This window comes from Eleutherodactylus coqui, chromosome 1 (assembly GCF_035609145.1).
Source record: "Eleutherodactylus coqui strain aEleCoq1 chromosome 1, aEleCoq1.hap1, whole genome shotgun sequence".
Taxonomy (NCBI): Eukaryota; Metazoa; Chordata; class Amphibia; order Anura; family Eleutherodactylidae; genus Eleutherodactylus; species Eleutherodactylus coqui.
In genome coordinates, this window is record NC_089837.1 from 112,063,252 (window position 1) to 112,207,430 (window position 144,179).

At 43.1% G+C, this 144,179-nt stretch overlaps 2 protein-coding genes across 2 annotated transcripts in view; one reads left to right on the forward strand and one right to left on the reverse strand.

Moving 5' to 3' along the window:
• The first annotated feature begins 4,765 nt into the window (after positions 1 to 4,765).
• Positions 4,766 to 93,111, forward strand: WWTR1 (WW domain containing transcription regulator 1). Its single transcript, XM_066599118.1, has 6 exons — positions 4,766 to 5,565; positions 53,967 to 54,103; positions 69,122 to 69,327; positions 79,714 to 79,847; positions 79,952 to 80,064; positions 86,224 to 93,111. The coding sequence occupies exons 1-6, from the start codon at positions 5,156 to 5,158 to the stop codon at positions 86,403 to 86,405; spliced, it is 1,182 nt and encodes a 393-aa protein (XP_066455215.1). The 5' UTR covers positions 4,766 to 5,155; the 3' UTR covers positions 86,406 to 93,111.
• A 41,916-nt stretch (positions 93,112 to 135,027) lies between these two features.
• The window catches only part of LOC136610320 (transmembrane 4 L6 family member 4-like), a 15,550-nt gene continuing 6,398 nt past the window's right edge, over positions 135,028 to 144,179 (reverse strand). The window contains exons 2-5 of the mRNA XM_066589554.1: positions 142,817 to 142,906; positions 139,171 to 139,307; positions 137,035 to 137,224; positions 135,028 to 135,196 (exon numbers count right to left, since the gene is read on the reverse strand). Coding sequence (XP_066445651.1) covers positions 135,179 to 135,196; positions 137,035 to 137,224; positions 139,171 to 139,307; positions 142,817 to 142,906 — 435 coding nt within the window. The 3' untranslated portion in view covers positions 135,028 to 135,178. The remainder of the gene's footprint in view (positions 135,197 to 137,034; positions 137,225 to 139,170; positions 139,308 to 142,816; positions 142,907 to 144,179) is intronic.

The following is a 144,179-nucleotide window of genomic DNA, read 5'->3' on the forward strand; positions in this document are numbered from 1 at the left end:
CCACCGCACTGGCTCGGCCTGTGCCCACACCCTGACTTGGGCCTCCGCGTCCTCGCCCGCGCCCACGTCCTATAGGCCTACCCCTACCCCTCAGCATGGTGTATTAGCAGTAGTGCAGAAACAGAACGCTGTAATTAAATGTGACGCTTATTGGCCTGTGGTTGGAGGCTGACTTCGTTTACGGAACCCCAGGAAATAATTTGGCGCAAGCCTGCTGTAACACTTAGCTGGCTGCGTATTTATTTGGAGAACTACTACCCCCAGCAGACACAGACCCAGAACACTGAGCACAGTGACAGGCAGGCCAAATAGATTTTTTTTCAAGATTTTTTTCCAAAGGTCCACTGCGTATATTCAATCTATAATATATGTCTTCTGTCCCTGCCTACACAATTCTGTCCCTGGACTGTGTGACGGAACCGCAGTGTTGCACTGTTATTAACTGCAACAGACCGGTGATTTCAGAGCCAGGAAATAATTTGGCGCAAGCCTGCTGTAACACTTAGCTGGCTGCGTATTTATTTGGAGAACTACTACCCCCAGCAGACACAGACCCAGAACACTGAGCAGAGTGACAGGCAGGCCAAATAGTTTTTTTTTCAAATATTTTTTTCAAAAGGACCACTGCGTATATTCAATCTATAATATATGTCTTCTGGCCCTGCCTACACAATTCTATCCCTGTAGTATTACTGCAGGGCGCAATGCTCTGCACGGCCGATATACCAAAAAAAAAAAATGCGCAACACTGCTAAAAGCAGCCTCCACACTACTGCACACTGTTAGATGTGGCCCTAAGAAGGACCGTTGGGGTTCTTGAAGCCTACACTAACTCCTAACACTCTCCCTGCCTAACCGCCACTTCTGTCCCTGTAGTATTACTGCAGGGCGCAATGCTCTGCACGGCCGATATACCAAAAAAAAAAAAATGTGCAACACTGCTAGAAGCAGCCTCCACACTACTGCACACTGTTAGATGTGGCCCTAAGAAGGACCGTTGGGGTTCTTGAAGCCTACACTAACTCCTAACACTCTCCCTATAGCAGCTCCGGCACCAACAGCACTGTCCCTCAGCTATCTCACAACGCATCTGAGGCGAGCCGCGGGAGGGGCCGATTTTTATACTCGGGTGACACCTGATCTCCCCAGCCACTCACTGCAGGGGGGTGGTATAGGGCTTGAACGTCGCAGGGGGAAGTTGTAATGCCTTCCCTGTCTTTCAATTGGCCAGAAAAGCGCGCTAACGTCTCAGAGAGGAAAGTGAAAGTAACTTGAACATCGCGTGGTACTCGTTACGAGTAACGAGCATCTCGAACACGCTAATACTCGAACGAGTATCAAGCTCGGACGAGTACGTTCGCTCATCTCTAGATATGGTATTAGAGACAGCAGACAGACAGTTGGTGATGTTTTGGAGTAAAGGTGCAGAGATGTCACGGGAAGAGGTGTATAGCTGCGTGTCATCAGCATACAGGTGGTATTGGAGGCCAAATCTCCTAATGGTTTGTCCAATAGGGGCTATGTAGATAGAGAAAAGAAGGGGGCCGAGGACTGAGCCCTGAGGGACCCCAACAGCAAGGGGAAGAGGAGGGGAGGTAGAGCCAGTAAAGGAGACACTGAAAGAGCGGTCAGATAGGTAGGAGGAGAACCAGGAGAGAGCAGTGTCCTTTAGGCCAATGGAGCGTAGCATACTGAGGAGGAGTTTGTGGTCAACAGTGTCAAATGCTGCGGAGAGGTCGAGGAGGATCAGTAGGGAGTAATCGCCCCTCGATTTGGCTGTCAGTAGGTCATTGGATACCCTTGTAAGGGCAGTTTCTGTCGAGTGTTGAGATCGGAAGCCAGATTGTAGGGGGTCTAGGAGTGAGTGCTCTGATAGGTAGCTTACAAGGCGGGAGTAAACCAGGCGTTCTAGTAGTTTGGAGATGAAGGGGAGGTTTGAGATGGGTCGGTAATTGGCAGCATCAGTAGCGTCCAGAGTTGGCTTCTTTAGCAGTGGGGATATGATGGCGTGTTTGAAAGAAAAGGGAAAGATGCCAGAGGTCAGAGAGAGGTTGAATATAGTGGTGAGATGGGAGATGACCACTGGGGAGAAGGAACGGAGGAGGTGTGAGGGGAGGGGGTCACTAGCGCAGGTGGTGGGGGGAGCAGAGAAGAGCAATTTGGAGATTTCTTCCTCTGTCGCTGGTCTGAGTACAGACAGTGAGCAGGAGCTAGATGCAGTGCTGACAAGACTAGGGTCAGGGCTAGTCTGGGATTGGGAAGTTATTTCCTGACGGATGTCATCAATTTTCTTTTTGAAGTAAGCAGCCAGCTCTACAGCACTGAGATCTGTCACAGGGGGCTGCGGTTTAGGGCTGAGAAGGGAGTGAAAAGTATTAAAGAGCCGTTTAGGGTTGTGCAATAGTGAGGAGACTAGAGAGGTGAAATAGACTTGTTTGGCGTGGTGGAGGGCGAGGTTGTAGGTTCTGAGCATGAATTTGTAGTGGAGGAAGTCTGCGGACGTTTGCGATTTCCTCCACAGCCGTTCAGCACTTCTAGAGCACCGCTGGATGAAGCGCGTTTGAGGCGTGAGCCAGGGTTGCCGCGTTCTACATCGGATGGCTCGGGTCCTGGGGGGCGTTGCTTCATCCAGGGCATGTTTGAGAGCGGTGTTGTAGTGAGCAGCAGCCAGGTTGGGGCAGGCGAGGAGATAGGGGACAAAGAGGACTGTAGGGATTCAGCAAAGTCCTGGGTGTGAATGGCCTTAAGGTTCCTGTAGGTACGGTAGTTAGGTGGGTCTGGAGAGATGTTAGGGAGCGTGACTGAGAAAGAGAGGAGATTATGATCCGAGAGCAGGAGAGGGGAGTTAATGAAGTTGGAAGCAGAGCAGAGATGGAAGAAGACCAGATCAAGAGTATTGCCATCCCTGTGAGTGGGAGAGGCTGTGAGTTGAGAGAGACCAAGGGAGGAGCTGAGCGAAAGAAGCTGAGAAGCAGATGGGGAGTTGGGATCGTTAGTGGGGATGTTAAAATCACCTAAGATGAGGGTTGGAATTTCACAGGATAGGAAGTGGGGGAGCCAGGCAGCAAAGTGGTCCAAAAACAGGCGAACAGCACCTGGGGGGCGGTAGATAACTGCTACTCACATGGACAACGGACGGAAAAGCCGTAGCATATGTACTTCAAATGATGGAAAAGTGAGTGAGGGTACAGGGGGTATGACCTGGTAGGTACATTTTGGGGAGAGAAGAGCACCTACTCCTCCGCCACGCCTGTCATCTGGTCTTGGGGTATGGGAGAACTGCAGGCCATTGTAATACAGTGCAGCAGGGAAGGCCATGTTAGACTGCTGTATCCACGTTTCTGTGAGAGGAATTCTCGCAGAAAGACCGCACCGACAAACCACAAGAATTCCGCTGGAAAAACACAGCTTCAAAGTCCACGGCCTTTAGCCGCGGGTTTTGGAGCGGTTTTGCCATCGGCATACCGCTGCGGCTTTCTCTTCCCATAGAGAAACATCGTTTATGCTGCATACCTGATGGACGATGAGCTAATTTATGAGAGTTCAGTGTAAATAGCAGCCCTTCAGCACTGAACTGCCACTATGTTAAGTTAATGGAGAGGGGCGGAGGACAGCAAGGAGAGAAATCTCCTGCAGCCACCCCGCTGTGAAGCAACGATACTCACTCCTGTACAGTAGCACGAGAGCGAGTATGTGCAGGGACGAGTGTCGGGCATCGTTTGCTCAACATATCTCCCGTCTAAATGGGCCTTAAAGCACCCGACAGCCATTCAAGTGATAATTGCTTAGTGAATGGAGGCGGAGAAGGCTTGCGATCGATCCAGCCGCCCTCTTCCATTCACAGTAAACAGGCAGTCGTTCCTAGATAACGATGATTTTATCGTTCATAGATAACGATAAAAGACCAACGATAATTTTCAGGTCTACATGAAAGATCCGATCAGCGATAATCCAACGATTTTTCACTAATTGTTCTTTTGCTGCCAGCGTTTACAGCTAGCAATTATGGTGCAAACCACTCAATGTAATGATTATTTGCACTATAATTGTGCCATGTAAAAGGGCCATTACTATATGGTTGGTCTGTGTGCACATCCTGCCAGCATTTTATTTGTTCACATGCGCCTTTACATATGATTACACCTATTTTCTAACTCATTTTGTTTCCTTGCTGTGTATAGTTAGTTTGTACTCCTATTATATAATATTTACTGATTCATTTACCCTTAAATATATGTATATATACATACGCAAGTTTGTCTGGAGATGACTTTACTCCACCAGCCACTGGCCTCTCTCATTTCCCGGGGTTGGATAACACTAGTGATTAGATGTGTCTTCTTAAACATGTTCTTATTAACTTTCAAAAGACGTTGTGTACTTTTAATGTGTGTGTGTGTGTGCGTGTGTGTGTGTGTGTGTGTGTATATATATATATATATAGTAAAAGCACGAAACATCTTATATATATTAAAAGTACAAGACCTCTTATATATTAAAAGTACAAAACTTCTTTTGGAAGTTTATAAGAAGTTGTTTAGGAAATTACATCTACTCTCTTGTGTTATCCAACCCCAGGAAGAGAGAGGGCAGTGGCTGGTGGAATAGAGAAAGTCATCTCCAGGCAAACTTGTGCACGTTTTCACCCACACTTGTAACCCGAACTGTACGTGGGAGTCCCAGCCTCAGGCTGCTGCCCTGTAAGGTAAAGTCCCGGTCTGGAGGAGGAGGAGGGTGAGCAGGGCTGGGCACAGCTCATGCATTATTCAGGGCAGAGCCGCCTCTCCCTGTCCTGTGAGTTGACATTTTCTTACTTTGTTAGGGGCAGTGTGGAGGCTGAGGATCTGGGAGCAGAGCCACCCACACAGCAGGGCTTGGACACGACTTGGGCTCTCAGAGCTGCTCCTGGTCACAGAGGGGAGAGAACTTTTCAGGAGTGACGTCACAATGCTCCAAAACTTCAGGGGAACGTTCACACTCTAGGACTCCTCAGTGTCTTCTTCTATCTCGGCTCCGCTCGCTTTCTTCTTCTGCTTCTTGAGGCACCTCTTGGAACTGCTGGGGTAAACTTCCTCAGGCCACCTACTGTAATTGGTGGGCAATCCATTAACTTCCTCAGGCTTCTTCTACTCTTGCTGTTTTGGTTTCTGCAAGGATGAACCAGAATCCAGGTCTCCCCCCACCAGGACAGCAAGTGATCCATGTCACCCAGGATCTGGATACGGACTTGGAGAACTTGTTTAACTCTGTCATGAACCCTAAACCCAATTCTTGGAGAAAGAAAATCCTGCCAGAGTCCTTCTTCAAGGAGCCAGATTCAGGATCCCACTCCAGGCAATCTAGCACGGATTCTGGAAGTCACCCCCCAAGGCTTGGTATTCAGCATGTCAGATCCCATTCTTCTCCTGCTTCCCTTCAACTTGGTGCTGGTACCGGTACCGTCCCCAGCCCAGCTCAGCAGCATGCCCACCTCCGCCAGCAGTCCTATGATGTGACAGATGAGCTGCCCTTGCCACCCGGCTGGGAGATGGCATTCACCCACACTGGCCAAAGATATTTCTTGAAGTAAGTGGATTTGAGGGGTTACATTGTTGTGTAAGGTAACATGCATGCTAAAAACCTATGTAGGTAGGAGAGGGAATTGCTTTAACCCCTTTCCACCCACAGGGCTCTGCTAAGGAATGTTGCTATTTCCTTTCCTGCCAGTGGATTATGCAATCCCATAAACCAGGGGTGTCTGTACAGTGGAGTTTTAACTCCTTAGCTGATGGATACAACTGAAAACTGAACAAGTAATCACTATAAATCTGATCATGCATATGATATAATGGAAGGATTATAAATAATGCATTTGTCAGGGTTAGGGTGCATTCACACCGGGAAAGTTTCTCGCTTGAGTTCTGTCTGATTGCAAAGTGGAACACTATGATGCGCATTTCTTGCGGAACATATTGCAATTGCAGGCAAAAATCGCAGGTTAAAAAGTGCGACATCGGTCCAACTAATATCGCATTCACCTGTGTGAATGAAACCTAAGGGCCCTTCCACACAGGTGAAATTTGTCCTTAGCGAAAGCAGTAGAGAATTCCGCCCCAAAATCCACATGGCTCCTTGTGGATTTTGATGTGCAATGAAAATGGCCTAATTCTGCCTGCAAATCCACACCAAAATCCGCCATGACACTTTTGGCGGATTTTGGTGCGGAATTCGCAGCAGTAGATTAAGGTGCAGATTTGCAGTACAGAATGCAAAAACATTCTGCCTGTGTAAAAAGGAACATAATAGTACATTTACACAAACAATTTTTCCATCTGATTTTCTGTCCGTAAATATCGGACAGAAATAAAGTATATTATTTTAAATGATTATACTAATACATGGAATTCTTTAATGGGACGAACAGTCCGAGCAAAAAAAAAAAGAAATCGCAGCATGGCTTATTTTTTTTGCGAAAATCGCCCATTCAAATCTATGGGTGCGTTTAAAAAAAACGGATTTCACTTGTATGATGCAGTTGTAATCCGTAGTAAGCTTAAAAAAATGTGCAGTACTTGTCATGCATTTTTTTAACGTGCGTAAAAATCAGATTTGAAAAAAAAAAAATGCCTATGTGAATATACCCTTACACTAAACAATGCAAAAACCTCCATATAGAGCATGGCATAGTTTGTTACCTATGTGTTTTGCAGCAAAGGGTTAATGTGCCAGACATTGAGACATTGTTCTGGCTGTATTCTGCCAAAACCTTAGCCAAGCCATAGCATTTCCTGTGTCTCACACCAAGAATGTGATGTGTGAATAATAAGTTTTTATTAGTGTTTCTGAGGAGTCTTGAGAGCAGGATGCTGTATGCATCCTCGTAATGTCACAGAATCAAGTACTTTATAAACACATACATTGTTTTTCAACAAGACCCGGACTGTATTATGTCTTTTGAAACATTAGATTTCTTTTTTGAAACATTAGTATTCTATTTTGAAACATTACAGTGTTGTGTTATCTGCTGTGACATTTCCATGTATCCAAAATGTGTCTTTAAAGAATATGCTGCACAAAAATCCAAAAGTTAGTTAAAAAGCAACTTAATAGCACAATTGATAATGTATGCAACAAGTTAATAACATATGTTCTTAGTATTTTTCTCTGGAACGCTGAGGGATTGGAGTGATCATACTTTAGTGTCCATAGTCCATCAAGTATAAGAAGTGGGAGGGGGCAGAGTAGATGTTTATTCGGTCACACTGTGGTATAACAGCCCCTGCCTCCTTTTGAGAATTGTAACTTCTTCCAACAGATTACTGGAAGTGGGAATTACTGTATATCAGCCAGGTCCAAGTCTAGACTTGAGTCTGGATACATACACTGTAACATCATTGCCTTGTGTTGGAGACCAGTGATTACCATGAATGTTCATCATGTCCTCAGTACCAGCCAAGCTGACACTTTTCCAGTGTCATTGTGCTGTCATTATGGTCCCTTTTACACAGCGATGACATTAGCGATCATGTATCGTTCGCTTGGCATACATTGACACTGATCGGGTTCGATCAATCATTGGATCATAACCAGATCTCTAGTCAGCCCTTGTGCCACTGCTTTCTATTCGGGAAATCGTACGATGCCTGTTTATATTAAGCGATGCAGCGGTAGACGAATGATGATTTTAAAGGCCACATGAAAGATCCGATCAGCAATACTCTAACGATCTATCACTAATCATTCGTTCGCTGCAATTTTCGTACAACCCACTCAGTCTAATGATTAATCTCACGATGGTTGCTTCGTGGTAAAGGACCTTTCCGTGCTTTAGTGGTATATTTGACAACTTGCTCATCCTCAAAGCAGATTGTCAGGCAGTATGTACAGCTTATGTTTTTGAAGTAACCGGATTTGATTTCAGAATACTGTGAAGTTTCAGCTGTTCGGTGGTATCTCTCAACAAACACTTGTTTATCACCTTGGGGTTGTAGAACTTCAACCACTACAGCTGTCAAGCTTATTCTTCCTTCTAGATTGTCATGGATGTATCACACCATGATCAGTCTCCGTTTGCAACTATGAAAGCAGTGCACTGGTGCAGCAAAGCATAAGGCTTCACACTGCTGAGAAAATCGTGCGCAAATTGTGTGTTCCGAAACGGAAATATGAATGGCATTTCTTTGAATAGGATCATACACATGAGCGATGTTTTCCTGTTCAGCACCGTGATGTGATGCTATGCAGTAAACACAATCCAGTATGCTATATCCTCCTGCAATGCCTGCCCCATTGAAAGCAATGGGAGAACTCCGCGATCCTCTGCCATGCCGGAAATTCCCTTCATCCCAGTGATTCGAGGCTGTTTTCATATGAAAATGCTTCGCATCACTGGAGCTTTCGGATGGATGGCAAGGGAGATGTCGGGCCATGATTCACAGGAAAATATGGCCCTCGTCCATATGAAACTAGCATAAAGGTGTTGTCCAGTTGTAAACTATTGAATGACCTATGCTCAGGATGGGCCATCAATAGTAGAACGGGAGGGGTCTATTCTCATTGCAGTGGTGAGTCTTGGTATTACAGACAGAGTTCACATTGAAGTGAATGGGAACTTTGCCTGTGATTCCAACCCTGGCCACTACAGTGGGAACAGAGCTCTCTGCTTCCTGCAAGAGCACAAACAGCTCATTAAAGGGGGTATCAGGCAGCAAACTCTTACTGATCTACTATTGATGGCCCATCAATAGTTTACAATTGGACAAGCCTGTTAAGGTACCTTTAAATTGAGGAGATAGTCACTTGTTGAAGTCGTTTAAGTGTACGCACAGCAGTCGTTCATTTGATTTTAAACAAAGCAATGATTGTTCATTAGTTGTTTGCTGAGATATTGTTCATAGAAGGGATCTCCATTCAAATTCATTCGCAAGTTGTTCAAAAAGGATCGACTTTTGACCAACCAGCGACTATTTTTTGGTAAGCTGAAATTAAATGACCAGCAGCTTATTGCACGTGGCTGTTAGTGGTCATGTTTATCCTGAACAACTATAGTTTGAATTCTCTTTTCAGGGATTATTCGGCCAGTAGTCCTCCCATGTAAACAGTTTATTGATGACTTACATAGGACTGACGGTAAAGCTCCAGCTTCATACATGAAGAAACATTGCAGAACCAATGAATTAGCTGCCAGTCGGCTCTGCTACATGACTGCTGGTATGAGACCTGCTCAGCCTACACTGCTGTATGTAAAGGATTTTCTAGTTTGCAGTCTAGCAATGTTCACATGAAAGAGCTGACAAAGTGAAGTTGTAGGGAGGCGAGGGGTCCACAAGTGCAGATACTGCACCAGATCTGTGTTCTCTGCAGCTTTACAGCAGCGAGCACTTCACAGCACAGAAGATTTGTGATGGCTTCCTTAACCTCTGACTCTTCTCACATTCTTTTCTAGCTCACCACCTGCAGCATGGGTACAGTACGTCATGAGCAGCAATACGCTAGATTGCTAGAGGCCTTATACGCCAAATACGCCTGTGTGAACAAATTTAAATCAATGGGTTCTAATTTTGTGTGTTGCCCCCCCCCCCCCCCCCCCCCAAAATAAACAATCAGCATTAAGTAAAAGCCTCTGAGATATTAAAGGGGCATTCCTATCTCAGACTTTTATGGTTTATGCACAGGATGCGGGTCCCACCTTTGGGTCTTGCACCCATATTAAAAACCGAGCTTTTCCGTGGCCTGGCTGTATGTGATGGTCTATGTGAAGTCCCATAGAAGTCAACTGTTTCTATGAGAGTTATGAAAACAGTGTAACGCAGCCCACTTGGCTGTTTCCGTACTCCGGACCACCTTGTACAGAAGAGTATTCTCAGCATGGCCATGCTTGCTTACGATCGAAATTCCTCTCTAACATATGAAGTGTATTTTAATATTATGCTCAGCTATTACCTAGTGTCTGCTAAATCTTATAACCAATATGGCCACAATTGTAGTACAGCTGTCACCCAGATTTTTTAGGCTCCTATGGCTTTATTCAGACATAGTCATAGTTAGACATAGTTGAAAAAAACTCAGAAAAAAATGCATGTTTTTTTTTTGTCGCGATTCGTGTTCTTCTTATAGGTTTTTTTAGATGTCAATTTTGGTCACATGATGTTTTTTGACAATTTTTTTCCTAGAGAGAAAGCTATGGAAAAACACATGAAAAAAACTCCAGATCAAGAGCATGCGGCAATTTTGAAACAATGCCATGGATCTAAAGAACAGACCAATAAATAACAATCACCACTATAAAAATACAATGTTTATAGTGCGTTTCTTAAATCTCTATTGACCAATAGCTAGCATCTGAATGTGATGTTTTTTTTATGCAAAAAAAGCCCAAAATGTCGTGTTTTTTTTGGGGGGGGGGGGGGGAGACTATGTGCCAAATGTGTGATTGTCAGAGTTTTATAGATATTCAGCGGCTTATCCCCAACTAACATGTTCAGGGCTGGAAATTGTTGAATATACCGGTAGACGCCATTACTGGTTATATCTGTTTCAATTAAATCTTGTTAATATTGGCATCCTGGTTGTTACCCAGGTTTTCCAAACTCTATGGAAAAATTACTAATCAGATGAAAATTTTGAATTTCCCTAGAATAGGAGAAAACGCTTTTAGAACCTCAAGTAAGGTTGCTGAATGACATCAACTGATTTTTGGCTGAAGGGTACACGGTCATCTCCAGTCACAGGTTGGGTTGCATAGGAGCTATTTTTTTTCAGTTACTGTCCCTTTAAGCTTTGAAGGCGCCAGTCAGAGGTGTAGTGAATGGAAAATCACATTGACTTCAAAGGGAGTTTCCATGCCATAGCGCCCTGTCCAGCAACAACAAGGCTTAATGAATAATCTGACAAGTATTTCATAAGAGACAGTGAAAGGCAAGTGTTCCAGCCTACATCCCGAGAGCTTAGGCTACATTCTGAATAGAGACAACCAGAAAGTTTTTGATGTCTAGTCTGGGGGTAAAAAACAATATTAGCATGTGTTTAATAGCTAATTCTACCTAAAAAGAAATATAGTCAAATTCCTTAGGGCTTATTTACGTAGGCATATGCGAGTTGCAGCTGAAACACTTGGGTACAAATGGCATCGGACAACACATGGAAGCATGTCTACATGCCAGCCGGGCATTTGACATTGAATGTCCTCTCCTCGACTGGGATACAAACATAAATATGATATGCTGTGAGTTTTTTGCATGGTGCATATAAAAAAATTACAGTCCCCAAAAAGCTTTGAAAACTTACCCAAAATGATGGAAAGGCATAAAAAAGTCATACTCACCTCACCTGATTCCCTGCTGCTCCCATTTCATGCTCAGTCCTCAGTCCAAGACAAGTTTCCAAAAACTTTTGGTCCTGAATAAGCCCTTTAAAGGGGTTTTTCCCATGACTTAAAATTGGGTTACAGCCACTCTGTCCCTCTTGGTTGCTGCTGACCAGGACATGTGACTACTGCTGCAGCCAGTCACAGGCCACAGTGGCGACCTTCTATAGCCAGTGATTGGCTGCAGTAATCACATGACCAGGGCAACAGCAATCAGGAAGGACAGAGTGGTTGTGAAGCAATTTAAAGCAATTGGAAAAAAATGCTTTAAGAAAAAAATCAATTGTAATTTATAAATCCTAATCCGCACTCTCTTGCATAAGCAGCCATATATGTTTGCCAAAACCTCTCCCATTTGAATCTTGTTAGGAGATGTTATAGAGCAGCGTAGTAAGATGTTATGTTGTATTCTTACTTGCTGAGGATGGTTTCACACATAATATTTTTTGGAAAAATAGTATTTGTGACGTTTTTTCTTGACTTTTTTTGAGCCAAAGCCAGAAGTGCAATTTATGGGAAATATAAAGGCAAGACTTTTACTTCTCCTTCATGCTGGATTCACTTTTGGCTTTGACTCAGAAACCTGCGCCAAAAACAGAAGTGACGTTTTAACAAAAAATGCTGTGAATCCACCCATAAGTTCTGGTTTTTGAAGTTATTCTTTAGTGTTGTGTGCAGAGAGCCTTTATGGTGGTGGGCAGAGTCCTTTTGGTTTAGGTTCCTATTACAAAGCCATAGTCTTTCCATGTTTGGTATCATTAGGATGCCTCCAAGATATGGTGTATTCTGCCCAAGAGGCAATGTTTCATAGATCAACCACTATTTAGGCATGATATTAATTATGGACTTCTAACTTTCCTTGAACATGCACAATCTGAATCGGGAGATATATGGGAAATAACAAATATTTCTGGTGATCATATTTCTGATGATCATATTGGAAAGAAACGTTTATATATACTGTCTGTCCCCGAAAATAAGACTCTGTCTTATATTAATTTTTGCCCCCAAAGAGGCACTAGGTCTTATTTTCAGGTGATGTCTTATTATACTTATCTAGCAGGCTCAGTTCAGGTCCCTCACGCTGCTCTCCGGAGCTCCGATGCATCAGCATTGATTGGCCAATTCCCGCCTCAACAACACGATGGCTGTGATTGGTTCTTTGACCGCTGCTCAGCCAATCATTACAACGCTTAATGAATATTTCCACTGGTATCTCCAGGGGTGCCGAGGAAGTTCTGATCTGGCTTGTTATTGAGAATTCGTAATGATGAAGAATCAGTAGTTAGGATGGAGGAGACGTGCTGTGCCTATTGGTAAATCTGAGACCACATGGATAGATGATCAGAATAGCTATACAGATCAAATGTCATCAACTTGTGCCACTCTCCTAACATAAAGATGTATCTTGTATCCTTCGAAACACTTTAGTAACTGTCTAATAATTTGCAGTAAGTGCTGATCCGTGGCACCTGGGTGGTAAGGATAGGTGATATAGGGTCAATGCCCTATGAGCAGATTGTTAATTCTGATATCGCTTGTTCAGATTTTAGAAGCAAATAAATTGTTCATCCCACGTATCTTCCGTAGGTATGAACCAGTTATGAAATAAAACTGGGCATATTTTTACAGCTGGGCTATATTTTCGTTATTAAATGTTTTTCTAACACATGGTGCTGGCTTTCTCCATGGGAATCTGTATCTAAGGCCTAATGCCCACGGCCGTGACAGACTCCGCCAGCAGAATACCGCAGCAGAGTCTGTCACGTCGCCCCCCCCCCCCCAAAGACCCCATACTCACCTCCCGGATCTGCTGCGCAAGTCCCGCATGACGCGCCAGCGCGCATGCGCAGTACAGCGCATGATGGGCTGGCAGTGTCATTTGACACGGAAGTATAGCGTGACGGCCGGCTTCCATTGACTACAATGGAATTCGGCCGCACATATTCCCGCGCAAATAGGACATGCCACGGGTTATTTCACGCTGCGGAATTCCGCAGCATGAACATTGAGCTATTAGGTTCAATAGAAAATCCGGCCGTGGGCATTAGCCCTAAGGGTGGTTTTATGCAGGGCCGACTGTTGGTCATCCCAAAAGTTATCACTTCTTTGCTTTCAAACAGGAGCAATAATCACTGACTGAATGAATGTGGAGTAACCAGAGATCTCTTCTGGCCACCCACTTCCTTTCAGGGTGAACAGGCAGTCTTTCATAGATGAATGATGACCTGTTCACACAGGCTGATTGTCAGCAGGTATTTTATACCTACATAAAATGAACAATAAGCGAACAAATCATTGTTCACAGTTCCATCGTTAGTTGTGTTTACGCTGAACTATTGTCGTTTAGTTTTGGGCGCTCCAACGATTAACTGAATGATGAGCATTCCATGTCAATGGGCCCAAAGGGTGCCTGTCCACTGCTATGAAAAGCGCCAGCACACTGTCCACGAGTGGAGAATCATTGCGATTCTCCTCTCGCAGCGGTCATTTCGCAGCATGCTGCGAATTGCCCTGATTCTCCGCGGTCAGCCTATCTATCAGATAGGGCTAATGGGCGGAGATTCAGCGGCGACTCCTGCTCCCGGGTGGCGGCTCCCGTGGCAGAGCTTCGCCGTGGAATACCGCAACGCCCGTGGACAGGGGGCCTGTGGAAGGTTTGTTGCTATAGACTATTTTTTTAGCATGGATTTACAGAATAGGGTGGGTTGAGATGTAACATTTTCATTAAATCTGCTTGACACACAAAAACGGCATGAGTCAGGAGGGGAACTATTTCTCCATGTGGAAAGCGCCAATTAAATATTAGGAGATGTATAATCCATGCGATGCTCCTCTGGGAAATTTGGTATGCAAATAGGAGAAAGTACCATGCCTCTGCAGCACCACCTATGGGAAGGTGACTTTCCTACAAGTCAATGTCTGACTTTCTAACAGGCCTTATAACATAACTGGGAATATAAACCAAACCAGATACTCTGGCAGTGCCAACAGTAAGAGAGATGAACAGATCCTGCTGCCCTTTGTTGCCAATTCACAATGTATTGCCTGAGGTGAACTACTTTTAAGAACACATGAACGTTTTGGGGAGGAATGCGTCCCTAGAAGTCATATTAACAACATCACAAACAACACAAGTGATAAATTAAATCGTAACTGAGCCATCAACACACTTTTTAAGATATTAATGGTAGACATGAATATAAGAAACGTTTTACTATAAAATCTTATTCTCTACTTATCAAGCTATTTTCAACCTTCCCAGTCCCTCCTAAACTGTTAACTGATGAATCAAAGATGGACTAATAGCTCACTGAAGGATCAGATTACATGCTGCCTATAGAATTCTATGGAGAGAAAAACTGGAAAAGTGATGATCCAAGTGAGAGAGAAGCAAAGAGATATGCAGAGAATTGTTGCTGTAGTAAGCATTTTACTGTCCCAGCTGCCGGATTCACAGCAACACTGCTCATTACTGTTATAATGTCCTCCATGCTGCTGCTTTTCTGTATATGATAGATAGAGATAGGGGAGCAGGATCTCCTCTTTTCTATGTATGTAATGTATGGAGACAAGCTTACTGACAATTAGATATAGATCCTGCAGAGGGAGTAAAAAAATGCTAAAATGCAAGATACAAGTCATTTAACAATACGAAATAGTGTTATTCCTCATGTACACACAGATGGCAATTTATTCTAAAAATGCACTTTAAGGGCTCAGTCACACAAGTGTAAATACGCAGCGTATTACACATGTAATATGCTGTGAATAAAGCCCACTGATTTTGATGGGTTCATTCACAACTGCATATTTTTCATTTGACTTTCGGTTGCATAACAAAATGCAGCATGTTCACTCTGGGAGTGTATTACACACTGTAATAGCCCATGTGTTAATATGCAGCAAACCTTAAGCACTTACACACAAAATCAATGTTTTTTGGGCTTTTTGTTTTTCCACGTGTGTGAATCCTCTGTGTAATCAGTGCTGAAATACTCATATGCCATGTGAATCTATCCTAAAGTGGTTTTCCAGGACTTAAAAAAAATGTCAGTAGTTCAGAAATGTATAAAATAAGAAAAACACATAATCACCTGCTCTAGCGGTCCCTCGTCCAGTGCTGGAGCCCCAGTGCCTGAGAGCCCAGAAGAAGCCGGTGGATTGTCATGTGCCATACACTGCACATGACCACTCAGCCAATCACATGCTTCAGTGGCCACGGAAGAATCACCGTTAAATCCTGTGTTTGGCTGAGCAGTTATGTGCACAATGAATGGCACATGAATACCTGCCAACTTGTTCCAGGTTCCAAGCTGCAGGCACTTGGGCGCCAGCACTGGATAGGTTGCCGCTGGACCAGGTGAGTATGTGTCTTTTTATTTTATGCATCTCTGAGCCACCAAAAAATGTTTTAAGTCCCAGAAAGCCCCTTTAAGGAAAATAATATTGTTCCTACATGTAGGAGTTATCTGCCCTCTATATCAGATCTATATCAGATCCAGAGGTGTAACTTGAAGCTCCCGGGCCCCAATGTAAAACCTGGAACGGGGCCCCCAACTATAATGCTTTATTCATAGTACTGGGCTCCCTATATGGAGAAGAGAGGCCTTGGGTGCAACCGCATCCCCTGCATCCTCTATAGTTCCCCCCCTGATCAGATCATTAAAGGGTTTGCTTATTTTCACACAACCTCTTAAGAAATGCTCATATTAATAGACATGAGATTTTGTTTTGACAAATCCTGATGATGACGGCCTCTTTTCTGGGAAAGAAAGTTCAGACTGGTTGGACTTTAACTTACCTGCACCTCCATTCCTTTTTTGGATAAGTTGTGTAGGACAGATGCTTATCCCACTGTCCCAACTATACATGCATACTTGGCTGACCCAAGTTTATATGTTTATGCAGGGTCATACAAGATAGCTGGTCAACCAAACATTATCGCTAGCTTGTAGTTAGTATTGGGTTATACTATGGGATATATGCTTCCTACTTAACTGCAAAAAAGAGCTGGCTCTAAAATCCCCCATTCCAAACCAGTCCGACTAAATAGACTCAGTAGTTATAATCAATGGGGCCCTTGAACGTGTTGTTCTCAATTAAAACCCAAAAACCAAGTGTCAGGAATCATTTTCTAGAGCACAATGTCCAAGTCGGAACAGGAGAAGTCATATGTCATTGAAGACAATGTAGAAACCTTCCTTTTCTACAGAAGTGGGGTACTAAATTAAAGCTATAATATGATTATAGTCAATAAGATGGATTATTGTACATTGATCTCCATTTTAGTATAGTCTGCATTTCGAAGGGCTCCATATCACTGAACCGAATTGCAGGGTGGGGAAAACCAAATGCCCCAGACTGATCTTTCTATAATTACACTAAAACTAACATTAGAGGTCATGAAACAACTGCAATACACAGTTGCTGCAGCTTCTCTGATTCGCAGTTTTATGTTTGAAGTGGAGATCACAGGAATGCAATGAAGCCGCTTATCACATAGCAGATGCTGTCTCTCCAAGCAACCGGAGAGACAAATAGGGGCAGTGCTCCATCCTCATTTTTATGAGCGATTTCTCAGCTGTAGCTGCCATGCAGTTCATACACAGAATGATTTTACAGCTCCAACCCCAATAAGGCATGTAAGAAGGTCATATAAAATCTGTATAGAATCTACTAGGACATACTGTCTACATAGACTACATCAAGTCTTTCTAGCACGGTCAGACAGCTTCCGATTGATCAGCAGATACTCAATTCACTCATTGATCTAGCACATCATACCTGGTCGTGCGGTGCTTTGGACTGCTGTCATGTATTTCTTTTGTCATTGGTTGATCAGGACATTGGTTTTCTGTCATTGGTGGATCAGGACATTAGTCTTCTATTATTGGTTAATCAGGACATTGGTCTTTTGTCATTGGTTGATCAGGACATTAGCCTCCTGTCATTGGTTGATCAGGACATTGGTCTTTTGTCATTGGTTGATCAGGACATTAGTCATCTATCATTGGTTGATCAGGACATTGGTCTTTTGTCATTGGTTGATCAGGACATTAGTCTTCTATCATTGGTTGATCAGGACATTGGTATTTTGTCATTGGTTGATCAGAACATTAGTCTTCTGTCATTGGTTGATCAGGACATTGGTCTTCTACAATTGGTTGATCAGGACATTGGTCTTCTGTCATTGGTTGATCATTTAGTTCATTCGAAGTAAAAATGCAGCTCTGTCTGAATTGGAAGATTCACACTTGTGAGTAGGAATTGCGGATTCTGCAAGCGGAAGAAAGATCGCAGCATGCTCTATTTTGTCGTGGATTCCGCTGGTATGAGCTATATTGATCTCTATGCATGTGTTCAATCCACAGTGCATATACAATTAACATTGTGTATGGACGCAGATTGGTACGCACGTTGCTAGGAGAGCAGATACGAATGGAATAAAGAAAACAGAAATTTGTGGGCAGACGATGCAGGACAGAGTCTGGGGAACAACAACCCATCTAGACTGCAGTCTGCAACCTCCGCTTGTTCTTCTGGGCTCTTCCTACACAAGAATATATGTGTTTTTTTTTCTCTTTTAAGAGGTTTATACTACTTCCAAACTAAGTCGTATAACCCAGCCAAGCCTGGAGAGCAGTATCCCCTTCTGAAGGCTCTCAGAACATCTTTCACCACAGCAGCACAAGGGAATGTCACCTGAGCGATAGAAGGGTGTTTCGATGGGGTTGGGCAACTTTCTGATGTCATTCTCTGCTTGCGATCTTTCTCCTGTGTGGATAATGCGCTGTTTATACGCATACATCCATGGGGAAAACCGCACACATACGGGACCGTACTCAGATCTTCTGCTGCGGATATCCGCACGTGGAATCAGACCCACTCGGCCTTAGAGAGGCATGGCTGCTATCTTCCAAACACAGTACCACACTTCCATTGAGCTGTGTGCGGTATTGCAGCTCAGTTTCATTGCAGTAAATGGGAGCTAAGCTGCAATACCACATACAACCCACAAATCCGGGTGAGGTTGTGCTTGGAAGAAAGCAGCCATGTCTTTTAACCCTGGACAACCTCTTTAAAGGGGTTGTGCTATATTTTACACTTACCATCCCTCCACAGGACAGGAAATAAGTGATTGGTGGAGGTCTGACCACTGGGACTCCCCATCGACCATGAGAACAGGGGTCTAGTGTCCCCCTGTGTGAATGAAGCAAGTCGCGACTGAGCATGTACGCAGATACTCCATTCGTCTCTATAGGGGTGATGGAGTCAGCTGAGTGCTGCTAACTTGTCATAGCTTTGGTTATACGTTTGGTTTAAAAAGTAGGAGTGGAACTTTTTTGTGTCTACCACTTGTGCTAAAGTCTTTTATAGATTTCAGTGAACCGATGGCCCCTAATCACATGATCACCATACGAGGCAAAGTGGTGATAAATCTTATTAATTCATGTACAGTATTCAGGCATACATAACCTACCTAATCAACATTATCCCTTTTCAGTGCTACAGATTTATGTATTTAAAGGTTAGGTAGCGTTTTCTCTTGGTGGAGAAGGGGTTACAGAACAATAATAAACTTGTACACGAAGTGCTGAAAAAGTTGGAATTTAAAGCTCATGACTGGAGGACATAGCCTGTCGTGTACATAGAGCTCTCATTGTTCTTCCTATTTGTCTCTTGCTTAAATTTTAATAATTATTGAGTTGCTGGTGATTATTAACTGAGATTATATTTAACATTGAGAAAAGAGCTACATTCCAAGGCTATAGAGGACAACACGATGCTGGCATCCGTTATCAGAAGTTGGCAGGACATTTACAGGTAGTTTGGGAAAGTTGTTTGCTTGGTGTACAGAACATCTAGTTTTCTTTAGAGGAAGAAATAATTCTGTCTTATTTAGTAATGTCTCAAGATTGTCTCTAGAAACACAGGTAGGTATTGGTACTGAGGTGTTGTAACCTGTGCCTGGTTTCTCCTACCCTTGTTTATTGAATGGATTGGCCAGTAGTAAACTACTAATGGCCTATCCTAAAGTTAGTAGATTGGCGGGGGTCACCAGGGACCACACAATCAGCTGTTTGTTGAGCTGGTGCACTGAGCTAAGTTCTGCAGGTAGCAAACAGCTCTGTTCCCACTGCAGTGGTCAGGCTTGGTATTGCAGGTCATTCATTTCAATGGCAACTTTGCTTGTAATACCAAGCCTGACCACTGCAGTGGGAACACAGCTATCTGCTTGCTGTAGATATCAGCTCAGTGCATGAGCGCTTTGATCCAGAAAACAGCTGATTGGTGGGGATCACTGACAATGGATCCTTGCCAATTTACTATTGAGGACCTTTCCTGAAAATTGAATATCAGTATTTTACAATTGGACAACTCCTTTTAGCTGTTAAGTCACCTCATATCACACTTGGGGAAGAGAGATATACACAATTTCAGCTACAACCTGATGACACATGGGCTGCCTTTCCATTATGCACAAGAAAGACCAGCAAAAAAGGAGGATACAATAGGCGCTATTATACCCTCCTTTTTTGCTAGTCTTTCTTGTACACCTAAGGCCGTGGGTGCAGGGTATGCAGGTAATAGGCGCAGAGGTGTAACTTGTGGTTCATGAGCCACAATGCAGAATATGTAATTGTCTGCCACCTACCATCTTCTACAAGAATATACACTCTAGTACAAATGTGAATAACACAAAACATATATGAGGAAACAAATGGGGAAAACAAAGAAACTGACCCTGATCTTGTGTATACAGAAAGAACCTATCTAACAGCGGGGTGATCACCCTGATGAGGTCAGCCCCATGTCGGGAACCTGGGTGACCCTGGTTCTTCTTAGATGACAACAGAGAGTGTGGCAACAGTTAGAGTTTAAGCAAATATAAGAACTACAATTATCCAGTAGATAAGATATAACAAACACCCCAGATATAATAAAAAATGAACAACAGACTTAAGGCTCTTTTACATGGAACGATTATTGTTAAAAAAAATCGTGTAAATGAACAGCAATCGTTCATTGTAAACACAGCCAACGATCGAACGATAATTCGTTCGCTAATTGTGCATTTCAAGCAAGGATGAAAATCATTGTTGGCTCATTCACTAAGCGTTCAGATTAAATACAGATCGTTTAGTCGTTCTCATTCACTTAAACAGTGAATGTGAATGATTTAGCAAGTGAACGATTTATCCTCCTCTATAAACAGGCTGCACCAACGAACGGCATAATTTGCTCATTTGAACGATAAATCGTTCCATCTAAAAGGGCTCTCAGCTTCAACTTAAGACCCAGGTCACGTAGGGAATTACAAACCAGATCAGATACGCCTTGAGACTGAGAGTCTACAACCGGATCAGACCAGACCAAGTGAATAACCAGCAGCCTCTGTGGGGAGGAGCTGGAAAAATTGTGCACAAAGTAATGCGATTGGTTATTTGGGTTGTCCCACCTCTCAGCCAATCAATGTGTCCAGGAAGACATGTATCACATTCTACATCCAATGCTGAAATAACAGTAAGTATGCGCTGTCATTAGGATTCCATGAGCTGGGGCTGACATACCAGTCATTCTAGTCCCAATCCTTGGTTGGCGCACTGTGACACTGCGCCACTGAATAGGACCACTACCCAACAGCCCTCTGAAGGGCTATAACTGCCGGATAGGCATTTAAAGCGTACCCCCTCCGTAAATACAGTCTATGTCTCTAGAGGGTGTTTGGATCGGGCTCATAGTGTAATTTAATAGGCAGCACTTTGGGGTAATTTGCTTGAGCAGGGGGTATTTGGTTTAGGAATGTTTCGAAGAGAAACGCTGATGTAGATAATCTTTGAGTTAAGTATGTGGACCTATATAAACGTGGAGCATATTTTATAGAATACCTCTCGGTCTTGTGTTTAGGGAGTGTTTTATAGAAGTATTCGGAAACAACTGCAATGTCTGGTCTTGGTGTTGCCTGAAGGAACATGCAGCCATTTTGCAGAGCATGTATATCTTGTTCTCCGGGGCTGGGGTTCTATTTTGGTCACGACTGTAAACTTGCTGTATAAAGAGGGGCCATGACCGCTCTCTGTTAACATGCTGTAACTTGACTCTCGCTGCTGAACTTAAAGTCACGGATTGGGTTTACTGATGCTGCCTAGAAATGCCTGCTTTAACAAAGTGAGCTTTGTGTTGTAAAAACAAGTTTTGGAGAGCACAGAGGCTGCTTTTTTAGGATATAACACACAAAGCTGAGATTTTATTATTTTTTTTTCTTTGTCGTTCGGTTTCTTTCACATACAAAGTTCTCAGATATCGATGTGGTACAACCTGCATGCTTACCTTTTAACTCTCACTGTCACTTTGGCTCCTCCTCTTCTGTTGTGGGGCCGCACTAACAAAGGTCTGCAAGTTCAATAAAATATGAACATTTCCAATGACTAATGGAAGGTAATGGTATGGATTGGGCACTAGATTCTATTGTATGTAGTTTTTATTTTACAGTCTATATATAACAGCAGTGTATTTTTCAGCGCCGCAGATAATATAGTCACTGACGTAATTCTCTTGCCTGAATCGCACACTATACTGTTTTATTCTAGTTTTATTTCTAAGCACAAGCCCTGAGCATCAGTAGACAGAGCCCCTATGGGTCTCTATTATGGATCCATAAGCACTCTCTGTATTACCATATGGTGTCTCCAATAAAAGCAATGTCTGCATAGTGTGGCATGCAATGGATACAGAGGTATTTTTCGACTCATGTAAATCCATGGGCTTGGAATACGGAACCACATGATACAAAATATAGACACATGCAATAGCCTACAGCTCACTGGCTCATTTCGGCTACCTTGCACATTTAGGGTACTTCTACATGGGCCAAATATTGTTCGAAAAATCGCTCAAACAAGCGATTTTAGCCTATAGTTGCCCATGTAAAAGTGTGACTCAACAGGGTACTGAGTGAGAAATCACTCATTAGCCACTTTGCTTCAGCTCACTGAAACAAAGTGAGTGGACAGGCAGCTGTTCATCTATGAAGGACTGCCTGTTCACAGTGAATGGAGGTAGGTGGCCAGAAGAGATCTCCAGCACGCTCCACCCCCATACACTGAATGACTATCACTCCTGTGTGAAAGCATTAGAGCAATAGTCTTTCGGATTTCTTATGGGTGCTTAAAGGGAAGGTGTCATCAGAAAGTGATCTATTATATAAATCACATTTCTTGTGTTAAACACATTTTTTAAGAATTTTCTGTCACAATCTGTATTTTTTTTAAAATCCTAATTTTTCACACTGACCTCAGAACCTAATAATAGTCTGTCACTTCTTGATCTTTAGAAAAGACTTTGCAGCAGTCATCTTACTAACATGACAGGTAGGATTACACTGAGAGGTAAAACCTATATGTAGGTAACACAGGATCCACCATTCACAATAGGTATAAGCTGTGACTATCTACTCCCTCTCCCTGCACAATGATCCCCTCACAAGTCACATAACATGTCTAGAGCAGTCTCCCATACAAGTCAATGAGTCAGCTCCTGTCCATTATGTGAATGGCCCACGAGGCTGCTGTAAAGCATCTCTCTAAATGTTGTTATGCTGTTAAATATGGCTTAGGAAAGATGGCTGTCCCCACAGTCATATATAGACAAAAGGATAAAAAAAATCTACAATTAGAAAATAACAGATTAAAAAAATTGACTATATTCCGCTATATTAATTAATAGAAAAAAAGGGTTATATAGTCCCTTTAAGCACCCGGCAGTCATCCCATGTAAAAGCACACTTAGAGTGCCAATACACATTGGATATAAGTTGGTCAAACCCACGTATTTCATCTATTGTGTAATGCAACCTCCTGAGTCTCCTGTATTGACAATGTCAGGGCGATAAGGATTGGACAGTTGGATTTCAGCTGCCCAATCCTTTTTTTTGTGCGGAGATAAGATGCTGCCAGAGGTATCATTCTGTGCACATACATGCTCAGCTGAATGTGCATATGTGTCAAGATAGCCCATAATTGTGTAATGTGTATTAAAAGCCTTAATGTATATTGGGCAAGCAGGCACGTTTATTGCCACAGGGAGAAAAAGGTAATTGGCAGATTTACCAACCTCAGACAAAGCACACACCTGATAAAATTATAATATAGTGCCAGTAGAATAATAGCATTTATCTTCCTTCTTATGGCCGCCTGCAGACGAGCGGGTCGGATCCGGCAGCGAGAAATCTCGCTGCGCGATCCGACCCCAGAGCCTGCAGGGACGACCGCGTACTCACCCGCGCCTGGCGGCCCCGGCTCTTTGATGTGCCGGCTGCCGCGCAGCCGGCGCATGCGCAGACCGGAGCCGGCGGCCAGGTGAGTGCGTGCCCCGCAGAAAATTAGAACATGCCGCGGTTTGTTTGCCGCGCGAGATTTCGCGCGGCCAAACCGCGGCCGTCTGCATAGGAGTGCGTATTGTAATGCACTCCTATGCAGACTTTCAGCGGCGGAAATCCCGCGGCGGGATTTCCGCTCGTCTGCAGGCGGCCTATCACTGGAAAAAAACAGCACAGTGACAAAAGTACCGCAGTTCTCTCTAAACCTAGCGAAGCGTTTGTAGAACTGCATTTACCTCCGGGTTCTGTAAAAATCCCAAACACATCTATTTTCCTCTCTTAGGGTGGCTTGTTCCGAAATATGTTGTCCAAGTGAGCCAAGAATAGGCTCTCAGAGGCTACTTGTGTGTAGTGACCTCTTCTTTGCCTTGTGTAGAGCTTGTTGACCATTAGACAAGCCTCTATGACACAATCGGAAGACATTTTGCCCAGTTAACAGAATTTGACTCTGTTAACTTTGGATGTTCTGACTAAACCGTTCGGAGGTGTTGAAACCAGTGAATTCATGAGGACACATACACAAGGCGACTTGACGCATTCGACAGACCACCATTAGAGAGGATCGTCTGATCGTCCGACAAGCACGACAGACTGTTTCATTGTCTGCCATCCAGAGACAGATGGAAGAGCACACTGTCCCCACTGCTGGTGTACTGGTTAGGGGTCACCGTTTATGACAGTTGGTAACTCCTAGTAGTGGTATGAGGGACAATGACAGTTCAGCAATATGTTCAAGACATCCTGTAGCCACATGTGTTCCTCTCATGGCGGCTTCCAAGAGACATTTTCCAGCAGGATAATGCTTAGCCGTACACAGCAGGGGTATCACAGGAATGCCTCCCCAACATTGTCACATTTCCATGGCTGCCCAGTCACCAGATTTATTGCCAATAGAACATGTATAGAATCATCTGGGACACCAACTTCGATAGCCCAACAGCCTATGAGTTTGAATGATCTGGAAGCCCAGTTACAGCAAATGTGGACCGATATGCCACAGGATATCATAAGGAACCTGTGTTCGATTTCAACAACTCCTTCCAGGTGCTTGATTTTTTTTTACAATGAGTGTAGTATTTATTTACATATGTTAATACTTAGTGGGGCCTCCTTGAGCCGTAATGACATTGGATACTCTCTGTGGCATACTTTCTACTAATATTTGATACACTTCAGCTGGTATTTCCCTTCATTCATCTTGCAAACATCTGGTGAGTTCTCTCTCATGGATGCTATTAGTATTTTCTGACCCGATGTTCCAGTTCATTCCAAAGATCTTCAGTAGTCTTCAAGTTGGGACTCAATGCAGGCCAGTCAATCATGGAACATACATATCCTCAAACCATAATATAACACCATTGGATTTGTTGCTTGTTGGACCATTCCCAGAGTGTTGCCACATTGTCAGCAGCACAATATTGTCTAGACTGTCAAGGTATACCTTTTTGTTCATGGTTCTTACCACTACAACCATCTGACCAAGACCATGCCATGTAGAACATCCCCAGACCATACGTCTGCCGTACTTAACTGTTGGCACAACACGCTCAGGTAAAAGGTGTTCCCGAGGAATGGGCCACACACCCAGGTAGATCTATCTGATTTGAAGATTGAGTAGTGTGATTCAGAACTCCATTGAACATTCTTCCATTGCTCAACTGCCCAATGACGACACTACTTACACCAATGTAAATGGGTCAATGCACTGTACTTCATGATGGGCAGCTTGTGTGCAGCAGCATAACCCGTATATCTAATGGCATGTGGTTCCTGTCACAAACTGGCTGATACCTCCAAGGGTCTGCATTTTATGTAGCATGGTTTTGAACATGTGACATGCTAATAAGCCATGGTCAATTCTCCTGATAAGGGTGTCCAAGTACTTTTGGTAGGATTGTGTATGTTGTATTGTATTGTATTTATAATTCGTTCACTATAATGGTTGGTGTTGAAATTATTTCACATCATTTTACAATCTCAGTGGTTTCTTTACTGACTAGACATCTGAATATGTTATATTCATGTGCCATTCAGAAATAGTCACACTGAGGTTTATACTGTACTGGTTTTGCATTGCAGAAACTATGTGTTTATGGTCAAAGATAAAATTATGAAAGGGTCTGTCAGCACAGTCATGCTTGTGGCCTACAGCAATAATAAAAATCACATGATAATAAGCTACACATGAATGATATAGCATTTTCTTACATCTATAGCTTCTAAAAATGCTAGTTTGTTAAGTTCTGTTAAAGGTGTATTCACATCTCAAGCATCTATGGTAGCCTCAGTGGTCAGCACTGTTGCCTTGTAGTGTTCTCCGTGTATTTATGTGGGTTTCCTCTTAAAGTCTAATAACATACTCATTTGGAATTAAGATTGTGAGCCCTAGTGGGGGTAGGATCTACATAAAATGTTTTGGTAGAACAACCCAAGTTTGACTGCTAATGAATGCTTACTTATGCATTGTGATAATATCAGTCACCAGGGACATAGCTAAAGGCTTATGGACTGGATGCAAAAGTTTATCTTGGGGCCCCCCAAATTCTCTTAACCCCTTAACGCAGGGGCGTAACTTGAAGCTCCTGGGCCCCAATGCAAAACCTGTAACAGGGCCCCCAACTATAATGCTTTATTCATAGTACTGGGCTCCCTATATGGAGAAGAGAGGTCTTATGGGCCCCCTAAGACTCCTGGGCCCGGGTGCAACCGCAGTCACATCCATAATGACTGCATATACAACCAGTTGAATTTGAGATAATTGTTTTTGACTTTGCAAGATGACTCTACTCCAGGCTAAACCGATCTTCTGTTTGATGCCTATGTATGGATAATTTTCCAATTGACAGCTTGAACCTATGCAGATGCACAAAGTCAATCAAAATTGGCAACATAATACTTCACTTTACTTACTACTCAAAGCTCAGGCCATATATTACTTACAAGTATCCATGTAACTTCAAAAGAATTCATTGAGTCTTCCAACCATCCTAGACTTCCTGCTACACCTATTGTTGCTTCTGATAATGCTCCAGACTTTCATTAGAAATATGGGTTGGCCTCTTCTAACGTCTAGGTTTCTACTTTGTTTCTCAGACTTTCCACGTCTTTACAAACCCATCAAGCTTCGAATTGAACTGCTTTGGTGGGCCTTATTTCCAAGTGCAATATGGTTTTTTAATAAATGTGACACTTGCCCTTGATATTTCCCCAACTGTGAGGCCTGTCTTCAGCTTTACTAAAGAGCAGTGAAATGTGTCTGATCCAAGACTGGCAGTCGAAGCAGAATGTTGTGTAACTTTCGCTTCATAAAAACAGAAGCCAGCCAGCACGTCCTCTCCATATGGCCGCGTATTGTTTTAGCATCTCGGATTCTGACTGTGGCCTGCCAGTAGAGAACTGCTGCACGCCTTATTACTGTAGGTCAGTGTTGTAATGCCACATCTCTTAGCAAGCTGTTTTGGACCGCTTTTTCCGTTCATGGCCTGCGGACAATTTCGTGGTTAGTCCTGACTCACTTCCTGCTCCAATATGTCTTAGATGAAGTGAAAAAACCTGTTTGTTTCACTCAGAACTCATGGGTCTTGCCCATAGTTCACTGGACTGACTTTCGGGAGGTTATAAAAGGACAAGAGCTGCTTTGAAACAGCATGTGTTAGAAGTGAGAGCCCTAGCGTGACTAGCAGATATAAATTGTATGGAAGCAATTAAACTAGAAGGAAATGTCATGCCGGCCAAATTTTAAATCTACAAACCCATAGCTCTGATTAATGCTTTTTTTCCCCACTTCTAGTTTTATAAGGAGGGAGTCATTGTGGAGGTTCGGTTTAAGCAATCCCTAGTTCTTTGCTAATGGTAGATGCCAGATATAGGCAGACAGTGTGATACAGTGGATTGTTATTATTTTTTATTGTCTTTTGTTCCGGTCATTGCAGTCACAGAGGGTCAGAATATTGGCTTTTCTACCACTTTGACTTTTCTGACACAGTTTCCATGTAGCAGTAATTAATGTTACTTTCCATATAAAATATCTAGGCCTAATTATGATGGAACTAATCATGAAGTAATTTACTTTTTGCTATTGTTATGGTTTTGTGTGAAGTTTTCAATAAACACAACTGTAAAAGACTCTAAGTTCTCCATGTTAGGAGGTCCTGGGGGCCAATATATTTTCACATCAGTTACGTTTTATCTCTGCACACATATAGTACCCATAGACTTCTGTGAAGCAGATGTACAAAACATGTCTCCTATTAGCATACTGTATGTCTAGCATGTTTCCATCTGGATACATTTTTTCTATTCTTTGGAAAACATGAGCTGAAGAACTTTCCAAAACACCAGGATACCACAAAGAAATATTAATTAAAATATATGTTTTTAATAAGGGAAGTTAATTGGAGATCTATCCAAATGCAAGGGTTAATGTTTAGATCGTATATGTTTAGATCCATCTAAGGAGAAAAAAATTACTTCCATTTTAAGTGTCTTACATTCGGCCTCTGCTTTCGATGTATGCAAAGTTTGGTAAAAGGTCAGTGACCATGTATTAACTTAGGGAACTTTTACAGGGGCCAACAATCACCTGAGTAATCACTGAAAAGAGCAATTATAGGTGAATGCCATCCCATGTGACCCAACAGGGCAAGTGAGCAAGAATCGCTCACTTGTCAGAGTCACTTAAGTTTTGGCTCACCTAAAAACCAAGCAACTATCAACCCTTCTATACTTCATGGAAGAGAACTCTTAGCATATTCAGTCTCCATTCAATGAGCGATCCTTGCTTCTGTGTAAAAGCACACGAGTAATAATCGTTGGGATAGCTGTTGGGCGCTTAAGTGCCCAACAATCATCTCATGTAAAAGTACCCTAAGCTACAAGAGGGCAGTGACTAGAACAAAAGATTTCTTCAGTGTTATATGTCAACGGGTGTTCCGGGCATTTAACCCTTTAATATCAATGAGTGGGGTCTACTGCATGGGATCCCCAATGAACAGCTGATCTTAGCCCCTGCACTTATTACAGCAGAGCAGGACATCAGCATCGGGGTTAAAGCTGGAAGTGCAATAGAAGGCTTCATTCCCATTGAAATCAATGAGAGCTATAACTTTTATTGCACTTCTGGCTCCGACCTCAATGCTGACTGAGATGTCAACATACAGCCCACTGCAGTTAGTGCAAGGGTTGAGATCATCTGATGGCTGGGAATCCAGAGCAGTGGACCCCTGCCAATCATGAGGATAGGTCATCAATACTGCAAGGAGTTCAATTTTTGGAATTCCCCTTGAATCTGGCTTAGCAGCAATAGATCAATATATAAAGGCTGGAGCTGCATGTAGACTTTCTGTGGTAGGGTCTACTGGTTCCAACTGTAGGCTGCGGTGGCTGTCTTGTTGGGTGGAAAAACATGCAGCTTGGTGCTCTCCTGTGTGCTCTAGCTGTTCCTTGCTAATCATGGGATCTTGCTGTGAGGGATCTGTGTGCGTCCATAGCCTAAAAAGCAGATGTGCTGGCCATGTCATTTTTATTCTACAGATGTGTTGTGTCTCATTTAGTGCATTGAGTGATGTTTTGCTTCTTTTACCCTCATTTGTAGTGTGTAGGTGGTCATAAAAGAAAATGGTGGTTCTGATTGAATAAGTTTAGCTGTTCTACCCTTCAGATACTCTTCTTTCATCAGAAAACATGTTCCATACTCCAATTTTGCTGTTTGAGATTGGGGTTACAGTGCAAAAGATAGTTACTGCCAAGAAATGTCCATTGTGGCTGTCTTCCAGGGTTTTTGTCTAAGGAAAACTATAGCAAATTAAAAATTGTTTAATATAAAGTAACTTGTAGTAACATTTTATGAGAATACGTGTTTTGTTCCGGGAACCACTGGATAACTTTATTATGCACAAATCAATATTTGTCAAAAGTCTTGTTTGTTTGGTCAGTCTGATAAGCATAGCCACCTTTTTGTAAAGGGGTTTCCTCACTTTTGTACTATTGAAAACCTGTCCTAGTTGATCTTCTATCCCACTGTCAGTGCAGTGGGGTTGGGTGTCATCATCAAGATTGATTTCAGTGGGAGCAAAGTCATCTATTACATTTCCAGCACTGATCAGAGGGGCCAGACGTCCACATCGGTGGTCAGGGACGGAAGTATGATAGCCAGCTTTGCTGCCATTGACTGCAATGGATGCACAGCCTTCTTTTACACTTCTAGATGTGGCTATCAATGTGGGCATCCGGGAGATCAGCTAGGATAGGTCATCAATAGTAAAAAAAAATGAGAAAACTCCTTCAAGCCAGTTATATTTTTGGTTCTAATATTTCTCCCATGTAATAACCTTACATATTCTATATAATATTATTAGAAAGCAGACAGAATTCCCCTACAGCAGTACATGATTTCCTGTACAAGTTTATTGCAAAAAAGATTCTCCTTTTTTGCAAGTGGACATTTCACTAAGACTATTGAGGAAACCACAGCAAGTCACTCTGTGGTTGTGGTAGTTAAGAATATTATAAAATGTCCTACAAGGAGTTTAAGTTGCTATGTCGAAATGTTGATGCTTGTAGTAATTTACCAGTTTGGGGATATTTGTTTGAGCATCATCTAATGGACATGTCTTGAGAGGACTGTGGGGACATCACTAGCGCAGGATATTGACTCATAAGCCTTTCCATCTCCTGCTAAATTGATTTCTGAAAGAACAATATAACTCCTAGGTTTTTTCCCCAGTTTTATCTTAAACAAGCAAAGAATTGAATCATTTTCCTACTAAAAACAGGAAACTGCAAAGTACAATGAAAATCTATACCATTCCCAAAAATAATATTGACTGAGTTGTGTTACCATGTGTAACAGCCAGGCTTGAGTTAACATTTCTTCACGTTATGGTCCAGCTGTAGTTTCTTGGTTTTCCAGATTAGTTTGCATAGAGTATATTATTTTATGTGAAATAATCATATGTGCTGTAGATATCTGTGTTGGAATTACATATTCCAAAAAGACCACACATGACTTATCATGGTCTACCAGAATCTATAAACTGACCACACATGGTTCGATTCTTCTGGCCTGTTTGACAGTCAGGCCAACAACCATGTATAGGGCTAACAATTGTTGCATCTGAACCGGACGCTTTAATCACATTGTCCGGTTTGTCCGGACGAGATAGTTGTCCAAAAGGATGGATATACATCTCATGAAAACTCAAGAACAGAAAGGACCAATAACGAAGCTAAACAATAGGGGAAAAGGAAAAGCTCACCCTTATGTATTAAGTCAAGAAAACCCGGCCTAAAGGATGGCTCCATGTCCGGAACCTGGGAGCTCCCTAAAATGTCTCTAGGTGGATAAGGATATTACTATGTATGAATGTTAATAGCAATGCTCTGAACTGTTTAGGAAGCAGAAGTAACATCACAAAATTAAGTATGAACACTAGGGACTTATCTCAATGTATGATGACACCAGGAGATGTGACTAGACCAGAACTCCACCAATAGCAATAGTTAGCACTCTTTGAGAGAAGGGACTGGAATATATATACTATAACAGTGGCTGATTGACTGGCTGGGACAACACCTCTCCACCAACCAAATAGACCACATACCACCAGATAGATGTGACCTGGTCAGCATCCAGAGCTCTTGTAACATAGTGGCAGGTTGACTTCATGCCGTCAGTCTGGAAATGCCTTCATGTAGATGATACGCGCTATGATTTTGCCACGACTGGCACACCATGACACAATTTCTCATTAGTGTTTTAATGTGTAATTTCTTTAATCTAAAATGGAAGGACCCTACTCTGTGTCCTCATTAGGGTTTCTGACGGTTGTTCCGGAGTCCCATCAATAGTTGGTTTCTTAAAACGCTCTACCCCAATGACAGATCTATTTTAACAATTCTGTGACATGCTTTACGTGGATGAGAATCCATCACAGACGAGGACATTTACTATTTCTGCCATGTTAGCCTTTTTTTCCCCACTCCATTGGAAGAGTTACACGTCCTGTGTGGAAGCAATGATGGAAAAAATGAATTATGGTAGAGAGACTGCGTATTGACATTTTCGCCCTCTTATATGAGCCACTTAACAAGACTTTCAGATATTATTACGAGCGCTGGGATTAGTAAGAGGATGTGTATTTCTGTGCGTGTCTTCACAGGTTTTCTTCTTTGCTAAAAATACATCAAAGATCTGAAATGGAAAAACATATTTTCTGAAGAGGAGCCTTTATTTAGAAACTGATGCTGAAAACCTGCGATAGATCAGACCATTTCTCAAGAGCATCTGGTACTTTTTATGTCACACCGAGACATGGATTAAGATCAACTAATAAAGACGAGCTAACTGATTCATGCTGCTGGGATATCTTTTTGAACTTTGAATGGGATCTTTTTAAGATTACCAGAAGCCCCGCACCTGTTCAGGAAAGAAAGCTTTACCTTCAAATACTACTCTTATGTACTTCAATATAGTCACATATGTTCCAGTCGGTGGAAAAGGCTGTCTATAGAACAGAACATTTCCTGCTAGTTAAAAGAAACTTAAATTACCGGTGCTTGGCGTATTCTAGTCTTATTCAATATATTTCCACCTGAAAAACTGGACCAGTAAAATTAAAGTTCTTGAGTTATTCTCTTCCGATATCTTCTGCTAAAACTCAATATAGCCACCATTGCAGCTCACACAATTGTGGTCTTCCAGCTTTCATAGACTACTAAATGGAAAATTTTACTTGTACGGCTCTGTTCACACTGCTGCCAGTAACTCCATCCGAAACCTACCACCAGATTTCACGGGAAAAACAACGGACCCCAACAGACTCCGTTATAAGTTAGACTCCAGTAGTGGTATCCATTATGTGAAAGATCTTGGGACAACCCTTTTAAGTGGAAAATACATGTCCATCATTATTGATTCTACAATATGTCTCTTGCCACCTTACTTAGAGTCCTGAACAACAAATATGTCCAGTCGTGCTACTCTACAGGGTGAGGGATGACTCTTCTTACAATTGGGTAGGTTTTACATTCGGGACTCTGGAAAAGATGGGACTTTATTGAAGATTATTAATGTGGTCACTTCTACAAAGCTGAAGGTGGATGAAAACATTGCTGAGCTTCACAGAAAAAAAACAAAAGTCAGTACTTCCAACAAACAAATGTGAAGGTGCATGTAAGCCATGGCTGCGATAAACATACATGAACAGAAACACGTGCCTCAGCACTCATGCACATCTAATATATGAATAAAATTGTACAAGTGTTGCTTATACTAACTGCATAAAAATCCAATAAGGACCTGTAAGGTTTGCTTGGACGTGGCAGATGGGTCCTCATGCTTTGATCAAAACAAGTGCTAAGAAACTTGCATTTTTATGTGGTAAGTATAAACAACCGTTGTGATATTTTATTCAGATATTAGATGTCTATTAGTACTGAGGCATGTGTTTCTGTTACTAAGCTTGACAGAAAAGGGCAAATCAAGGCCAAAAAGTATGCACGGACTATGTACTATGGTAGATGGAATCCTCATGGGTCAGTATTACGCATACATAGAAATTCCGTGTGCCACTGTACAGTACCTCTGTGATGCACTAGATTACACAATACTTTCATAAATGAGAATGTGATGGAACTTGTCCTATACAACTGAAAGTACATCGACCCATAGTAGTCTGTGGGCACTGTATTATGGTCGTATGCATGGACTCTTGGTTTTCTTGATCCTTTGTTTCGGAAGATACATATGGGTGCATTTTCTCCATGGAGTAAACTGATTTATCTTGGACTAGTTACAGCTGGGGCAAAGACTGGTTCTTTAAAGTAGACTGCTTTTTCATGTGTTTTTAATGGCAATGGACCATTTTTCCCAGCCATTTGCAAACAGTGTCTGTCTGGCAGGATTTCCTGGATACAGCAGACAGTGGAATTGCTGAGGGCCAGCGTTTTGAACTTCTTATGATTAGGCTGGTTATGGAGGCGGTTTTTGCTTTTTTCATGGGTTATGACCAGCATATTACAGGGATAAAGTGCTGTTCAGGAAAGAGCCCTCGTTATGTAAGACTAGGGAAGGCTTAGTATAGCAGTATATCGCATCAGAGCAGCACTTACTAGATATAAAATCTAAGACCTGGGAAAACAATGTACTTGCTTGTTTTTAAAGGTCCTTTAGTTTAAATGAGAATATGTGTTAACTTACGGAGCCATTTTTTTAACATACAACTAAAGTAGTAGTGTAGTAGTACTAGAAGTATACAGCAAAAAACACTCTTTAGTACTTGCAATATCAATTACTATGCAGCTGCAGTAGAGGGGAGTTTGTTGTTTGTCAGTACACATTATGATAGCACCATAAATTATTTGTGGTTTAACTGTAAACTTACTACATAATTTTTTACATTTTTGTACTACCTGATTTTAGCTGGTTTTCCTCTCCGGAGAACACAGAAGGAGTATGCAGAAGACAGCGCTCCATCTGTCTTCTGCATACCCCACTCGGAGCGCTCAGCTCTATACTAGCTGAGCGCTCCGTGATTACAGCAGAAGTATGCAGAAGACAGCGCTCTAGCTGTGTTCTGCATACCCCACTCTGGGCGCTCAGCTGTAAACCAGCTGAGCTCCCCATGAACACAGCAGGAGTATGCAGAAGACAGCGCTCTAGCTGTGTTCTGCATACCTGCATACCCCGCTCTGAGCACACAGCTGTAAACCAGCTGAGTGCTCTGTTAACACAGCAAGAGTATGCAGAAGACAGCACTCCAGCTGTGTTCTGAAGAACTGTATACACTGCTCGGAGCGCTCAGCGGGATACCCGCTGACCGCTCCGAGAACAAAGCAGTTCCCGCAGCGTGTAAATGCACACAACGATTATCGCTCAAATAATTGCCTTTGAGCGTATTTTGAGCGATAATCGTTGTGTCTAAATGGGCCTTTATACATACATGTGGCCTAATTGATGGGAAGAAACTAAGGTAACTGATATCCTGTGCCTACAGGATTCTGAGATGTAGCAGCGGTAATGATCATATAACACTGAAGCTGTAAACCCAGTGTACATTGTATATGAGCCCTAAGTTTAATTTTATTCACTGGTGGAATATTCCTGATATATATGTTAAAAGTATCCATAGGTCCTTGTTCACCCTACGGAAGTTAGGAGTGTCCTTTTTTACCTGCGTTGGGATGGTACCATTGGCATACATTTTTTTTTCGGAACTATATAAGATAGTGTGGCGGAATACACTTTCATATTCAGAGGGCCACCGCATTAAATTGTATACCATGCAGTATAGTCTTTTAAACCACAGAAGCCAATGGGTGATATATCTCACTTTGGCCAACAACTATTTCTCACAACTCCCTCATACACACGAATTCTTGGTTTGGCCGAACGTTTTTTTAATGGAGGGAGTGGAAAAAGTCGCAGCCAAACACCTTGGTGGTGTCTTATCTTCTGGAACATCAAAAGGAATTGGGTGTTGAAATTCAAGGTGCCTGACCTTTTTCTTCCCCCAGAATCATCTGTTGGGGGAATGCAGGACATCCTCATACATATGCAATGGTCTTGCCGAAATCTGCAGGTTCGGACAACTTTTCACTAGTGGACACATGCCTCCTTCTAGATTCAGCAATAAAGTGGTTAACTTTTTCCCAAGTCTAAGATTTGGGCTTTGAGAATGATTAGTGTTATTGCTGTGCCAGGACCTGCTTTCCACAAATACATCTGGAGTGCTGGTGCTAATTTTCCACAGAAGAGGACTCGCTCTGTCAGACAGCTGAACTCTCCGAGACCTCTTGTATTATCTACTGGAAACTTTGAGCAGAGGGAGAAATAAGTTTGTCACTAACTTGGAAAAAGCCCCTTCACAAGTGTCAGGAATCCAACCTGCCAAACACCTTCTACTGAACCGCAGAGGGCTCTTGATTATCCCTATAGGTCCCAACTCACAAAGGACGTTGTCTTCTTCTCTTCCTACAGTAGAGTTGTTCTATTCATACCATACTGTATACCATACTAAGATACGTAATTCACTAGTCATGGCATTTTCTTTAACCCTTTTCTTCATTTAATTTAATGGATGAAAAACACAATAATAGTAATAATAATAATGCTCTTTTTGTTATAGACTACCACATTCTGCAGCACTTTGTAGTAGGACTATCAATATTGCGTGTAAACTACATAATTGAAAAAAAAACATGAAAATCCTATAAATGCGATCTTTTGGTATATCATAGATAAATGCAAAATTACATTGATAATGTCTGAAAGAGCTGAGTAGAGCACTTTAACCCTTTTGGAATGGCTTTATAGATTCTTCTGGCATTGATTTGGCAGTTTGCTTGTGTTATGTCAGATTTTCAGCAACATAAATCTCTGAGCAGCGCCAAAGGGATATGAGCGTAATATAGAGCCGTTCAATCTGGATATCCAATTCCAGTCTGAGTTCACAGACATCATCATTTATATGTCACATCAGAATGTAATTTTAATTGTACTGCCCCTATAAATACACTATATCTCCTCTGGCAAAATGTGGTGCCAACCATTTTAACCACCTTTTAGAGCTCTCTCGGTGGTTGCCAACCAACTTTCCCAGACTGAATGGATGTTCTTATGAAGGTAGTGATACAATAGAAGAGCACGGATCTATTTGCAACTAGACAAATTTGTCCTCAGGAGTTTGAGGTGTCTGTGTCACAACTAGTGTTGAGCGAATCGAACCAGTAGAACCCTGTTTCGAGTTGAACTTTGCTATGAGTTCCGTTAGACATAAACCTGAACCAAGCTTTTAGCAAAGTTCTACCCGAAACAGGGTTCTACTGGTTCGGTTCACTCAACACTAGTCCTGATCACTGGTGTATTACACTGTCTAAGGGCCATAAAAGCCCTGTATAATACTCATGGGGTTTTTATGGGTTTTTGATTTTTTAGGGGTTTGGTGAACTTCCGGTTGGGTTCCAACTAGTTTGGTGAGCAGGCCGAACCAAATTTTCAAAAGTTCGCTTATCCCTAGTAACAACCCCTGTGTGAGCTGTAATGGCTACCATTTTTGTTGTCACCCAATTTTCCTAGAAATGCTGTTTGCGGACTACAGAAGTATACATTTGAGGACCTTGGTGTTCTTTCTAATTTAGCTTCTGTTGATCACTAAATGACCGTAACTTGCGGTCTTTGCTATTAATGTTGCACCTTAGTTTTCCGACATAAGGGAACTACGTGGACTCTTCAATGGCGACATTATTAGCTTCATAAATACATCTCTGCTAATGAGGGACAGACATTAGCACTCTGTTTGAGGGAAGGAACACAATATGAATTGTCTATTTCAGTTTCTTTCTCTTTGTTCTTATTCCTTGGGCCTTGTCCAGATCTTAAATGTTAAATTACCAATAGAAATCAAAGGGGGTTTTGTTTCGGAATGTGTCATTGGTTACTGTGTTAAGTCTGGAGCATTCTGTATACTAACAATGAACTCAGTCAATAGCTTGGAACTCAGCTAGATTTCTTTAACTAGCTCTTATCTGGATATCTGCAAAAGGCCTGTTACTTACTGCCCACACCATTCTCTCCTCTCTGTGTAGAATGATCTGGAAGCGATAGGTTAAAAAGTGAACTTGTTTGGAAAAATCCACTGCGCAGGGTTGTGACGAACAGCAGATCTTCAGGGCAACATTTCAGAATTAAATGTTCCTTAAACATCTGAGTTTTCCCAAACCACTGAGATGTGAGAGACAGGGGAGTAACTAGAGGGGATGCAGGAGATGCCGTTGCACCCCGGCCCAGGAGCCTTAGGGGCCCATAAGGCTTCTCTTCTCCATATAGGGAGCCCAGTACTATGGATAAAGCATTATATTTGGAGGATCTGCTACAGATTTCGAATTGGAGCCAAAAGCTTCAAGTTACACCGCTGGTTAGAACCAATATACAGTACAATTAAAAAAAGCCACAATACACAATTACTTCCACATGCGCAGTGCAGGGATTGTTGCGCCCGCGATGACGCGGATCCATGGCGATTTCAAATATTGACATTCTGGAATTGCTGTGGGCCGGACGGCAATGAAAGCTGTCCGTGCAAATTCAGTGCCAAAATAGAGCATGCTGCGATTCTTCCTCTGCGAGCGGAAATCGAAAGTGGTTTTGGCTCACGTGTGTGGAAGAATAATTTTACATTGTATGCTATGGACGGACATTGCTACGGAATCCACGGCCAGACGTCCGCTGCGGACTCCGCAGCAAATATCCACCCGTGTGCATTGGGCCTAATGCGGAGAACACAAAATATTTATAATGAAAACAAAAACTGTAGGAACGGGAACTCTGACCTTAACTGACTAATGCTATGAGACCATACCTAAAAGTGGCGCACTCGCCCTGATGAGGGCAACCCCACATCGGGAACCTTGGGTGACCATGACTCTCCTTAGTTGGAAATAAGAATAATGCTTGCATTAAGTGTAGATGTTAAGCAGCATACAATAAGCCGGATGAAATACTAATGCAGAAATAACAATAAGTCAGGAGAAAGATGTTACAACCACCCAATTATCTTAACACCAAACAGACTTAAAGGGGTTGTCTCGCGGCAGCAAGTGGGGTTATACACTTCTGTATGGCCATATTAATGCACTTTGTAATGTACATTGTGCATTAATTATGAGCCATACAGAAGTTATTCACTTACCTGCTCCGTTGCTGGCGTCCGCGTCTCCATGGATCCGTCTTATTCTGATGTCTTCTTGCTTTTTTAGACGCGCTTGCGCTGTGCGGTCTTCTCCCCTTCTGCTCGGTCCGGCACGAGCGGCGTTCTGGCTCCGCCCCCTTCTACGCGTCATTGCGTAGCTCCGCCCCGTCACGTGTGCCGATTCCAGCCAATCAGGAGGCTGGAATCGGCAATGGACCGCACAGAGCCCACAGTGCACCATGGGAAAGGACCCGCGGTGCATCGTGGGTGAAGATCCCGGCGGCCATCTTGGTGAAGGAAGAAGAAGGAAGAAGGAAGACGTCGCAGAGCGGGGATTCAGGTAAGTAATATATATATATTTTTTTTTAACACATCCCTTGGGGTTGTCCTGCGCTGAACGGGGGGCCTATGGAAAAAAAAAAAAACGTTTCGGCGCGAGACAACCCCTTTAACCGATGGTGGAACAGGACAGGAGCCTCCAACTCGAAACACTTTTAGACTAGAAGTATAACCAACATCCTTCATGAGGAGGAGCCATAATGAATGTGTGCAGACAAGTGCTGATTGGCCGGCTGTGACACACACACCTCCTAGCTGACCAATCCATCCAAGCACCAGCAAAGAAGTGCTCATGTTGGCATCCAATGCCAAAATGATAATGAGCATGTGTTGGTGTGTGGTGCACGTGGGCAGGGGCTGACATTGTGACATCACTCCGGTCCCAATCTGATATGGCCAGTGAGCTGTTACAGGTGAGCCACAGAACTGACAAATGTAAAAACCCTGGTACATGGCATAGCCTTTCAATAAAGATACTTTTAGCAAATGATTGAAGTTCATCGATCATCACTAAGGACCCCATAGTCAGCCCGGGTGGATTGCACAGGCACAGATCTGCGAGTGGGGAATCCATTGCTATGCGTGCACCAGAGAAACTGTCAAACAAGTCCGATGTGGTAGACCAAAATTCAAGGATTTCTATTTTGCTATTCATGTGCCATCTTATTGATTTCACTATATAAACAGTGGATTAATTTTACTTTAAATTTCACAATGAATTTTCTTAGTAATAGTGTTTGTTCTAGCATTTCTGTTCTCATAATAATTAATTATTATTATTGTTGTTTGTTTCCATTCTTCTTTTACTCCTTCCCTTTCCTGTTTTTCACTCAAACCTTATCATTACTTTTAGCTTGTATCCTACCTTGACTGATGAAGAGGCTCTAAACCTCGAAACATCTTTCATTGCTGGTGTTTTTAACCATAAAAACTTCGCTCACTTGCCAAAAGTAGCTTTAGTGGAAAGCTGCACCGTGTACCAAATTGTTCACAGTTGTTCTATGCAATATCTTACCACGTATCAATATCATTACTACACAGTACCAGGGTGAGGCGTACAGCCGGTTGGCAGCACCTCCATTTAAACGTCATCTCCATTTCTTGCTGACAGCCTTACTGAGCCCCTCTCATATCTCCAGCCTCCAATCCAGAATTGCTCCACCCGCTTTTTCTTCTCTGTACTTGTTCTACAGAACTGGCAAGACACACAAGCAAAGCAGTCAGAGAGCTACAGGAGGGGGATGTAACTCTACAACAAAGTGCAGATTTATATGCTCTTCATTGTCTTTGAAAGGCCAAATGACAACCCGTAGGGCCTCTTTTATGACCACAATCACTGCTTGCCCGCCAGCAACTTACCTGCGTAGGAGAACAAGAGAACTCAGAAATAGCTATATGCAATATGAAACTGCTCCACACAAGAGAGCAACTCAGACATTATAGGCTAGAAATCTACACCACTATAAACATAGTGTGACTATATGTAGATATATAACTGCCATACCATATGTGTCCATTTACTAGGTATTCTGAAATGTACATGGTGATTGTCAACTAGCAGTAATTGCTTTAGGGAGGATAAATCCATTTCTAAAGTTGGAAAGTCTGACAGCTGCACTTCGAGACTGGTGCAAGGTTCCCCTCCAGTTGTTTTCAAGGGTACAGTGAGGAGCCACCCAGAGTGCTTTGCAACAGCTGTAAATGTGTGACGAAGGAAGAAGTTTATAAAGTGTGCCAACAAAGTATTTTAAGAGCAGTCTAAGAATAGACACAAACAAGCAGCCCTGCTGGAATCTTCACCTCCATGCTGGGACAGGCCACACTGTGTGGAGGTTACTCTGGGGTTCTTCATCTTAAAATCACCGTTCGATAGAGGTAGCATTTAGTGTTCTATCTAGAAAAAACACAGACAAATCTTGCAAGACATTCTGAGTAATCATGATGTGAGCAATGCAATGAAATAATAAGCTTGGACATATAGATAGGCCTTAACTCATTAGTGACCACCCTATTGTGTTTTTACGTCCTGCCATTGCAGGACGTGTATGGAGGAAAATAGCGCTGCTATCTCCCTCCATACATCGCAGGTGTCAGCTGTTTATTACAGCTGACACCTGCGGGCAACAGCCCCGTTTAGCCGTGCAGCTGATTGGGGCTGTTAACCCTTTAAATGCCGCTGTCAAATCTGACAGCGGCATTTAAATCCCCCGAACATCGTCGTGAGATCAGGGGGCATATATTTATATTCCACAACACTTCTGCTCGATTCAACCTAAACAACCAATCACTGTGAATCAGCCAACCCAAACAACCAATCAGGTTGTGAATCGAGGAGAAGTGTTGTGGAATATAGATATATGCGATCGGGGAGCTGTGCGGGTGTCATGGCAGCTGGGGGCCTTCTGAAAGGCCCCAGGGCTGTCATGACAGATTGCCTATCAAGCCATCCCCGTGGGGTGACTTGATAGTCTACCTGTCAGAATGCAGTATGATGTAATGCTATGGCATTACAACATACTGCATAAGCGATCTAAGCATCGCTAGTTGTTGTCCCCAGGAGAACTAAAAGAAAAAGTAAAAATAAGAACAATAAAGTTTTATTAATCATGTAAAAAAAAAAAGTTTTAAAAGTTCAACCCCCCCCCTTTTGCCATATTTACAATAAAAAATTTAAATAATGAAACAAAAATACATATTTGGCATCGCTGCGTCTGTAAAAGTCCGATTTAGCAAAGTAACTTATGATTTACTGCACAAAGTGAACGTCGTCCGGAAAACGCCAGAAATGCACTTTTTTGGTCACCCTGTTGCCAAAAAACAATCTAATAAAAAGCGATGAAAAAGTCCTATGTATTGTAGAATGCTACTAACGGAAATTACAGGATGTACCGCACAAAATGAGCCCTCACAACTATATCGACGGAAAAATAAAAAAGTTATTGTGCACAGAAGACGGAGACAGAAAATAATTTAAAAAAATAAAATATCTTTAAAAAAATATATAAGTAGTACAGCAAAAAAAAAACTATACAATTTTGGTATCGTAGTAATCGTACTGCCCATAGAATAAAGTTATCAGGTCATTTTCGTTGCAGTTTATGCACCGTAGAAACAAGACGCACTGAAAGATGGCAGAATGTCGTTTTTTTTCCATTTCTCTCCACTTAGAATTTTTTAAAAGTTTTTCAGTACATTATATGGTACATTAATTAGTACCATTGAAAAATATAACTCGTCCCGCAAAAAACAAGCCCTCATACAGCAACGTCGAAAGATAAGTAAAGAGTTACAATTTTTGAAAAGGGAGGAGTTTTCCGAAAATGGAAAAAAGCAAAAACGTGTGGTCACTAAGGGGTTCATATCCTCATATAGAAATACATTAATACTATGTAAGTATTCGATGGAAGGACCACCAAACCAAAGACCGTTTTATTAAAATCTCCTCTAGGAATACAACTATAAGGGCTCATGTCCACGGGCAAAATGTGATTTAAAATCCGCAGCGGATCTCCCGCGCGCGGATCCGCACCCCATAGGGATGCATTGACCACCCGCGGGTAGATAAATACCCGCGGATCGTCAATAAAAGGCATTTAAAAAAAAAATGGAGCATGAAAAAATCTGGACCATGCTCCATTTTCATGCGGGTCTCCCGCGGGGACGGCTCCCGCGGGCTTCTATTGAAGCCTATGGAAGCCGTCCGGATCCGCAGGAGACCTAAAATAGGAATTAAAAGCATTTACTCACCGCAGCGGGCCGCGAAGCTCTGCTCTTCCTCACGGCCGCATCTCCCTTGCTTCGGCTCGGCGGATGTGCCCGGCGCATGCGCGCGGCACGTCGACGACGTGCCGCCGGCGTCAGGAATTCATCCGCCGGCCGAAAATGAAGATCCGGCCGTGAGGAACAGCTGACCTTCTCCGCCCGCGCCGGATAGGTAAATGCTTTTAAATTTCTATTTTCAGCGCTCATGTCCGCGGGGCAGGAGGGACCCGCTGCAGATTCTACATGTAGAATCCGTAGCGGGCCCGATTTTCCCCGTGGACATGAGGCCTAATAGCAACAGCACAGGGGTGTATTCATAGGGGTGCATAAATTGGGGTTACACCTGGTAAATGGTCCCTCTGACCCATGTAAGGCGACCATGGTATCATAGTTGTCCATCTTCTGTAAAGATTTTGACTTGAAGCCCATGAAATTAAAGTTACCTCTTCAAATTAAAGATATCCAGTTATCTGAATTGGTTGAAAATCCAGCACCATTTGGACACATAGTACAGAAAATCATGGATATATTGTTTAAAAAGAGTGCTGATCATATACAACGGGTTGTGCCCCCGGGTAGAACCAGTAGGACAGCACTTGGAGAACATGCCATACGAAATGTTGCCCTAGTCAGATTTCAACTATTGGCTCCAGTGCTGCAAATCAACAGTAAGAACAACTGAGCCATCGTACTATATGTACAGTAGCTTAGAGTATATAACTATCTGAAACAGAAAACGTCTGGTGTATGTTTTCACATACCTTTGTGAATGAGTCACTTGTTTGTAATAACTTGTTTCCCCCAAGGATAAGCTTCTACGTACTCTCCGACCTACTGGATTTAGTATTACAGTAAAAGCCATGATGACGTTGGGTTCATCAAGCAGAATAAATGATGTGATAACATTTTTCTCTGGGTCAGCATGATCCCGCTGATACAAAGTTTAGACATTTTGTTTATGTTTTAATATTTTTGTACACTTAAGAACGCTTCCCTTTTTTTAACGATTGGCTTTTGTGTTGACGTATTCCAGGAACCTTCACATTTTTATTTTTCCATTGAGCTCTATGAGGGATTTTTTTAATGGGATGAACTCTAGTCTTCATTGATCCAATTTTTGGAAACATATAACATTTTGACCACTTTTTATTCGATCCATTTTTCTAGAGGCAAAATCAACAAAATCTACACTTGTGGTGTGGTTTTTATGGCATCTACCACCCGGTATGAATAATAGAATCATAGAATGGTAGAGTTGGAAGGGACCTCAAGGGTCATCGGGTCCAACCCCTGCTCAGTGCAGGATTCACTAAATCATCCCAGACAGATATCTGTCCAGCCCTTGATTAAAGACTTCCATTGAAGGAGAACTCACCACCTCCCGTGGTAACCTGTTCCACTCATTGATCACCCTCACTGTCAGAATGTTCTTGAGGGTGTAAGTGCCAACAGATATCTGGCCAAATATGTCCTGGAGAGGATGAGCATCATTAACTATTCATCATTCATTATTGGCTGCTTTTGAAATCCCGTTCTTGAGATACTAGCCAATGGCAAACTACCATTGATGATTGTGAGCATGCTCACTTGTTTAAAGGGATGGAAGGCCATTGTGCCGCCAAAAACTCATGTGTATCTTTAGGAGGAAAGATGACAATGCAATTAGTTTCTGATCTACAATCACATAAAAGTCAGTGCAGTCCCACAAGGCAATGTATACACTTGAATAGCTCTCGTGAGCAGAAGCTATATCATGCTCAGATCAGCTATTTTCTTTTCATTTTCTGACTGATCTTTGAAACACCCTGCATTGGTAAGATTATTATACTTTTACTCAACCAGTAATTTCAACTTGTTACCAATTTTCTTCAAAGACCACCTTAAACTAGGGGGCAAGGTTTAAAACAGACAACTTATTAATATGATTCCATTTGAAGCCGTGCTGAATGAAAGGAAGTGTTGTGTGAGCAGGAAGTCAGAAAGTCCTATCCCTGGTCCAGCCTGGAATACACATGTATTTACCACTGCCACAAACTACACCTCTAACGAACTTTTATATCTTTGGAGGCTTTTGATTTTGCACTATAGAGAGTCATTTTCTATTGGGATTTCAGGAAAAGATCTCGCTTAGGTTGCATAATCGAAAGATTAACTCATCACAATCTTTTTTTTTGCTGCAGATGTAGTAATGAAATTTAGCTTCTATCTAGTTTGATAGTTATGGTGATAGAAAAATCAAAAAGGGGCAGTCTGATAAGAGTAAAAAAATTAGACACCCTATTAAAAATGTCTCACCAGAGAGGAGAGTGACTATAAAGAACATCCTTTGCTCTGGAGGATCTGGCCTGCTGCAGCAATGACATCACTGACACAGGGAAATGCGACATTTTCAGCCAATCACCATCTCGCTTCAGCTGGCGATTGGTTGCAGCCGTCACATGTCCCATTGTCAGGACATCCTCACTGGTGCCGCAGGAAGTAGAGAAGAGTGGGGCACCGAGGACTGTTTGTATGGGAGCGCCAGGGAAATTTTTTGCCTGGGTAATCCTTTTAAACGAGGACTAGGTAACTCATAATTTTCCCTGCGGTGGAGGTACAAAGTAACTGAACACTTCACTTAGGCTATGTTCATATCTGCATGTGGGATACTGTTTTCCTGCTCCATTATGGAGGAAGATGAAATTTTGAACTGTTTTTATTTCTTCATTGTTGATTTTTAGTTTTCCTGTACCGTCACTAGCTGCTAGAACTGAACGTATCCACTTTTGGGGGAACAAGATGTAATTAGAGATGAGCGAACGTACTCGTTTCGAGTAATTACTCGATCGAGCACTGCGATTTTTGAGTACTTCAGTACTCAGGTGAAAAGATTCGGGGGCGGGGGGAGGCGTGGCGGCGCGGGGGGTAACAGGGGGGAGCCCTCTCTCTCTCTCCCTCTCCCCCCCCCCCACTCGCCGCTGCAACCCCCTACTCACCCACGGCGCCCCCCAAATCTTTTCGCCCGAGTACGGAAGTACTCGAAAATCGCGGTACTAGTGCGAAAAAGGGGCGTGGCCGAGTACGCTCGCTCATCTCTAGATGTAATCGATCTGATTGTGGTGCACTCCATTAGGAGACATCCAGTTGTACAAGCGATGTTTCGGTTATGCGAACGACGTGTTTATAATCGTTAATTGGGTTTTCTTTGCAAAATTGGAAAAGTCAGTCACCAGCATCATTTTGGTCTCCTAAGCTGAATTTCCCTACTATTGTTTTTCTTCTTCTGAGCCTATTTTTGAATTGAAATCACTGATAATGTCTTTTTTGGTGTTTGCTGCAAGTTTTCTTAGACATCAGCATAACATTTTTCGATTTGTTCATCTGTTGCATCACTAGTACGGGCATAAAATTGTATTACGTATATGGCGCAATTTTTTCTGTTGAAGCGGATGGTCATGATTCTGTTGCTTATAGTACAGAAGCCTTGGACAGCTTTTAATAATTCGTGTTAAAGGCGACACCATTCCTTGGGTTATTTTCATTTCCTGAGTAGTAAACTGTGAAATCGTCGCTGTAAAGTATCCATTCCCAATCCAATAAAGTTCACTGATCCCCAGAAAGTTGATGCTTAATCATTGCATTTCGTTCTTGATAATGTCTAATTTACCAATGTTCATTCCACGTACTTTCCAAATTATAATTTGGTGCATTTTAATAAAGTGCGTCGATCTCTTTCGCTGCAGGCTACAGTAGCAGGCCAGCAACTGGATAGGTTTTCCCTGTCCACATAGTAGGTGTTTCCAGCCCGGAGGGACCCACCTGCCAGCACATATCTTTAAATGTGTTTTCGAGTGAATCCATGAAGTATTTTGATGGCATATAGTGGATTATGTCACCGCGTCTTTCTCCACCCCTCCCCATTTTTTCAGGCTTTGGACTAGCACATTGCTGTTTAGTCGACAACACAGCTATGTGGCTGGGTTACATAAATATTACATGTATACATTATAAAAATAGACATAATAGCAGCTAAAAATAAAATGGAATTACATTATATAAGGCTCATAAGACTCATGGAACAAATGACCTCCTTGTATATAAGGATTATAACTTTCTCTATAGCTCCTCCACCTCAGAGAAGAACATCCATGATGGGGACAACCCTGCCCATCTTTTTTTAACTCTAATTGGGCACAAGGATTATAACCACTCATGTTGCTTAAAACTCAACCAATTTTTTCTTAGGTTCCTTTAGTGTAACTGTTGACACCGGCATTGGAAATCTGATATTGGCTAGGTAGAACCTGGTAGATATTCCATGGTAGAGACACTTCTCGCTCTGTGTTTGCTTCTCTCTCCCTTGTGTCTTATGTTCCACAAAATAGATTGTAGGTTTCGGCATAATCTGCTTTATTATTCTATTTACAGCAGTATAACTAGGTCATCGGTGACGAGTTACTGGTTCTTCTTGACACTCCAGTTAGGAACAGTTGAGCCTCTCACAATTGTGTTAATGCGACTTGAACTGTTGAAAGATATAAATTACATCCAAGATATACAAATATAGAATAGAGCCTTAAAAATAACAAATAAGGGCTTGTTCATGCAGGAGGCCATACAATTTGTACTTTGTGTAAGGTGCAAGAAGAAATGCCGCAGTGTAGCTGAATGTATCTCTTTAGTCTTTAGGGTGGTTTTAAAGTAAACCTTTTACATCCCACAGCACCATAAACTAAATTACGGTGCTGTTAGGGCACATGGCAGGGACTCGGGTGATGTGGATTCTCTTTATCCACTTTTGGCTTTGGCTGAAAAGACGGCCACAAAAACCTGTATGTTAAAACCCCCCATGCTACCCCCACCGTGCCTGTGATATAGTTCAGTGGTGTAATGGGATTTCATACAGTCTCATGGCAAAATCCATCCTAAAGAAAAAAACAGCCAAACTAATCTAATCTAATCTGAGAACAGAGCCATACACTGAGGTCATGAAGTCTCATCGTAAAAATGATGGTGCTGTTTAACACTACCTCACCTCTATTGACCTGGGATTAGTGCTGGTTTGCCCTATCTCCTTTCCATTGATCCTTGGGTTAGATTGTAGGGTCGATGGAGTGCGGCTTTCTGCACAGGCTCTCACCATCTATTAGAGCTTTTTACGCGGGTAGAATATTTCCAACAGAACGCACCGCAAGACTACAGAATTCCGTACAGGTAGCCTGCGGATTTTGGTGAGCGCTTCACTGCAGTTTGAGGTTCATCTTGCGACAAAAATCCGCCCAGGCAAAAAGGCCCTTAATGCGAAGGATGTAGCTAACCTGGTCTGTATTCCTTTTATCAAGGGACCCCATAGCAGCCACACAGCTGGGTAAGAAATGATAGCGCCAATCGAAGATAACACAATGGTGAAAAACTTATATAACGTTTAGTTTCTGTTTTTATGGTTCTGACTAGTCATATTTTTAACCTGGTGATTAGAGAAGCTGCTCTTGGGTTTTGTGATCTTTGTAGTCCTGCCAGATGTAAAGGCAGGCAAAAAATAACAAATAGGCATATTTAGTCATATAGTCATATTCGCCTCTCCTGGCTTCCTTCTTTGTCCCACACTGCTGCTTCATGTTCCCTGTAACAAAACATTTACATGCTGCAGTCCCACCTGTTTACTGGGACCGAGCGGCGGCATGGGACAAAGCAGGGAGCCTGGAGAGGTGAGTATGTGCCTTTTTGTGTTTCATGCCAACGGGAGCTGTGCCCTATAGAAAAAAAAGTCGGACAACCCCTTTAAGCACAAAAAAGTAAATCAAGAAATCCTCCTAAATTCAGTTCAGTGCACAATTACAACTCCAGCTTGTATCTGCCCTGTGGTATAATAGTAGTGTTATCTTTATGAGAGGTTCAGTCCGTGTTCTATGTTTATGTCGTTTATATGTGTAGCACAGGGGGAAAAAGTCAGAAGAAAATTCAGTTTAGATGTAAAGTGGTTTCTCATTGACGAACCTTCTATATTTGTAAACTGCATACATTGCAATTTCATGATATTTGTCTATTCCCTGAATCGCTTAGGGCACAGGCGAGGTAGGGAAATCCGATGCTATTGCTCTTGAGGTCAGTCAGCAGAATGTAGGTTTGCATTTACTACATACAGCCTACACTATATTCTGTCTATGGGGCTACAGAGAATACTGCAGCTTTTCGGGTCTGTTATGTGATACACTGAGCAATTCCAATGATGGAAGTATATTTGTAACTTTTAGCCTAAACAGCGCTTGAATGTACAAGCCTCGGTTTATTAGACTTCAACCTTCCCTTTAAAGACAGTATTGTTCAAGACTGGATGGCATTGTGTAATCTCCGTTTTTCTTTTGTTAATAGTTTACTTGGCTAAACTAGTATCGTAATTGTACTCCCATCTGACTGATTCATTATCGTTCATGCTCACTGGCAGTATAGCCGGTTTTTCTCCTTGTCCTAGAGGTGCGGGCAGGCTGGGTAAAGTTTCCGTCTTTTCATCAGGTTAAAGTTTGCAGTCGGTCTGTCCTAGCACCTGTTAGGTAACCTCCTCCTAGACTAAAGTGTGTTTCCGGGCCTGCAAAACTCAAACAGGCTTTAACATGTCTTGTCACCTACACAGCAGCTAACACAGTCACAACGGATCTATTGCTTTAGACCTTGATAAGGTGTAAGAAGACTTGACTTCACCTCACTGCACACTTTCACAGTGTACTTTGGACAAATGACAGCATTAGCAATTAAACCAACAAATGTTGAGTTTTGCTGTCTATGATAGATTGTAACTCGGTTCTCCAAGAGCATTTTTTGAACTAACTTCATAAGAACATGTACACAACGATGGCTTTCCATCAAATTTTGGTAACAAATCTGACTGGTAACGCAGGCTGAGCTGGGTAATGCAGGCTCTATCCTGATAAAGACCTTCTTGTTGGGTCGAAACGTTGCGTCATTTCTATGTTGGGGAGAAATACAGATTCATCATAACGGATGCTAAATGTTGCACCACCTATGCTGCTCTTGGATTGTTTGTATATTAGTTGACGCCAAGTTTGGTTTCTAGAGATATATACTTACAAATTGTACCTACTGCCATTGGGACAGTACACACTACTGTAATTTACCTTGAGGAACCTGTACAAGTGCAAATTCCAGATTCTGAAATTAGAGAGGTGTTTAGGTCCAAGGCCCCCATTTCTGCCTTTCGCAGGACGTTCTACATTATGCAGCTCCATACTAGGTAGGGACAGAGGAGTGGAATAATATTCCCATTGCATTTGAGGGTTGAATGAGATCACAGTTGAACGCACTTTGGAGCATGTAGCAAGGGGCCCATGCCAGCTCCACTTTTATTTTATTGAGGTCTGCCACATTGTACATCCATGATTACAGGGCTTAAAGGAGTTGTACAAAAGATATAAAGCTATCCCTTATCCACAGGGTAAGGGAAAAACTTTATGATCAGTGGGTGATCAATCACTTGGACCCCCACTATCCAGAGAATGGGGATCCCGACTGCTCATGTGTGTTGCTGCTCCATTCATTTTGAGGACAGCATCGGAGATTGCCGAGGGCAATCATTGAAATAAATAAAGCTGCAGCACAAATGCATGTCTTCTGCACCACTTATGCTGGGACCGTCAGACCCCTATTCTCAGGATTGGTGTGTGGGTTTGACTCCCAAAAATCATAAAGTTTCCCCCTAACATATGGATAGAGGATGACTTTGTACCTCAGTGCAACCCCTTTAAATAGTCCCTGCACTTTGAGACAACATGCATTGCTATGATAGTCAAGTAAGAATGCAAATCACTTTATTTACCTAAAAGGACGTTTTTTGTGTTAAAAAAAAATCACTGTAAAATGCTGATGAGATCCATCCCTTCCTTCTAATTTGCTATCCACTGCTGTTGTCATATGAAATCTGTCTCTAGTAAGAGAGATAACCAGATGGATAACAGGAAGTGAAGGAGGGGGATGACTCATGCTGCCCATAGAATAGAGGGGAAGGGTTGCTGCTAAAGCTACCTGCAAATTAGAGATACCGCCTGCACATGGGAAAACTAATGATAATTGCAGCATACAAGTCATGCACTGGCCAGATATAATGTTATTCCTCATGTACACTAATGGCAGCTTATTCTGAAAACTCATTTGGGACTAAAAATATTATGTGCAGGGGATTATGTAAAATAAAAAAAACACCTATTAAATGGTCCCCACCTCTTTGGTCTCATAAGCTGCTGCAGCGGATACATGCCATCCATTTTTCACATGACCTCTGTAGCTGGCTTCATTGGTCACATCCTGAATATTATTGTATCTTGTCACCACCAGGAAGCTAGGGGTTTGATAGGGCTTGGATGCAGGAATGCCCCTGTCACACCCCTAGCTCCTGATTGGGTGACTTCAGTAGCGTCCTTGAAGGTCCTAGCAGCAGCGTCGGTACTGATTTTTGCCCACCGTTAAGGGTTAGGGTTATGGGTTAGCTTTCCAGTTAGGCTTACCTTATTAGGTGTAAATGGTGAAGGCTTTACAGCTAATAATGTAAGCCTAACTACTAAACTAACCTCTAACCCTAACTCTCCACGGCGGGCAAAAGGCAGTACCGACGCTGCAGCTGTCCCTGTGCTCCGTGAGTGCTCCAGCCAGACAGTTTTTTTGCTGCTGCTGTGGCGGCTGTGACCTGCGTCTTGCCCATCAATTGCCCTACTCACTGTTGCTACCTTTCCCGCGTTCCTCCTCCTAGGTGTCAGGACGGCACTTGGAGGATTACAGTGGCTGGCGCTGGTACACTCCGCGGTGTCCTCTGGTATCTCTGCCGCCGCTCTCAGCCTCCACGTTGTATTTCCTCTAGCGCCTCAGCCGGCTGCGTTTCTGCCGCCGCTCCCAGCCTCCACGAAGTATTGCTCCCGTCGTTAAACAGCAGTGCCCACTGTCCTCTGGCTGCGCACCCACTTCCTGCCTCACCGCTGTCCTCCTGCCTTGTATGTATTTAGTAACGCCCCCCCGGCCAATCAGAAGCTGGGGGACGTTACTAAATCATTTGACAACTGCTACCTTGTCACCACCCCTAACTTCTGGTGGTGACAAGATAAAATAATACCCACATGCGATTCATGGCAGTATCACCATTGAAGCCAGTAATTCGTTGCACTGGTTATGTAAAGAATGAGCAGTGTGGCGCAGAATGCTAAGGCAGCAGTAATGCAGTCCTAAGCTCTCACTCATGACCTGAAGGTTGCAAGTTCAATCCCTGAAAGGTTCAGGTAGCCAGCTCAAGGTTGACTCATCCTTCTGAGGTCAGTAAAATGAGTTCCAGCTTGGTGGGAGGAAATAACTAAATTACTTGAGAGCGCTGAGGGATAAGTTGGTACTATACAAATAATAACTTGGGCAGCTGAATTGGGAGGCCATTAAATGGGCAAGTAATTATTATTTATTTTACACCATTCCCTACCCATATCAATTTTTTCAGTCCTGGAAAACCCCTTTAACAGCAGCTGTCTTTTATATGGATTTGGTAGGCAGTCACTCTATAAAACCAATCTGTCTCAGATTACCATGGTCTGTAGATCATGGTCAAAATAGCATTCAGTTCTGCATCTCTTCCTGCCATATTAATAACATTTTTCTAAAAATACATTTAGAACGAGAACTTGTAATTAATTTTACGGTCAATTTCCGATCGTGTCTTAAGTATGTAGTGTGAATATAAAGCTGTGCTTTCTGACAAGGTGCACCGGATATAGTAAAGGTCTTACATGATAGAATCCGATCCAACTGTGTAAAGTTTATCAAATATCATGGGCTGTAATAGTTTGGTTTTAGACCTGTATGACTGCACACATCTCAGAAAGGGAAATGGCACGGTATATAATCCTGTCATGGTTTCTGGTCTTCCACAGAGTGACACATCGCTTACTCAACTGCAATGTCAATAGATTTCCCAACTCCCGATGGCGTGGGTGCCGCAGCAGGATTCTGGCACACTGCAAACTGTCAGTCAAGCCTTCACAAGTTTGAGTTTTGTGACATATCCTTCCCTGACTTAACCCAGAGGGTGGTCATGCTTTGAAGTGACTGAGTCATAAGATTGTCTCTATTCTCCAAGTGACAAAGCCCCTATCTTGGCACCAGTGGTCATTACTTTGGGTGTCTGACTCTCAGCTACTGTTATCTGTAATTGCAACATGTTTGCATAACAAAAGCCTCAGACTTTAGTGTCTGCATTGCTTTCTGTTTCCTGGGGCTCCATACAGAGAAGTACTGAGTTGTCAACTTTGATAAAAGTTTACTGCAGTGCAATGCACTGGTAAATATTGAAATAAAATGTCTTTAATGCCTACAGACCAGAAAGTAGAGCCGAGAAATAAAGAAGAATGCAATTAAAATCACTTAATTTGATATCTCTGTGTATATAAGACCGGTTTCAGGCGAACGCATTGCAACATGTCCTTAATGCAGATCATTGCTGATTTCAGTTGTATTTTCTTGCAAGTCAGAATGGGCTATTTGCCTTAAAAGGTTTATGTCATCCAGACAACCCCTTGGCCATGGGCTTGTTAGGGCATGTGGACATCATAAAGATAGGTACCTCACTTGGGACATCTTGCTAGTAGCCAAAGTTGGGAGCTGCTCACAGGCAGGCGGTGGTGGACTCAGACTGTCATTGAAAAGGCTGACGTGTAATATTAAATTTTCCCTCCACCAACTGGCTGGCCACAGGCAGGCACCACACATGATGGGCGCCATGAGACCAAATGTCCTTCAGCCAAGCACCTAGAAATGCTCCTCACAGACACAGGGGCCCGTAACGATAGTGCCACCTGTCTTTGGATGGTGGACAACAAAACTGATGGAAAATGCAGTCATATTAGAGTCACATTCATCATTTTATCATAATTAATACATTACGTTTTTATAGCACTGGTACCTTTGCCATTGCATAGCGCCATTATTTATTCATATAATTGAGTGCAAACAGTAGCTTTGGCAAGAAGCCCATGTATATGCCAACGCAGACTTCTACTGACCCACAGGAGAACAGGTGAATCCTCGGTGGGCCTTGAGCCAGGAATGGGCCCTCAACCCCTCAACACCCACACGAGCAGTGTATGATACATTATAGTTGCTGCACTATATGCAGATTAGCAGCACGCAGATAACGTATATGTCTATATTATAAACTGGCTAGTCAACATGAAGCCAGCCAGTATCCTCCATCCCTCAGCTGTATTGTGGACCCCAGAATTGATTTTACTGATGGGTCGTGGTCCGACACGTTTTACTATTATTCGAGCTTATTGCACCTTTTGCAAAAGATGTTTTGTACAAAAATGTTTCTACGTTGAAATATTATTTTGTTGCCTGTTTATATTGTTGGGACTTGTACTTTATTACCTTATTGCTTTTCAACTATTTACTTGATGAGTGTTAACTTTCTTTCTTTTTATTTTATTAGTCACATGGAGAAAATTACAACATGGCAGGACCCCCGCAAGACCATGACCCAGCCAATGACTCATATGAACCACCATCCTGTTACCACTTCTACCCCAATAAGTCAAAGATCACTGGCAATGTCCCAACCCAATCTAGGTATGTTTTCCTGACTTAGTCCACATAGATCAGACATAAGCTAATTATTCCAATATATTATTTATATGATTGTGCAGATTTGTTTTATACCGCAACATACATGGCTGTGTGCTTCCAGGCAGCCGTACTGACATTTGTTTAAAGATATTTAGCATTTCTGACAATTAGAAATACTTATCATTGTGCGATGAGTGATTTTCCATCATATCGGAATAGAAGGATTGGTCCATGCTACGCTGGCTGTTGCCATAGGAGGTTTCTGCGGGTGAGATGGGCATGTGCAGTTTAATATAGATACCCTTTTGTCTTAGTGACAACTGTGTTTCATGTCTTACTGCAACAAAAAATCTAGTAATTAAAGTTTTATGGGGGTAGGATGACCCCTGACACCTCATAGTATGGTGGCATGCTGGTTAGTTTTAATCGGTTGCAGGGGAGGGTCTGCATTTAACTTTTGAATTTGGCATTGTGACTATACCTTCCTCAGCCCTTATATGATTATTCCTATGTTGCACAGTAATTGTACAACATATGACCATCACTTTGACTGGTTGGCATCTGAATGCTGGAGCCCCCACACAGCTGGGTGGCCAGGAGTGTTACTATGTAGGGAAAACCTATAAGGGGACACAATGCTAAATGAGCGCTGCAACCCCTTTTCTCTCAGGACCCACAGGTGTCCCAGAGCTCAGTGGCATAGTGATAAAGTGATGACATATCTTAGCAATATGCCATCCCTTTACAAGATGGGAATACACCTTTAGGCCACATTCACATGGCCGAGTGCAAATTGCACCTGAGATTCTTGTGGCAACTTGCACTGGATAGCACGGACACCCCATCCATGTACTGTCCAATGTGTGGGACACTGCCTATTTGCACGTCCTAATCTCATTTAAGAATTCAACCACAATAGAACATGCAGTGACTTCTCAAACTCTGGACAGCCGATTCAAGTAAAAAATCACATGTGTAAATCAACCCATTCCAATGAATAGATTTTTTTTCTATGCAAGTTTTGCCCATCTCACCCTTTTGAATACAGTGATAGATGGGATGACTATCACTCCTGTGCTTTCACATAGGAGTAATAGATGTTCAGTGAATGGAGGCGGAACGCATCAGAGATCTCTTCCAGCCATATTCCTCCATTCACTGTGAACTGGCAGTCATTCATAGATGAACAACTGTCTGATTAAATGGGCCGACAGTCGCTTGCTTCTTAGGTGAGCTGAAAACCAAGCAACTCTGACAAGTGAGCGATTCTCGTTCACCTGCTCTGTTGGGTCCTGTGTTTTCAAGGACCAACAGTCACCCATAATTGGTCTTTCGAGCAATTAATTGGGTGAAGATCGGCCTGTCTAAAAGTACCCTTAAAGGGGTTGTCCCGCGCCGAAACGGGTTTTTTTTTTTTTTCAATAGCCCCCCCGTTCGGCGCGAGACAAACCCGATGCATGTTATAAAAAAAACAAACCGTCCAGTACTTACCCGAATCCCCGCGCTCCGGCGACGTCTTACTTACCTTAGTACGATGGCCGCCGGGATCTTCACCCACGATGCACCGCGGGTCTTCTCCCATGGTGCACCGTGGGCTCTGTGCGCTCCATTGCAGATTCCAGACTCCTGATTGGCTGGAATCGGCACACGTGACGGGGCGGAGCTACAAGGAGCAGCTCTCCGGCACGAGCGGCCCCATTCGGAAGGGAGAAGACCAGACTGCGCAAGCGCGTCTAATCGGGCGATTAGACGCTGAAATTAGACGGCACCATGGCGACGGGGACGCCAGCAACGGAACAGGTAAGTGAATAACTTCTGTATGGCTCATATTTAATGCACGATGTATATTACAAAGTGCATTAATATGGCCATACAGAAGTGTATAACCCCACTTGCTTTCGCGGGACAACCCCTTTAAGCTTGCCATAGACTTCAGATCCGAAGTGGCAGATTTTAACCTGTACAATGCTTTGTTTTATATAGAGTTTGGCGAACACTAATTACCCTCTCTCGATAGACATACCATACTAGTTCGACCAAACTGAACAGGCAAATTATTGGGGTGGTTAGCGAAAACACCAGCCATGTAACGTCTATGCCAGTTTCAGTCTGCAGGTTTACCTTGAACAAAAAATACATACATGATAGTATAATATGTTCACAATAGTAGCAAATACTATGTAGAGCCGTGCAAACACTACAAGATGACTCATGGACACCTACAGGGGGTTAGACAGCTGTTCTAAAATCCTCTTTAACTACTCAGGGATCATCTTGGGAAGCTTGAATGTGATACATAGCACCTCCGATCATCAGAAATACTCTGTATCGCTCCTCTAACTCTCTCTATACCATGCATTTGATCAGTAATACACACCACTTGACTAGATGATCAATGACTGCTCTTCGGAATATTGTTTAATCCCATATGCAATTGTTACAAAGTAACTCATAATTCATGAGCTGGTTGCTTTGTCTTCTGGCTTTGGACTGTTAGAGAAAGTAGTTTAATAAGTCCATGGCCTGCATTTGTTTATAGGTTTCCAGTCAGATGTCACATACTTAACCATACATAAATTTCCAATTGCATTAGGGCCAAAACAAGCCTTGCCAACATCCTAGTAGACTTTTCAAGAAAATAATGAAAAATGCAGAGCGAGTTAAACTAATTTCTTGGCCGACACCCCAGAACCCACTTTGAACTGTTCCATCTTGAAAGAAATGGCAGCCTACACCTATGTCTTTATCCTCCTGATTCTCTTCCTAGTCTTGGAATTGAAACCTAGCTTTCTTTTGAAGGTCTGCCATCTCCTGGCTCGGAGCGTTAAGCATCCAGAGATTGATCCTGGGTTTCTACATTTAATCGGGAACATGTGTGTCTATGCCTGAAGTACTTCTTTATAACATGGAAAATGTAGTGTGCTTTGTACACTCTGCTCCCCTGGCTTGCACCAGATCTTGGCATTGTTTGAATATACAAAAGCACTAATAAACATTTTTATCAAAATAATATGAATGTGACTAAGCAATACCACATCCTAACATGACTGTGAGCAAATACAAACCTCAGGGGAGAGGTCACGTAATCTTCAGAGAGTTTACCCAAAGCCGCGAAACCAGCTTTCTTCCCGTTTGTTTGCTTCTTTCTTCTGCAAGCTGTTCGCAATGACTTTTCGAAAACACGGACTGTTTATTCCAAAGCCCATCTGTTAGAAATTAGGTGATGTTAATTCTGGATAACAATAATGACTCAATGTGACTCTACGGAGACTTTATTATATTCCGATGGTAAAATACTAGATTATGTGTCATTGCTTTTGAAGTAGACCTGCAGAGTAGAAGTGAAAAATATAGACATCATACTTGCTGGCGCTTGAGGAAAAGAGTTCATATTAAACTGCTGTAATGGGAGGTCTGGGGAAGCTGCAGGTTGGAGAAGTCGTATTTTAGAGCACTTCTTAGCAGTTGTTTATATCAGTTGGTCCTGACATTGGTGGGTGATCTCATTCCACATTCCACTCTGGAACATTATAAAAGTGAGTACTACCATGCTTCCACTGAGAATGGTTGCGTGTTAGTGATATATTGAAGACAAATCAAGGAATGTTTCTAGCCCGTGGCATCATTGTGGCATGTTATAATATAAGTTTAATTGTTGTACTGGAGATTGTAGTGAAAAAATGTTCTGAAGAATGAAGCATCAATGGCAAAGGCCATCAAGCATTTCATGTTGAATCTCGAGATTCAATTTCAGTACTGAGATGCAACATTGAAACTGCCAGTGAGCAGCTGTAAACATGATACATAGGTCAAGCACCAATGTATTTTCACATTTGAAAAGTTAAAGGGGTTTTCCAGGGAGAATACTACTGATGACCTATCCTTAGGATATAGTTGATCAGCTTGGGTCCATCGCTTGGGACCCCAACTGATCAGCTGAGAGTGCGCATGCTGTCAGTGCCGTAAATACACAGAGGTCGGAGCGGAAACTGCCTATTGAATAGGCTCAAGTAGGCTCAAAAGCTTGCCGTTAATATAATTTCTTTTTGTTAGCCGTTGAAAGGTATCATATCTACAAGATTATTTTTATTTTCTTACTGAGAGCAATGACCTTTTATATATGCTACCAGTACTATTATGCAACCCCTAGTAGCAGAATATCCTGCCTATTTACTAAACAGTATGGGCCTTTTAAATAGTTGTGTATTATTCTAAAATATAATAGTTTTGCAACATATTGAAAATCTAATTGCACAGATCTCGAGTCAGTGATTTGATACATCTGAGCGGTCAGGTATTGCACCTGCTATATTTGATCGGAAACCAAATGGTCAGGAAACCCCAAACAATGAGCAGTTTCAGTAAGCGGCCCTGAATGCTATAAACACATGCAACAGATTTTTCCATATCCTGCTGCTAGGAGGAGGAGAATGTCCTATTGTTTAAAGAGGATATCATGAAATAATGGTTATGTTGGCTTCATAGTCTGCTGGATGAAAATGGAAAATCTCGCTTTTATTTTCCCACCTTTTAACCTATCATTTCCACCACCAGTTGCCAGATTTCTATTTGATATACTTATTTTGTGTCTGCTTGCTGGGTACTACTTGGCTTTTCTCCAGCTGAGACACCCAAACACCCCCATCTCTGGAGAGAGGACAAAAACCAAAAAATTAGCTTTTGCATGCATTTTAAAGGGGTTTTCCATTTATAGGCAAATAACGCTTTACCGTTATATAATGAAGAATCATACCGCCATTTACTACAATTTGCACTAACATTTCACCACCAGAGAATGGCAACATCATTCTTATTTCCATTAAATAACAGCAGGCACAAAGCTTGAAGATGGCGAGGATTTCTAATATTATTACTGACTTTTTCAGTGCAATTAATATGCTTTTAGGGTGCTTTCACATCTGTGTTGTGGATTCCACTTCTCTGCTCCGTCCAGGGAGCAGGAAAGGGGGAATTCCCACTGCCGAACCGAACTACGCCAGGAAGACCCCATTGACTATAATGGGGTCTGCCCGCTTTGCGCTCAGCTGTCTGGCTTTTGGACAGAAGAAAAAGTGCGGCATGCAGCGCTTTTTCTTTTGGTATTTTCAGCCGCATCTGTGATGGAACCTCCAGCAGGAGGCTCCCGACACAGATGTGAGACCAACCTTATTTACATAATACCAGAAAAAAACCCTTTTAAGTTAATTTGCATCTTTAGTATAAAGTCCTGGGCATTTGCATGTGGATCCCCCCCCCCCCCCCCCAGTGTATAGGTTAAGAGACGAAACACACGTTGCGGTAAACAGTAATAATCTTTACTTGGCAGCAAAATTGGCAACAGTCTCGGCCCTTTGAGGCGATCAGGGTACAGTCTCTTTAGGTGGCAGCAGGCCTAGTGTGCTTCCAGGATCACAGTTGTTGGTACGCGTAGTATTGCACTCAGTTTCGATGGTGGCAAGACTTCCAACCTTTCCACAATACAGCAGGCCACTGACTGGAGCTTGCTTTGCTTCCATGGTTAGGCTCCAGGGCTCTCTCACAGTATACTGCTCTCAGCTTCACCCAACCTCTTCCATAGTACCTGCTACCACACTCAAGGGGATGCCACGATTGCAGGTTGAATTTGAGAATTTGGCCATCATCATTGTATTGCGGCAAACAATAGAACGCACAGATCGACTTATCCAGTATTGTAAAGTAGTGGCTGCACAAGCCACAGCTGGCAGCATTCTTTGGCGTGTACAGACAGATTTGGATGCTCCATTATCGATGATGACAAGTTCCTTGAAGACTAGCTAAAGCAGGTTTGCGGTCAAGCCGTACTTTGTGAAGACTGTACTTTACACCGCACTATCATCCTGAATGCATGCAGTGGAGTTGCTCCCCAGTTAGCTGATGTGACAAATGGCACAGTGTGGTCTTCAGTGATGAATCAAGATTCTGCCTTAATGATGATTGCCAAAAGAGGTTCTAAAGGTAACTGGGCAGTCAGGCTGATCCTTCTGCCATTTTGGAGCGCCACAAAGCTCATCAGCATGGAGTCATTGTTTGGGGTGCCATCAGCATCAATACCCAATTACCTCCAGTATGCATCTGGAGCACAGGGATGGCACAGCGTTATTATTGATGACGTGCTGCAGCCAGTCGTGCTACCATATCTTCAGGGCGAACCCAACACCATTTTTAAGCAATACAACACAGACCCTATGCAATGAACATCAGCAGGCATGCTTGGCAAGGTGTTTAGCTGATTTCTTGGCCAGCACAATCTCCAGATCTCTCTCAAATTGAGAATCTATGGAACACAATTGGACAATGAGCGAACGTTCTCCCACAGCCTCGTAATGAAGATGAACTGTGAACTATGGTCAATACCACATGGTCAACACAACACCAGGACAATATTTGAGCACTCATTGGATTGATGACCCATCGTAATAACGACTCTATCACCCAACATGATGGTCCCACTGCTTACTGAGCACCGTTTTTATTGGGCCACAAGAGATGTGCAATTGTTTGACATTATAATCGATTGTTCATAACTTAATCTTCTATCTTGGTGTTCTGAGTTTTGTCTCCTTTTGAACATTTCTTCATGCTGTGGCATTTTCTCTGTGAGGCGGTGTATTTTTTATAGTCTTGATGCATTCACCAGGCTGTGACCATACTGTATAACTCAGGGCCTTCAGATTTCTGTGGGAGTGAATGAGTTTTTCACATCCTCTCGATTCAGTAAGTACATTTGAAGTTACTGTATTCCTAGTCTGCATTGTATTTATTTATGACTTAACCAAGACCTTCAGTAACATTTCCTGCTCAGGATTTCCCCTCTTACTGCTAAATGTGGCCCTTTACACAAATAACTATATGCCAAGTGTCGTCATCTGCCATCGCCATTGGTCCTGACACTTTGCTATGACTGTAGTTTTGCAGACTTTCATATATTGGCATGTGAAATTTGCCTTACAATTTGGTTTGCTCTTCTGTCCATCAGTTTGGGCATTGTAATGATGCATTCTGTATAATACGTACTTATTGTATGTATAGGTATGCAATATATTATTATTGAACAGTAAAATACACTGAACTAAAGCTCCGCTTTGGAGCCGCTTTAGAGATTATATAATTTTAAATATGTCCAAGCATCTCATATAAATGTAATAAACACAAACCATTTGGGCGTAGTGTTGCCCTTGTCAGCAGGAGGGTAGGACGAGTATATAAAATTGATTGAGAGTTACTTTATTATAACCTGGCAGTACCTGCGAAGTGGAATATACCATAAAATCCTGTATATTCAGGGATGAAACTTTCGGCACTTCCTACTTGTACTCTTAGACCAGGAACATTTACTGATTGTGTTACTTGTCTTCTTCTATTACTACAGTATCGTATAGCTAGTATCGTAAAATGTTGTAAATAGAAGAAAAATATTCCATTGTAACTAATTGGTTATTTTTTTGTTTTACTGCTTTCATGCTAGCAGGCTTGGTAAGTAATATGTATTTCTCAATATATAACCGTCATTTTTTAACTTTAGGTTCTGCTAATTGGAATTGAAAAGAAAAACTCTAAAAGGTCCACGTGAGATCACAAAATCATGGCTGCCCATGGGTTGTGAGAGGCATTGTAGCTCAGACACATTCAGTTAAATGTTTTACATGGGGAAATTATCGTCCGAATCATCGCTGAAAACAGCGAATTCAGGCGATAGTCGTCCCGTGTGCACACAACTGCCAACGGGGCACTGAGTGGGAAACCCCTCGCTTGTTGGGGTCACTTGGTTTTTAGAAAGGAGCAATGTTTTTTAACTCTCCCGTTTAATGTTGCTGTAGATTCTAAAACACAGAATCATTGCCCTTGCTTCTAAGCAACTCTGGCCCTGAAACAAACATGATGTTGTGGAAAAGCTTATCAATATTACTTCTCGGATCATTTTTCGGCAAACCCCTCCGATGAGAGGTCAGATGCTTTGCTATTGCAGCTCCACATTATGTAACCCCTTTACTGACTATTATTTCTCATATTTCAGTGGCTAACTCTACCAATGTCATAGAAGAACAGAAAGTTAATGGCAGACCAAGACCCCATTGGTCCATCTAGTCTCGCCCATATATTATTTCTCGTTTATGATCTGGGCTGCCAACTGTCTGGTAGATCAACGACCCAGCTGGTAATTAAATCCAAAAGCCGTTGCTGGTATTTATTTTTACCGGCCATATTAGTGGCGAGTAAAAAATAATTTGTTAGCTGTGAACACAGCCTGGCAACAACCACAACATGAAATTATAGTCCGGCCTCTGATGATGTAATCAGAGATTCTGACTTCTACATTTATGTACATCTTGTACGCAGTGCAGACACCGGGGAGACTGGTTAGCGGTTAGAGTCTCTGATCACTTCAGCAGTGGTCAGACTGGAGCTAGAGAGTAAGTAAAGGTACTGCATGGTGTGGTTCCTGCCGGGTCAGAGGTACAGGGGTGGAAAAGGGCACAAAGAGAAGGCACTACTATTATTGGGGCCACTAAGGGGGTCATTATTACTATTGGGTTCACTGTTGTTATTATCGGGGCTACTGAGAGGGGGCACAATTACTAGTCGGGACACTGGAGGGGGCACTATTAGTACTGGGGCCACTAGGAGAGGACACTGTTACTATTGTGGCCACTGCAATCAAAACTAAAATCATACTCTGTGATAAGCCACACCCCTAACCATGCCCTAAAAACACCCCCACTTTTACCCTAGCTGGTACTTTTTGTTGACAAATGTGGCAGCACTTATTAGGATAGCTATATATCTTTATTCCAAGCATCTACAGTCATGGCCAAAAGTTTTGAGACTAACACAAATTTTGGTTTTCACAATGTCTGCTGTCTCAGTATTTTTAGATCTTTTAGTCAGATGTTTCTATGGTATACTGAAGTTCAATTCCAAGCATATAATAAGTTTTTTAAGTTTTATTGACAAATATATAAAGTTCAGGCAAAGACTAAATATATTTACAGCGTTGACCCTTATTTTTCAAGACTTCTGCAATTCGCTATGGCATGCTCGATATCAGCTTCTGGGCCAAATCCTGTCAGATGGCAATTCTTACCTTATCAGTGCTTGGAGTTAATCACAAAATTTCAATGTTTTGTTCTCAAAGCCACCTAAGGTCCTTTTAAATGAGTCAATTCTTGTTTGAACAAGTGCACCTCTAGTTCATTCGCTCGGATGCAGCCTATATAGACAGACAGATACATCGTTGGCTCGTTCAAAGAAGCATCGTTCAGCATCGCTCACTCTTTCACACTCCCTGTATAAGACTGAACAATTGAGTGAACGAGCCAACGATGGTTTTCATGCTTGCCTAAAATGAACAAGGGGCGGAAAGCAAACGATTCTTGTTCGTCATTCAGTCATTGGCTCATGTTTAGGGCTTATTCAGATGACCGTATATCGGTTTTCACACGAGGCTGATATACGGTGTACCTCTTTGCAGGGGGAGGATGCCCACCACTATTTGCAATAGGAGGGGGTGGGACGTGGGCGGAGCAAAATCTCAAAACTTAGCTCCACCCCCTCTCATTGCAAATAGTGGCGAGGGGCGGAGAGGGGGAGAGAGCTCAGTGCACTGCTCCCGGCTCTTCCAGCCTCCTCCCCCTGCAGAGAGGGACACTGTATATCGGCTTGGCGCAAAAACCCGGGCGATATACAATCGTCTGAAGCTGCCCTTAGGCTGAACAATTATCGTTCACTTTCACTCATTTTGAACGATAACCTCTCCGCCTAAAAGTTATGTCTCTTGCAATGTACCTTGTTCTTTAAAAGCACAAAATATACACAAAGGGGTTAAGTAAAGACTGTGCTGGAGTGAAGTGTGACAAATATATCAAGAAGCGTTAGCCTTTTAATAAATTTGGCACGTCTTCAGGCCATTCGTGTACCAAATATGAAATCTACGCCAGCTACAAGCTGCCATAAATCTCAGCTATAAATTACATCAGTTCATGGTGTAAAGCATAGTGAATCTTTCGGGAAATGAAGGCAGCCATGCCCCGCCTTTCAAAAAGTAGCTGGTCTGATATAAAAAAAGCAAAAAAGTTGCACTTTTTTCCGCACAGGATGGTGTGTGCTAAAATGTACAACTTTAACACAACAGAAACTTGGCGCAAAAAGTTTAATAACTTCCACCCTATAGTTTTTTGTTCTTGATCTGCACTTCAAACACATCCCCTGCGGTATGAAATGTCACTCTAGCAATCTAGTTGTGTGACTTTTTGTATATTGTGATTGTCCCCAAGATTGCGTTCTGTGTAATAATGTAGCTACCAGAACAAAGTTCCTTCCAAGAAACACCAAGAAGTAAATTTACTTGTCTTTGTTTGGAAAGCTTATGCTGCTTCTCGGAAATCTGTGTAACATACGTCTCTCTCTGCTGGCAAAGTGAGAAGAGAGAGAATAAGGGCCAAGCTCTTGTTTCTCTCATCTGCAGTGAAATAAGTGTTGTAAAGAATAAAGTGAGTTTTTCTGTCCATAAAACCACAGACACATGTTTTCCATCAGGCTCTCTACTGTCTGACACCTGACATTGGATAGTCCTTATAAGTTAACGTGAAGACAAACAAATGGTTGGGGGGATGAAATGGCTCTCGGCTGAATTCAGTTTGCTGACACAAGCAGAAAGAGTCCTCAATTGAGGGCAATCCATCAGGTTAGCACCTGGCTATAGGTCATCTCCTCCATAAAACTACTGCTGACTGCTCCTATAAAATACTACTTTATTCCATCATTTGCAGAGTGTCTCAGAACTGACACTTCCATAAGTCTTAGCACATTTCATTTTCCTTTTTACTGTGTAGCACTTTGACTATATGAAGCCCTTTCATGTTAAAAGGCAGAACTTGAAATTATGGGCAGCTCTACCTTTCTGTGTGTTTGCGCACCAAAGGTCCCCATAGAAGTCAATGGGGAGTGCAGAAATACACGCGGAATACTTAAGGAGATACGTGAAACACTATGCAATTCTGCTGGAAAGAGAACACATCTGGAACTCATTCCACGAATTAAGCGTTTCAAGTGGTGCGTGTTTGTGTCCCGTGCACAAAGGAACATGGCCTGCGGACAGAAAAGGTACGGTAAAATCGCCAATATGCATACAAAAAAGTTGCACTAAGGCGTGCGCAATTGCGCCTGCGCTGGTGTGAAGCTGCCTTAAATCACATATGTTTATTGATGTGAGGAAGGCTCTAATTCTGATAATTTAAAAAAAAATTTTTACACCCTTTTACTGTTCAGAAAAATTTGATTAACTGCCTTCATGTTAACATGACGACCTGCATAGGGAAAAAAAAGAGTGCAGAGTGTTAATGCAGCAGAAATGCAGTTCTAAGCTCTCGCTCACTACCTGAAGGTTGCAGATTTAATCCCCGTGTGGTTCAGGTAACCGGCTCAAGGTTAACTCAACCCCCCATCCTTCCGAGGTCGGTAAAATAAGTGCTGTGGGGGGTAAAAGATGACTGGGAAGGGCAATGGCAAACCACCCCGCAAAAACAGTCTGCCTAGAAAAACGTCACAATGTGACAACACCCTAAAATCAGTTATGACTTGGTTCTTGCACCAGGGGACTTTACCTTTACCTACATTGTCAATTACTCCATCTCAACATTGCAATCACTGGAACAATGGGTGTTCCAGATTACATACACCGGATGGCCACTTTATCAGAGACAGCGATGTATTGGCCTGTTGAATCTTTTTGGTTTTTCAGAACTGCAGCAATTTGTCATGGCTTAGATTTCGCTAGCTGTTGAAATAATTCGGCAGGAATATTGAACTCTGCGGATTCATCAATTTAGCTGCTTGTGCTTCGATTCATCTGACCACCATATTTTTCTACTACTCAGTGATCCCATTGTTGAACTCTTTTGTCGACTGGAATCTTAACTTTCTGTTTCTCGTTGATAGCAATGACACTCAAACTGGTCATCTGTTGTTATAGCCCATCCATGCTAAGAATTAACAAGTTTGTGTTTGGACATGTTAGTTGGAGCACCAGTATTCAGTTGCAGTTTGCTTGACTGCACCCTGTGTTGACATCCTCCTTGGACACCTTTTCGTTAACAAATCGTTTACGTCCACTGGATGTTTCTCCTCAATCCCACCATTCTTGGATTACTCTCTACCCCTATACATGAGAAAACCCCACAAGGTTAGCAGTTTTCGAAATCCTGGCCTCAGCTAGTCTAGCACCAATAACCAGGCCTTATTTAAAGTCGCTCTGATCACTTGATTTTCCTATTCTAATGTGGATTCACACTGAATATTGATCCACTGAAAACTTGCTCACTTGATTTTATGCTGCACCCCGGGGTCACCTGTCTAATTTCCCTACAGGGAAGCTCAAGTCGTGAAAAGTCAGGTGTCTCTAATAAACCAACCTTTCTGTGTAAATTCCCACTGGTGATCGCACATGGAAACAGACAGAAAACTTTACTGGTGAAAACTGGATATTTCTCCATCCATTGAAGTCAATGCAACAATGGGGTAAAGCTCATTTTTCATCCGATCCTAGCTAATAGAGTGATAGATAGGTGCAAACATATCCTTGTTTTTAGGATCTAGATAAATTTAGGGTACTTTAAACATAGCGGAAATGGTGCATATTTTCCGCAGTGGAAAATCCACACCGAATTCTGCATCAAAATCCATATGATTCTTGTCGATTTTGGCATGGATCCATAGCAGACTTCACTCCATCAATTAAACGGGTGAAATCTGCGGTGGATCCACATCAAAAACCATGTCAAAATCCACACCAATGGTGCGGATTTTGACGCGGATTTTCCACTGAGGAATATCTTTACCCTTTTCGTTAAATTTGAATGTACCCTTAAAGGGTTATTCTGACCAATGACTTGTATAGTGTATTATCTGGTACCCTGATATGGAAAATCGGTTATCGAACATGGTCAAGAAAGTGGGAGGAGATGGAGAGAGCTGCTTTCTCCATAGTAGGCTAACAGAAGTAACAACCAACGCACCACTAAGGAAGTCCTTTCTGTGAACTTTCCATGTGTTGTTATTTTTACTAGGATTTTTTTTCCATCTTTCTAGGCTGCAATTTAAATATCTCGTCGCTCCCATAGATATGGTTTCAGATGCAAGAGAAGTATGTGGCTGGGATTAGCGGAGGATCGGATTGTAAGCATCTTGCGTGGGTGGCCTGGGGACACGCAAAGTGTTTCCTTGTTGATTGTACCAAGACGTAACTCTAGCCCATTAGCTTATGTAAATGAATGCATTAAGTTCTATTCTAGCTTGAGTACATAATTATTATCATTACATGTAATATCACAAAGCGCCCTCTGTTCTTTGCCTGCCAAAACTTTATTAATGAATAGAATGTTTGTTTAGCATTGCTTTACCTGTCAGTGCATGCCTTGCGAATATCATTTGCAAATCCTATTTCCACTGGCTAGCCTTGTTTACATGGAAACATCATACATGTACGTATGGAATAGTCTATCTCGTTATGTGTAATAATGGTCGTTAATGATTGCATGCAGCTGTGCTCGGACCCGGCCACTTCTTTGTCGGTGTGGAACGGTGGTGATTGTGTTTGGTCGTCTGCATTGATTGCACATCAACAATTCCATTAATTACCTATATTAGAATAGCACAGTGAATTATCTTACCATTAAATGGATTAAATCTGATGACATCAAAGCTACAAAACTGTTTGTAGGTTATGATTAGTGAACAATTATACAACGACTTCCCATTGATTACACAATACACACATGTACTAACTGGAAGATGAAACGTTTTTTTTCTGCTAGTGAGAAATACTGAAGCTCTGGCCAAAAGCTAAATTTGCCTGAATTGGGCTCTAGTACCTCCCTCTCGATAAGGCTGGGTTCACACTGGGCGTATTCCCGGCACAAATCCCCGCAGCAAAAACTGCGAGATTTCCGCCGGGAGAACCGCCGCGGAAAAACCCGCGGTGGCTTTGAAGCGGCCCGGCCGCTCGCTTTTCCGCTGCGGTCGGCGCTCCCATAGAGGAGAGTGCGGCTGCGGTGGAAAGTAAAGATAAATAGACATGCTGCATATTCTGAGATTTCTGAGAAATCTCGTCCACATGGCTGGCTAATCCCGAGATTAGCGGCCGCGGGCGGATTTGCCGCAGCGAAATTCCACGCGGAATTTCCAAGGCAAATCCGCCCTGTGTGAACCCAGCCTAAGTCTCTTATGAGATGAAATGATATGTTGCTCTGAAGATTTTGGTAATCTTAGTAGAATCAAGATTTTGCCCTGTTCTCTGGGTAAAGATATATTCCTCTGCTGGATCCTGATATATCTAGGGAGGGAGTATGTGTCTTTGGTAGATCACACTAGTATGGCTGGCCTTAGCTATGTTTGATCCATGCGGTCGCACAGGGCCCAGCCACGGTTTGTAGGGGAGGGGGGATACCGGGGAGATGTAGGCTGGAGGCAATAGTCAACCTTAGGTCTATCCAGCCAGATGATCTTTTCGTCTTGTGAAGTTATATGAAACATTCTCCTCATGGCTTTGCCTTTTTCCCTCTGATCTTCCAAGGGAACCAACATTTTGCAGCAAGTCTGCATGTAAGACGTGGATTTTCCATAGCTTTATTGCAAATTTTCTGCTGCGGATAATACACCCCTTGAGGGTATATCCTTACTGTCAACCTTTGCCTGTCTGCTCCTCAGATTTGGTTAGTAATTGTTGGCCATTCAGGGTCTAAATAAGTGTATCTAAATTGTTTTGTTATTGAGATGGATTATTGGCTCCTTGGACCTCTTTGATCTTTGATCCTCCTACCTAGTAACACTCAATGTGATTCACGTTGTGGCCTTTACTCTCACTTTTGAATACACCCCGCGATTTCTACAGTTCATAGGGTTATAAATAATTTTTATGAACTGGTTTCTGTAATTACAGTTTCCATAAATATTATCACATGTGAATATTTCGCAATCTTGGATTGACCCGTCTTCCTTCTCTTCTAGTACTGAATCATCAGCATCAGCAACAGCTGACTTCCAACCCAGCCATATCCCAACAGACTCACCCCTCCCAAAGTCATCAAGCTGCCTTAATCAACTTGCCGAATGCGCTCACCACCCAACAACAGCAGCAGCAGAAGCTCAGACTTCAGAGAATCCAAATGGAAAGAGAACGAATTAGAATGCGGCAAGAAGAACTAATGAGACAGGTGAATGCATAGATTGTCATGTACAGCTACGGATGTTACACATTCTGAACCATACATGCAACCCGGGGTGGACTGGCCCACCAGAGGAGAGGGCCGGTGATGTGCAGCACAGTTCACACTGTAATGAAAGGAAACTTGCCCCTGTTTTGTATAATTGGAAGGAGGTCCATTGACCTCATCTTCTTGGGTGGCCGCTAGGTAGTCTAGTCCCACCCTATTTGCAATCACAGTTCTATCACTGAAGACGGAATAATTTGTTTTGATAATGTTGTACAGTTTTTTCAGATTTTACTTTATTTTTTCCATGTCAAAATGAGCACATATGATGAATGTTAAAAAAAACATTCATACAAAAGATAAAATGTTAAAAGACTGAATATATAAAATGCTTTACACCCTACCCATAAAATAGAATGGTATTGAAAGTCAGAGGCTTACTTTAAAGAGGTTGTCCCACAACTTAAAATTACCTCACGACCACTCTGTCTTTCATAGTTGCTGCTGACCAGGACCTGAGACTGCTATAGCCAATTGCTGGCCACAGTAGTGACCTTTTACAGCCTTTGATTGGCTGCAGCAGTCACATGTCCTGATCAGCAGCAATCAGGAAGGACAGAGTGGTCGTGAAGCAATTTTAAGTAATTATAAAACCCCTTGCAGATGATATTATGAGGAATAACAAAATGTGCACCCACGTGCTAGTCGTGAAATAGAGGTTCTGGGCAGCAGCCTTAAATAAATGTGCTGAAAATCCCTCTAAAGGACTGGCCATGAGAGGTCTCCCTTCCTTCGAATTTGCTGTCCTCTGCCTTTTGTCATATGAAATCTGACTCCAGCAACAGAGATAACAGAAGTGAAGGAGGAGGATAACTGATTTACTGTGTTATAGCTACTGAAATCACATCTACACTGCTCAGTAGTGCTGTATAGTGTCCTCCATAATGCATTTTGTTATGCGGCTGTGCTACAGAGAGATAGAGAAGAAGATATTTTGCTCTTCTCTGTGTATAGGGACACCAGCTCAGAGACAACTGAAATTTAGACTTAAAGCCTGCAAAGGGGAAAAGTGGTGAAAAATGCAGGCTACAGGCCATATAATGGCCAGATATGTACATGTCCTCATGTACATACATGGCAGCTTATTCTAAAAAGTCTTTGAGTAATAATAGGGTGGGGAGGCAGGCCATAATTATAATACTATTAGTGCTTGTGTTCCATATACTTTTCAATACGTAAATGAATATTATAATTGTGACTTTAGCAGGCACCAGATTATGGCTTGTTGACCAGCCTGTGCTTTCATCATCTATTAGGTTGGAATATGTGTTTTCAGCTGCTGAACTCCTAATTTTGTACCATATTGTGCCATCAGTTACACAACACAAAAGGGATAACATATAATCTTGGTACAACTCCTTTAATAACCTTGCACATTAAAAGATGAAGTGTTGATGATAATCTCCAATCAATGAGATTGATACTCATATACAGAGCCTTTACACGGGCCAATTCAGACTCTGTTAGGGAATGAACAATTATTCATACAATCGGCCATTACCCATAAAGTTTCATCATTGTTGGCAGCACATTCCCTGTTCCCATGGGGGAAGATGACCACAGACACCAATAATCTTGTATGCCACATGAAAGATAGGATTGCTTGATTAACAAGCATTTGTAATTGCTACTTTTAACTGTTAAAGCGACACTCCGGTCCTGAACAAACAAAGATGGCCGAATCACTTCTCGGACTAGCTCATACACAGTGGATTAGTATGCATCAATAGTATAAGACATTACACGCTGCTGTGATTAACCAGTGCTGCCCCCATGACCAGTGCTGACCAGTCAAAGCACCATATAGTGTCTTAGACCACTGATACATACTAATACAGTGTACATCAGGTGGTCAGAGAAGTGATGCGGCCATCTTTGTTCGCCCAGGAACGGAGGGTTACTTTAATTGTAATATAAGTGCAGCTTTCACACCTGTACTCGGGATTCTGCTTTCCCGCCCCGTTCGTGGAGCATGATAGGGGATTCTCCGTGGCCGAACAGTTCCATATAAGGACAGTATTGAAAGTGGCGAACGGACCCCATTGACTATAATGGGATCTGTTCAGTTTCCGTTCAGCTGCCCAGTGTTTTGAGCCAGATCTGCGACGAAACCTCCAACCAACCAGAGGTTCCAATACAAATGTGAAATCGGCCTTTAGACCCATTTACACGTAACAAGTGTCACTCAAAATTTGTTCAAATAAATAAAACTGCGCAAAAACCTTTACGTCTAAAAGTGAACGATCGTGCCCTTTTTGTTCGCTTTTCGTTCACTTGCATAAAAATCATCGCTGTCTCGCTCACTTCTCGTTAAAACACTCCCCCGCTCAGTGTTTCATATAGCATGTGAAGAAGTGAGTGATTCGCAGCGATGATCCGCCTGTCTAAACATTCCGCATGAGCGCCAACAACTAGCGGTGACATAATTCGCTCATTTAAACGAGAATCGCCCCGTGTAAAAGGGGCATCACTCAATGCCCAGCTGCTAGCCATGCCACCCTCGGTTAAGAAAATGAGAATAACTGCAGCTGGATACTATCTAGAAGTGTTTCAAAGACCCCATTTTTAGTGTACGTAGGAGCCGTCAGTCTTCATCACGGACAACTCCGACGCACAACCCCCGTGCTGTTTAATTGTGTACGGCCTGCTGAGAGCTAATCCCTCACTCCTGCTCTGTTATCTTTAATGTAACCTGTCCAGAAAAATGCTGAGTTAGCACTTAGAGACGTTGCTATGGAACTGGAATGAGGCAGGAGGGTTTGGGTGAAAGGGTGTGGAATTCCTTTGGCAGGGCTCGCTGGTCTCTTTTTAACCTGCCTGACAGCAGCTACTGGCCAACTACTCCAGACGTGACAGCTGCTGTGCAAGGCGCTGACACACCCAGCCGGAGAAAATACCAGTTTCAGGGAGTTCAACTTTAGATTTGCATTTTGCCATGTGAACTCTCAGGAACTCCTCCTTACACAAATAAATTATGTTTACATCTTATGGCGCCTCCAGCTGGCAGGGTATGCTGGGAGTAGTAGTTTTGCAACAGCCGCAGATTGAAGATCACTTATGGCTCTTGCATGTGACCATCTTACGGCTCTGTGCAAGCTGCAAGTTGTGCAAAGCGGTACTACTGCGCCCATAGAAGAGTATGGTGTCCTACTGCACCTCCATTCATGTCTGATCTCATGCAAGATATTTTGTATATAAGTTCGTCAGAAAAATGTAGCGCTATGGTCCATTGGATGCCATATTAAGGAACTCTTCTTCCCTGGAAGCATTTCTTCTAGAGTAAAATATCTCGGGTGCTATAAAGTGCAGTATACGTTTTCTTGGCAGATTGCTTTTGTGGGGTGGTTTGCCATTGCCTTCCCCAGTCATCTTTTTACCCCCCAGCAAGCTGGGTACTAATTTTACCGACCTCAGAAGGATGGAAGGCTGAGTCAACCTTGAGCCAGCTACCTGGACCAGGCGGGGATTGAACCCGCAACCTTCAGGTAGGCTGCTGTAAAGAATGCCTATATTTTTGCTTCTTATGGCAGTAGTGAGAGTTATATACTTTTTATAAAAGTCGACATCAGGGAATTCTAGCGGCGAATACAAGATCCAACCGGTTGACAAATAAACTGGATAAAACTTGAAGGCTCAGCAGACTACAACTAATAATAGTGGCAACGGCAACCAAATATACCAAGACTGACCTGATTGGACCAACCCTTCAAGCATTGTATCTTTCCCCAAAAAAGGTGACCCACTATAGGACAGGAGCTAGGAACCAGTTTCAAATGGACTGACCACTTTGACCACTGAACGCTTATCCACTCAGTATTTGGGTTCAAAGTGGGACTTTACACAGGACCACAACTTCTGAGCAAAGACCCACTGAGCTCTATAACATAGAATTCACTGGCACAATGTATGGCTAGCATACAGGACATATACTCGGCAACACTTGTACTAAGTGTTCGGTTTAAAAGACAACCCAGTCAGCCTATCAGCACTGGCACTAGAGAGAAGGTGTTACTCCCTCGGTGACCAGAATGATACAGCCCATGCACCGCCTGGCGCATCACATGGTCCGGTGGCTGCTGTGCTGACGTCACCCCAGATGGTGGGACATTCTATGCAAAGCCGCCAGGATCCGGAATTCACAGATCCATACCAGTAATAGAAAGTCCTTGCAACAGCTCGTCCGCTGCCAAAGTTAAAAGCAAATCTCCATTCCTCTTTCACATACGGCGTTTCGACCTCATAGTCTTTATTAAGCTTGATAAAGACCTATGAGGTTGAAATATTGTATGTGAAGAAGGAATAAAGAATTGCTTTTAACTTTTGTACCTGACATCAGTCGTCAGGACTTTGTGTCGCCCCGGACCATGTGATGCGCAACCCGGAATTCTCCATCTGCAGCCTCCATCTTTAATTGTCAGTTTTCCCTGAGTTGATGGATGGAAACTAGCTGTTATCTTGTCTTCTATACACTACACACATAGAAAAGAAGAGATCCTGTTACTCCATATACGATATCCTCATATATCTCTCAAATAAACAGCAGCATAGGGGACTTAATACTGAGTAGTATAGATGTGAATCCAGCCCTGAGATGAGATAATAAACTTACTAGTGCTATCAGCAGCAGCATCTTCTGTGTATGTCTCGGACTCTCATTCTGCAGCTGTTTCCTAATAACCCATCACCTCAACATGGACTTCTATGGGTAGCTTGTAACCTGATCCTTCAGTTTGCTGATTAATCAGTTTTTAGCTGTATTTGAGGGTGAATGATCAGTGGAGAATGGAAGCGGAAAAGTGGCTGATAAGTGAAAAAAGAGGCATTTTTCTCTAATAAGATGTGTTGCAAAGTTTCTTCTATTCACTTTTACTATTGATTTATGCAGAATTTGCTTAAAGCGACACTGCCTATTTAAAGATAAATTATATTACACGTTTGTCCTGCAACATTTCACATATTTAATATCAATGAGTCAGTTGGTCTAGCAAAGGGTAAAGGTAAGCGTTAATAATCTGGACATCAGGAAACAGCAGTTTTATTATATACCCCAACCAGACTGGTATATGTGAATTAAAAATGGAGGAAATGTTAAGGGAAGACTCATTTACTATTACGTTAGCAACTCTTACTGTTCCAGGAGAGCAAGCAGATCCTGAAAGGAAGACGCAATTAAAAAATGGCATAGCAGCTGCTGCAGTGCCCAAAATAGGGGGAGAAAAACTTGTTAGAACTTGTTAAGGCCTCTACTGCATTTTTATCTAACACATTACAGTACAATCCAATGACACGGAGAGACGTACCCTGAGCCTGCACAGCTATTACTGACTTAAAGCTGCCATGATAGGAGCAATCAGAGAGAGCCGGCGTGTGGATGAACAGTTCTTAAGCTTTCCTAGTTTATTTACCGCTTAATACCTTAATTATTTGGATTAATGGTGTGTCATTTCACTGACGTCAATTCAAAGGAAAACTGTGTGTACCTTTAAGAAATGCAAGCCCTGACCAGTATGTAGGGAACCTTTAATTTGATATATATTGTGATTTTAAAGGGAGTCTATCAGCTCCTATATCGCTCACCTGTCATCATCCCTTGTACCACTACTAGGGGTGACCGACTGACGTATGCGATGCCCACCAGACCATCACAGCAGCAGTGGGGGCAGTGTACCGCTTCACAGCAAAGGCAGGATTGAGGCGCTCGCTCCTGGGTCTCCAGACACGAACATAGTCTTTGTCAGCAGTGTCTTAAGGAAGAGCATCGGCTCAGCATTCACCAATGGAGGTCGTGGAGCGCTGCACTAGCATATGTAGAGAAAAGGAAATCCAGCAGCTTCAGCCTGTAATAAAATTCTGGGCTTTATTGGATATCGGTACACAGAGGACGGTAGGATAAAAGCTGACTAGTGTGCTATGACTAAAGATCCATATATGTTCTGAAACGTGTGAGCTTTTATCCTGCTGCCCTTTGTGTACTGATGTCCAGTGAAATGTAGAATTTGAATGTTGTGAGTTCAATCCCCGCATGGTTCAGTTGGCAGCTCAAGCTTGACTCAGCCTTCCATCCTTCCGAGGTCGGTAAAATGAGTACCGAGCTTGGTGGTGGTGGTGTTGGTGGTGGTGGGGTAATAAACTACCTGAAAGCGCTGCGGAATAAGTGGGGGATTTTACAAATAACAAGTTTATTATTATTATGTTACAACTGAAGCTGCTGGATTTCCTTCTTTTTACGGAGCAAATTATGAAACTCAGATCTTCCTACAAAGCAGTATGTCTACCAGGCAGTACATTTCTTGCATTACAACCAAGTAAACAATCATGGAGGTTACGGTCCTTGCAGACGAGCCGATTCTCGTTTGAACAAGCGAACGAGCGAATGACGTCACTGCTAGCTCTTCACTCTCCTGCGGCCTGTTTAGACAGGTAGATGCATCCTTGGCTCCTTCAAAGGAGCATCATTCAGTCTTTCACATTCGCTGTATAATGAGAATGACTGAACTACTGCTGCTTAAACTGAACGATAAGTGAATGAGCCAATGATGGTTTTTATGCCTATATAAAATGAACGACGATCAAAAAGTGAACGATTAACGTTCGTCGTTCAGTCATTGACTCGCGTTTAGACTGAACAATTATCGTTCACTTTCGCTAGTTTGAACAGTTTTTTGAATGATAATCATTCCATCGTAAAGCAGGTCTTTACATAGGAGGCAGCCGAAATACAAACCCTATCTTATCTGTGCTGAGCCCAGCACCTCCCAGTACAAAAGATAGGAGTGTTGATTGACATTCTAAAGTTACCTCCATTTACATGGAGCAATCATTGTAACTATTTGCGACCAAACCCTCATATGATTATTCGTTTCCATATAGTTTGATAATTGTCGGCAGCACGTCTGTTTACACAGAGAGATGTGCTGCCCAACAAGTGATCAGTTGAATACCTGCATGAAACGTGCGATCAGCTAACAAAAACTTGGCATATTTGAATGGGGCAGTGATCGGGAATGAACATTCCTACAAATATGTCTGTTCCGCCAATCATCAACATAATAAAAAGGCCTTTAGTTGCAGAGATTAGTATAAGCCATTGTTAGATATTGATAGCCATGAAGAGCTTCTGGCTGTCTTGAGTAATTGTACATACCATTATGGAAGGTCAGATACACAAAAAAATCCCCTCCAGTCATGTAGCTGTTTGCATTAGACTTTACAGAATTCTCCAGAAGAACTTCCACCTACAGATAGTCATCACTTGATTAGGATGAATTGTAAATACTAGCTTTTCTTTGTGTCGACTGATGTTTAGAGATTACGGCCAGTGTCCTTGGACCTTCAATAGCTTAAGCCTCCAACAGCTATTTTTCCTGTCCTCCAATACACATGCATGCTCTGTTCACATAAGTGTACATGTGTTCTCAATACAGGAACAAGCAGTTGACAGGCACCTCTGGTAGCAACTTATCTCCTTTGAGAACAAAATAATTGACTATTTTATATTTAACATGCCCGATACTTTCCCCCCAACATTTGCCTAACGAGCAACGGCTGAACACCTCATACGCATTAGATGGTCCATCAAAAATCTGTAGGTTCAGTTGACTTCAGTCTAATGGCCACTTTAAAAGTGAACTTGTTCGAAAGGTTCTCTATAATTATAATTCTAAAAAACCATGACAATGTTGCCGTTTTCTGCTTGTGAGCAATAATAGAATATATCAACTAATTTCTTCTACTTGTATTTTATATGGTATGTTTGACCTCCTCTAAAGATGTAGAATCCAGCATTGAGCAGGTGGTCGGACCCAATGACCCTGGAGGTCCCTTCCAACCCTACCCTTCTATGTAGTTGAACAGAAAGTCATGAGGTTGGCTAGATATTTGGTAAACAGCTTGCATTTTACTGATTACAATAACACAAAAGAACAAAATTATATAAAAGAGGTTTTTCAGGGCTGAAATATTGATGGTCTTTCTTCTGATGGATGTTTGGTAGGTTCAGATCAGCTGCGTGAAGTGGCTGCGCTGTTCTAGTGACCTAGTAACCCAGAATGTTGTCCATACATGTAGCTGTGACTAATATCGCAACTTAAGGCCCTTTAGCGCAGGCTGACAATTGGGCAAGAATATTCATGTCAAGACTTGTTTGTCTAACTCTTGGCCTGTGTGAAGGTGCACCCAGTCAGTTGGCAAATAAACAAATACTTGTTCGTTTTCTAATCACAACTTTTGTGCAGCCAAAAAAATCTTCATTATTGGCTGCACCTCTCCCTGTGTGAGCGGGTGATGTGCTGCCGACAGCGATGATTCTCTATGCAGGATCAACGATCGTATAAATGATCCTCTGTCCCTCAGAACTGTCCTGTGTAAAAGATAGGTAGACGAACACCAATCATTGTGTTTGCTGCTCTTTTAAATGCCTAGATTGGCCTAAGAATAGGGCCCTTAGGTGTGTTCTAATGATTGATAGGGCTCCAGGGTCCAAGGATAGGCCATCAATGTTTTCAGTCCTGGAATCCCCTTTACTTTCTACACATAGTTTTGCTCCTTAGTCAGTTTCTTGGCTTCTTGTAAAACGTCTGTATGCTTCTGGAGACCACAGATTTTATACATATCACAGTATTGGTGTTTATGAAGGTCATCAATAAGTTGATTGGCAGCGGTTCACCACTTGGGATCCCTGCTGATCAGTTGACACTCTGGCCCGCTGTCAGTGCAGCAGTCATGGGAGGCCAGGGCTGGAAGTGTAATAGAAGGTTTCACTCCCATTGAAATCAATGGGAGCACTGCCTACTATTACATTTCTGGCTCTGACTACAATGGGGAACTGGAAGTTTAATAGGAGGCATTAGTCCAATTGATTTCCATGGGAGTGAAACTGTCTATTACACTTCCGCCCCTGACCACTGATGTTGATGTGTGGCCCTGCTGTACTGGCAGCGGTCCAGAGGATTGCCTGTTTGTCAACCCCAATCAATTGATGACCTATCCTAAGGATTGATCATTAATACTAAAAGCCCAGAATACCCCCTTTAACATCTACTTTATCTTAATTTGGATATAGTTCATACAATAGTTTTTAATATTCAGTCCTTCATAGCTGACCTTTGGGGGGCAGCAAGTTTATTTATGCGGTACCTATCCACATAGGTGCTGGTAATTGAGATACATTGAGTATATCCATATAAAGATCCATGTTTTTAAAACCACCTTTACAGATGAACAGTCCACAACCCACCTCTTTTATTCCCTAGGTCCAACTTATGAAAATTCATGCAATAATCATGAGCATTTTATGTGACCTGTTATTTGAAGTAGTGATATCACACCATACATCATATTCAAAGGGAACCTCTCATCACCTCTGAGCCCCATAAACTATGTTATGGGGCACAAGGTTGAGAGAACAGGGAGTCCCAGTAGCTGTGTTTCATACTCTTGAGCTCTCCATTCCACTGCTATGTCCCTGTGAGGTTAACACGTGGACACGGCTTGCTCTGTGCACTCGCTCCCCCATAATGATGAATGGTAGAGCGTGCACACTCCCGGCTGAAAACAGTCATACTGTGTCCTCATGTCAACCTCGCGGGAACACCGAGCTAGAACAAGGCTCCCGATGAACATGAAAGACAGCTCCCCGGAATTCTCGTTCCCTCACTTTTGAGCCCCACATTATAGTTTATGGGGTTTAATGGTGATGACAGGTTCCTTTTAATACATGGACTTTCTTTTAAGTAAAAGGTATATTTCACTGGAGTGATACTTGATCGGGGGAAAATACGTCATTAAAGTATATAAACAAGAGATTAAACCTGATTGTACTGCCCAGAAAACTAGGTGGAATAATGACATTAATGAATAGAGCATAATGAAGGTGATTCAGGCAACGTGTGGTCAGGACATGTGCATTTCAACTCTCGTGCTTCAATCCATGACTTCCTCTCTATGAGTCATGTATCTCTCAAAGCGTAAGAGATGATGATAAACCTCCACTGTGCTTTACCCACCCATTGGCTCCAGGTTATTGGGACGAGTGAAAACTAATTATGGCACTTTACTTGTGTATAGTGTAATTAATGGATTCAGATTTAGTCTAAAAGACAACTGCTGACTAAAATAACGTGGCTCAAAGCAATCCAGTCACCTGTACGAGGCTTACTAACTTTAGCAGAAATTGGCAACCCAAATAAAAGATGCAAATTACTCAACAGGCTGAATAAAGTTTCATCTAAACACATAATTATTTCATCATCTATGTTAATTTTTTGACTTGCGAAGTCTATATCTGAAGCACACGTGTCCTAATTTTATACCTTTTTTTTTGTAATCCAGGAAGCTGCTTTATGCCGACAACTTCCAATGGAGTCTGAAAATATCGCCCCTGTTCAGAACACAGTTAGCCCCCCAACTATGGCCCAGGACATAAGATCCATAACAAACAATGGTTCAGACCCTTTTCTCAGCAGGTAAGTTGACTATGTGACATAATAGACTTAGTTAAGTTGTAGAATATAGTTGACCTACATGTAGTATATTTGCTAATCTGCATTCAATCTGCTCACCTCCATAGTGGGCCATACCACTCCAGAGAACAAAGCACAGACAGCGGGCTTGGCCTGGGATGCTATAGCATACCGACAACACCTGACGATTTCCTTAGTAATATGGATGAAATGGATACAGGTAGACACTTCTCTCAGATTACTTATTTTAGTTATTTGATTTGAATTATGTACTTTATTGGTTATTTCAGTATATTATCTATGTGATCAATTACGCAACTCATAAATGTCACACAAGAACTGCGAGGAAAACTTCGAGGCTATGGAAACCTTTGTGCATGAAAAATCAATACATATATATTACTAAGTCCCTGCAGAAAAAAAATGATGGCCTTATCTATTGTTTTTGCATTGAATTTTCCTACTCATACATTCAGAAAGCCTCATACTTGGTTTGCTGGCTGTCCTACATTCAGGTTTCTGTCTCGGCGTTTCCAACACTGATCAGCTGGTCTCTCTCATGAATATGCATAAGCTCAGATCCCCCTCTCCTCTTCTTTTTCAGAGGCTGTGTAGCATAACCATGTCCAATCAGTTCTACACAGCTACCTCTATCTCATCCTCACTTTGAGTAGCTGCTGGTTCCATTCCCCATCAATGCTGATAAGAAAAGAAAATTCACTCCAAGTGAATTGCAGCCCTTTGTAATAGTAACAGTGCCTTGGAAAACAATACAAGAGTAGAAATCCAATTAGAAATTTTTAATGAAAGCCAATTAAAAAAAGTTTTTATTTCCAAAAAACCATTGATTAAAAGAAAAGAGTGCAAAAGTGTATATGGCCTTTAAGAGTTGTACAAGATTAGAACAAACATGGCTGCTTTCTTGCAGAAACAGCACATACCTGTCAACAGCTTCTGTGTTGTATTGCCAATCAATCACATTCACTTGAGCTGAGCCGCAGTTACTGATAGAACCTGTAGGTAGGTGTGGCGCTATTTTAGAAGAAAACAGTCTTGTTTTTCTAATCCTCTACAAATCTTTTTAATATTTAAAAAACTAATATATTCATATGCTGTTATCTTTATATCAAACTGAGGACTGATGATCACTTTCTACTTTGGTTACTAAGTGTAGAAGTGCCGGTGACCCTCCATCAATACATATTACCAGCCCTTCCTCTATACGCCAAGGCATCTCCCCGCTAAGCACTCACACAAACAAGCGTATGAAATATTCATGAGGAAATCTGAAGACAGACACTAGACTAAACTGGTGATTAGCTAGCGACCAACACTCTTCAGACTTGAAGACCCACATAGTTAATAATAAAAGTCTATGTATTGCGCCAACATCATCTGCAACACTTTACAAGTGGGAAAGCAACAAACAAGTAAAATGACAAATAATCAAAACTAATTAGAAGAGCAGTCCCTGCCCATAAGAGCTTACAATCTAAATTAATATCTGAAATCTACTAGCTGCAGTCATATTTAGGCAATACCTGATGAGCGTATCATTTTACTTTCAATCCCTAGAGGCAGATCTCGCGTGGTTACTTTTAAAATATATTGAAGTCTTAGGCTTTCCTAACATTGTTCACATTGTGACACTCCAAAAAGAAGGCTATGGCCTAGTACCAAATGGCAATACATGTATGCCTAGTTCCATAGACTACTGTTAAAGGGGTTCTTCAGGGACTTTTACTGTTGATGGGCTTTACTTAGGAGAAGTCATCAATAAAATTAATCAGTGGGGTCCACCACTTGGGATCCCTGCCAATCAGCTCATCGCTGGGCTCGCTGTCACCACAGACAGAGCTGGAAGTAGTCAGCAGTGTTGAAATTGCAGAGGATTTGGTCCAGCAGGCACATCTCCCATTGAATTTAATGTAAGTTGTGCCTGCAGTCCAAAACTGGTCTACTGTAGAACGGACAGCGCTGTCTGCACTGACAGCGAGACAGGGCAGGCACCCACCAATCAACTATTGATGACCTATCCTGAGAGAGTCGTTGGACACTGTATTCAGGATCTATACTCATGTGCGGAAACTAAGACAATAACTACAATACCTGACAGGCCCAGCAGTAGAGAGAATAATTTCTGCTGCCAGAGACGTAACTTGAAGCTTCTAGTGTCTAATATAAAATCTATAACAGGGCCCCCAATCTACCATTTGTCACTTATAATATTGGTGTCTTCTCATTTGGCAGAGGGGTTTCTGGCGCCTCCTCAGGCACCAGATTACAGGTACGACTGCTAAATCTGCATCACCTATAACTATGCACCTGCCTGCTGTCTTAAATTTACCACTGTATTGTACTAAAATAGCAGCTTTTCCAACTCTTAACTCTTGCAAGGCATCAGAAAACGTATAATGTTTGTTACCTCCACTTGGACATATTGGTTACGTCCTAAAAGGAAGAATATATATACACTAAGTATAAGGTGGATAATACAAAATGTATAAGGATACATAAAATGGGGATATGGGGGAACTGACCCTGAACCCTCTAATACGGGAAAACCCAACCTATAAGCGGAGCACATGCCCTGATGAGGGCGACCCAACAACAGGAACCAAGGTTGAGCCTGACTTTTCCTACATGGTAATAGGAAACAGTCGCAAAGAAAGATGACAGATAATAAAAGCGAACCACCAGAGTACAGGGAACAAAATGTTACACACCCCATATAATAAAATAAATAAACAGCAGACTTAACTTCCAGACAAAAGTATAACCGGTGTGCTCTGTGAGGAGGAGCTGGAATAAATCTACACAGACTACAGCTAATTGGCTGTCTCTCAGCCAACAAATCAGTCCAGTAACCAGGAGAGTAGTGTCCCCGCTGGCGTTGCCACCAAAAAGACAGAGGGCAAGCGCCAACATTGAGGATCACGTATGTCAGGGTGTCACCCTAGTCCCGATCCTCACTCATGGCCGGAGCGTCACAATAGTGTTCTGCTTAGCAACAGGCGTAACAATGGAGCGCTGTCAGTGACAAATGGCTCCCAGGTCTCTCATTTTCGCTGCCACTTTCTTTGGTTGGAGCTTTCTTCATACGACCAAATAATTATAATCAAGATGACCTTACACTGCACAATTATAAGTAACCACACCTACATTGAGTTCTGAAATGCATGAGGCTATTTACGCCTTGTCTAGTTCCCGTTTTTCGAAGGAACTAGCTGCAGTGGAGGTGCGACTGGCAAGTGTTCATGGGGTTGAACTAGATTTCTTCTGCTTGTCTTTGCACCTGTTGCATATGCCTGTTCTGCTTGTGTGCCTCTTCCTACTTATCCTTTTAACTGCAAACACAATTGTGCATTTTGGGATCTATTTGCCCACTTAAAGGGGTTTAAGTTGATGGCCTCTTTGTAGAATAGACCATCAATGTATGTATGTTCTGGAAGAGACTGCCATTTGGAACCCCCCGTTGATCAGTAAAATGATAGGACCAGCAAATCCATTGTTTATCAAAGAACAGCAATGTAAGTACAGATATAGCAAACATTAACTTGACACTTAAACGGTCCCTCCAGCAAAAACACATTTTTTCATCCCTGCATCCCTCACCTGATTGCTTTTCACCCTTTGGATGTCTCCTCTGTGTATTACAGTCACTTCCATGTAGTACAGCCCTCTTTCTGGTGCTTATCAGGCACTATCTTGATGCTACTTTCACTATCTTGATGCTACTTTCACTTTCACATCAGTCCCATGATGCATCAGCACAGCATTACATGATCAGCTACCAAGCTGCTTCAAAACTCTCCAGTTTGGATTCCATCACAATATTTTTTTAGACTCCATATAATATTTAGGACTTAATTCTAGCTGAATTCTCATTCCATAATAAAGTTGGAAACTTTTCAAAGGGAAAAATGGTCGGCAGGGTTGGTAATTCCAAGTGTTTGGATATATTTTTGGCATCTCAATTGCAACAGTTGAAGGGGTGGGGAGAAAGAAATGGGTTGTGGTTGAATGGTAGATTAGTTTCTATCTAGTTTTTAGATTGTAGCCTATAATGGTATGTGAGAGAGGGATGAAAGAAGGAAAAAAGGGATTATATCTGAATATTATGTTAATAATTAAATTATGGAATAAATTTAAGCAGATTTTGCAACTAAATGGATTTACTATATACACGGTCTCTGGAGGAACCCTAAGTTGCCAGAGTTTTTTGGATTGGAGGGATTTTCATTATCAGAGAAGAGACGGGTTATCTTTTTGGAACAGGTACATTCTGGGAGTCCCTTATATAGCTGTTTTTTTCCCAGTGCCTTCGGTTACGACATGCGTTTGCTACTCAGGCCTAGTCAGTGTCTGTGCTTACGGTTCAACACCCTTTGGTGAATTTTCTTGGGTGTTCTGGAGCTACAAAGGGTGAAATATCCTATCTATATAGACCGATGCTTTCTCACTATTTACAACAATTCCCAACAAAGTAAAAAAAAAAATGAGAAAAATATTTAGATCATAGTAGTGAAGATAAATGAGCCGCAGTGCTGCGTATAATTCCATTATTTCTATCTGAAAATCAACTAGTATCACAATTGTATTTAGTGCATAGAGTATATCGTACTCCATTAAAGTTGTTTAACATGGGTATTAGAATAAACTCAGACTGTGCAAAATGCTGTTTTGATGGTGCAGATTTAATGCATAGGGTCTGGGATTGTGTAAAATTGTATGCATTTTGGAATGAGGCACTAGAGATAATTAAAATATATATATATCTTGTCTATATTGGTATTAATCCCAGAATTTCTATACTGGGTATTGTTGATGGGCATACTCTTTTGGGAATTCACTGAGAAAATTGTATCGGGCGCGGTACTTGATTACTGCTGGTTGGATGCAGCCTGTCCACCCGACATTAGGGGATTTTGTCAGAAAGATAAGAGAGTTTATATGTTTTGGAACTGGCATATATCAAAAGAGAGGGTGTTTGACTAAGTTTAAGGAAATTTTGGGAATCTTAGTGAGTACTGGTTGCATTGACTTATTGTAGAAAAGTTGATGGGATTGGGAGGGATGAAGAAGACAGGAGAGAAGGTGGTGAAGAGTTAGGTTCTTTTTTGCCCTTTTTGTATGTGTCTAAATATTTTCTTTTGTTTTTGGGGATGGGGAGATTATGATTTGCTTAAATATAGTAATGATTAATTGTATTGTTTGGATGGGGTAATGTTGTGTTCTATGTATATTATGCTTATGTATATATAAACGTGTAGAAATTAAGGAGTAATTGTATTCAAAGGCATAACTTCAACAAAAATGATTTGATTCAAAAAATAAAAAAGCTACAGGCCTATACCATGTCTGCAACACTGCCATGACCATCTGTATTCTATAGTCACCTATATAAACTACATACCATAAATATACAGTATGGAGGATAAGCTGAGATGTCCTCTGTTATAACTGTGTGACAAGAGCTGTGTGATCATCATCAGTAACTGTCATAGTATAAGAGTGTCTTTGTCCCCCTCTAGGCAATTTCTGTGGTACAATCCAAGCATACAATCCAATCAATAGCATCACATAGGCTAATAGACTGACTAGTTTAAGAACACATAAACCCAAGAAAATTTGAACTGGTCAGAATTAAGATCACATGATCATCTGAGGATAAAGAGGCCAGGAGTTTCAGGTAGAAAGGAATAACTAATAGAGTTGAGCGAGTATACTCGCTAAAGGCAATTGCTCGAGCGAGCATTGCCCTTAGCGAGTACCTGCCCGCTCGAGACAGAAGGTTCGGGTGCCGGCGCGGAGGAGCAGTGAGTAGCGGCAGTCAGCAGGAGGGATCAGGGGGGAGAGAGGGAGAGAGAGAGATCTCCCCTCCCTTCCGCCCTGCTCTCCCCCACAGCTCCCTGCCCGCCGCCGGCACCCGAACCTTCTGTCTCGAGCATGCAGGTACTCGCTAAAGGCAATGCTCGCTTGAGCAATTGCCTTTAGCGAGTATACTTGCTCATCTCTAATAACTAACCAAAATAATACTAGCTCACTTATATACTGGGGGATAGCTATAACACGAAATAAAAAAAATCATGAGTCACTCCTTAATGCATTAAATACATATTTGTATCCGACTTTAACTTGACTTTTTCAAATACTTTTGTTATGTCAAGTGTAAAAGTTTGCTACATCTATATGAGAGTGAAGGTAAAATGAACAGTACTGCTCTGTTGATCAGTGGCTGACAACACCATTGTCTTCATCAGGAAGGCCATCAGTTGAAGAGATTTACACATAAAGGTCAGCTCATAAGGGGAACATTTTCTATGTAAGAAGTTGGCCAGAGTCCTTTTTGTAATTCAATGCAATTTTCTATCTACAGGAGAAATTCTTGGACAACCAAATCTGAACCTAAATCCACAGACCCGTTTTCCAGACTTTCTTGATGCTCTTCCGGGGACGAATGTCGACCTAGGAACACTTGAGTCTGAAGATTTGATTCCAAGTCTGAATGATGTGGAATGTGTGCTGAACAAAAATGACACCTACCTCACCTGGCTGTAGACGCTGGTGCTCAGGCTGACCCGTTCCTGTTTCTTTTTTCCTTTTCCAATAACCTAGCTTTATTGTGTTTTTCTCTTGTGGAAATGTATGATGAGCCTTATAAAAAGTTGTGCTGCCAAACTGCCTCCAGCTGTACTTCAACAGATTATTGTCATATACTTGTTTATGTATAGAATTTTTCCTTATTGTATCACCACTATGCAAAGGCTGTGATGTTATCTACAACAAGCGGTGGCATGTCTACATGAGGCCATCTTTAAACTTTTGAAGTCGGACCTGAACATGGTTTTACTTTATTGGAAGACTAGGTTAGGAGTTACAAAGAGATAACCATGCACAACATGGGCAGTATACTTTATTTATAACTGTAGAACCTAATGCATATAACCGTTTTAATATAAGCTTTACAAATCATTGTAATATTACAAATGTGCTGGAAATAGAATAACAAGTAGATTTTTTATGCCAAGCTACCTAGGATGTTCTCTTTTTGTGTGATTTTTTTTTTTTTTTGCAGAAGCACAAACATTATGTTTAGAGTTGTTCTTCAGTATATTACTGTATAGCTTTTAGATGGGGAAAAAAAAATCTTCCAAGTAGCATTATGTTCTATAATCGTGAGACACTACAATGTTGACCAGTTTGGTACTAACTACCACCATTATTACTATTTTTTTTCCTTTTTTTTTTTAACAATGTGACTACAATCTTTTTTTTTATGGTATTTTAATGCATATTAGATTTTATTGTTTATTGTATTAAGCACTATGTTTTTTAACTAATTGTAACTGATAAATTCAGGCTTTTTTTATAATACAATGTGACAGTATCTCTGAGACTATCAAAGGGAGCTTTCTAAGTACAAAATTAGGTATTGTCTGAAGTGGGTTACTGAAAAATATCACAAAATTGGAGGGTAATTAAGAAATTCATTTAGCTTCTATATGATATATACTGGAACCCACTTTATGCATTCTTGTTACTTATAATGTTATGATAAAAAATATATTATTTTTCTATCCTGACCTTCCAACGATGAACTCTTATTCATTAGCTACAGCTGGAGAGCAGGGACTATTTGCAATATATCGTATATTACGTTGGAAATGTGGGACTGATTAAGCATTGGAAGTACCAGTTATGCAGTAATAGTCACAAATGCAGATGACGTCCTAAAAGTCCATAATACTTCTTGAATCATTATAATATTTATATCAAAAGACTAAACTTTATTTGTAACTTTTTAACTAAACCCATTCTAAAGGCATTATTGATCAAAGTCTCTTGTTTCCACAAGAGATACTCTTTGCACTTACAGCGGGTATATGGGATGACTCCCTCCTAAAGGTCTTGCAGTATGCATGCTCATTTACAGACCTGTTTTTTTTTATTTTGGGCAGATGAAGAATGATCCACATTTTGAAAGTGCAGTTACTGGAGACAAGAGGCCTACAGATGGGGTTTTTAACGAGGGTGGAGAAAGATATAAATATATCTAATATTAACACTTTCTAGTACTGTAGATTTGCATGAAATAATCTACTTTACCAGATTCATAATCTTGTGCAACGGTGCATTTTAACCAACTTTGGAGAGGCTTAGCATTTTAAAGTCATAATGAAGTAAACTAAGTATACCCAAAAAGAAAGTCATTAAAAGAACACTCTACGCAACACTAATACGCTTTGTCAAACCCAGTGCAGGACCTGAAAGGCGGTGCATAGGTTATGGCGTTACAACCACAATCAGGCAGTGGAGCTGGGGTCACATCCCAATGTCAGCCCTGTTCCACTTGACCACTTCTTGTTACTACAGAAGGTCCTTGAGTTGACTGTTGGAAGACCCTCAATGGGCTCAGTGCATTAAACATCTTCTTTATCCTCCATCTAGGAACAGATTAGGTTCCTGATGCGTTGCCACTGATATCGGGATGATTGCCCTAACCAAAGTTGCTTAACAATGGTGTTTCCATTCCCATATTTCAGCATGAAGGGCGTTATACTTATGCCTTGCACAAACATAATAGCGTGACATCAAAAAGAGAGACCTTGTATCTTGGATGCCCCATCAGGCCCTGCACTAGGTATAACACAACATATAAGTTTTGCCCAGAGTTTCTCTTTGAATACAGTCAGTTGACTAAGAAGTAGTGAAAAGAGGAAGCATATGCCTTTGCGACTTCACAAAATGAGTTTATAGGCTACATTGGTTCATCCAAGTGAATGTCTGTTTTATGAGTCCAGAAATGTAAAGTTCATGGCTCAAGAGTATGAAGATACCTCCATTGCAAAATGTTAGTAGTTCGGAAAAAGGCATTCTTAAGTCAAGAGCCAATGGGTACATTTTAATTTCCACATGAGGAAGTGTCATAGTAATGACAGGTGTCAATGCATTGCATGAGTTAGAGCCAAAGTTGTGTTTTAATCAATGCTGGTGGTGATTTGAAGGTGAATAACTTATGATATCAAAGGTAGACTGTAGACTTGAGTTAGAGATAAAATGAGTATTGATATTAGGTAGGTTGCTTATGGATTGTGGATAGTAGCCATAGACTAGAGAAAGGAATGTCATTGTGACTTGTGAAATAAAATCCTGACCGTTTAGATCGCAACACTCATTTATGAAATAAACATTTTGTAATGAAACATTTGATACATTTTTTCTAACTTTATTATGTTATTTTTAATAAGGAGTTAGTGTTTTACAGCATGTTGCATGGATTTCGAGCAGTACAGTTTTTTGTAGGTTGACATATTAAGGAAATTTTCTGATGTGGCTATCACTGAATTACAAGGGAGCTGAAGCATTTATAGTCATGCAATATGAGAGGTCTGAAAATAAGTCTGAGATCATTTACAGTATGCTTGGCTTAGGTTTAAATGCAGTTTGATATGTTTCCTGCCGTACACCAACAGGGACAACTCTACCCTGACAACAAACAGAACAACATACAAATCAAACAGCAACCAAGTAGATGCCATATTGCATTAAAGAAGTGAAAATAATATGAAAATATGACATTTCTAGCTCCAGTGCGCTCAAACACAATGTTACTATACATATTGGATTATTTTGACACGCGCCAGACCTTACAGTGTTTGACAGACATTGCAATAAGTATCATGTAAAATGCACCAGTCACCAATAAAACATTCTTTGTGTGGACATTGGAAATAGGTCTGATTTTACCATTCTCATTTTCATACTACAGCCATGTTTATAAGGCCTTAAGAACAGTTATATATCCTACAGTGTTATTAATGGTGTCAAGCAGCTGAACAAATATGGGGGTGGTTGTGGATTAAAACCCACCCACACTTTTTTCTTTTCAATAGAGAAGACCTTTTTTGAAAATGGCATACAGTACTTCAGGAACATGGGAGCTATATGTTTATCTTTTGCCTCAGTCTGTCTATAGTCAACCATATTGAGCTACTAATTAAAGGTGTTGTTCAGGCAAATACCATTGATGACCTATTTTCAAGTTAGGTCATCAATAGTTGATCGCAGATGATCCTTTGCTCGGGATCTCAACTGATCAGTCACCCACTGTCTGTGCAGCAGGGCCAGACGTCGTCATTGGGGTCAGAAAAGGAAGTCTCGGAGGCAGCTTCATTCCCTTTAAAATCAATGGAAGCAAAACCACCTTTGAGACTTTTCGTCTAACCCTGATGATGATGCCTGCTGCACTAATAGCTGGCTGGATGATCAGCTGGTCCCCAAGGATCTTGAGCGGTGTATTCCAGGCAATCAACTATTGATGACCTATCCCGTGGATAGGTCATCAATAGTATCTGCCCAGAAAGTCCCTTTAACACTCCAGTTCTTCCATGGGAAGTCACAAGGAGATTGTCTTGAGTATCTTCCCCCGCCACTCTTATATATGCACCAAGGGCATAGCCATTAGTTTTGTTCCACGCTTGGCCAAACAGTGATTCAGCCACTGAACTGTATAATCAAGAAAGCGGCTGATTGTTGCGGCAGCCGACCTAAACACAACTCTTTTAATTGTAATTGTGCCAAGCAGCTTCCATGGCAATAAGCTGCTTTTTTCAACTTATAAGGATGCTCAGTTTGGCAGAAGAAGGCAGCAGATTGCTATGGCAGTCACCCAGCATATAAATCGCAGAACCAAGACAAAAGTAGTTCAAACCTAGACCCTTCCCATGCACAAAGTTGCACTTGGACTCAGAAGTATAAACTGAGAGTAGGGGCCCTGCACAAGCTTATTTCAACTTCCTGAATGCTGGGTGTTCCTGCTTAGTGGTTGCACTAGTATTACCATTATGCTAGTGTTAGGAGACATTTTTGGGGCAGTGTATGACCCAATTTATTGAGAACTGTAAGAGTTACATTACATTACTTGGTGAGAAGGAAAGGGCAACAAACAAAATTAGTTTTTGGGCACAGCTGAAAACTGTGCTGACATGGTCTTACAGAAATTCAGCACGGTTTGCAAATAGATTGTTAATCGCTGCATGATGTTCAAGATAAAGATTTACGCCAAACTGGGCGTAGTTGCGGTTAAACCACATCACAGTGCATTTTTCAGACACGTATCGGCCAACCAGCATCCACTACATTTGGCTATGCCCTAAAGTTTACGTTGGGAGCGTCAGTGCCTCTGATATGCATTATATAAGGCACAAAATGAAATATATTATCTTTACCAAGGCAGTGTCAGTGGCAATTGTTTTTCCAACCTAAGCCAAAAGTATTGAATGTCTTGCATATGGGTTGTTGCAGTAGGCAGGTAAATCATACTAGCTATTCAAATTGAATACAAATATGTTTCTTCTTTGAACTCCTTTTGTTTGACCCATGGTCATACTTCGTAGACTCAAAGACTGGTAGAGTTGGAAGGGACCTCCATGGTCATCGAGTCCAACCCCATGCTCAATGCAGGATTCACTAAATCATCCCTGACAGATATATGTCCAGCCTCTGTTGAAGGATTTCATTGAAGGAGAACTGACCAGTTCTGACCATAAGCTCACCTCCCAGATGTAGCCTTGTCTCTCCTGTCCATGTGGACAATTGCCAAACAAAGTAGGAAGTGGCTTCCGCTGATCACAGAGAACAGCGTGGCTATCACATTTTTCTGCTAATCTTTCACATCATTGCATTAAATCATAGCGAGTATTAACACATTCATATGATCACTTGATTACAAGGTAGGACTGGGCAACAAACCACTGGACACCAGGGACTATGGCACTAAACCACTAGAAGGGAGATGTTAGGGGGCCAAGTCAGACAGCCGTGAAACATTTGGCTGATCAGCTTTTGGTGAGCTAAGGGCTCACACACTTGTAAATGGGTCCTTAACAGTCTGCTCCGGGCTAAGTACAACTTTAATGTAACTGAAAACTGTTCAGGTCTTAGAATTCATCCAAGGTAGATAATAATGTTAGTCTTGATGTGGTTGCTGTAGGTTATAGTAGATCTAAACACATTGCATTTTGGTATCAAAGTCTAGAGGTGGCCATACACATTAGATAGAAGTAGGTTGTCTTAAGACTATCTTTCCCCGCCATCCTTATATATGCACCAAGGGAATAGCTGTTAGTTTTATTGTTACGCCAACTGAGCCATACACATTTTAGCACATATTGGCCATTACAGTTAATCAAGATGGCCATATACGTTCAATGACAGGAGGCAAAGGACAAATGATCTTTCACTGCAAACATTCTTTCTCAGCAAGATGGTTTCCAGACAGTGTTGGTCTTCGGTCAGTTGAAAGGTTCATCTGTTATTAAATTTCACCTGCCGAACAATAGTTTTGTTTGAAATTGTCTGTTTTACACTAGTGTGTATGACCACCTTTACCCCCCCTCAAAGACTGAAAATTCAGTGTTTAGCCAGAGGTATGGAGCTCTAATGGCCCCAAAGTTTTACTTACCTGAATGATGATCTGGCTATCTTCTACTAGACCACGCCTAGTCGTATATATAAAAAAATACTTCAACTTTTATTGGTGACTGCAGATATTGGACCTCCTGCATCAAAAGAGCCTCAGTGTTGTCTATAATGAAAAATCCGATTTTCCAAGTTGAGTATGAAAATCAAGATGTAATCTTGATAGGCAACACTAAAACTTACTTACTTACGTAAAACAGATTTTATGAGGACCAATGTGTCTGTTGCATGTATATATAGACAGTGTGGTCACCGATACAGGAGGTTCTTGACAGCTAGGGATGAAGGGGGCCTCAGAACATACAGACAGGGCAATTGAAGAGTAAATGCATAGCAGCAGGGGGCAATATATTTTATGATTATTGGAATACAAAAAAGTGGTTTTCCTTGTGGAGTTAAGCTTTAAGTGATTGAATGTGAAGTTGCACGTTACAAACACTATTGTCACTATTGTGTAGCCCTATGCTGACCGGCACTTCATCAGTGCAGTATTTTGTTGAGGTTTAATTGCATGAAATAATTGTTTTATTCTGTAACATGTAAGTTTTAGACACTACAGTTAAGCAGAATTGTTCTGTAATCTGCGCATTCTTATGTACTTTATGCTCAAGTGAGTGGTTTGTTTTTTGTCTGCATATGAACGTTTGCTGCCTATGAAGCCAAGGGCCGCATGGATAAAACAAATTGCAAATACTCATTGTTATTCTTTTATTATACCATTTTATTTAAATATCCAGCTCTGCTTCTTTTTTGGGCAACTATGCAATAAACCCTCCAAAAAGTATCTTGTTTCGTATTTGATTTGCATTCGTCTCTTTCTAATTTGCTAATGCCACGTCCAAGCTGGACGCAAAACACCTTGTCAGGATCGGACTTAATTTGTTGTCCAAAAAGGAAAGTTATACATATAATATATTAATACGGAGAACACAAAATATTAATAATGTAACCAAAAAGTGAGGGAATAGGAAATCTGACCCTAACCTACTAATACCTAACTAAAAGCGGAGCGCTTGCCCTGATAAGAGTGAGCCCATGTCAGGATCCTGGGACAACCCTGACTCCCTAGTTGGGAGACAGGGATAATGTTTAGTACTATATATATAGTATAGATATTTAAAAACAAGCATGCAATACTTCAGATGAAAAACCAATGCAGAAATAGCAATAGTCAGGAGACGGATGTTACAACAGTCCAAATATCCTGAACACCAAATAGACGTATCTGACAGTGGAACAGGACAGGAGCCACCAAGGTGACCAGGAGCACCTTCAGACTAGAAGTATAACCAGCGTCCTCCATGACAAAAAGGAATATAGGTGTATAAACATTGGTTAACTGGCCATCTGGAACACATGGTGCCTAGCCGACAATTCCATCCACACCATCAGAGAAGGGATCATGACAGTGTCCCACACCGGAATGACACAGGGCACGCATCGGCATGTAGATTACGCGGGCCAGGGCTGAAGTTGTGACACCAGCAACCCGGTACCGATGTGGCATGCCTAGCGAGTCATGATTGCTAAAAGGGATGCAAAATCTTAGAAAGGTACATCTCGCAACCAATTTTTTTAGGACTGTGCATGTGCAGCCATTGCTCTGCAGGGTTATCACCTATCTCTGCATTTCTAAACAGTCTTCAACCATACAGGACTTCTTTCCAGTGTTTATGAAAAAATTGATATGTCCATGATTTTTTTAGTTGAGAAGCTTTTGCAGTTTATTATAATTGTAATTATCACCATCGTACAGTTCACACTAAATGTTGACCAGTTGGCTCTTGAAGTTGGTGTAGGAAGCAGAAAAATAGACAAGTGTAGGGATCTGAGCGACTTTTGACAAGGGCCAAGTTGTGATGACTAATTGACTGGTCAGAGCCAGTCCAAAATAGCAGGTCTTGTGGGGTGTTCTCTGCTTGTAGTGGTTAGTACTTACCAAAGATAGTCCAAGGAATGACAAATGGTGAATCAGCGGCAGGGTCATGCGTGCCTAAGGATCATTGATGTGCACAGGTTAGCCCATCTGGTCCAATCACACAGAAGAGCTATTGTAATACGATTTGCTGAAAATGCTTATCTGGGAAAGAGATGGCACCAGGATGCACTATGGGAAGAAGGCAAGCCGGAGTCATGTTCTGGGCAATGTTCTGCTGGAAAATTTTGGGCCCTGACACTCATGTGGATGATACTATGACACATACCACCTACCTACACATTGTTGCAGCCCAAGTTCTTGACAGTGGTATTCCCTAATGGGCCTCTTTCAGCAGTATAATGTGTCTCTCCATAGAGCAAAAATTTGCACAATTTTCTGGATTTCTTAGTAAAGCTGTCTGAAAATTTACTCACTCTCACTGCTTGAAGAAAACATCCACTCTTCTCAGCACTTTCAAAATTTGGCAAGTGCTGAAAAAGTTGCAGTTAAATTTGATGCATGTCACAATTTGCAATTATTTTGTACAGTTTATGCCAAAAGTTGGTGTAAACTGCTTAGTAAATATAGGCCAGTTAACGTTTCTGAACAGTGAAGTCTATCATTGACAATTCACTACAGACATCCCTTTACCACAACCTAGTAGACTCAGACAAGTTTCTTAGGAATGAGTATTTTCATCCCAGACACACAAAAAAAGTATCATTTACAGTCCTGGAATATGTTATATCCAGAAAACCACATGGCAGGATGCACTTCTATAAACTGAAAGACATGTGAAGAAGCCAAAGACCAAACCTAAGGTTACAGACAGGACATTCATAGAAAACCAGGAGAGTATATTCTACATAAAATATTTCTGGTTCGAGGTTAGGAATGATTTGCATGATTTTTTTTGCTCACGATTGCTTGATTGGATGCTAATTCAAGGATTTTCGTGTTTTGCAAGGCGATCTATAGGTATATGCATATGTACACATGCGTATATCTTCTGTTTTAAAATTTAGGAGGATTAATATGTATGGTATAAACATACAGCCGTCAAACAAGCAAATACAGTACATATCACAAGCATACAGAATGACAGAAGCCAATGCAGAAGAAGAGAGGGCCCTGCCCATAAGAGCTTAAAATCTATAAGGAAAAGGAGAAAGAAGGTGAGGCCGTGGAAGCACTATATATAACTGTGTATTTGGTGGTGAGGGGTATGGTAGGTTGTAAGTTTAAAGATTTTAGTTTGCTGGAGACAGTTAATGTTGGGGTAGTAAGGTTCAAAGAAGGGGAAATGTATAGAGGCCCTTGGCCATGGGCACTATCTGGCATGGGGGACTTACCAGAGTCTGAACCAAAATGTGGATTGCGCGGCTCTTCTGTACTGGGGCTAAACACACCTCAGAAGCCTAAAATTGAAAAAACAAGATCTCCTCTGTGCAGAGGGTCAATTAAATTGAAGAAGGGTGGAGGAATATAAATACCTTATGTGTGCAGCAGTACAACACATTAATAATAGAGATGAGCGAACGCGTTCGTCCGAGCTTGATATTCGTGCGAATATTAGGGTGTTCGGGATGTTCGTTATTCGTAACGAACACCATGCGGTGTTCTGGTTACTTTCACTTCCTTCCCTGAGACGTTAGCGCGCTTTTCTGGCCAATTGAAAGACAGGGAAGGCATTACAACTTCCCCCTGCAACGTTTAAGCCCTATACCACCCCCCTGCTGTGAGTGGCTGGCGAGATCAGGTGTTCGCCTAATATAAAAGTCGGCCCCTCCCGCGGCTCGCCTCAGATGCGGTGTGAGTTAGATGAGGGACAGTGCTGTTTATACCGGAGCTGCTGTAGGGAAAGAATTGGTAGTTAGTGTAGGCTTCAAGAACCCCCAAAGGTCCTTATTAGGGCCACTGATAGCTGTGTGTTGGCTGCTGTTAGCAGTGGGATTTTTTTTTTTCTCAAAATCGCCTCTGCAGACCGTTGCACCTGGCATTAGGGACAGAAGTGCTGCATAGGCAGGGAGAGTGTTAGGAGTGAGTGTAGCCTTCAAGAACCTCAACGGTCCTTTCTAGGGCCATATTTATCCGTGTGCAGTACTGTCCAGGCTGCTGTTAGCTGTGCTGCATTTTTTTTGGGCTTCTCAAAATCGCCTCTGCAGAGCATTCCACCCTCCATTGATACTGCAGGGAAAGAATTGTATAGGCAGGGCCACAACACAGTTATTATTCATAGAATATACGCAGTGCTGCCTGTTGGTGGGAAAAAACTGAAAACAAATCTATTTGTCCAGCCTCTGTCCGTCCTTACGGGCGGTGGAGACGTGTGAGCTGCGTGAAGAACAGTGCTAAATCATACGCACCCAGCTACGCTTTACTGCTGGCTTCGCCATTTGCTTTCCTTAATTGGGAAAAAAAATACCTGCTCTGCCAGAGTTATAATAACTCTGCTACCCTCACGTTCTGTGACACATAAGCAGGGACACAGCACAGTTATTAAACTTCTCATGTTCATAGAATATACGCAGTGCTGCCTTTTGGTGGGAAAAAACTGAAAACAAATCTATTTGTCCAGCCTCTGTCCGTCCTTACGGGCGGTGGAGACGTGTGAGCTGCGTGAAGAACAGTGCTAAATCATACGCAGCCAGCTACGCTTTACTGCTGGCTTCGCCATTTGCTTTCCTTAATTGGGAAAAAAAATACCTGCTCTGCCAGAGTTATAATAACTCTGCTACCCTCACGTTCTGTGACACATAAGCAGGGACACAGCACAGTTATTAAACTTCTCATGTTCATAGAATATACGCAGTGCTGCCTTTTGGTGGGAAAAAACTGAAAACAAATCTATTTGTCCAGCCTCTGTCCGTCCTTACGGGCGGTGGAGACGTGTGAGCTGCGTGAAGAACAGTGCTAAATCATACGCACCCAGCTACGCTTTACTGCTGGCTTCGCCATTTGCTTTCCTTAATTGGGAAAAAAAATACCTGCTCTGCCAGAGTTATAATAACTCTGCTACCCTCACGTTCTGTGACACATAAGCAGGGACACAGCACAGTTATTAAACTTCTCATGTTCATAGAATATACGCAGTGCTGCCTTTTGGTGGGAAAAAACTGAAAACAAATCTATTTGTCCAGCCTCTGTCCGTCCTTACGGGCGGTGGAGACGTGTGAGCTGCGTGAAGAACAGTGCTAAATCATACGCACCCAGCTACGCTTTACTGCTGGCTTCGCCATTTGCTTTCCTTAATTGGGAAAAAAAATACCTGCTCTGCCAGAGTTATAATAACTCTGCTACCCTCACGTTCTGTGACACATAAGCAGGGACACAGCACAGTTATTAAACTTAGATAATTCATTCACTAGAGGCAGTGGGGCCTTTCGTTTTCCAAAAAGGGCAAAAATTATATTTGGCCTGCAGTCTTGCGCCAATTTATTTCCTGCCTGTGAAATCAAATCACTGGTAATACAGCATGCTGAGGGGTAGGGGTAGGCCTAGAGGACGTGGACGCGGCCGAGGACGCGGAGGGCCAAGTCAGGGTGTGGGCACAGGCCAAGCTCCTGATCCAGGTGTGTCGCAGCCGACTGCTGCGCGATTAGGAGAGAGGCACGTTTCTGGCGTCCCCACATTCATCGCCCAATTAATGGGTCCACGCGGGAGACGGTTATTAGAAAATGAGCAGTGTGAGCAGGTCCTGTCCTGGATGGCAGAAAGTGCTTCGAGCAACCTATCGTCTACCCGCAGTTCTGCGCCGTCCACTGCTGCCAATCCGAGTCCTCTGTCTGCTGCTCCTCCTTCCTCCCAGCCTCCTCACTCCACTACAATAACACCTGCTCAGGAGCGGGAGCACTCCCAGGAACTGTTCTCGGGCCCCTGCTTAGATTGGGCAGCAGCGGTTCCTCTCCCACCAGAGGAGTTTATCGTCACTGATGCCCAACCATTCGAAAGTTCCCGGGGTCCGGGGGAAGAGGCTGGGGACTTCCGCCAACTGTCTCAACAACTTTCTGTGGGTGAGGAGGACGATGACGATCAGACACAGTTGTCTTGCAGTGAGGTACTAGTAAGGGCAGTAAGTCCCAGGGAGCAGCGCACAGAGGATTCGGAGGAAGAGCAGCAGGACGATGAGGTGACTGACCCCACCTGGTGTGCAACGCTTACTCAGGAGGACAGGTCTTCAGAGGGGGAGTCAAGGGCATCAGCAGGGCAGGTTGCAAGAGGCAGTGCAGTGGCCAGGGGTAGAGGCAGGGCCAGACCGAATAATCCACCAAGTGTTTCCCAAAGCGCCCCCTCGCGCCATGCCACCCTGCGGAGGCCGAGGTGCTCTAAGGTCTGGCAGTTTTTCACAGAGACGCCTGACGACCGGCGAACAGTGGTGTGCAACATTTGTCGCGCAAAGCTCAGCCGGGGAGCCAACACCAACAGCCTCACCACCACCACCATGCGCAGACATATGATGGCCAAGCACCCCGCAAGGTGGGACAAAGGCCGTTCACCGCCTCCGGTTTGCACCCCTGCCTCTCCCCCTGTGCCCCAACCTGCCACTGAGATGCAACCCCCCTCTCAGGACACAGGCACTACCGCCTCATGGCCTGCACCCACACCCTCATCTCCGCTGTCCTCGGCCCCATCCAGCAGTGTAGTTCAGCGCACCGTTCAGCCGTCGCTTGCGCAAGTGTTCGAGCGCAAGCGCAAGTACGCCGCCACGCACCCGAACGCTCAAACGTTAACCGTCCGCATCGCAAAATTCATCAGCCTTGAGATGCTGCCGTATAGGGTTGTGGAAACGGAGTCCTTCAAAAGTATCATGGAGGCGGCGGCCCCGCGCTACTCAGTTCCCAGTCGCCACTACTTTTCCCGATGTGCCGTCCCAGCCCTGCACGACCACGTCTCCCGCAACATTGTGCGCGCCCTCACCAACGCGGTTACTGCCACGGTCCACTTAACTACGGACACGTGGACAAGCACAGGCGGGCAGGGCCACTACATCTCCCTGACGGCACATTGGGTGAATTTAGTGGAGGCTGGGACAGAGTCAGAGCCTGGGACCGCTCACGTCCTACCCACCCCCAGAATTGAGGGCCCCAGCTCGGTGCTGGTATCTGCGGAGGTGTATGCTTCCTCCACTAAAGCACCCTCCTCCTCCTCCTCCTCCTCTGTCTCACAATCAAGATGTGTTAGCAGCAGCATGTCGCCAGCAGTCGGTGTCGCGCGGTGTGGCAGCACAGCGGTGGGCAAGCGTCAGCAGGCCGTGCTGAAACTACTCAGCTTAGGCGATAAGAGGCACACGGCCCACGAACTGCTGCAGGGTCTGACACAGCAGACCGACCGCTGGCTTGCGCCGCTGAGCCTCCAACCGGGCATGGTCGTGTGTGACAACGGCCGTAACCTGGTGGCGGCTCTGCAGCTCGGCAGCCTCACGCACGTGCCATGCCTGGCCCACGTCTTTAATTTGGTGGTTCAGCGCTTTCTGAAAAGCTACCCACGCTTGTCAGACCTGCTCGTAAAGGCGCGCCGGCTCTGCGCACATTTCCGCAAGTCCCACACGGACGCTGCCACCCTGCGCACCCTGCAACATCACTTTAAGCTGCCAGTGCACCGACTGCTGTGCGACGTGCCCACACGGTGGAACTCTACGCTCCACATGTTGGCCAGGCTCTATGAACAACGGAGAGCTATAGTCGAATACCAACTCCAACATGGGCGGCGCAGTGGGAGTCAGCCTCCTCAATTCCTTTCAGAAGAGTGGGCCTGGTTGGCAGACATCTGCCATGTCCTTGGTAATTTTGAGGAGTCTACCCAGGTGGTGAGCGGCGATGCTACAATCATTAGCGTCACCATTCCTCTGCTATGCATCTTGAGAAATTCCCTGCAAACCATAAAGGCAGCTGCTTTGCGCTCGGAAACGGGGGCGGGGGAAGACAGTATGCCGCTGGATAGTCAGGGCACCCTCCTGTCTATTTCTCAGCGCGTACAGGAGGAGGAGGAGGAGCATGAGGAGAATGAGGAGGAGGGGGAAGAGACAGCTTGGGCCGCTGCTGACGGTACACCGGCTGATTGCCTGTCATCCTTTCAGCGTGTATGGCCTGAGGAGGAGGAGGAGGAGGAGGAGGATCCTGAAAGTGATCTTCCTAGTGAGGACAGCCATGTGTTGCGTACTGGTACCCTGGCACACATGGCTGACTTCATGTTAGGATGCCTTTCTCGTGACCCTCGCGTTGCACGCATTCTGGCCACGACGGATTACTGGGTGTACACACTGCTCGATCCACGGTATAAGGAGAACCTGCCCACTCTGATTCCCGAAGAGGAAAGGGGTTCGAGAGTGTTGCTATACCACAGGACCCTTGCGGACAAGCTGATGGTAAAATTCCCAGCCGACAGCGCTAGTGGCAGAGGGCGCAGTACCGAGGGCAAGGTAGCAGGGGATGTGCGTAGATCGAGCAGCATGTACATCCCAGGCAGTGCAACAGTCTTTAAGGGCCTGGCCAGCTTTATGGCTCCCCACCAAGACTGTGTCACCGCTCCCCAGTCACGGCTGAGTCAGCGGGAGCACTGTAAAAGGATGGTGAGGGAGTACGTAGCGGATCGCACGACCATCCTTGGTGACGCCTCTGCCCCCTACAACTACTGGGTGTCGAAGCTGGACACGTGGCCTGAACTCGCGCTGTATGCCCTGGAGGTGCTTGCTTGTCCTGCGGCTAGCGTCTTGTCGGAAAGGGTGTTTAGTGCGGCTGGGGGAATCATCACAGATAAGCGTAGCCGCTTGTCAACCGACAGTGCCGACAGGCTAACACTCATCAAGATGAACAAAGGCTGGATTTCCCCAGACTTCTGTTCTCCACCAGCGGACAGCAGCGATACGTAAGCAATACGTAGGCTGCACCCGCGGATGGAAGCTACGTTCTCTCTCACCATCCAAAACGGGGACATTTCTGCTTCATCAATCTGTGTCTAATATTCCTCCTCCTCCTCCTCCTGCTCCTCCTCCTGAAACCTCACGTAATCACGCTGAACGGGCAATTTTTCTTAGGGCCACAAGGCTCAGTCAAATAATTTTTCAGAACAATTTTTAAAAGTTTCAATGCGCTTAAAAGCATTGGAACTTTAACTTGAACCAATTTTTCGTTACACTGGGCTGCCTCCAGGCCTAGTTACCACTTAAGCCACATTAACCAAAGCGATTAATGTGTTTCACCTGCCCTCTTGGCTGGCGATGGCCAATTTTTGGGATGTACATTAGTACTGTTGATACAGCAATTTTTGTGGGCCCTCGCCTACAGTGTAATCAAATTAATTTTTAGCCCACCTGCATTACAGCTGACGTAACCTCAGCTGTGTTGGGCAATGCAATGGGATATTTTTGTGTACCGCCGGTGGGTTCCAGGGAGCCACCCATGCTGTAGGTGCACACGGAGTTTTAAATACATCTGTACACTTCTAAAGAACCCCAGTCTGACTGGGGCATGCAGTGTGGGCCGAAGCCCACCTGTATTACGCACAACATTACTACCTCAGCTGTGTTGGGCAATGCAATGGGATATTTCTATGTACCGCCGGTGGCTTCCTGGCACCCACCCAGGCAGTGGGTCCACAGGGAGTTTAACCTACATGTGTCCACTTGTAAAGAACCCCAGTCTGACTGGGGCATGCAGTGTGGGCCGAAGCCCACCTGCATTAAGCACGACATTACTACCTCAGCTGTGTTGGGCAATGCAATGGGATATTTTTGTGTACCGCCGGTGGGTTCCAGGGAGCCACCCATGCTGTAGGTGCACACGGAGTTTTTAATACATCTGTACACTTCTAAAGAACCCCAGTCTGACTGGGGCATGCAGTGTGGGCCGAAGCCCACCTGTATTACGCACAACATTACTACCTCAGCTGTGTTGGGCAATGCAATGGGATATTTCTATGTACCGCCGGTGGCTTCCTGGCACCCACCCAGGCAGTGGGTCCACAGGGAGTTTAACCTACATGTGTCCACTTGTAAAGAACCCCAGTCTGACTGGGGCATGCAGTGTGGGCCGAAGCCCACCTGCATTAAGCACGACATTACTACCTCAGCTGTGTTGGGCAATGCAATGGGATATTTTTGTGTACCGCCGGTGGGTTCCAGGGAGCCACCCATGCTGTAGGTGCACACGGAGTTTTTAATACATCTGTACACTTCTAAAGAACCCCAGTCTGACTGGGGCATGCAGTGTGGGCCGAAGCCCACCTGTATTACGCACAACATTACTACCTCAGCTGTGTTGGGCAATGCAATGGGATATTTCTATGTACCGCCGGTGGCTTCCTGGCACCCACCCAGGCAGTGGGTCCACAGGGAATTATAAATGCATCTGTTTCCACTTATAAAGAAACCCAGTCTGACTGGGGCATGCAGTGTGGGCCGAAACCCACCTGCATTAACCCTTTCCAGTCCACTGTGTGACCTGTGAAGACATTAGGGTTTAAGGCTGTACAGCTCCGTTGTTGGTAGACGTCCGTCGGGGTTCTCTTACTGTATATTGCCAGCCTCTCTGCTGTCGGAGCCTATCCTACGTGTCAGCTCATGCAGTACTGGCTTTAGCCAGCATATAGCGCCGTTGTATAACGGCAGAAAAAGAGTAAGCCCCCTAGGAAAACCATATACAAATTGGATTGGAAAGGGTTAAGCACAACATTACTACCTCAGCTATGTTGGGCAATGCAATGGGATATTTCTATGTACCGCCGGTGGCTTCCTGGCACCCACCCATGCTGTAGGTGCACACGGAGTTTTTACTACATCTGTACACTTATAAAGAACCCCAGTCAGACTGGGGCATGCAGTGTGGGCCGAAGCCCACCTGCATTAAGCACGACATTACTACCTCAGCTGTGTTGGGCAATGCAATGGGATATTTCTGTGTACCACCGGTGGGTTCCAGGGAGCCACCCATGCTGTGGGTCGACAGGGACTTCACAATAGGGAGTTGTACCTGCCTGTGTCTATGAATTAAAAAGCCCGGTCTGACTGGGGCATGCAGACACCTTGACAGAATGAATAGTGTGTGGCACATAGGTTCCCCATTGCTATGCCCACGTGTGCAGCTCCTGATGGCGGTGGCACAGGATTCTATTTCTCATTGCTTCTGTACAGCATTGTGGGCTATCGCTCCGCCACTTTTAAAGAGGGTCGCTGCCTAGCCGTGCCAACCTCTGCAGTGTGTGCCTGCGGTCCCTCGTCATGGCAGACGCAATTCTAAATAGACATGAGCGTGGTGTGGCATGAGGGCAGCTGAAGGCTGCCCAGGGACACTTTGGTGTGCGCTGTGGGGGGGAGAGGGGGCGGTTGGTCAGCATGTAACCCAGGAGAAGTGTCAGTGGAGTGTCATGCAGGCAGTGATTGTGCTTTGTTGGAGGTAGTGTGGTGCTTAGCAAAGGTATGCCATGCTAATGAGCGCTTTTCAGAAGTAAAAGTTGTTGGGAGGGGGGGGGGCCCACTCTTGCCGCTATTGTGGCTTAATAGTGGGACCTGTGAACTTAGGATGCAGCCCAACATGTAGCCCCTCGCCTGCCCTATCCGTCACTGTGTCATTCCCATCACTTTCCTGAATTGCCCAGATTTTCACACATGAAAACCTTAGCGAGCATCGGCGAAATACAAAAATGTTCTGGTCGCCCATTGACTTCAATGGGGTTCGTTGTTCGAAACGAACCCTCGAGCATCACGGGAAGTTCGTTACGAATAACGAACACCCGAACATTTTGGTGTTCGCTCATCTCTAATTAATAATGTCTGTATCTGCAGCAGCCTTCCCAAAGTGAAGGGAGACTCCAATGTAGAACCAGCAGGAAGAAGAAAAACATGGGAAATCATGGCCATTGACAGGGATTCGGAAAACCAGTAACTGAAGAAGACTTCATCTGGCCATTGATAGATAGTAAGAGACAGTGATCACAATTTAAAAACTGCAGGCAAAGAGTGGCGGGTTAATAGTGGGCACTCCTCCTACATCTCTGGAGCTGGAAGACTTTCCGAAGCTGGGGCACCATCTCTTCCATTCGGCTGGGCTCTTGATTCCGGTGCGGTAATAAGCCTGATCACAGGGCTGCAGCATTGCCGGTAATGGCTTCTTTGCATGGAGCTTTCATTAACTGCACAGTGAATCAACAGCTTCCCTTTTGGGGTGGAATGTAATCTTGAAAATTGGGAAACAGATTCCCAATTCGGGTGTCAAACAGTCTCTTAGATTATCACTGTCCTTTTGATTAAATAAACTTGGAACTTCAAGCCAAATAGTTCAAGGCTCTTACTTCAATGGTCACACTGAGGGTTTCACAGGCTGCAAAGGTCGAGGAAAAGGATTTCACCCAATGTTCTAACTGCAGGTTCCTTTGTGGTAACAACACAGGGTGGAGTCAGCAAGTCTTAAACAGCAACATCCAAGTACCAGATCATTAAACTGCTCCATAGACAATGGCACTGGTACAGCTATCTGTCTGCCACTTACTTATCAACTTTTCTCTCGCTCGGACTCTAGATTGACGTCATTGGTGTCATAACACTATATACATAGCTGTCATGCCACTATCCTGCATCTGAGTCCCCCTCCTCATGATCATTCTCAGGCAATCAAAGAATTAACATAGCAAAACATACCTAAGCAACAATAGTTCCTCATATGACCACTAGAGGCTGATGTCAACGTTACACATATACATATTACTTATGCTTTCATAATAATAACTCAGACCCAACCAAGGCGATACAATCAAACAAAAGAAAAGAGTGAGCGGAAGGGATCTATGAAAATAGTCTTATAGGCAAAAACATGAGAAGTGGATAAGTGCAGAGAGGAGCTGAGGTTTTGTGCTGGGTGATATCTTGAAACAAATTGTGAAAAGTTTGAAAAGGAGGTGAAGTGATAGAGGAGTGAGACGAGACATAATGCAGTAGTGTTGATGATGGATTGGATGGGGGTAAGTTTACAGATGGACATACACTGCCAAACCTGCTGATTTTCGCAGGACTGGCCAATGTATATAGGGGCATCCCAACATTTCCCTGTTGGGGGAAAGAAGGATCGAGCTGTTGGATGTGAATATTCCCAATCCTTTTGTTCTCAGCGGAGATGCAATGCTACCAGAGATTTCGGTCAGCAAGTTATTCCCCTTTACATGAATGTGTATGGCGGAGTCAGGCGGCTATCTGAAGTGTGTGTCTAGCTTGAAGGTACGCCATAGGAAAGGTTTCTGCAGTAGTCTAAAGGTGCCATCGGTTGACATCTGTTCTTCCCGATTTCTCCATACTGAACCAGATATGCACTCTTAGCTGCACCTCAGTTGACTTGAGGCTACAATATGTGAACACGGCCTAACTATAGAGTTAGCAGAACTGAATTTATCATTAATTAGACTTAATTGAATAACACAAATTTTGTGACATAGCTGCAGCCCTATGGAAAACCACTGAGACAATATGATATCAAAGTAGGAACATTTGGGTGTTCTACATCTGTATATGTCAGGTAGGGTAGAAATGTTATTGCAAAACAATAATACAATTAGTACTTACTCTCCTCAGTCCCAGTGATCCAGTGCTGCAGTCCCGCAATCTCCAAGTCTGTGCTGACAGCAGAAGTCAGGTGACCACTGCCTGCCAATCAGAGGCCGTAGCGTCAGTGCCTGTTCTTCTGACATCTGTGCTCCCATTCTGAGCGCCACGATGCCAGGAGTTTAGGACAGTGACAATGAGGCCTCTGATTGGAAAACAGTAGTCACCTGACTTCTGCTGTCAACACAGACTGGGAGAATCGCGGGTCTGCAGCGCTGGATTGCTGGTGCTGAGGAGACGGGTAAGTACCCTTTGTTGTATTATTTTAAGTAATGTGGATCTGATTTCAAGAAGTTAATTTGTAACCAGGACAACCCCTTTAGGATACATTCAAATGGGGCGGTAAAGTTGTGGAATAGCCACAGAGGATAATTCCCCTATACCATTACCTCATCCAAAACAGAGACAAAATCCACACCATGTGTGCAGATTCTGACTCGAAATCAGCTATGTATCCCCAGCTGATTCCGTCAGATATAGCGCTCCCCTCCCAATTCTTCACGCTATCAGCACAGCTTTTCACCTGGTACCAGGAGGCCTCTAGTGGTCATTGGCACTCAATAGAGGTCACTGGGTACCGGATAAGCAGCACTGATAGTGTAAGGAATTGAGAAGGGAGGGGAGCGCTATATCTGCAGACATGCAGCTGATTTTGAGTCAGAATCTGCACAGATGAATGCGGAAATGCGGTGGAAATGTCTACCATTTATGAACGTACCCTTAAAGACGTTTTATGTAAATGCAGACATCCAGGAGGAAGACAGTGAAAATGCCTGTTTTGTAGTTTCCTCTGTAAAAAGTTTCATGCGAGTTACTCCTATTACACTGATAGGGTGTTTACACATGTACGAAATGGCGGGGCTGCCACACAGCCGGGCAAAACCTTGCATGTTTTACCATAAATTACTGAGGCTTTGAAATGCGATTTTTCGCCCCTACAGGTGAAATGTGATTTCAGCTTGTTTTGGTCTGTAGGAGCCATTCTGCATTCTGTAATGCACCCATAGAGAAAGTCATCCAATGCTGCCATCTGCCAGTGAACTGCGATATAACACCATTAGTAATATGGCTGATAGCAACAGGACCGCTGAAAGGGTCAGTTGAAAGAATTTCTGCAACAAATGTCGGGTGTGTGAATATAGCAGCACAAGCAGGAATGTTCCCGGGCCTTGCCATGGTAAATATGTACTATAGATCAGGGGCGGCACCAATGCTGCTCTCTGTTGTGGTTCATCGCTGTTCTCCCACCTTGATGCAGAAGAATTCCCAGCTGGTCAGCTTCAATAAGTGTCAGAAGTTTTTAGAGTAGCGGATACTTATTGAAGTTGACCAGCTGGGAATTCCCCTGCATAGCTTGTAAGAAGAGAACTATATATTTCCGTATTTGCGCACAAAGACTGCAGTTCTGTCCTCCATAGGGTTCTTTCACATGTACCAGAATTTGCAGTGGAATTCGCCGCTGTGGAAGTCTGCACTAAAATCCGCATGTCTAAATGTGCATTTTGATGCACAATTGCTGGTAAAATAAAACCATTTTCAATTCTGCATTAAAGTCAGCATGTTACAGATGAGGATTTTGGCACAAATTTTTCTGCACAGCGCCAAATTCTGCTGCAAAGTCCGGTACATATGATATAGAGACCTTAATGGCTGCCTGTTTTTCTTTTGAAAGGACTATTTAGTCCGGGGGTCACTGGTAAAACCTTCTATCGAAAGTGCGGCCGTGTATTAATGAGTCTTCCAATGGCTTTCTTTAATGTTGCTGTCCTATGTTATTTTCTTTCAGGTGCAAATAGACCCCCAGTGGTTGAGTTTGGAATTGTTACTTGTACATTGTGTATTATGTTCACTGTCTGGGGGATCAAAGGGGAGGCACACAGAAAAACGGGGCATGTCTTTACTTCTATATAAAAATGTTTGTATGGACACTTATGGCGTCTCTTTCCTGGGCAGTGAGTAGCAGAAGCAAAGGCTACATTAGACTGATTGTTCACTGGACTGTGGCTTGCTCTAGCAACCAGATACAGCAGGGGTTAGATGGGGGCTTGGCGAACCCCAGGTTCAGAACGCGGCCATGTCGCCAAATCCATCTTTGGTAAAGCACAGCCGCTACCGTCCCTGTTGCATTAAGGTTTCTTCCAGCAGTAGGCAACATATGAAAACGTGACCACAGATACCGTAAGTGGTCTACTAGGCCATCTGCATTAAAGACTGTTATTGTTCCTTTGGATTTGGCCACAGGCTTTTATGGCCTTTTCTCCCTGACACAAACAGGGATTGTTGGACATTCCAGTCCTTTATTAACAAAGTTATTGGAGTAACATGGCCAGTAGCTGAATGCTTCCTTTCTGTCACAAGCCTCCGTCCATATAGGCCCAGGTGTGCGACAGGGCCCATCATGTTAGATATGGTCTAGACGCAAGTAGAGGTGCCCAAACCTCTACCTTGGGTCAAACCTCTTCCATTATCAGTACCAGCAGGTCAAAACCCAGAACTAGCGGTCACCAGTCCCCCTTAGATTAACCTGCCAGAGGTCCCTTCTCCCACCCAGGGGTCCTTTTCAAGTAGTGTAGTCAGGTGACCCCTGCTCCGACCAACAAGGAACTCGTTTGAGAACTGCTTTGCACAGACCCTTGAATTCATTGCTGAAATTACGTCAGTTGCAACCACCCCACAAAAATAATGATCGGTGGGACTCTCCTGAGACATATATTCCTTTGAGGCGTGAGGACAGAGAGAAGCAGAGGCTGGTGGAATCTTGGATTCACTGTGAGTTTGAGCGGTGGCTTGAGAGGCAACCCAGGAGATGGAGCGGCAGTGGAGGATTGCAGAGTAGAAAAGAGCAGGAAAACGTATTGGTTTGCTTCTTTTTGAGATTTTTTCAGAGTTCTTCACAGTTCTGACACTCTACACGGATGTAAAATACAGATCTAAACAATGGAGTAACAGCCCATTTACAGGTAACAATTAGCGCGTAAAATTTGGTCAAACAAATGAATATGAGCAAAACGGTTCAGTGTAAATGAGAAAAATAGCTCACTATTCGTTTGTGGCTGTTTATCGCTGACTTTCAGTCAGTGAAAAAACTATTGTTGGATCGTTGGCTTCTCGTTACGTGTAAATGCTCCCGCTCAGCGCTTCATGTAGAAAGAGACGTGCTGAGCGAGAAGCCAGCGGGAAGTCTTTCAGCGTAAACGCTCTGTACGAGTGCTGACGACCTTAGCGGTGACGTCAGCACTCATGCAGTCGATTAAATGATTGTTGGCCTGTATAAAAGAGTCGTAATATGCAAAAATGTCAGTAACTCCATGTGAATTGCTATTCCTACTGTAAACAGAGGAGAGTAGCACACTTGAAATGAGGAGAAACTTAAAGTGCACTTCTGGTTTTCTAAGGGTACTTTTACATGTGCTGTCTTGATCCAATTTTTTCAAGCAGTTTTTGAATCCGAAACTAGAGCTGTATTAAAAAATCCTCCCTATATATCTTTCCACCCTTTACAATTCACTCTTACTATAAAAACTGTATCAAAACGGCACGTGTTAAAGCATGCTAGAATTGTTGATGTGACATTTATATTGATGGGCTCACCGACTGTTTATTACAATTCCTTTACACTTCTTGCATAGGGGCCCTTTGCTCTAACTTTTTGAGAATGTGCATGTATCTATATCTTAATAGGCTACACTCCATTATGATGATGTCACAATAGTAGGTATATATATCTGCAGGTAGCCTTCTATTGGGATAAACACAATAGTGAGCGTGCAAATGTAAGGGGCCGCAGGCAATGGGTTCGGGGCTTTCCTGGTTTTCTGGGTTGATTTCAGACTCACAGATATAGGGCAAAATAATCTCCATTTAACAATACTTTATTAATTAGAAAACTGGAAAATGGTAACTTGTGACCCAGGTATCTCAGCCTGTCAATAAAGTTCTAGAGTCCCAGGCCTGTTGACCAAGTCAACAATAAGTGATAGTGAGTTCACTGAACAGTCTTTAGGCTTGTCAATACGGAATGCCTGCAGCTGCTATGCGCCCAGCCAAAAGGTGATCAATTGCTCTTCAGCCCGCCAGTGCAGGTTCACCATCAGCGGAGGGGAGGGAACAGAGGAACCACTTGGCATTGACTTCCCTATTCAACACTCCTTTCCCTGTTCATCAGAGGAAAACTGCTCTTAGGACAATTGCTACAGCCCTATAGCACAAGCCAAGAGAGAATCCTTATTCCTCTATCCACAGCTTAGCAGCCTTCTCTACACAATGCAAGATTCTCAATGGCTGTATCTCTTTCTCCCGGAGGGAAGTGTTCTTAGGACTGTATCTGCAACACTGCAGGAGAGACTCCTGCTTCAACCTCTGTCCTGCACTAAGCATGGCTCTCAACTGCTTACTGTCTTTTCATCCTGCTCTCTTCTGTTCCTCTGATCTTGCCCCTCTCTTAAAGAGACAGTACCATTACAAAGAAAACAACATCATACTGTCATTAAACAGGGATAAACCGTATCTGCTTTACAGTAGTCCTTGTGAGTATTTATAGGCCAAGAGGTCTTGTGATGTCACAACTGTTTGTATCTCTATTAACAGTTAAAACCACATAAAGCAAAATACATCCAAAAAGTTGACGCACACCACCATATAATAAAAGTGAAAAAAAAATCTTTATTGATGACATCTCTGGACACAGTTTTAAAATCAATTAAAAACAAAAACCATCCAATATGCAGGAAATCCACATATTTGAAACCTTCAGGCAAGTTCTCAAATGAGAACCAATATTAATAAAGAGATAATAGCAGGATCCTAACCCAGACTCAAATGCACAATATAATTGCATGTGCAAAGAATTATATTTTCAAGTGAAGGATCATAATGTGCATGAGACAAAAGTAAATTATTAATGGAATGCATGCATAAGAAACTTTGCAACATGGCATGGAAGAAAAAATGCTCCTGGGAAGGACATCCAATGGAGGTGGAATTAGCAATAAAGAAATATTGCTGCCCGTGGTATGATGGTGAGCCACACACATATTGCTGTGTAGTTTGGCTTCCTTAGGGGGACTGGTGTAATGTCCAAGGAGACCTCTTAACTAGAGATGAGCGAACGTGCTCGTTTAGGACAATTACTCGATCGAGCATCGCTTTTTTCGAGTAACTGCCTAATCGGGCGAAAAGATTCGGGGGGGGGGGGCGGGGGTGAGCAGGGGGTTGCAGTGGGGAGTGGGGGGGGGGGGAGAGAGAGCTCTCCCCTGTTCCCCCTGCCATCCCCCGCTCCACCCCACCGCGCCCCGCCGCCCCCCGAATCTTTTCGCCTGAGTAGGCAGTTACTCGAAAAAAGCGATGCTCGATCGAGTAATTGTCCTAAACAAGCACGTTCGCTCATCTCTACTCTTAACCTAAAAAAATCTAGTTATACCTCCATAAACCTGTGAAGAAAAGTAGCCTATCTGGCCGTGCTCCATGGTGGCGTGTAGAAGTAACTACGGCGATGAAACAGAACTCAATACTGAATCACACACCCATGTCATAAACAGGAAACATCAACGATCACTGGTCGTGTTCACAGACCTCGGCTGTGCATGCGGCAGTCAGAAATGCAAAGTGCCCCATATCCATATGTTTTAATAGTCCATTGACAATGTTGTAAGCTAAGGCAACTTTTAGACGAGCCGATTCACGGTTGCACAAGCAAACGAGTGAGTGATGTCATCACTAGCTCCTTTGCTGTTGTGCAGCCTGTTTAGACAGGCAGATTCATTGTTGACTCATCCAACGAGAATCACTCAGTCTTTCACACTAAACAAGTGCTGTTTAAATGGAAGGAGAAGTGAATGAGCCAATGATGATTTTTATGCTTGCAATTCTTCATTCGTCGTTCAGTCGTTGGCTGCGTTTAGGCTAAACAATTATTGTTCACTTTCGATTTTTTTGAATCATCCTCCAAGTTTTGGCAAAGATCACAATAAACAGAGATAAGCCAATAGAGCCACCTACCAAATATAACATATGTACATAATGCACAGACTATAAAACTTGGACTTGCAGGAACTCCCATGTTAGATTTAGGCATGCACAAGTTACACACTGCCACCTCTCCTATGTACACAATACCCTCTGATCATGTGTATAAGTCTGATTAAATAAATAAATGTTTGCTATACATAATCCTATATATACACAAGCGTTATTATGAGTGCCACTAAACACTTACAAAATATCCATTGAGGAGCAAACATAAAGCGCAGCGCAAGAATGAAGCAGCAAGAAGGATAGACTATAGGGAGTACAAGGCACAAACATGCACAACTCCTACTGGAGAGATATGGTAGAGCCATGTCACCGTATATTATATCCATACAATAAGATGCAAATTTAGAGCCCCAATAGGTATCTTTCTGGCCTGCTACAATATATACTTACACAGGAATAAGATAAATAGCCAAAAGCATTGCCATATCTAACTTAAACTGATTCTGTTGCAAAGATATTAAACAAGATAAATAAGAGCATGGGAGGTACAGAGTACTTCAAAGCCGAGATGATAGTCAGTCACCATTAAATTGGCAAGAATTGATATACATTCCTAAGAAAAACACAGTGACGATGGATTAGAGGCTGGCAGAGTACATTAGATATTTATTGATCATTCCTGGTAAGGACTGTCACTACCGTGTTTCATTAAAAATAAGTCCTACCCTGATTTTTGGAAGTAAAAAAGGGTAGGGGGTGTTGAAATATAAGCCCTGCCTCCCCAAAAAATAAGCCTTGGCTACACTACATAGAAAAAAATAATACTTATCAAGCAGGCGCCATCCGGGTCCCTCATGCCACTCTGCGGAGTGATTGCAGCTTGCTTGCAGTCCTCAGCAGCCAATAGAACATTGCTTCCTGGTAACAGAGTTCGTAAAGCACACCTCCAGAGAGCGATAGCTTTGATTGGTACTCGAGTGCCATGGCTTAACCAATCAATGCAGTGCTCGATGAACCAATCACAGCCATTCAATGCAATGGCTGTGATTGGTTCATTGCGGTCTACATTGTTTGGCTTAGCCGTGTAGCTTGAAAACCAATCATAGCCATTGCTTCCTGGAGGCGGGGTTTACGAACCCCATTATCAGGAAGCGATCTTCTATCAGCGACTGCAAGCAAGCTGACGGAACTCCGCAGACCAGCGGGAGGGACCTGGACCGTGCAAGGTAAGATTTTTTTACCGCTATTACCGTGGCGGTTTGAACACCGCGGTAATCGTGGAATAACGCTCCCATTTATTTCAATTGGAGACTCACAGACTTGCACTCGAACATGACTTTTGAATGCTGCCTGTTCTAATTTTTGCGTTTAGTGCACCTCATCAATGATGGGGCATGCTCTAGCCGCTGTCGTAGGCAGGAATGTTGCCTCCGAAAGTGAAAGTTAAGCAGAGTGCCGTGATTTTGCTCTACCCCTGTTATAAGACATCCCCTGAAAATGAGACCTAGGGCAAAATTGCTATAAGACAGGGTCTTATTTTCAGGGAAACACAGTAGGAGCTGCTATGAGGTCAGGCCTACCCAGCACACACAAAGACTTTACAACAATTGAATATATTTAGTAATATATCTATAGACAGTGCAGAATTGTGATGATGTCACAAGACTGTCTGTATTTAAAGGCTTTATTTTATTGTCATGTCATATTAGCGTTTGAGAATATCACTAAGTTGTGTTCTATTGTGATATTGTCACAATATAATGACTATGTGGGTGTTTTGTAGTGGAATGTATATAGTAGTTATAGGCTTCTTCTTTGCTGCAGCCGGTCTGCAGACAACCTCCACTAGGGGCAGTGTGGTATCATACAATTTTATCATGTAGTAGCTATGGCAGGCAAATGGCGTTGGCAGCACTGCTGGTCCCCCTTTTCATTTGTTTTTTAGACTTATTTAAATGCTCTACACTGTATTGTCAAGATCATAGTATTTGTACAGAAAAAGAGGCCTCAGAGGAAATCGTAGTGTCTGAACACAATAAAGCTAATTAAATTACTTATGAAAGTATTAGCCTAAGGGCTCCTGCAGACGAGCCTAGGTGTAGATACACTCATGATAGAGTGAAGGGAGCATTATCGCGCATGTATCGCATATTTTTCTGTACTTTTCTGCGCTGCTGGGCCGTTCACATCGACGTGGGACACACCTGCATCGTAATTTAACAGGCTTAATTATCTGTGTTATTGATTTCCCCGCAAAACCGCGCAGTTCGGTGCGCATTTGTGTACCCCCATAGTCTCTTATGGTGCTGTGGGAGCATAAATGTGCACAAAAATAGGATATGTCGCAGATAGGTGTGCAAAAACACCTAATGTGAGGGAACCCATTGAAATCAATGGGTTATCTTCTCTGCGTTTTGTGCATGCGATTTTGCGTGTGCAAAAACACCCGTATGAAGAAGCCCTAAGGGCTCGTTTTACACGAGCGCATGAACGTCGACGGTGTTTTTACGCCCACTCCATATAAGTACCTGAATGGGAGAATTTTTTTTACCCGATCCTGGCCAGCATTTTCTCGTCCATTGACATTACTGTGAGAGGCGTTTTTAGCAAAAAAATACGCTGCACCCTGAAAATCCCTCACTCTGCCAAAATCCTCGTGATGCCTTCCAATGCCTATATAAAGGCACCTATAAACTTTTCGCAGCGTTGAACGCTGCATAAATGCCTCCTCCCTCCTTCTCTTTCCCTGCTCCCATCGGAGTCTATAGGACCCGTATGCGTATATTGGGCAAAAGATAGTTCAAAACTATCTTTTGGCTGAGCATATATACGCCGGCTGCGTATATGTTCTAATTTTCACGCTGCAGGCGTATTTATGCGCCGTATCTTCATCCATGTGAATGGATGCATTGAAAATCAATGCCTCTTATGGGCGTGCATATACACCCGGGCATAAAAACGTGCTGTATATGCGCTCGTGTGAAAGAGCCCCAAGGCTGCTTTTAGATGGAATGATTATCGTTCAAAAAATCATTTAAATGAGCAAAAGTGAGCGATAATCATTCAGTCTAAAAGCAATCCAACTACTGAATAACGAACGAGAATCATTTGTTGGCTCATTCACTTATTCGTTTTAAACAGCAATCGTTCAGTCCTTCTCATTCACTTATACAACGACTGAACGATTCTTGTTTGAACAAGCCCATAACCATTTGCTTCATGAAAGCGAACGAGTTAGCGGTGATGTCACTACCTCGCTCAAACGATAATTGGCTCTTCTAAAAGGACCCTAAGCTTTTCCAACGAAGAGATCCACCATGGAAGGATTGCACACATTCTGTGTCCTACACCGCCAGTCATCAAACCACCGAAGGTTTCTCCAACCCAAGCTGACATAGCCACTATGTACCAGTCCTTATTTGTTTGCTGTTCCCATTGTGTGTATTACCACCTGGTGAGCATATTAACCTAAATACTAGACACAGGGTCTTTTTGTATACAGTCCGTACCCTATAAAGAGTTTTTTGGGTTTTTTTCTCTTTTACAGTATATTTGTAATAATGTCACCAACGTGTTTTGGAGTGTTTGTATGAAGTTGCAGTTAAAGACATTTTCTATTAGGATGATGTAACAATAGTCCTTGTGAGTATTTATAGCATTTACAGGTATTGTTGTGATGTCACATTTATCTCTATTTATAGACAGTGCAGAATTCTGATGATGTCACTGGAGTGTCTGTATTTAAAGGCTTTGTTTTATTGTCATGTCATTATAGCATTTGGGTGTATCACTAAGTTGTTTTCCATTGTGATACTGTCACAATAGCATGACTATGTGAGTAATTTCTAGTTTAATGTATATGGTAGTTATAGGCTTCATCTCTGTCGCAGCTATTCTACAGACAGCCCCCACTATATATAATTGTATTAACCAGAACAAAGGAACGGAAATGGCAGAGCTTAAACCCTTTACTATCCTATAATAGCAGGGATGCACCCATTGTCCGTAGATAGTACATAGTATGGCCTCCTGTAGATGTCCGGGTTGGATTCTGCTGCGAGAATTCTCCACTACGGAGAACACCTCCTCCGGCGTCTCCTCCGGTCTGCTATGTGCCGGCTGCCACCCAGCCGGCACATGCGTAGAGCAGAGCAGATACGTCAGTCGTGACGTTCCTGTTCCTCTGCGAGGCTCGCACAAAAATAGGTCATGCAATCCTATGGCAGCGGTCACGGGCGGAAATTCTGCGGGAAATCCCGCCGCGGAATTTCCGCCTGTGTGCAGGAGGCCTATGTCAGGCTGAAAGAAGGCAATGTCCATCTAGTTCAGCCTGTTTTCACCCCCCTTGTTGATCCAGAGGAAGGCAAAAAAAAAAACAATGCGGCAGAAGCCAATTAGCCTATTTGGGGAAAAAAATTCCTTCCTGGCTCCACAATGGCAGTCAGAATAATCCCTGGATCAACATTTTGAAAGTTTCTACCAACCTTGCTGGCTATTTAATGTCTATATCCTGTAATATCCTTCCTCTCTAGAAAGGCATCTAGTCCCCTCTTAAACTCCTCTCTGGATTTTGCCATCACCATGTCCTCAGGCAGAGTGTTCCACAGTCTCACTGCTCTTACAGTAAAGAACCCCCTTCTGTGTTGGTGATGAAACCTGCTTTCTTCTAGACATAGAGAATGCCCTTTTGTTACCGTCGCAGTCCTGGGTATAAACAGATCATGGGAGAGATCCTGGTATTGTCCCCTAATGTATTTATACATAGTTAATTGATCGCCTCTTAGTCTTCTTTTCTCCAGGGTAAATAATCCCAATTTTGATAGCCTCCCTGGGTATTCTAGTCATCTCATTCCGTTTACTAATTTAGTTGCCCTACTTTGTACCCCCTCAAGCACTGCAACATCTTTCCTGCGTACTGGTGTCCAGAACTGTACACAGTATTCCATGTGAGGCCTGACAATTGCCTTATATAGTAGAAGAATAATGTTCTCATCCTTCGCCCCTATACCTCTTTTAATGCACTCCAAGACTTTATTTGCCTTTGCAGCAGCTGACTGGCATTGGTTACTCCAGTTTAGTGTACAATCCACTAGTACCCCCAGGTCTTTGTCCATATCACTTTTCCCTAGCAGTACCCTATTTAGTGTATATTGGTGACATCCGTTTCTCCTGCCCATGTGCATAACCTTACATTTATCAACACTGAACTTCATTTGACATTTTTCTACCCATATCAAATATCAATATATGTATATATTTTTTTTACAATAATCTTTATTGAATTTTCAATTAAGTTTACATACAAGGGTACAGCAGTGTGAGAAAATTTCCAGTCTTGGTGTGACAGGGTGATTACAAACCTTGTATCTTCCAGATGGGTGTATACCAAGGTAATAGTAAACAATTGTTATTTTATATCCCAACTTTCAATGCAAATTTCCAGAAAAATATTATTCAAAAAGTAACAATGGCCTGGCCAGGGCCAAATAGTATGCTGGGGGGGAGGGGAAGAGTGGGATGGTGGAGGGGGGGGGGGGGGTGTTCTTTCTCTCTCTCAGGACCGTCGCCCGTAGGGGTGAAGACATCAAGAAACTATGTTTAGGTTAGTAGATTCATCCCCGCCGTAGGGAGGGCATGATTTATCCATGGGGTCCATATATTAAGGAATTTGTCATTTTTATCTTCTGCTATCGCGGTTAGCCTTTCATTTATCAGGTACCAATTCATGCGGCGTTTAACTTCAGAAAAGTCTAGGGAAGCTTTACGCCAGGAATGGGCTATGGTTTGTTTTGTGGCTAAAAAGATGAAAGAAATCAATTTTCTGGAGTTTGTGGGTATATCCTTGATCTTTTTGTTCAACAGGGCCTCCCAGGGATTTTTGCGCAGGTTATGATGTGTTACAGAATAAATTAGAGAGTATGCTCTAATCCAAAGTCTTTTGACCCTGGGGCAGGACCACCATATATGGAGCATGTCTCCAGGGGAAGAACAGCCTCTGAAGCAGTCTTAAGAGTAACCAGGGACCACATGAGCAATTCGTGTTGGGACTAAGTACCAACGAAGTAGGATTTTATATGAGGTTTCCAGTATTAATATGTTGCGGGCTCCCTGGTTGTTGGAACTCCAAATCTGAGACAACTCCTCCTCACTCAGAACATCCTCCAAGTCTCGCTCCCACTTGGATACATATGGTAATTGTGTGCGGTAAGTGGTGTGAACTAGGTTCAAGTATATAATGAGAGATGATGCCTTTTGCCTGCGGGTGTTTAAGGCAGTAAGATTCAAAGGGGGTGAGGGTGAGTGGAGATTCTGTATTTTTCAATAAGGAGGACAGCCAGTTTTTTAACTGAAAAAAAACTGAATAATTCCGAAGGTGGTATGTCCTTATTTTTCTGTAGGATAGGGAATGTAATCACTCCCTCGCGAGAGAGTAAATGATAAACCTTAGTGATGCCTCTTTGTGTCCAGTTTTTAAGGGCCGAAGGGGAGTCATTGCCCAACGAAAAGAGCAGATTACGTAAGAGTGGCAGTAGGGGCAGATGAGGGGAGAGCAAATTCCTGGAGTACTTTATGGAGTCCCAAACTCTTAGAGAGTGTTTTATAATTGGATTAGATATTACGGGCCTGAGGGGGGATCCACAATAGTGCATCTACTTTAAGAGGATGAATTTCCATGGCCTCTATCGAGAGACAGAGAGGGGTGTTTGTGGTGGAGTGTAGGGAGGCCAATTGGGCCACCTGGGCCGCCTGATAGTATTTTGTAATTTGTGGGAGTCCCAAACCTCCTTTTCGTCTATGTCTGTACAAGGTGGAACGTGCCACTCTAGTGATTGAGTTATTCCAGATAAAGCGAAGGGTCATCTGCTGAAGTGTTTTCAGGAAATGCCCAGGAACCTGAACTGGGAGAGCTCTGAAAAAATAGAGAAGTTTGGGAAGAAACGACATCTTCAAGGAGTTTACTCTCCCAATCCACGATATGTCGGTCCTAGCTTTCCAGCATTTGACGAAAATTACGGAGGAGTGGTATATAATTTTGTGTGTATAGTTTATCGTAGGAATTTGTCAAGCTCACCCCCAGATAGCCTAGAGACCCCGTCTCAAATACAATATTTTACTGTGCAGTCCCTCTATCAGGTCATTGATAAATATATTGAACAGAATGGGGTCTAATACTGAAACCTGTGGCACCCCACTAGCAACGGTGGACCAATCAGAGTACGAACCATTTATTACCACCCTCTGCTTTCTATCTCTGAGGCCTCTTTCCCACGGGCGTATATCCGCCCACCATTTTCACAGCCGGCCGATATACGCCGTGATCTCATGCATTGGATTCCAATGCATCAGATCACAAGGCCGTATTTCCTTGATGTAAAAATGCCCGGTCCAAAAGATAGTCCCAGAACTTTTGGCCTGGAATATGTTGGCCGCTGCATGGGCTCCCAACTTGCGCCAGAGGTGGGAAGGAGTTTAGCTGCGTGAGTGCTAAACTCCGTCCCTCTACTCTACTACCCGCTAGCCCTTTGCAATGGGAGGGGGCGGGAAGGGGGCGGTGCTAAGCGCCATCCCGTCCCCTCCCTATGCTGGCTGTGGAAAGAGGCGGTGCTTAGCTCTCCCCCTCCCCAACCCTTGTCCACAGCCAGCAATGAGGAGACAGGGGGGAGGCAGCACTTAGCTCCACCCCATCCCATTGGAAAGAGCAAGCAGGGCGGAGAGCAGAGGTGAGCCTTAGAGGGGGCAGGAGGGTAAAGGGGCGACAGCATGGTAACCTCGGCGTATATGCGCCGGGGCCCATGCCGAGTGAACGGGCGCACAAGCATTAGATTTGTGCATCCGTTCAGGAGCTTTAACACAACAAATGGCAGCGTAAATCGGTCAACTGTGAAAAAAGGTGGCTGATATACGCTCATGGGAAAGAAGCCTGAGCCAGTTCTTTACTCAGCTACACACATTTTTACCCATACCGAACTGTCTCATTTTATATATCAATCTAATATGTGGCACAGTGTCAAATGCTTTAGAAAAATCCATATATATAAGATCAATAGACTCTCCCGGGTGCAGCGTAGAACTTACCTCATTGTAGAAGCTCATCAGATTGGTCAGACATTACCTATGCTGATGAGAAGTTATACTGTTGTTTTCCTTGAGGTATTCCAGGATGGTATCTTTCAGAAACCGCTTAAATTTTCCAATTGAAGTGAGACTTACCGGTCTGTAGTTACCAGGCTTTTTGTCACTCCCTGATAGGGCTTGTTATTGAATGACAGCTGAAAATTAATTATATTGTGGTCACTATTTTCCAAGTGTCCCTCAACCTGCACCCCCATAATTCTATCTGGTTTATCAGTTAATAGTAAGTCCAGAGTGGCCCTCCCTCTAGTTGGCTCCTGCACAAGTTGGGTAAGGTAAATATTTTATTTTTTTCAAGAACTTATTGCCCTTGTGAGATTCGCAGGTTTCCTCTTCCCATATTCTGGATAATTAAAGTTTCCCATACTAGTTACTTCATTGTGGTTTGACACCTTTTCTATTTTTCTTATTAATACGTTTTCAGTTTCTCCTGTTGCTTTTGGTGGCCTATAGAAAATCTCTATCAGGATTTTGTTATTTTTTTCTCCCTGTATTTTTACCCGCAGAAATTCCACGTGTTCATCTCCTACACTTATGTCTTATCGTAGCCTCGGCATTAAGTAGGATTTACCATACAGACATATCCCTCCCCCTTTCTAGTTCCAACGCTCTCTTCTGAAGACATTGTAACCCTGTAAATTCACCTCTCCGATCGAACTTATCATCAAGCCATGTTTCCATTATTCCTACTATATTGTAATTTTCTTCAGACATTTTCACTTCAAGCTCACCCACTTTACTGATCAGACTTCTTGCATTCATTGCCATACTATTTATACAGTTGTTATTCTTTATATGTAATATGCTACTTATGGTCCTACTAGCTGTTCTGTCAGTTCTAACTGTGCTAACCCCTCTCCCCGCTTGACCCCCATTCCCATTACTTGGTCCCAGGTCACTGTCTACACTGTCTTCTCCTCTATTGCTCTTGTTGTCCCTCCTACGCCAGTCCCTACTTTAAACACTCCTTCAACCTTCTAGCCATCTTCTCCCCCAAAACAGTTGCACCCTCCCTATTGAAATGCAGCCCGTCCCTACGGTAGAACCTGTAGCCGACAGCAAAGTCAGCCCAGTTCTCTAGGAACCCAACCCCCATCTTCCTACACCTACTCTTGAGCCACTTGTTTACCTCCCTAATCTCCCGCTGCCTTTCTGGTGTGGCTCGTGGTACAGGTTGTATTTCCAAAAAACCTACCTAGGAGGTCCTCGCCCTGAGCTTCCATCCTAGGTCCCTGAAATTGTTTTTAAGGGTCTTTCATTGACCTCTAATTTTGTAATTGGTGCCAATGTGCACCATGACCGCTGGATCCTCAACGGCCCCTCCCACTAATCTGTCAACCCCATCCGCAATGTGTTGAACTTGATCGTCAGGAGGACAACATACTGTTCAACGATCCCGGTCTTTGTGGCAGATGGCCCCATCTGTCCCCCTTATAATCCAATCCCCCACCACTGTGACCTGTCTAGCCTGCCCTGCGCTCCCCTTTTTACTGGAGCAGTTATCTCCCTGGCCATCAGAGGGCATCTTGTACTCAGCAGTGCTAACCCTGAAATGGCATCCCCTTAATCTGCCAACTTTGCAAACTTGTTGGGGTGTACCAGTTAAGGACTAGCCTTCCTAGTTCTCTTCCCTCTACCCCTACTAACTGTCACCCAGCTAGCTGCCTGCTTGTCCTGCTCTGCTGAACTACTATCCACCCCCACATCTACACCTACGAGTGCCTGCTCAGTGAGCAGCAAACTCCTTTCCATATTGTCAATTGGATCTCAGTGTTGCCAGTCGCTTATTTAGATCCAGGATCTGGGATTCCATATGGGCAACGGGCATGCATCTTGTGCAACAGTATGCACCCTGGATTGGCTGATCAAGGACTGCATACATTGCACAAGTAGCACACTGTTTGGCATTGTCAAGCATGGAGCTCATTCTAGTGGGGATCTGCAAATTTACTTACAGAAGTAATGAAAATTAACCAGATCACACTCCTCACATGCCTCTGCCTGTTTGCAACCACTCACACTACTCTGCCTGTTTGCGCCTTAAATTTGTTTTTAAATCACTCTCCCTGCCTGCCCACTCTCAGTCACACTAATTCACCTCTCTTTACACAGCCTCACTTATAACCCCCACTTACACTACCTCGCTTACACCCACTTACACCTCCCTCACACCCCTCACTTACGCACACTCACTTAGGCCGCCTGCAAACAGCCGGGTCGGATCCCGCTAAAAATTCTCGCAGCGGGATCCGACACGCGGCTCTCACCTGCTTCCGCGGCTCCGGCTCTGTGATGTGTCAGCTGCCGCCCAGCCAGCGCATGCGCAGATCGGAGCCAGCGCATCGGAAGTGACATTTCTGAGCGGGTCTCGCAGAGAAATAGAACGTGCCGCAATTTGTTTTCCGCGTGTATTTTCACATAGACAAATCGCGGCCCTCTGCATAGGATTGCGTTTTGTAATGCAATCCTATGCAGGCAGGCACGGGTGGAAATTCTGCAGGAAATTCTGCCGTGGAATTTCCGCCCATGTGCAGGGGGCCTTACACACACAGAATATACTTTTCAGCCCTTTTCAGCAGCAGTCTTCTTCCTCGCAGCTCCTCTTCAGCCTGGTCAGGCAGCCAATGACGTCAGGCTCAGTGTCGGGACCTCTCTCTTACCGTTGGTCGCACTCTCTTGCCTCCAACCGCTCTGGGACTTGCTCCTCTTCTCCCGGCTAGACGGATTCTCCAGTGGCTCTCCTGGTCTCCGGTGCCCCTCTGATGCTCCCCTGCTCCACAGATTCCCACCTGACGAGAATACTACACTTTGCTGTCACTATAGTTTATGAGGCAACCCTGCTGGCATTGTTGTGTATAAAAGGCAACTAAGGGCCCTTCTACACAGGATGACTGTCGGACACTTAAGTACCCAACAGTTGTCCCAGCGATAAGTATTTCTATGCTTTTACACAGGAATGATCATCACTAGTGAATAAAGGTGTAGCAGGCGAGAGATTCTCTTGCCCGCCTCCATTCACAGTAAACAGGCAGTCATTCATAGATGATCAGGCCGATCTGCTTTTTATGCCTGCATGGTTCTCCACTCGTGGACAGCAATGTTATGGAAAGCTTCAGGCGGCGTGATTCGCCGGTGGTTTAGCGCCAGCGAAATCACGCCAATGGACAGGCACCCTAAAGCTATCAACTCTTCCAGATTTCCAGGGAGACCTAGTAACATAGTTTGTAAAGCAGAAAAACGATAAAAGTTCTTCCAGTTCAGCTTATTTTCTTGCAATGTTGATCCAGAGGAAGGTAAAAAACACATTGAAGTAGAAGCCAATTTTCCCCATTTTAGGGAAAAAAATCCTGAATCCTAATCTGGCAATTAGAATAATCCCTGGATCAACAACCCTTCTGAGTAATCGGAGGCTATAACATGTAATATTGTAAAGCTCAAGTAAGGCGTCCAGGACCCTTTTAAACTCTTTTAGCGAGTTCGGCAGACAGTTCCACAGTGTCGCTGCTCTTACAGTAAATAACCCCCTTCTATGTCAGTGTAGAAACCTCCTTTCCTATAGATCAGGGATGTCAAACTCATTTTCATCGAGGGCCACATCAGCCTTATAGTTGCGTTAAAAGGGCCAATTGTAATTGTAAGACTATACAGTAATAGTGACCCACATAGTGGCCATAGTAATAATAGTATCCCCCATAGTGGCTCTAGTAGCAATAGTGACCCAAGTAATAACAGTGACGCCCCGTAGTGGGCGCAGTAGTAATAGGGTCCCACATAGTAACCCAAGTAGTGATAGTGACTCCCCCCATAAAGGCCCCTAGTAGTAATAATGTCTCCCATAGTGGCTCTAATAGTAATATTGTCCCCTATATTGGCCTCAGTAGTATTAAGTGAGTCCCATAGTATTCCCAGCAGTAATATTGGCCTCTGGTTGGGTAGCATCCCTCCAGGCATTCCACTCACCCAGCCTGCAGCTCCAGCCCCACGACAGCAGTGACCGCTGACCTGCCCCCCTGAGCATCTGCGCTGCGTACAGGATAGGCCAGAGAGACACTGGGGGGTGCGGGGGGGGGGGGGGAGATATCAGCGGTCACAGACTCTGCACTGCCACCACTGTACCGGAGCTGCAGGCTGAGTGAGCGGAATGCCTGTTAGGTTGCTGCACGGCCGGTGGGCCACATAAATTGAGGTGGTGGGCCGGACTGGCATGACATGTTTGACATGAGTGCTGTGGATGTAGAGGACGCCCCCTTGTTACAGTCACAGTCCTTGGTAAAAATAGATGATGGGAGAGATCTCTGTACTAACACCTGATATATTTGTACATATTTAGCCACCATTACAGGACAATCTTATCTTTTCAAGTTATCCTCCTGAAACATAATGATTAGCTTACATCTGACACTAGAGGGCGCTGTCTGGACAGGGATTTAAACAGCTAGTATTAAAATGAATGGAAGCTGCATACAATAAATCTCAGTGCAGAGAGCTCCTTCTAGTGGTCACTGTGATAAATACGTAAAAATGATGTACATTTGGACACAAGTTGTGTAACAATTGCGGTCGCAGGGTGAGCGACTGGGACTAGAGGGCAATTATGTACATATTTTCACAGTTGAGAACTATGGCAGAGCAGGGAGCCATTAGTTCCAAGATTTGAAACCTGAACTTTTCTTTCTTCTGGACAACATATCCAAAAATCATGGTCAGACAAACTTTTTTATGGACACATCAGAAAACCATAATGAATTATAAAGATTCTAAGTGCTACATGTTTAAAGGTCAGAGAGTGCTATGAACTCATTACCAGCATTCACCTTAGCTGTCAAATGGCTATAATTACAGTTATAATAACCTGCTCAAGTTCTACCAGTCTCAAAAAATATCACTGACGCATCTATCTTTGTCACGGACTCTGGGAAAAGTGCCCTATTTTTATGGACTGTCCAGGGATTTGTAGACAGTTGGTAACTCTGATTGTCTCACTGCCCTGCCACTTACCCTAGCATGCAGACGACCTCAGCGTCCTAGTGCAGGCAGCGCAATGATGTCACTGACTTCCACTACCTGTGCTGGGCAGCTCGTCTTGGCATTGTGGTTAAGTGAGGGTTTTAAGATTTTCATTGGCAGAAAGAGGGCACTCAAGGAGGCGCACTAAGATGTTACAAGTATTGCTATATGGAGGACAGACGAAGACTACTACTGTCTGCAGGCACAAATGCAGAACATCACTACTGTATGGGGGCACGAAGGAGGAGATTACTACTGTGTGGGGGCATAAGGGGCAGCATCACTGGGTAAGGCGTGTTTACAAAATGCCACGTCCAAAACCGTGGCATTTTACCGTGATTTCACGCTGCATTTTCGAACGCATGCTACAGCGTTTGACAGTATTTTTTAACGCACACCATCATTGTGATGGGTGATGAGGTGCGTTAACAAGCGCTAAAACTCACGAAAATAGAGCAGACAGCGCTCAAAAATTACGGCGATAGAAACGCTGTGTTTGAGCCTTAGTCTGCAAGGCCCATTGAAATCAATGGAGGCGTGGTACCATGATTAGCGTGGCGTTGGAAACGTTCTGCTAATCGACGTAAAAAGCGGGCTGTTTGAGAGCAGCCTAAGGTGCACAAAGTGGCATTATTACTGTTAAGGAGCACATAAAGGGCATTATTTCCGGATGTGAGGCTTATAGGGAGCAAAGCAGGTGTAGATTTCATTTTCTCACTTCCAGGTAGTCCAAAATATATCCATGTTTCTGCCTCCTAGTAAATTTGGTGCAAATCACTCCAACAATAACGCCATTTTTATTAAATGTGGACCGATTTGTCTGTACAGGCCAGGGGTGTCAAACTCATTTTCACCAAGGGCCACATCAGCCTTATAATTGCCTTCTTCAATTGTAATAGTAAGACTGTATGGTAAAAGTGAACCTCATAGTGGCCCCAGTAATATTAGGGTTCGCCATAGTGGCACCAGTAGTGATATGGTACCTTCATAGTCGCTCCAGTAGTAATAGTGTCCCCTATACCGGCCCCAATAGTAAGCGACCCCCATAGTGGCCCCAGTAGTAATAGGGAATAAGTTGGTGCTATACAAATAAAGTTTATTATCATTAGGGACCTCCATACTGGCCCCAGTAATACTAATGTACCCTCATAGTGGCCACAGTAGCAATAGTGAAACCTGTAGTGTCCCCAATAGTAAGTGACACCCATAGAGGCCCTAGTAATAATAAAGAGCCCCATAATGGCCCCAGTAGTAATAGTGCTCCAATAGTGACTCTAGTATTAATAGTAATCCCCATAGTGGCCTCAGTAGTATATGTCTCCTATATTGGTGGCCCCAGTAATAGTGCCCCCCCATTGTGGGTCCAGTAGTAATAGTGTCCCTTATATTGGTCCCAGTAGTAATAGTGACCCCTATAGTGGCCCCAGTAGTAATAGTGCTCCCATAGTGGCCCCAGTAATAATACCGACCCCCATAGTGACCCCAGTAGAAATAGTGCTCCCATAGTGGCCCTAGTAGTAATAGTGACCCCAGTAATAATAGTGACACCCCATAGTGCCCCTAGTAGTATATCTCCCCTATATTGGTAGCCCAAGTAGTAATAGTGACCCCTACTGTGGGTTCAGTAGTAATAGTGTCCCTTATATTGGCCTCAGTAGTAATAGTAACCCCCACAGTGGCCGCAGTAGTATATGTCTTCTATATTTGTGGCCCCAGTAGTAAAGCGCCCCTTCATTGTGGGTCCATTAGTAATAGTGTCCCTTATATTGGCCCCAGTAGTAATAGTGACCCCCAAAGTAATCCTAGTAGTAATAGCGACTTTCCTATTGGCCTTTAGCTGGCCTGCATCTCTACAGGCATTCCGCTCACCAAGTCAGCAGCTCCATTTCGGTAGTGACCGCTGATCTTAGCCCTCGGCATCCGTGCTGTGTACAGGATGGCACAGTCAGACACTGGTGAGAGCGCTCAGCACTGCCGGCACTGTGTGGTGCTGCAGGCTGGGTGAGTGGAATCCTGCATGGGCTAGCGGCACGACCGGGGAGCCACATAAAATGAGGTTACGGGCCAGATTCGTGTTTGACATTTGCGGCATACTCTGAGCTTTATTGTGATTATGTCATGACAAGGTATACATTTACTTACTGTGCTTGTGTTTATTTAAAGGTTGCTCGGTATTTTGATAATGTCATGTAGTATGTGTTTTTCTAGCTTGTGCTCTGCTTATTGAGAATCTCCCCACCGACATGTGTAGTGAGACAATGTCCTTTTTTAAAAAAAAAATTCCCACTCTGTTTCATAGCGGGGGTGCGTATGAAAACTCCACGCAATACATTGTGTATGGACAGCGTTGTATACGCTGCCCATACAAAAGTATAGGGCTCACGTTGCGTGGTACGCCGATAAAATTCTTGTATTTATCGACACGCAGTGTTTAAACACACATGTGAATGGATCAATAAAAGTCTATTTACTGTCTATGTCACATGACTGTGGATCGTGGCTGTAATACGTGCCGAAATCAGGGTCGTGTGAATGAGCCCTTACGAACACGGCCTATATTGACCTAAAGGATGCAGTGATTTTTTGGAGGATTTTCATCTCGACTTTTCAAAAGCTCTACCTTTTTTAGCTTTCTGTCGACATGGCCGTATGAGGGCTTTGTTTTTGCATGGCGAATTACAGTTTTTATTGGTACAATTTTTGGCTACCATATAGTGCATTGTAATGCTTCTATTCATTTTCCTTTAAGAGCAGGAAGAGAAAACATCAATTATGCAATTGTTTTTTTTCAGCATTAATCATGCAGCATATATATTACATGATATATGGTATGATTACATGAAAATTATTATTTTTTTTAGGTTTTTACTTGAATAATAAAAAACCTTTTTTTTTTGGAAACTATTATTTTTTCTGCATCATTCCTTCAAAGTCCCATAACTTTTTTTATTTTACCATGGACGGAGTTCTACGAGGGCTTGTTTTTTTTTTGGTGACAAGCTGTAGTTTTTATTGGTATCATTTTGGGGTACATTGGGAGGTAAAACAAACATTATTAATATTACAGAAAGGTTGGATAACCTCACTAACACTCACTAAGGGTAAGCGTAACTCTAAGGTGTGCAGAATATAACAATCGTTCACAAATCATGAAAATACACCTCACTTATAAAACATGTGGTAGTACCACCGGACGTTTCAACCCAGCAATGGTAGTCGCCCTCAGACAGTCTAAAGGTAATACAAATGTTGATCCAACTCTGGTCCAACCGGCAGATGAATATGTATTTCTCTGGCATTGGCTCAAGCTTGTGTACTGGCAGTCCTGCGCCTTAGTCACAGTCCATGTGCACACGTTAGCCTTTTTTCTGAGGGCCTACCTCACTTACGTATGTCCAGTACATTTGGTACTGTAGCGTAGAAGCATATTTGGATGTCTGTGGGGGTAGCCAAATGTACAGCGCAGCAGGACAATGTGGACTCTTTGTAGCAGTCTCTCTAAACTATAGTCCCTGTAGCTTTGTTCTCTCAGCAATATTGGTTCTGAAGCATTATGAGACTGTACTTCTCATTAACAGGATGTCTCCTTTCTCATGACACTGGCTCTCTCTATTAGGCACAACATTTCCAGGATTCGTTTTGCACAGCAACCCCAGCCAACTCCTCACTCCTCTGGCAGGTCTCTCTCCCTGCAATGTAGTCTCTTAACTAAACATTTAGATCACTCTCCGGCTTGCCACACTCTGACCTAGTCACTGGCTCATACGATTCCTGCCTGAACTCACCGAGGCCATGCAGCTCTCTATCATCCCCAGTTCTCCAGATATCCCACCTGATCTCTGCAGCTAATTGGAAGTAATATACAACCTCCTGTACATTTTATAGTACAGTCATTAAACAGATTTACAATTAGAGTGTATTATGTATATTAGTGTTTACCTGCTTATTAACCCCTTCCCGCTGCAGGGCGTAAGTTTACGTCCTCGGAGCAGGGTACTTCCCGCAACAGGGCATAAACGTACGTCCTGGGGATAGCGCAGGATCACATATGTCTCGGAGATGCGCCCCCGCTGTTAACCCCTTCCCTGCCGCGATCTAAGTAGATTGCGGCAGGGAAAGAGTTCACAGAGGGAGCGCGCTCCCTCTGTGTCTCCGGCCGGCTCTTGCGATGTTATCGCGAGAGCCCGGCCTGTCACCATGGCAACAGGATGCCAGACACTGGCATCCTGTTGCCAGTGCCTGAGATCGCTGTGTAAGCGATAAGGCATGGCAGTGCAGTAGCCCTGCCATGCCTTATCACAGCGATGGGCAGTACTGTTGTCAAAGTCCCCCAGGGGGACACAAATGTTGTAAAAAAAAAAAAAGATTAAAAAAATGAATATAAAAAAAGTTTAAAAAACCCTTTTTTTAAATGCTTTTTCTCAGATTAGCATAAAAAAAGGTAAAAAAATTAAAACCTCCACATATTTGGTATTGTCGCGTCCGTAATGACGCGTACAATACGTTGCACATGCTTTTGACTGTGCACAGTAAAGAGCGTAAAAAAAAAAACGCTAAAAACCTGAGGCAAAATGCTAATTTTTAGCATTTTGCCTCACTAAAAACGCAATAAAAGTGATCAAAAAAGCCGTATGTACCCCAAAATGGTACCAATAAAAACTACAGCTCGTCTTGCAAAAAATAAGATCTCACAGAGCTCCGTACATCAAAAAATAAAAAAGTTACAGGACTTTGAATGCAGCGATTTAGAAAAAAGAAAAGATTTCCAAAAAAAGGATTTTTATTGCAGAAAAGTGGAAAAACCTAAAAAAAATGTAAGAAATTTGGTATCGTTGTAACCGTACCGACCCGCAGAAAAAATTGATTGTGTTATTTATGTTGCATGATTAACACTGTAAAAAAAAAAATCTATGGCAGAATTGATGCGTTTTCTCTCCCTGCTATCATAAAAAAAAAAGTTTTACAATATAGTTAATGTACCTAAAAATGACGCCGATAAAAACTACAGTTCACCACGCAAAAAACAAGCCCTTACACAGCCGCGTCGATGGAAAAATAAAAAAATTATGGCTTTTGATAAATGGAGAAGAAAATCCGCCAAAAATTCTTGCGTCCTTAAGCCCAAAATAGGCCGTGTCCTTAAGGGGTTGATGACCAACAAGTAGACGCTTAAAATGTAAAACCTTTATTGAATAATATACACCTAATATGCAGCCTAATACCGTACAGGCTAAGGGCTCATTCACACCAGTGGATTCTCTTTATTCAGGCTTTCCATCTCTCTGTTTCATTTTTGGTGCAGAGCAATGGAGTTAACACAGAATTACGCAGTTCCTTTTTTTCCACCATTGAATTCAATGTTGTTTTAAATATGTAAAGCTTTAAAAGTTTTAAACATGTAAAAAAATCCATTGTTCAGCTACTGGAGATAAGGCCTCTTTCACACGGGCTACAAAATCTTGCTACAGAATAATTGCTACAGAACGCATGTGTGTGAAGCTCATAGTTTCCAATGGGTTCTTGTAGCCTGAAAAAAAAACATTGGAAACCCTGAGCTTCACAGACACGCGTTTTGTAGCAATGATTTTGTAGCCCGTGTGAACGAGGCCACAATGTGAAGTCCATGGTTTCCAATGGGTTCTTTCACATGAGAGATGTTTTGTAGCCTGGAAGAACCCATTGGAAACCATGAACTTCACATGAGTTTTGTAGCAATGATTTTGCAGCAAGATTTTGTAGCCTGTGTGAAAGAGGCATAAAGCAAATACATTTATCTCTTAGTAGACCACAGGCTGTTATCTTTCCGGGGAGGCGGCAGATAACATTGTAACCTGCTGGCAGCCTCCACAAGAACAATGCAGCTATGTGCACTGCTGGGCCTGTGATTAATCACAGGCTGAGCTCTGCAAACAGCTCCTAGAGACCTTTTAAATGCAAATGAAGATGATAAAGTGGTTAATGGACTTTAAGTCGTTTGCAAGATTATCTTCTCGTGTAAATGGGCTTTTAGGCATCTGTATAACGGATCCGTCCCCCATAGACTATATTGCTATTTGTTTAACAAATGAGATTCTTCATGAAAAGCTATTGAAAACGTATGAAGTCTCCACTATACAGATGCTGGTGACAGATGTCATGCACTTGCATCCATCAAGCATCGGCTAATATGGTATCTATGTAATGGATATGCCTTTTTAATGGACTCCAAGAAATGGAGTATATATACTTGCCAGATGGAGGCCAAAAGGACTCACTTTCCCGACACACGTGCTAAACATAAAAGAAAACAAGATACAAACTGTCCCTATCATGATGGATCACATAATTACAGTTAACCACCGAGAAGAATGAAACAAGGTTGTGTCTATACCAAACAAATAAATATTACTCAACCATTATGCCGTGCTTCACATGTTGGATGCCTCCAGAAAGGGACATTTAGAGGTCTACTAGTAATAAATAACAGACTGCAGTTCCAAGGTCAGTCATTCACACACAAGCAATTTATTAACAAGCTGACAAAGACAAACAATGTATTCTGGGGCACAGTGTAGATATAGTCGACTTGTCATAAATACCATAGATTATGACTATTATGCAGCTGCAGTAGAGATGAGTTTGTCATAACTTATTGGTTCTACTCAATTCTCACTGCATTTGAAGTTTGCATTCAACAGGACCATTTTTAACCCCTAAGCGACAGAGCTTTTTTGTTTATTTCTATTGTTGTTTTTTTCTTCCCCCCCCTTTAAAAAATTGTAACTCCTTTATTTATCCATCAACGTCGCTGTATGAGGGCTTGTTTTTTGCAGGACGAGTTGTATTTTTTAATGGTGCTATTTAATGTACCATATAATTTACTGAAAAACTAAATTCTAAGTAGCGAGAAATGGAAAAAAATGAACTTCCGCCATTTTTCGGTGCGTCTTGTTTCTATGGCGCACAAACCACACCAAAAATGACATAAGACCTTTGTTCTATGGGTCAGTGCGATTACTACGATACCAAACTTATATAGTTTTTTTTTTTGCTGTACTACTTGTATTTTTTTCAAAGATATTACATTTTTTTACATTTTTTTTAATTATTTTATTTTTTATTTTTCCATCATAGTTGTGCAAGGGCTCATTTTTTACGGGACATCCTGCAGTTTGCGTTGGCACCATTTTGGAATACATACGACTCTTTGATTGCTTTTTATTGCCTTTTTCTTTGGAGACAGGGTGACCAAAAAAGTGCATTTCTGGCGTTCTTTCTTTTTTTTCTGATGACGTTTATCGTGCGGGGTATATAGTAAGTTACTTTGATAGATCGGACTTTTATAGATGCAGCAATACCAAATATATTTTGGTTTTTTTAGGATTTAGAATCTTTTATTATAAATATGCCTTTAAATGTCACTGTCAGCATTCACAGCAGCATTTAAAGGGTTAACAGCCCCAATGAGCCATGCGGCTCATCGCAGCTGTTGCCCGCAGGTGTCAGCTGTAAGAAACAGCCGACACCTGGGATGTATGAAGGAAGCTCACCCTGCGATCGCCCTTCATACATGCCCTGCATCTGCAGGACGTAAAAACACTATAGGGCCATCATTAAGGGGTTGATGGTTTCAGACGAACATACTGTATGTAATTGTATGCCTGTATATATTTGTCAGAGACTGTCATAAAAAGTTTGTTTGGCCATTAAAGTTTATGGGCTCATTGTCATATGTACAGGGAAATTTTCCCAGTGTATATGCTGACAGCGCACCCCAGACATGGTGTGAATTGAGTCTTATCTGTAATTTTCCATGGAACGTATGGCAAACCTTGAACTATGAAGATGAGCAAAAAAAAAAAGTGAAATAGCACATTTTAACATGGATCAATGTGGAATCTGCATTGGAAATTCCTAAAATCCAGCTAAATCTGAGTTTGGATCTGTGGCAAACAGAGAGGCCAAAAAGGCAAACACAGTTCTGGGATGTATTAAGAGAAGCACAGAGTCTAGATCACGTGAGGTCATTATTCCCCTCTACTCCTCCTTAGTCAGACCTCATCTGGAATACTGTGTCCAGTTCTGGGCACCCTACTTTAAAAAAGACATAGACAAACTGGAGCAAGTTCAGAGAAGAGTTACCACGATGGTGAGCAAACTGCAAACCGTGTCCTAAGAGGAACGGTTAAAGGGTCTGGAACTGTTTAGCTTGCAAAAAGGAAGGCTGAGAGGAGACTTAATAGCGGTCTACAAATATCTGAAGGGCTGTCACAGTGCAGAGGGATCAGCACTATTCTCACCTGCACAAGGAAAGACTAGAAGCAATAGGATGAAACTGAAAGGGAGGAGACACAGATTAGATGTTAGAAAAAACTTTCTGACAGTGAGGGTGATCAATGAGTGGAACAGGTTTCCACGGGAGGTGGTCAGTTCTCTTTCAATGGAAGTGTTCAAAAAAAGGCTGAACAGACATCTTTCTGGGATGATTTAGTGATCCTGCATGGAGCAGGAGGTTGGACCCGATGACCCTGGAGGTCCCTTCCAACTCTACCATTCTATGATTTTGTATCAGAAATACGCAGCTTAGCTGGGAATTTCTGCCACGGTTTTAGGCCTCAGTCACACGGGCGCATCGGCACCTGAACACCAGGGCCGATGCGCCCATGTGACTGCAGGAAGGAGACGGCCGTCTCTCTGCAGCGCTGGAGGAAAGAACACATGACCAGCAATGGAGCCGGTCACATGTTCTTTCCTCCAGTGCTGCAGAGAGATGGCCGTCTGCAGGTACGTCCGTCTGCTGGTGTCAGTCACACGGGCGCATCGGCGCCTGTGTACGGGTACCGATGCGCCCGTGTGACTGAGGCCTTAGAGGCAGAATACATGCGGAAAAATCTCACACGGATTCCGCCATGTAAATATACCCTAACAGGGAAAAGAAAATAAACAAACAAATTCTAAAGATGCCCGTATGTATGAGGTCTATAAAGTACATTCATTGTAAAAAAAAACAAGCACCTAGGAGTAGTCGTTTCGCTGCAAAACACAGCCATTCTGACCTGACTGTTAGGAAATGCTGGGACCAGTGGATGCACACAAGGTGGAGAGGATCTTATGATCGTCCATCAAGCAGAAATAGTTCCAACTGTTTCATTTTCTCCCATCCAGAGACAGATGGCACTGATTGGCTGGCGCTCGATCCAATCACAGAGCTTACCGGAGGCGGGGTATTCAAAGCCCCGTTACCAGGAGAAGAGAATTCTTTCAGCGCTGAGAACTGCAGCAGCGTGGGGACCAGCACGAGTGGCACAGGCGCCGACAGCTGGGTAAAAATAGGACACACCCATGCCAACCGCTCCTTCCCCGAAAATAAGAAACTGTGCCTCTTTTGAGGCAAAAATTAATATGACAGTGTCTTATTTTCGGGGAAACACAGTATGTGATTTTCTAAAGCTCATTCCAAGTCACTGCCTAGTGTAAAGGTGTCTAGTGATTGAATGACAAAGTATGAAACACTCTTTTGACATTCATTGTATCTTCTATGAAAATGATTGCTTGTTGACAGCACATCCCTTCATATAAATGAGGAATATGCTGCTGGCAATAATGTCATCTGGCCCATACAGATGATTGCTCGAACAATTGTTCATATGAACTGTAATAATTGCAGCGTGTAAATGTAAAACCAAGAAGCGCTGGCGCTTGTTGCAGGCAATAATCTGTGCAAAAAGACTTTTATTAGTGATGCAAATAAATACAACAGAAGATGGTAAACTGCCCGTTCAGCACAGTGCAGTTACCTCCTGCTTAGTGAATAGAATCAATTTATACTTTCACCGGCAGAGTAAGACCCGGGCTACGCGGCAACTTTGGCCAAGACTGGAGTCATGTGACCAAAGATTGCTGTGTAGCACTGTGACCTCACACTGCCATTGAGCCCAATAGAGTCACAGAATGAGTTGCAACTTGCTACAACCACACAAAGAACCCGTTCAGGTTGCATTCTCTGTGATCATGATGTGACAGTCGTGGCACACTGCAACTCCACTGCATTCAGTGGTAGTGTGAGGTCACAGTACTATGCAGCAATCTTTGGTTACATAGCCAAAGTCGTCATGTAGCCCTAGCCTTAAGGTGGAGATATTCTACATCCTTATGCTTAAGGACACAAAATTAGACATTCAGTCAGAGCAGTCGCCATGCTCTTCATCCTTTGATATGCTTGTGTTAGAGGTACATGAGGTACATGTTCAGGAAGATTTAGACCGCACCTTCACCCTGCATATTGAAAAAAATAATAAAGTACATTAGTAACATATTATAGTATATTAATAGGATACCTGCATTTTGACAAACCTTTCATATAGTAATGTCTGCTAAGCACACCAGGAACATGTAATCGTACCGCTAATACCATGAAGTACCGAGGTTACAGCAACTGCCCAGTGTAACAATTTGGTGGTATGTAACTTGGATTTAGGGTGGTTTCCCATCTGCGTTGGAACGTCCGGCTGGAGGCTCCATCACAGATGCACCTGAAAATACTGGTAGAAAAAGCACTGCGTGCAACTTAGAGGTGAGAAAGCATACTCGCTAAGGACAATTACTCAATTGAGTATTGTCCTTAGCGAGTATCTCCCCACTCAGAAGAAAAGGTTCAGCTACCGGCGTGGGTGACAGGTGAGTTGCGGCCATGAGCAGGGGGGAGAGAGGGAGAGAGAGATCTCCCCTCCGTTCCTCCCCGCTCTCCCCGCCCGCTGCCGGCAGCCGAATCTTTGCTCCAGAGTGGGCAGGTACTCGCTAAGGGCAATGATCGATCGAGCAATTGCCCTTAGCGAGTATGCTCGCTCATCTCTAATGCAACTCTTTCTCTTCTGTCCAAAAGCCTGGAAGCTGGGCGGAAAGTAGACGGATCCCATCATAGTCAATGGGGTCCATCCGGCGCTGTTCGGTTCAGTCAAGAGACGAACCTGTTCAGCCACGGGGATTACTCTTTCCTGCTCCCCGAACAGAGCAGAAAAGCAGAATCCCAGCACAGATGTGAAACCACCATTACTTCTAATATCCGACATCAGCAGAATAAAATGACGACGAGACCTGAACGTCTTCTAGGTCATGTGTAGTAAACCCTTCCGAACAATGGCAAATCTCAACTGGTGTTATTCAAAAACAAACAAATGGGTGGAGATGTTTTGTAAATTGCTCTCCTTTTTATGATAAAATGCAAAGCAAGTATATGGAAGAAGGAATAATTGTGATGCTTCACACGTAAGGGGCTTTTGGCAAATAGAATTTTAATAAAGGAGTTTTCTGGGACTGTAATACTAAGGGATTATCCATCTAATTGGTGGGGTCCAGCAATCAGGCGAACGAAAGGGCTGCAGTGCTCCAGTAAGAGCTACATTTCACTGTAGCTGTGCCTGCTACTGGAGCTCAGTCCCATTCACTTAATCACAAGCGTTTATGGTACAGTATTTGAGTTGTAAATGTGATTTAGGCCCCTGAGACACTAGCGTATTAGGGGCGGTGTGCTTTCCATGTTAAATCCACGAACAGCGAACAGCTCCATTATAGGGCTATGAGAACATGCACACTGACGTTTCTTCATGCGGACCGATGGTCCTTGGGAAAAAACTTATTGCATGTCCTATGTTTGTCCATATCATGAACGAGAAATAGGATGTCAATCTGCTGCCTGTCCAAAAACCAAACAGCACATGGACAGGTGTCTGTGTGCTGTCTGATGTGAGTTGTACCCAAGTCTCTCGTGCCGTTTATTGTGCATGTGATCGCTCAGCCAATCACAGGCTTCAGTGATCACGGAAGAATCACTGCTGAAGTCTGTGAGTGGCTGAGCAGTCACGTGCACAAAAAAGGGCACCTTACCACCCTCTGCTTCTCCCGGGTTCTGTTTGTTGGGCACTGGGCGGCAGCGCTGGATGGGCAGCGGGCAGGATAGTTGAGTATTCAATTTTTATTGACTTTTAGCCCTTTTAACTTTTTTTAAGTCCCAGTGAACCTTTACCTCCTTCTGGTTACACATTAATCTTTCTTGCATATAAAATCCAGTACAGCGGTCTGAATTATCTAGAGATGACAGCGTAACTCCAACTTACCCCACAACATGAACAACACTTGCAGTCTCCAAAGAATGTCCCAATAAGACCATTGATGGCTTGAATGGCACAGAGAATGGCCTGTATGGCACTCATGATCAGAAGCAAGCTGAAGAGTGTCAAGTTCCATGGGACTATGTCCTTGGGTGCTTGGCATGTACTCCACATACTTGGGTGACCTAGGTAATTTCTAAAAACAACATTGAAACTGTAAACATATACAATTAAACATGAAAATATTTCATTTATACGTAATCATGCATTGTTCACTTAGTTTAAAGGTCCACTCTGGCAAAAACAAATTTTTCTATTCCTGCCTCCTCCTCATCTGATTGGCTGTTACACTCTGGGGGTCTCTTATGCATATTGTAGTCGCTTCCATACAGTGCAGCCTCCTGTTTGATACATATTAGACACATCTTGATGCTGAGATTTCTCCATGTTCACTTTATCTATGCTTTGCTAACACTGCCATGATGCAACAGCTAGAGCCGGTACCATCTCTGCCCACTAGGAGGACCCTGTCATTACCATCTGTATTTACCTAAATAAACTACAAACCATAATTACACAGTCAGGAGGATGAGCTGCTGTATCCGTCATTATAAGTGCGTGACAGCAGCCACTAAACATCAGCTGTAACTGTGATAGAACTTTCTAAATCTTTAGAAGAGTAAATTGAATTTTTACTGTAAGTATTTTAACCCTTTCCAATCCAATTTGTATCCTGGTTTTCCTAGGGGGCTCTTTTTCTGCCGTTCTACAATGGCGCTATCTGCTGGCTAAAGACAGTACTGCATGAGGTGAAACGTTAGATAGGCTTCGACAGCAGAGAGGCTGGCAATATACAGTAAGAGAACCCCAACTGACATCTTCCAACATCGGAGCTGTACAGCCTTAAATTCTAATGTCTTTAGACGTCATACAGTGGATTTGGAAAGGGTTAAAATGCAGTGCATTTACAGAATGAAATAAAGAGATTTTGGACAAAGGAGGTAACATTCTGATACTCTCCACATTAGTAGTTGTTACTTTTGGAAAATAGGTAGGCTTAAAAGAGTTGTCTCTATTTGGACACAAGGATATCAAAGCGGGCCCAGGATCCCACTCTATGATCCAGAGGGTAAAGCCACTAACAATGAGCAACTCTCACTTTGGCAAGCCTAGCTGGCCATGTATTAGGCATCATTCATGTTGCATTCGGAACCCTGTTTGGGGGTTCCATCCCAGGGCTTTGCCTGGATGGCCAAGAATAGCATCTAAGCAGAATTTAGGGTAACTTCATAGACTTTTATTAGTAAAATAGAGACCGAACCTACAAACTTCAGTCTCAATTTTAGCAGGTCTCTATTCGGTTCTGGCATTTTGTCCAGATAAGCATAGTCGACTACACTATTCTGTCTGGCCGAAAATGCTGGAATGGAACAGAAACTATTTCTCAAGTGCAGCTGTCATTATGGCTAGTGTGCACCTAACCTGAGAGGAAGAACAGTCTAAGAGGCCTATTACACAGGCCGATGAATCCTTCAGATTTCCACATCCAGTGGGAATCTGAACGATTAAATGCATGCACTGACTGAACCACGAATAAGAATTTGTTTGCTTTTCGTTCATCACTCAGTTTCTGTCTTCAGAAAACTGAACGACGTATCGCTCTGGGTAAACAGGCAGTCGTTCACTTATGAATGACTGCCTGTTTATTGTGAATGGAGGCGGATAGGCCGTTATGATCTCCAGCCCACTCTGCCTCCATTCACTAGCGATGCTCATTCCTCTGTAAAAGCGTAGGGATGATTATTGTTGGGGCAACCTGTCAGGCATCTGCACCTGGCAGGTCTTCCAGTGTAAAAGGGCCTAAGGCTTTGACATTATAAGAAGTGAGACAGGTGTTCAATGTTTGACTCCCATACAATACACTGAGCATTGTTACTGCGCGGGAGTCACAAGATTAAATAAAATAACAGCAGTAAAATCACCCTAAAGCAGGAGAAATATTTTTAAGACTACAACTGCACGTCCTGTTTGTGCGTTTTTTGACATGTCAGTGGTGATATTCAGGATGAGGCGAAGAAATTTGAATGAACTGCTCAAAAGATGAATTTATTTAGGATTTACTACCTAAACCTATGTACTTACCCTCCATGAAAAGCATACGTCCAGTTTCCAGAGCCTACATCACACTTTGGACCATTGTGTATTCCCACTATAGAGATGATAAAGCTGTAGCCAGCTCCAACAAATCCAATGGCGGCAAACAGTATAGAAGAAAACATCTTCAAAAGCAAAAGACAGAAATTGTAAGAAACAACATGCGGAGTATCATATGCTTATCACATTAAGAATTGTACATGTGAAACTTGTTTGAGAACTACTTCCATAATCTAGTTCATATTTATCTGTGATTTTCAATTCTCTTATCTATCTTTATTATAGATGAGCGAGTATACCCGCTAAGGCACATTACTCGAGCGAGTAGTGCCTTAGCCGAGTATCTACCCGCTCGTCTCTAAAGATTCGGGGGCCGGCGGGGGGCGGGGGGCGGGGAGCGGGGAGGAACGGAGGAGAGATCTCTCTCTCCCTCTCTCCCCCCGCTCCCCGCCGCAACTCACCTGTCACCCGCGCCAGCCCCTGAATCTTTAGAGACGAGAGGGGAGATGCTCGGCTAAGGCACTACTCGCTCGAGTAATGTGCCTTAGCGAGTATACTTGCTTATCTCTAATCTTTATCTGTCAGGGCCAACTCTCGGACACATTATGGATCAGTTCTCTCCACGAGGTTCTGTTTTGTACGGCCTTATTCAGTTTGATCATTTGCATCTCGACTTTGCTAGTATCAAGCCAGCGCATTCTTTGGCGGCCAGGTCTTCTTTTGCCGCTGACCCCTCCAAGCATTATCAATGTTTCTAATGAATTAGCCGAAGTATGAGAGTCTCTGTTTCATAATTTTGCCCTCCAATGAGAACTTTGGTTTGATGCAGTCTAGGACTGTTTTGTTCATGATCTTGGCAGCCCAAAGTTCGAAGGCATCAATCTTCCTCCAGTTCCTTTTTTTTTCAGTGTCCAACTTTCGCAGCTGTAAGTTTTTATTGGGAAAATGATCCAGGGGTACGTTCAGCATTTTTCATGCAAAAACGCCTCACATCACTTCAGTGAAATTGTGATCCACCAGCACTTGTTTCATGCGAACTAAAGGAACGCAAATGTTTCCCATTGATTTCAATGGGAAGATCACATCACACTTGCATGCACATCACATGGCATACAATGTGTTTGACTGTCACATTGAAAACAATGGGCGATGCATTCCGAGGGATGCGAAAAAATAGGACGTGCAATGAATTTTATCTCAAAGGGAAAAGGGATTTTTATCAGTAAGGGAAGAATATCACTCATATGTATGACTCCATTCAAAGTGTGATTGTTCTCAGTAAAGTCTGGTTTACATGGGTCGATGATCCCTCAAAGATTGCTCAAACGACAGTTTGAGTGACAGCTTTGAGCGATCATTTTGCATAAAGCATTAAGTAACTACTCAGCTACTTAAATACCCATTAGGTGTGCAAATGAAGCCTTCCCTGAACACAGTTAATAGCTGGAGACTCTTATCTGCACTCAGATCCTTTGTTCTCCACGGAAAAACAATGCTATCAGCACTCCCCGTGGAGAACTACTGATAAAACTGAAAGACGATTTTTAGGTTAGCTAGAATTTAACGATCAGCTAAAAGTCCCCGAAAAGCGGATGATGTGCGCACATTTACACGCATCGATTATCGCTAAAACGATCGCCGATTAGCAATTTTTTTAGCGATCATCGGCTGGTGTAAATGGGCTTTAAGATAAGCCAAGTAATCACACTATGCTCTACTGGCTAACACTAGAGATGAGCGAGCATACTCGATAAGGCAAACTACTCGAGCGAGTAGTGCCTTATTCGAGTACCTGCCCGCTTGTCTCTAATGATTCGGGTTCCAGCAGGGGGTGGGGAGCGGTGGAGGAGAGCGGGGAGGAACGGAGGGGAGATCTCTCTCTCCCTCTCTCCCCCCGCTCCCCACCGCAACTCACCTGTCACCCGCGCCGGCCCCTGAATCTTTAGAGACGAGAGGGGAGATGCTCGGCTAAGGCACTACTCGCTCGAGTAATGTGCCTTAGCGAGTATACTCGCTCATCTCTAATCTTTATCTGTCAGGGCCGACTCTTGGACACCTTATGGATCAGTTCTCTCCACGAGGTTCTGTTTTGTACGGCTGCATTCAGTTTGATCATTTGCATGTTGGCTTTGCTAGTATCAAGCCAGCGCGTTCTTTGGCGGCCAGGTCTTCTTTTGCCGCTGACCACTCCAAGCATTATCAATGTTTCTAATGAATTAGCCGAAGTATGAGAGTCTCTGTTTCATAATTTTGCCCTCCAATGAGAACTTTGGTTTGATGCAGTCTAGGACTGTTTTGTTCATGATCTTGGCAGTCCAAAGTTCGAAGGCATCAATCTTCCTCCAGTTCCTTTTTTTTACAGTGTCCAACTTTCGCAGCTGTAAGTTTTTATTGGGAAAATGATCCAGGGGTACGTTCAGCATTTTTCATGCAAAAACGCCTCACATCACTTCAGTGAAATTGTGATCCACCAGCACTTGTTTCATGCGAACTAAAGGAACGCAAATGTTTCCCATTGATTTCAAAGGGAAACATCACATCACACTTGCATGCACATCACATGGCATACAATGTGTTTGACTGTCACATTGAAAACAAAGGGCAATGCATTCCGAGGGATGCGAAAAAATAGGACGTGCAATGAATTTTATCTCAAAGGGAAAAGGGATTTTTATCAGTAAGGGAAGAATATCACTCATATGTATGACTCCATTCAAAGTGTGATTGTTCTCAGTAAAGGCTGGTTTACATGGGTCGATGATCCCTCAAAGATCGCTCAAACGACAGTTTGAGTGACAGCTTTGAGCGATCATTTTGCATAAAGCATTAAGTAACTACTTAAATACCCATTAGGTGTGCAAATGAAGCCTTCCCTGAACACAGTTAATAGCTGGAGGCTCTTATCTGCACTCAGATCCTTTGTTCTCCACGGAAAAACAATGCTATCAGCACTCCCCGTGGAGAACTACTGATAAAACTGAAAGACGATTTTTAGGTTAGCTAGAATTTAACGATCAGCTAAAAGTGCCCGAAAAGCGGATGATGGGCGCACATTTACGCGCATCGATTATCGCTAAAACAATCGCCGATTAGCGATTTTTTTAGCGATCATCGGCTGGTGTAAATGGGCTTTAAGATAAGCCAAGTAATCACACTATGCTCTACTGGCTAACACTAGAGATGAGCGAGCATACTCGATAAGGCAAACTACTCGAGCGAGTAGTGCCTTATTCGAGTACCTGCCCGCTCGTCTCTAATGATTCGGGTTCCAGCAGGGGGCGGGGAGCGGTGGGGGAGAGCGGGGAGAAACGGAGAGATCTCTCTCTCCCCCCGCTCCCCTCTGCTCACCGCCACAACTCACCTCTCACCCGTACCGGCAGACGAATCTTTAGAGACGAGCGGGCAGATACTCGAATAAGGCACTACTCACTAGAGTAGTTTGCCTTATCGAGTATGCTCGCTCATCTCTAGCTAACACAGTACCAAAACCTTTTTTTTTGTTTTACTCTATTCAAAAGAATGGAGTTCTTATTTGCGTGAGTTTTGTGCGCCTCGTTCATGTAAATACAGCCTTAGATTGTTAGATTTTCATTTATTTTTTTACAATACACGAAGCAACATTTGTTTTTCTTACAGCAAATCTCCTTCCACATTTCTCATTTCCACAACACCCACAGCAATCATTGTTCTTCAACCCGAGAAATACAAGAGCAGGGAACACCATCTAAAAAGAGATAATGTAATATTTATTATACATGATAGATAATATAACAGAAGGAAGGAATGAAAATTGTACAAAAAGTAGCCTTGCTGATGCTGCCTGTCCACAGGCATTTTTGCATTGCGTTCCCTGCGGGGAACGCAGTGAACGCTTTCCATAGCGTTGCTATGGAAAGCGCAGCCCCCTGTCCACGAGCGGAGATAATAGCGATCTGTCAGATAGGCTCACGGCGAAGAATCTGTCTGCCGACTCCTGCTCCCGGGCAGCGGCTCGTGGCCGTGGACAGGCAGCCTAAGTGTTACGTTTTTCATATGGTTCTTCAAGACAAATTGTCAGGCAATGCATGGGGCTCTCTCCCTTATAGATGATGGATGTCGAGGGAATTGCCTGGCATTTCATAAGTCCTATAAGCAGCAGTGGAGGGAGCTGCACGCATATACAATGTCTCTAACTTATAGAATCATCTCTGGAGTGCCAAAGGGTTTAAAATACTCTATTTTTCTAATATATAGGGGACCCAGACATGACTACATAGTGCACCCTTAGTACTTGTCTGTTCCTGTAGCCCTGCTATGTGCCACTCCTCTCCACCCTGGAAACTACAATGTGAGCAGCCATGCATAGACATTTCTGTGTCCAGATCATTAACACAGTAACATAATATGTTAGGCTGAAGGGAGACAATGTCCATCTAGTTTAGCCTGTTTCCACCCCCCTTGTTGATCGAGAGTAAGGAAAAAAAAACACTAATGAGGCAAAAGCTAATTTAGCCCATTTGGGGGAAAAAATTCCTCTCCGACTCCATAATGGCAGTCTGAATAATCCCAGGATCAACGTTTGAATGTTCCTCACTGACTCCAAGACCCGGATCAACAACCCTTCTGGTTATTTAATTGGGGCTGCATTATCTATTATATGAGCAACCGCGGAAACCTTAAGGGCTTCCTCCTACGTTTTCAGTTCTAGACAGCTCACAATTACTTGACTGATATCTCATTACATACGGATACCAGATGTGTTGTGTTCAATATATAAGGGCGTTGTATTTGTATGTAGCAAGATAAATGTTTGCACCATACGTTGTATGACTATGTTACCTCATACCAATAAAACAGTTTAAACATAATTGGGGCCGCATGTTGTGCACCCCTGGTTTAAAAAGTTTTCTGATAAAGGTCCAACAATGTACTTAGTCTCATGTGCACTTTTCCTCCATCAGCTTTAATGGGATGTTCATTTTTGAAAACTAAGTCCAATACTTTATCGCAGAATGATG

Excerpts from the sequence above, each read along its gene's own strand:
- WWTR1 (XM_066599118.1), top strand. The coding sequence starts at position 5,156 with ATGAACCAGAATCCAGGTCTCCCCCCACCAGGACAGCAAGTGATCCAT. Across the intron at positions 5,566-53,966 it reads GGCCAAAGATATTTCTTGAA|TCACATGGAGAAAATTACAA; the intron begins GTAAGTGGATTT and ends TTATTTTATTAG. Across the intron at positions 79,848-79,951 it reads TCAGACCCTTTTCTCAGCAG|TGGGCCATACCACTCCAGAG; the intron begins GTAAGTTGACTA and ends TCACCTCCATAG.